General features: G+C 42.1%; 5 protein-coding genes across 6 annotated transcripts in view; 2 read left to right on the forward strand and 3 right to left on the reverse strand.

Moving 5' to 3' along the window:
* Positions 1 to 20,520: 20,520 nt before the first annotated feature.
* Positions 20,521 to 86,974, reverse strand: LOC306982057 (rho GTPase-activating protein 6-like). Of its 2 annotated transcripts, none has more exons than XM_079581829.1 (14): positions 86,394 to 86,974; positions 33,772 to 33,931; positions 30,800 to 30,871; positions 28,893 to 29,041; positions 28,657 to 28,785; positions 28,263 to 28,458; positions 28,071 to 28,126; positions 27,109 to 27,259; positions 26,869 to 27,017; positions 23,744 to 23,923; positions 22,781 to 22,872; positions 22,489 to 22,712; positions 22,271 to 22,354; positions 20,521 to 21,871 (listed from the first exon to the last, which is right to left on the reverse strand). In XM_079581829.1, exons 1-14 carry the CDS (start codon positions 86,847 to 86,849, stop codon positions 21,378 to 21,380), a joined length of 2,592 nt encoding a protein of 863 aa, XP_079437955.1. In that variant the 5' UTR covers positions 86,850 to 86,974; the 3' UTR covers positions 20,521 to 21,377. The 2 variants fall into 2 exon arrangements, with proteins under 2 accessions (XP_079437955.1, XP_079437956.1); XM_079581830.1 differs by lacking the exon at positions 86,394 to 86,974 and adding an exon at positions 56,246 to 56,365 and having other exon boundaries at positions 20,525 to 21,871.
* Positions 86,975 to 92,295: 5,321 nt separating this feature from the next.
* Positions 92,296 to 97,124, forward strand: acp2 (acid phosphatase 2, lysosomal). The gene is made up of 13 exons (XM_079581848.1): positions 92,296 to 92,446; positions 93,935 to 94,030; positions 94,144 to 94,230; positions 94,382 to 94,442; positions 94,505 to 94,596; positions 94,679 to 94,777; positions 94,855 to 94,944; positions 95,015 to 95,098; positions 95,178 to 95,226; positions 95,314 to 95,402; positions 95,487 to 95,590; positions 95,671 to 95,840; positions 96,339 to 97,124. Exons 1-13 carry the CDS (start codon positions 92,357 to 92,359, stop codon positions 96,473 to 96,475), a joined length of 1,248 nt encoding a protein of 415 aa, XP_079437974.1. The 5' UTR covers positions 92,296 to 92,356; the 3' UTR covers positions 96,476 to 97,124.
* A 2,498-nt stretch (positions 97,125 to 99,622) lies between these two features.
* Positions 99,623 to 106,963, reverse strand: gpr137c (G protein-coupled receptor 137c). The gene is made up of 7 exons (XM_079581847.1): positions 106,270 to 106,963; positions 103,063 to 103,112; positions 102,883 to 102,990; positions 101,948 to 102,086; positions 101,733 to 101,882; positions 100,249 to 100,374; positions 99,623 to 100,149 (listed from the first exon to the last, which is right to left on the reverse strand). The coding sequence occupies exons 1-7, from the start codon at positions 106,648 to 106,650 to the stop codon at positions 99,751 to 99,753; spliced, it is 1,353 nt and encodes a 450-aa protein (XP_079437973.1). The 5' UTR covers positions 106,651 to 106,963; the 3' UTR covers positions 99,623 to 99,750.
* Positions 106,964 to 107,615: 652 nt separating this feature from the next.
* On the forward strand, positions 107,616 to 117,423 carry txndc16 (thioredoxin domain containing 16). Its single transcript, XM_079581940.1, has 20 exons — positions 107,616 to 107,822; positions 108,552 to 108,725; positions 108,800 to 108,882; positions 108,957 to 109,030; positions 109,099 to 109,173; positions 109,240 to 109,361; positions 109,875 to 109,965; positions 110,038 to 110,206; positions 110,292 to 110,461; positions 110,528 to 110,588; positions 110,652 to 110,790; positions 111,193 to 111,339; positions 111,425 to 111,484; positions 111,551 to 111,755; positions 112,755 to 112,891; positions 113,093 to 113,177; positions 113,888 to 114,029; positions 114,679 to 114,866; positions 115,123 to 115,313; positions 116,801 to 117,423. Exons 2-20 carry the CDS (start codon positions 108,572 to 108,574, stop codon positions 117,034 to 117,036), a joined length of 2,529 nt encoding a protein of 842 aa, XP_079438066.1. The 5' UTR covers positions 107,616 to 107,822; positions 108,552 to 108,571; the 3' UTR covers positions 117,037 to 117,423.
* A 21,006-nt stretch (positions 117,424 to 138,429) lies between these two features.
* The window catches only part of ptger2a (prostaglandin E receptor 2a (subtype EP2)), a 7,026-nt gene continuing 1,276 nt past the window's right edge, over positions 138,430 to 144,179 (reverse strand). Inside the window, exons 2-3 of the mRNA XM_079581964.1 lie at positions 143,413 to 144,179; positions 138,430 to 139,210 (exon numbers count right to left, since the gene is read on the reverse strand). The exon at positions 143,413 to 144,179 is cut by the window's right edge and continues 143 nt beyond it. Coding sequence (XP_079438090.1) covers positions 138,935 to 139,210; positions 143,413 to 144,179 — 1,043 coding nt within the window. The 3' untranslated portion in view covers positions 138,430 to 138,934. The remainder of the gene's footprint in view (positions 139,211 to 143,412) is intronic.

Below are 144,179 nucleotides of genomic sequence, written 5' to 3' on the forward strand. Positions count from 1 at the left end.
AAAGTGACAAAAATTGATGAAAATGGGGCAAAAGTGACAACAATGGGGCAAAAATGTAAAGAAAAAGTCCATTTAGATGAGTTTTGTAGGTCTTAGCTTTCAAATGAGGCATTACACTGGCCTATAGGCTGTGACCTTTTGGATTTGGTCAATATAGCGTGTGTACATAACTGTCCAGTACAAACCTTCACTCAGTTTGTGCATATTTGATCAAGGCAACTTTATTTATACCAGGCATTTCGTACACAAGGCAACTCAATGCGATCAAAGAAATTCCAAAACAATGGCAACAAGTGGCTGTACATATCGTAGCAATGTCTTATGATCAGGCCTTTATTAACACACACAACGATGTCCAAAAATGTCAACATAAACTGCACTCCACCAAGCTCAGCTCTCCTCGGTTTGCGTATCCAAAGCCATGGAGGTGTGTTCTCCCCTGCAGCATAAATAGCCCTTCTATATTTACTTTTATCATCTTGGCCTGAAATTCCCAATTGAGATCGTGTTGAGAGCTTTCCAAGAGAAAAAAAAAAAAAGCCAAACCTAGCCCACCACTCCACTCCATACATATTTGATCCTCTCTGATTCCTCTCACTGTATTTCTACATCTGTTAAAGTCTATTTCCGCCACTTCCACCACCCGGGTCCTTATCGAACAACGCCGTTAGCTCTCAGGATGCATTAGGACTCGTAAGACGAAACACGGAGGGGGGAAAAATCTCTAAAAAGCCGCATGAAATCTTAAAGGCTTTTACAGCACATATTTTTTATGCTTTTATTTGGTTGGAGCAGCGCAAACTTTACAGTGCTTTTGTCTTCAACCGCGCTAGACATTGTTTCGAAACTGCGGCGGACATGTTGACTGTCGACGCGAGCAGGAGGCAACGGTACGAAAAGACTGCGTTGAGTTTGTTTGAAAGCACGAAACAACTCGACACTTGGAAGGAGAAGATGCAAGCTGCAATTCAACCGATGAAATACTCCTTCTCACACATCGAAATATCTTTAGTCACACTGCGCTCACGGGAAGGCCACATCTGCTTGTGAAAATCTGAAGAGAATTCCTTTGGTTAGCTGGCATTCTCCAGCAGCCGCAAAAAGAAAACAGCGTATTGAGTGGAATCATATTTGCACAACTCTTATGCCACCCAGTCAAAATTTCCTCAGTTCTCGTCGAAGAGTGGCTGAAATTGGATGTGGCTTTCGATCTGTATTGTCCAATCGTAAAACTTTAAAACTGCAGTGACCACACTTACTGCTAACTGTAGACGATGGTTTCAACACACACACACACGCTACCCGTTTGAGGGGTATATTTTCCCACGAGATCCCATATCAAAATGCTCTGTGTGGTTTCCCGCCGAGTAAGCAATTTCATGCAAATTAGTATTTTGCTGAAATGGTGGAAGCGTCGTTTTTTTTAACTAAATTATACATGCTGCGATGAGCCGTTTGAGTGGAATTAGAGTTTTCACAAGGATGGCGTTTTGAAAATAAAGTTGAAAGATTAGTTACTTTCGGAAATGGCTTGATGCAAAGAGGAGTGTGGTTGTGAATTGCAATAAAAAGTTTCTTTGCGAGAACATCTTCAGTCCTAGGTATGCACGACTGCAAACACGCCTCCCAGACTAGTTTAAAAGTCTGAATAAAGACTAAACAATGCATCGATATGTCAATCATCCAACACCAGGGCCACACCGGAAAAAAAGCCCAAAAATGTTGAACAACTATGAATAAGAAAGTCATACCATTAATCTTCTTTGCTGTCACTTCAAATAAAACGCTCTGCTAAACATTGCCTTAGAATTGGACGCTCGGTACGCTAGCCCTGCCAAAAAATCCGACACGTTAAATTTATTGATATATCATCTTATATTCCCCTTTATGAATAAAGATGACTCCAGGAAAGTTGGGAGACATGGAAATTGTTTGGTTTCTGGACTGCCAAAAATGTGTTGGAGATAGCCACAGGCGTCGAGCTAATGCAGTGGAAAGAGAGAGGGTTTGGAGGTGTAGAAATTTAAGATCTCCATCCAGTTTTAAGCAAGATTTGAAAGGGCAGCATTTTATTTTGAGGGTTTAAGAGTTCAGGGATGAGGTGATCCAAGTGTTTGTACGTAGGAAGGCATGAAAGAAATATCAGTAACTTCCTGCCTCGGTCACGCTGCAGTTGTCAGATGTAACCTCCATGTGTTGCGAGGTGTGCTCTGTACTGGCCATGCGCGTCTGGAACTCCTGCCCGGGCCAGGGCTCCATCTGGCGAAGGCATTTCTGTGTGTGATCAACGTCAGCACAAAGCACTGCGTAAGCTCGTTAGCTCAAGACGGATATCTCCCGAAATGAAATTGGAAAGCCTTTCGGGGCAACTTCATCAAAAGTTCGTGCCATCCGAGTTGGCAAATTCACCCGTTAAACTCGGATCCAAAGAAACAGAAGCGCGATCGTTGTAAACTTTTGTGGGGCAGGTGTTACATTTGCAAACTGTAGCAACACTTTTCTCCACAAACTTTCGACACGAGCGACATCTCTCTTGAGATAGTGAGTTGAAACAAAGCAGCACAATGGATGCGATACAAGAGATGATCCTTTCTGTGCAATGTGATGGAACCATTTGCCCTGATGTCTTTTGTTGCGTTCATCTGGACTAGGGATGAACTCCAACGGCTCTTTTCAAAGACACACATGTTTTCGGTACAAAGTTTCATCGCCCAATGCCACGTCAGCAGTTTCTCATTCAATTCTTTTCCCAACCAATGATTCAGAAAGGCATTTTCTCATTACCAATTCCATCTCTTTGCCATTGGTCTGTATGTATCCAACCTAAAGAGTCATGAACTTATACAAGGGCAAACCATTGACACACTCTCTACTGTATACCTCATGTGGATTGCCTTCCACAGCTTATGTGTCTGCTTTAAGTATTTATGAAACTTATTTTCCACTGAGAGGAAGGAAAGCAGAGTATTTCTTCACTTTTCTCCATCCCGCACAGCGCTATATAGGAGCCCATTGTAACGAGAGGTGGGTGCAACATATTTGCGCGATTTCCTCACTCATTTTAAACAGAACCTGCTCTGGGACAATGAACGTGTCATGAAAGTTTCCCAGTCGGAAGATTAGGCAAAAACAGAAGCTTCCTCAGCCAAACAAAGACTAGGATTTGGGGAAAAAAGTATACTGTCGAACATGTACGAAATAATCAACAGTCGTGACTTTGGGTCTTAGGGTTGGGACCAGGAATGGGGCCAAGAAAGAAACATTCCCCCTCAATTCCAAGCCAGTTCTTACTCCCTGCTTCTTACGTCCACTCTCCCACCTCCTCCTCTCTGTGTCATGTGTCAGTTCGATCGTTTTTTTTCTCCTTCTTCTTCCTGTCTCCAGTTTCCCCATGAGTCGAGGCCACTTGACACATGCCCTCACCCATGGGACCCTCCACTTCCAGGACATGTCCATCTCAAGGGCTGCCCGGACAACGGCTTCGACACAAATTTCAAAGAAAAGTCCCCCAATGCACAACACAATGAGACAAAAGAGTTCCGAACTTGAGAGAATAACTTTTAGCTTCATTCAATATGACGCACTGCATAACGCATGGAAATGAAATGTTTGATGTACTTTTTGCTCGTACAAATTTGTGATCTTAAGCTCCTCTTTCAACCTCACAAGCCCAGGACAGACAGCACACCTGCCGAGTCCGAGTCTCTGGAGTTTATCTACGTTGTGCCAACATCCACCGTACGAGAAGTCTGATCCCGAAAGCTTCTGTGAGGTTTGTCCTTTTTGGCCGACGCCGAGCATTCCACAGATGATTTCGAAAATGGCACATGAAAATATAGACGGCGTTTTCAGGCCTAAAGCGGAGTCCAATTTCCTTCAACTTAACACAAAGCCCGATTGATCGTGTACAACAGTAAAGGTATTGTCACGCTAAGACGCCGTAATTCTTCGCCGTCATTGTGCAAGTCCTGGAGACAAACAGACAACAGCCTAACAGTGCCTCCTCAATATTTCAGTAAATGCAGCTGCAGACCAGGCCGGCGCTTTCTCTGGCCAAACAATAGGATCTGTCCTGCATTATTCATTCCCATAGTTCTCCACTCTCCCACATATGCACCGGAGAGTAAAAAAAAAACTTTCCAAGATATGAAAGCTCTCACTACAAGTCCATCCACGGTCCACAGAGGTATTGGAGAGTGCGAAGGGATTATAATGTTAACCAGCCTGAATAATGTATACACCACAGAAAGTCCACTGGCTATGAATGTGGGTCTAGTTATGCTCTCATAACTACACCCACTCTCATCTGTTACTACTGAGTTTCCTTTGTGGCTAATGCAATGAATGAACTCCTATTGATTTGCCTGAGAACACTGGCATTCTGCACTATATACAGCGAATGTAAAATGTATAATGTGAACAATGAAGCACGGGGATGACGAAATGATCTCCAAAAGGCAAGAAGTTACAGATGAGACTTTCTATAACTTTCCAAAGAATAGTGATCTGGTTTTATTTTTATATTTTCAAAAAAACTTTATGTACTGGGCAACTTTGTATTTTCTCGGCTGCCAAGAGTCTTTAAATTCTTCATTGTTTGAGGGATTTTTGTCCTTTCTTCCAGAGCTATATTTCGTGGTTACGAGTGCGTATTGTGATTTTCTGGCCAGAGACACCAGGAGGAGATGAAAGACCCCCCAATCAACTAAATTAACACTTCTATTACCCCCAGAGGGACTAGGGAAAGGATTTATTAAAGTAAACAAGTTACTTAGTACTGCTTTAACAATACATTACATCACATTATCCTTCAGAAATTGTTGAAGAGTAATTTATTTCTTTGCTCAACCCATGAAATGTCACCTGTGCCACTGGCCACAATCCAACCCCAAAGGATGATTGATCCACCACCATGCTCGACAGTTGGAATCTTCTCCAAACTGACCAAAAAGTCTACAGTGGCATGCAAAAGTTAAAGTATTACTTTTGAGATTAGCCTCCTGCATTTTAGAGACAAAAAAATAAACTTTCAAATTGAACTTTTTGGCCCAATTCATGTGTAGAACAAATTCAGAAGGAAAACATCATCTGTGAAAAAGCTAAAGTTAAAGAATATATCTATAAATGAACAATTGTCCTAGACTGAGCTGAAAAACCACAACGAATGACCGAGAGGTGCAGACTGAAGGATTCGCTGTGGACTTCACTGTCTCCTAACCTGGACATCTTGAAATATCTGTGGATGGAGCTTCAAAGAGCAATGTGTCCAAGACAGTCCAGGAACCTCAAAGTTCTTGAAGACTTTCGCAGAGATGAAAGGGCAAAAATCCCTCGAAATAGAATAGAAAGACTCTTGGCTGCCTGGAAAACGTTTTAAAGCTGCGATACCTATGGGGGGGCTATGCAGCACTTTGTAGGGTGCCTCAAACCTTTGCTGTGCCCTTTTTTCCTTTTCTGTTATTTTGAATATGTAAAAAGATAAAACTAAACTTTCACTCCCCACTGCATTGTTTTAGACGCACTTCATTTTCCCCCCATCACCGTAAAATCCAACCCTGGCCGTCCAATCAGCGTTATGACCAAACTCCGCCGGCACATTTTTAATGAACTTGGCATTTAACGCTCCACGGCTCTTAGTGGGTTCCTCCTAATGCCTTTTCATAACGGCTAATTAGCCACGGACCCCGACCAACGTGAGAGAAGAGTGTCGGAGACAAGGAGAAGAAGCTCAATCAGCGCGTGTTATCACCGCCGCAGACCATTACCTAAGACTTAATCACACTCTCAGACCGAGTGAACTTTTCTTACAAGTGAAAGAGGGCGATGGATGACAGTAACAAGGGATAACAGAAAGTAAAATATGAAGCAAGTCGAACGGAATCACGATTTTCACATTCTTCGTTCTCACTTTGACGCCTCTGTGACAAGCACAGACGCCCCTATATAAAAATAGCTGACCATCGAATAACACGGTGCCAATGCTGCCCAGTACTAGCCATTGTATCTCTTTCACAATGTGCCTGGAGCTGTCCACAGGTCTCCTCAGGGACGTCCCCTTCCAAATCCACAACCGCAGCCTGTCTGTGCGAGGCGGAGGGTGAACTAAAGGTGAAGCGTTCCTCTGCGGAGAGACGCTGGACGGCCGGATCATCGGGTCAGAATGTGGCCTTACCCTCCGGCTATGATGCGTCACCAGATTCACCGGCCTTTTGGATGGCATTTCGACTTAGGAGACGATCCCTTAAAAGCGTTTCTTAGATGTGCGTTTCATCTCGAGAACAGCATGACAGATTATAGCCGGGAATCGTTTTGGAAGAGGCATAAAGTCAAAGGGAAAAAGTGTGTTGAGATGGCTCTAAAAATAGCGCAAATGTCGGTTTTGTTCAAATCAACATGTCGGGAAGAATGCTGTTGCCTTGGGAGGATTCTGCGGCACAATAACTTTAAAGTAGAGCATTTAGAAAGGAAACATCTTTACGCTGTGTAGGGTCTTACGTGACAGTTAATGTTTGGATTTGTTTTCCATATTTTTACATTTTTATTTCGAAGTAATGAACGAACAAGGTCTCGGCATTTCTGAAAGCCACTATATATATGCAAGGCGGCACTTCTTGCTCGTGGAAATCTGAAGGAGCTGAGTTTCCATGTTCGCAGCTAAAAAGTCGAGGTTTGGAAGACTAGCAGGAGTTGGAGTAATACTGTAATACATACGCTTGAAGTGCTGGTTGATGTCAAGTACAGCTGGCTTTGGTAACAAGTCCCAAAGGAGCGCTCATTTGCGGAAACAATTTGAGTTCCTTCACCAAAGGAAACTGGACAGAGCAATAGTCACACCGTAGGATGCAGGATCTGTTTTGATATAGGTTAGACGTCCATTCCAGACACATGAGATCGATATTATCAAACTGTTAGTCATCGAACCTGAACCACTGTAGCGATGTGGGAGGCACTTAAATCAAACAAATGGACTGTGGCCAATTATAGCCGGTCGTGGTTTGTCGTGTGTGGAGCCCGCCCCCCTGCTTCACGCTCTGTACTCCCTCTCTCCACGGGCCGGGGGGTGTTGAACATGTGTGTAGCATGTCTGTGTTGTTTCCGCTCCCGGGGGTAGGTCAGTGGTGGGCAAGCACGGGTGGGCGGGTTTGCCTGGGCGGACTACTACAGGCCTTGATGTAGTGGATTCATTCTAACAACACATACGTAATCTCCTTTTCAGTGGCATACAATGGGGTCTAGAGGAGACATTTTAAAGCAATATTTCAGGATTTTTGACATAGGGCCTCATTTCCTAGTGGTGCTAGGCTAGCGCATGTCTATGGTAACTAATAGCCTGCATTAAAAACAGTCTGACCCACTACCGATATAAATGTCTGTGTCGACAGAATAATTATAACCATTTTGTATTTAAAAGAACTATATTTGAGCACCATCAGCTTCTGTGGAGTGATCTGCTAGAAAATAGTCCCTCAAAATTTCACATGATGCAAGGTCAGCTATATTTCAATTTTTCTATCGACATAGACATTTATATGGGTGGTCTGGTGTTATAAGTGCTTTGCCACAGGTGCACTGTGCTTGGGTCAGACTGTTTTTAATGGAGGCTACTAGTTACCATAGACATGCGCTAGCTTAGCACTAGCCTTGCGCCACTAAACTCTTCAAATATACGTTTGTTAAGTGGTGACATCACAGCTCTACTTCCGGGTCCCAAGATGTGTAAGAAACTACAAAAAATGTTAATACCACAATAAATATTTCAGAAACTCAAAGGAGAGTTACTGAACACACTCATTTATCAGGCCCATTAGCCAAAAATGCTAACAGCGCAGCAGCTAGTAGTGACTTTCGTAAATACTACTTTTTTAGCAGTAGGTGCAGCATTTTTGGCTAATGAGTCTGAGAAATAAGTAGGTTCAGTAACTCTCCGTTGAGTTTCAGAAATATTGATGGTTGTTTTAAAGATTTTTTTATGTTCATATTTGCCGGGCTGCTAGCACCCGGAAGCGGAAGTCATGATGTCACACAACAAAAAAATACATCTCCAGAAATCAACAACACTCTGGATAACTAGGAAATTAGGCCCTATGTCAAATCCTGGAATATCCCTTTAAGCCAAGGGTATAGGTAGCTAAAACATATTACGGTTAGGGTACCTGTCAGTGTAAGGAAATTTGGCTTCTTCGTTTGACATCCTTCAGTACACCGGTGGGAACCTGTCAGGAGCTGTGGGCGACCACACTTGACTCCAACAACTCGCTGCATGTCTCTCCCCACTTGTCACTTCCTGAGCTTTGTGTCAATTAAGGCTGTACATTGACAACCAGTCCCAGGTGAAGCGTCAAGCCGGAGTGTGCAGAAATAGCGTGTTTACGAGATTCGAACCAGCGACTCAGATAAAAGTGCTTAACCTGCTGCGTAATAGACGGACGTGTATGGTAAAGCTGTAAAGTACTGCTTGCAATGTTTGCCAACAGTATAACAAGCTAAGTTGGGGGTTGCTCAAAGGCAGCGGACGTCCTGTCAACACCAGCTGACAGATTTTTGCACCTCTGTTTTCACGCGTTCGCAGCTCAGGAGATGAAGGCGAATCGTCCTACTGCAAAGAATTTGTTCGTTTTTGCCCGTTATTGGTTTCTCTGAGGGCTCAACAACTGAACCGATCGAACATGCAAACAAAAACAAACCGCCTTGGTCCTGTTTTCCAAAACCCTTCTTTTACATAAAGTATTTTCACGCTCAAGCACTAATCCCTAAATCAAAACGGCTAAAGGGATTGTTTTTCGCAATCCCATATTAACATTTTCGCAAATCTATTCTTTGACATCGTTGGCCTTTCCTCACTTGTTTCTCGCCTGTAATCTGTGAAAGTTCTCCAGGTCAGAGTGTTTGTAGAGTTTGGTAACTTTCATATCACTCAGGCAGTTTTCGGAGCATTGGAAACGGCACGCGATGACAAACACGCAATGGCCGCTAATGAGGGCCTGCTGCTGGGGACAAACTCCTTTTAGGGCTGAACTGAGAGAAATTTCCCCGCGAGCTTTTGGCAGAAAGGAAGGCAACTGATGAAGCTGTGGTCGTAGAATCTCGCCACGACTCGCCAAAACGTTGCAAAATCTATACGAAGTTCCTCGCAGCATTCCGAGCGTCGGAACGTCTGTCAGGTTTGGAGCATTTTTTTGGCAAACAGTGGTTTCGATTTTGGCCGAAGAAACAGGAGTACCCCAGGCCAAGTCATTAGCGGTTGAAATAAAGCAGCTTTGTTTTGTTGTCACGGTCCACAAAATTCTATTTAGGAGTCGGACACGGTCCAAACACGGGCAAAAACAAAGACAAAGAAGAACAGAGGGGTTTGGAACGCGGTGGAGGCGCATCTCTGCTCTACATTAATCACAAGTGCACGCTGATTCCAAACATCCGCAAGTTTGCATTCTTTTACATGTGCACATGCGCTGGGGGACAATGTAAGACAAGGCTTGTTTTGCTTTCAAAACGACTTTGATGATTGAGGAGACTCACATATATCAGCATACATCATTTATTGAATGCACTACAGGCCAAAAGAATTAGATAAAGATATGTGGAAATGGGGTCAGCCCTGTGTTCCCCAGTACCTATGTTCCCTGGTACCTATGCTCCCTGGTAACTATGTTCCCCAGTACCTATGTTCACTGGTACCTATGTTCCCCAGTATGTTCACTGGTACCTATGTTCCCTGGTAACTATGTTCCCCAGTACCTATGTTCCCTGGTAACTATGCTCCCTGGTACCGTTGTTCCCCAGTACCTATGTTCCCCAGTACCTATGCTCCCTGGTAACTATGTTCCCCAGTACCTATGCTCCCTGGTAACTATGTTCCCCAGTACCTATGCTCCCTGGTACCTATGTTCCCTGGTACCAATGCTCCCTGGTAACTATGTTCCCCAGTACCTATGCTCCCTGGTACCTATGTTCCCTGGTATCTATGCTCCCTGGTAACTATGTTCCCTGGTACCTATGTTCCCCAGTACCTATGTTCCCCAGTACCTATGTTCCCCAGTACCTATGTTCCCCAGTACCTATGTTCCCCAGTACCTATGCTCCCCAGTACCTATGCTCCCCAGTACCTATGCTCCCTGGTACCTATGTTCCCCAGTACCAATATTCCCTGGTACCTATGCTCTCTGGTACCTATGTTCCCCAGTACCTATGCTCCCTGGTACCTATGCTCCCCGGTACCTATGTTCCCCAGTACCTATATTCCCTGGTACCTATGCTCTCTGGTACCTATGTTCCCCAGTACCTATATTCCCTGGTACCTATGCTCTCTGGTACCTATGTTCCCCAGTACCTATGCTCCCTGGTACCTATGCTCCCTGGTACCTATGTTCCCCAGTACCTATATTCCCTGGTACCTATGCTCTCTGGTACCTATGTTCCCTAGTACCTATGTTCCCCCACTTCTATTGATTAAGATTAGGCACCAGTCCACTATCCTTAAAGGAACAGGCCACCGTTTTTCCATACTGAGATATGTTCTTACCTGAGCTTCAACGAGTTGATACATACCTGTGCGTGCCCGTGGAAGAGCTTGGTCGCTTCTAACTTGAGCCCGTTTGGAGCTATAGGAATATACTGGGAGAGGCCAAATGCTAGCAACATCTTTGGTCTTTTCGCGTAACTGAGGGCACACAGGTCTTCCATACTGTGATATGTTCTTACCTGAGCTTAGACGAGTTGATGCGTACCTGTCTGGTCTTTGTGCGTGCCCGTGGAAGAGCGTGGTAGTTCGGTGGTAGTAAGCTCAGGTAAGAACATGTCTCAGTATGGAACAACGGTGGCCTGTTCCTTTAAGGTTGGTGACTACAGCAGGGTCAGGGTTAAGCTGATTGATATATGTATGTAGTTTCACTCTCATGACTTGTGATTGGTTGATGTGCCAAGGCACTTACAAGAAATTAATCGCACCTGGGGAACATAGGTACGCACCTGCGAAAATATTGCCATCAGTGATAACGATAGCCTACACTGACTGTCTGAAATGGACTGGAATTGATTTGTATTGCAGTGTGAGAATTAGATGATTTAGTCCTTCTACATTCTGGGTGCCTTTTTGTAGGACTTATCTTCTAGTTTCTCTTCTATTTCCTGTCACAAAAACATTAGCGGCTCAGACACATGTTTCTTCCTTATTTAAGTTTGTTTTCACTTGCTCTTATCACTTCCACTAAACTATTGCTTTGTAATTCAGTCGAATGGCAGCATTAGTCACAGCAGAATGGGATTGTCATCAGTCTGTTTGTGTGGAGTGTCTGCCCCCTTTTGGTATTTCACAGACATTACACCAAAATAATTGACTTCAACAATCCAGCTTATAATTATAAAATCTATTATAGAAAACGCTATCTCAATGGCCGCCGCCTGGGCGCCGCCATGTTTATTTCCCATACCGACTTTGAAGCTAAGCAGGGACGGGCCTGGTTAGGACTGGGATGGGAGACCGTTTGGGAACATCAGGCAGCCTGGCGACAGTAGTGAGTTTGTGCGTGGTGCCGGCCCCCCCCGGTCCCGCCGCCCGAGGGCATTGACCACGGGTCCATATGGACCGCGGTGCTGCTGTCCGAGGACAACCCGCCGTCACAAAAACGCGAATGCATGCGATCTGACTGCCGTGCGTGTGCGCGCATCCACACAGGGCGATGTGTGTGTGCGCGCGTGCGCGCGTTTGTGTGTGCGTCGGTGCGTGTCTGTGTGCGCGCGTGCATCACAACAGGGCGGTGTGCGCGTGCGTGTGTGCGTGCGTGTCTGTGTGTGCGCGCGCACACAGGGAGATGTGTGTCATTTGCTTTCACGTATTGTGAGCCCAGAGGTACATTTGATTCTACAGCAGCTTTGAACGCATTGCCAATTTTATTGTAAGGTTATCAATACTGTCTAACAACGATCATTAGGCTATTTCAGTTCAAAACCAACTTTTTTCTTTTTTACATTGTACACTACCGTGATGGACCAAACCACGGGTCCTGCACCGTCAACCGAACCGTTACAGCTGAACCCCTAATATTGATCCATGCTTATTCCACTGTCTCTTGAATTCTACTCCCTTTTAGCGAACATATTGTGGTTGTAGTATATAAGAAAGGAGCACGGGTGCATCAAACACTCTAATTGCAGTTTGTTTGACATTATTTTTAGCATTAACTATTTTAAACATTTGTAGTGGCCATAGTTTTTGGAATGGGTTGGGAACCACTGGTCTACAGCTGAACTGTGTGACGGGTTGGACATTTCTTTGTAATAACTCATAATCTCAGAATATCACATGTGGAAACTAGCGAGGCCCGGCCGAAGGCCGGTGTAACGTCGAGATGCACTTCTTTGTCGAATTGCACTTTTTAGCGCCTCTGCGCAAGCGCATGACCGCTGCCTGTCGATTGGAACTGTCTAGCTCTTCAGCGCATGCGCAACCCTCTGCCGCTCTTTCCATCTTCGGACCCGAACGTGAGTAATTTTCTTTGCATACAATTTTACTATACTGGTGTAATTTGATGACTAAAATAAAGATGGTTGGGAGAATAATTGCTAGATTTTGATATATAACTATAGCCTATAGAAAGTGCAATGTAATACCGCGTAAATGTTCTACGGTGATATTTGGTTTCATAAAAAATAATCTATGCGGCGCACATGTCGTAGGTCAAGCTAATGTCTTTATGTAGCTTAATCGCCGCAATATAATTCCGCTGACTGAAAGCTTTATGTGCAGTCTAACCAAGTGATTTCCATCGAGTTAAAACTTTAGCATAGGGTGGTGTTTTGCTTCGGCCCACTCCATGAGCAGAATGTCAACTGCTCAAATAAACAAATAAACTAAAGTAAACATACTACTTTAACAAATCTACACAATTGTAGCCTTCATTTCGACGACTATCGTCATTCTCTGCTTTGAATTGCAATTATAATCGATCAATAGGCAAAACAACCTGTCGAGTTTTGATCGTCGATCTGAGCAGTCAGTGCACGCAGCTACTATACATCCTCATCATTTGTGTAAATACTCACACATTTAGATTTGATAAACGGTTATGATGAAATTATTTTTCTATATTTTGGTCATCAATTTCTTTTCACTAGTCATAATAACAATGTGTCCTTTTTTTATCCATTACAGTGCCAGATTGTCTTGCCTTGCCAGCTCTCTATCCTCTTTTCATTACATCCTGCTTATTGATTCTTGGTTTTTGACTCCTGACTGCCTTTTTGACATCGAATTTGCCTCACCCCTTTTTGATTGTTTGCTCCGCTGATTGACACACTGGTTTTGACCCCTGCCTGCCTTTTTGACATGGAATTCTGCCTCACCCCTTTTTGATTGTTTGCTCCGCTGATTGACACACTGGTTTTGACCCCTGCCCGCTTTTTTGACATCGAATTTGCCTCACCCCTTTTTGATTTCTTTGCACATTTATATTGAATTGAACTGACCAAAGATGGAGAATAAGTGGAACGAAATTTTCAAATTTTTGACTGAAAAGACATACCCAGACGGCTGTTCTAAAGGCCAGAAAGTAAACTTAAAAAGATATGCTGAGAAATTTACTGTTAAGAGTAAGTATATTGTTTAATTGAAACATTATTTCACAATGTATTTGTTTACATTTATTTGGATTTATTTATTTTCTGCAGATGGAGAGCTTTTCTATAAAAACAGAAGAGCGATTAAAGATCGAGAGGAGACGTGGAAGCTTTTTAAAGAATTTCACTCCTCTCCGATGGGCGGGCACACAGGCATAATAAAAACGCGTCATGCCCTGTGCTCCAGATTTTACTGGCATGGCATGACTGTCCAAATTGACAAATGGGTATGATTTGAGATATATATGTTATTATGAAATGTAATGTTATTACATGTGGTTGTTTATATTTTTGTTTGTTAAAGGTATCGGAGTGTGACAAATGTCAGCGTGAGGGGAAGCCTTTGGCAGCTATGGTGCCTCTGCAAAACATAAAAGTACATTTTCTGTCTCGCTACTGCACTATTCACATCATAAATATATTGTTTAATTGTTTAACTTCTTAGGTGTCTGCGGTGTGGGAGTTGGTGGGAATTGATTTGACGGGGCCACTGCCCACTACCCCAGATGGCTACCAATATATTCTCACAGCAACAGATTATTTTTCAAAATGGGTCGAAGCATACCCTTTGAAAACTAAATCTGCTGCTGAAGTTGCACAGAAGTTGTGTTCAATCATTTATCGGTTAGGGTGCCCAAAACGTATCCTCTCCGATCAGGGACGTGAATTTGTCAATGAGGTATACAGCGTTTTTATGAATTATTTTCACATTTCATGGACTAAATTAATGTACTTGTTTTTAGCTTAACACCACTCTTTGTGACCTCATGCACATTGAGAGGAGCGTAACAGCAGCTTATCATCCTCAGACAAATGGTCTGGATGAAAAAACAAATCACAACATAAAGCGGCAAGTTATTTTTTCTTAAATATTAAATATTGTTTCAGTGTCTAACCTGTTACAACAAAAGGCTTTTACATTATAATCTATTTCATTACTAGTATTTTGTATTCACCAAATGATGACATTCTCTCTCTCTCTCTTTCGCAGAGCTCTGATGAAGGTGGTCAATGATCGGCAAAACAATTGGGACATCTACTTGGAGGCTACTTTATTTTCACTTCGATCGAAGCCCCAAAGCTCCACAAAACACACTCCGTTCAAACTGATGTATGGCAGGGAGGCTGTGTTCCCCGCAGAGGTCCCTGTGGATATCCCAGTGAGCTTGGTTCACGCAACAGGTCATTTAATGTAGATTATCTACTGAAGTCATGTCTTTCTTTTCAGCTTTCCATTGTTCTTCCTGAGGAGGAGGATGTGGAGGAGTTTGTCACCATGAACCATGACGGGTTGGACACAAGTTTTAAAATAGCCAAGGACAACATTTCAAAAGCACAACTAAGGCAGAGTTTGGCCTATGGGAAAAGAAAATTAAAGAAATACAAAGGATTCCAATACAGTGTGGGACAGGAGGTGCTCCTCTTTAATTCAAGGAAGCAGGGACGCAAGGGGGGTGAGCATTTTACTTTTTTTCTATTTTACTTAGATTTACTTTGTACAGTCTTATGTTAGTAATCGCTATACTTTTTTTTGTTTTACTTATAGGACGACTTGAGCCGGACTTTACAGGGCCTTACACAATCCATGAAATAAGTGGAAAAAACGTGTTACTGGTCAATGCTGATGGGGTTGTTCTGAAGAACAGACACAACATCGATCATGTCAAACCATACAAGCGAGATCCTGACATGGTTGGCCCTCCAAACAAACGGTACTTGGAGCAGATGTGTTTTTTTATACTTGTAGTGCAGACTTTTTGAGAAGCTCCTATTCGTTCTTGCCTTTCTTAAAATACACAAAACAGTGGTTTGACCTGTTTGACCTACACCCTGCCCTCCAGTGGTCAAACAAAATATAGATGCACTGTGCCCAAACATAAACAAGGACAAATGACAACAAATATAATTAACATCAAAGGCCCCTACTAATTTTAATAAGCTTGTTGAGAATGTACCAAAATCTTTTTGTGTTTTAAGCTTTGAAATTACTTGTGAACTGATACTTGATGTACATATTTTTTTATGTTCTGAATTCCCTTTTAGTCCGCACCTGGAGGAACAGCCAACAAGGCCTTCCATCATTATGTATGCCCCTCCTCGCCAATTAATGGTAAAAGTCATTTTAGTGTGAAAGAAAATGTTTGTACATTACTTATTTTGTCCTTACTAATATCATCTGATCTCGCAACTTCATAATCTGTCTTTAATGTCAGTGAATGGTCATTGTTGGAAATTGGACTTGGTTATATTGCATGTAACTGTTTGTCTACTAATCACCCTGTAGCATCCACAAGATGCATGCAAAAGCAAAGACATACAAGAGCGAGGTTGTAATGTAAAAAAGTTTGACCTGTTGGGTCGTTTGTTCAGCCTACCCGAGTTCATGTTAAGGGTCTGGCCAGTTGAAACTATATGTTTGAAACATTGTTCATATTCTTGCATGCTGTTGCTTTCCTACTTTCTATCCTAATTTGCCTCTTTGAGAGCATTTGAAAGGATTCTTTGTTTCATGACTTTCAACACTCAATAAGGGACCAATTCAAAAATGAGGTTTACACACTTTTTTTTTAGTGATTCAAAATGACAAAAAGTATTTTGACATTTGACATTGTATGAAGTATTAAACATACTTTTTTTCAGAACAGTACAGTATAAATCATAGATGCTAAAACTAAATAGTATGAACTTTGACACCTTATAATGCTTATGTAGAAATGTTTTAAGCATTGAAGGAGGCACTTGGAACTGGCTGGAAAGGTACAGAATTATAGGGAAGATACAAAGAAATATTTACAATAGATTTGTAAAACGACTGTGTGAAGCTCATTTCGGAACAGGGTTCCCTTGTGCAACACATTGCAATCAATCGTCTTAGAAAGTTCTTTGGTTTATCTATGTCAGTTTCTAATAGTTGTTTTTACTTTCAGTCAAATCAATTTGGGCTTCACAAGATGAAGGTTTTGTGGAAGCTGTTGCTGGCCCTTTTAAGCTCTTTGACAAGTCCTTTAGGACACTTGCTGGTGGAAATTGGCTCTCAGATGAAGTAAGACTTTTTTTTGTATTTAAATGACCATTTCTTTGTTCATGTTCCAAATTGCATTGTCTGCTATGCAGGTCCTTGATGCATATATCCATGTGCTGCACGAAAAACACCAGGTATGTTGATTTTTATAAAATTTGTATTGCATTGACTGTTTTTAGCAAATGCGACGTATTAGATTTACCATTGTTTTTCACAGAAAGTTTTTTATCATCTTAATGCGGTAGTTGCCGCAAGTCTTTTTGTGCGTGGAAGGATGCAAACATTTGTAAAGGTAAATTTGATTCATAACTTGTGTGTTGTGTTTGTCACCATAAAGTTTCTTAATTCCCAATCAGATGAAATTTCCTGCGGAGGATCAGTGGCTGTGTCCTGTCAATGTGGGAGCGCACTGGATTCTTGTGGTGGTCAGCATGTTGAAGAAAGCACTAGTTCTGATAGACCCACTTTCAAATGAGGGTCGATATAAGAACAAAATTCTCAAAAACTGGAGGTTTTTAAACTCATATCGAACTATTTTTTACTATATTTACCAACATTTTCTTAACACTGCTTCATCTAACAGGAAGTTCTTGGGGAAGGTGGGCAGAGACAGTGACGAATGGTCTGTCAATATGATGGTGCACAACAAACAGGAGGACTCATCTAGCTGCGGGATTCTGGTTCTAATGGTAAATCAATTTCTCAAGTATGTTTGCTTCTTTTTAAGGTCTTACTTTCACTGAATACTTACATAGTTTGCAGAAGCATACCTTGTCCGGGGAAATGTTGGACATGTCAGCACAGCCCAACAGGACATTGCAAGGGCTCGTATGAACGTAGCATGCTCCTTGCTCCAGAGAGGAGGTTTGATGGATCATCATAATACAGTACAACATTTAATTCTTTTTTAACAAATGACACTAAGAGAGACTTTCTTAAACGTTTTAAGGCAACGAGGACTACTGCGTTGTGTGTTCCTTGCATATAAGCACGAGCGGGCGTGAAAAGGTGACCTTTGTCATAGTAGTGTTTGAAGTTATTTTTGTTCTATGCTCTTCATGATTTTGTAATTTCTGACCAGGTGCAGTGCTCTGTGTGCAAGAGGTCTGCTCATGTCCTCTGCAACCATGGAAATGAAGCGTTTATGTGCAAAAAATGCCAACATGCAAAAAGTCAAACATGTGTATAGTACATAAATTAACGCATTACAGCTTTCACATGATATCACAACATTTCTGTTGTAACTGCTAACCATCAAAATGTATCTATTGTATTGTTAATATCTGTAAATATGGGGCTTATCCCAATGAAACACAAACTTTTATAATGTCCAATGGCTTCTCTAACAATGCATGTGAAAATGTGTGAAAAATGAAAAATGTGTCCAAAAGCAATGACAAAACATTTGAATAAAATTGTGCCTGATGTTGGCCCATTGAAAGACTTTTAGCCAAAAGTTTTGCATGGCAAGTTGAGTAAAATACCACAAATATGGTCTAAAATATGTGCAGCTGCCTTTTTTGGGGGGGGGGCTAAAAATTTTGTAAATCTTAAATGGACAATGTAGCGATTTTTTTGTTCTGTATATGTACTTTTAAAATATAGTGCATAAAAATGTAATTAAAAAGCATACAATTTGAGTTTCTACTGCCTGTAGAAATCCTGTAATAAAAAGGTGGTCAATGAAGAATCCTAATTTGATTCCCTTTTCTATTGATGGTGTTACATAATTTCACGTTATAATACTGACGAATCTACAAGGAAATGTGCCCTGAATAAATTATATATAATGAATAAATTATATATAATTACTGGCCGTCCAGTACTGAGTACTGCTGATGAATGCCATAATTTGTAAAAGTGGCATATTAAGCGATTTTATTGAGTATTTATTCACGTTTGTGTAAGGTGTAACTGCGTAATATAATGAGGGGGGAAAAGATACACAGGCAAAAGATGCATATTAAGTGACATAAATGTTATTAAGCATTTAACCACGTTTGTATAAGGTGTATCTGCGTAATACAATTGCAAAATTCTGAAAAAAATAAGGATGAACGCACAGGTTAAGTGTTTTCTACAGAAAAGCCTAATTCGATAGATCTGTCCAACTCGACGCATAACCTTGTCAATTCACACTGACTATAGATTATTCAGCGCATGCGCAGAAGCGCTGAGAAGTGCGAGTCGACAAGTAGTGAGTTTCGATTGTACACCGGGTCTCAGCTAGTAAGTAAATAAAATATCAAGTCCGGAGAAGAGTAGGTATAGATTGCTCATGTTTAATTCCATGATATGAGGATATTGGGGACAACACGCAGTACAAAAGCGATACCAGACATTTTATCCACAACTTGGACCCAGTAAACATCACTAAAGGGAAGATTCATGTTTTTTTTTTTTTTTTAGGATGCTACCACATTAGCACAAGTATTATTTCCTCTTCAATACAAATGGATTAGTAATAATACATACGAAATACAAAATGAACCAGGGTCATTCAATGGCACATGTATGCTTTGTTTGTTTGTTTGTTTTTCCACACAAGTTTGACACGTTTTACAAAAGGTGCTTATATCCACGAGGCTTACAAGGTACAAAAAGTAGGAAATACAATACACAAGTTCGACAACAGATGGCGCCAAAGTCTTGCTCATTGATTGCGTTGACTTAATACACTATTTTGTATTTTATTTTATTTTTCCAAGGTTGAGAGAATATTATGTAATATCTCTGTACATGTGAACTATTTGCCAGCAAATACTCACAAGCTAAAGAAAAATGGTCACAATACTCTTTTCTGGTAGGTTATACGTATAATGTGGGAGAGACCAACACATGCAAGACACCATTCTGACTTGAAAAGGAAGAAGGTTTTAGAGTAGGCTATGCCAAAGTGCTGTAGTTCTCTAAAGTAGACAAATGTTCTTAAGCCGTCATTTGGACTGAAGTGTTTTTGTGTAGTTTCGCAAACAAAAGGCTTTGTCAGCAAATAATGATATTATAGCGGCAGGCTGCATATATCAAACTAATAGGGAGGGGTTTTGCTGTTCCATAATAGCCTAAAAGTACAGATACTACTGGTCAAATATAATCCCAATAAAAGTAAAAGTTGCTTTATCAAATTATTACTTAAATGAAAGTACTGAAGTATTTGCCATAGAAGATACTTAACTACTAAGATACTAAGTGTCAAAAACACTGGGCCCATGTTAATCACCTACGGCAACACGACAGGGACAAATCTTCCGTTTTGTTGTGACTCAATGACAGAACATCTGCACAGCGCCACCTGCTGTTCTGAAGTCTGCATTATAAAACTTATATGCGGCCAAATATAACTCTTTGCTTTGCATCCTTTATAAAAATGTAGTGGAGTAAAAGTAATAAGTTCTCAAAAAATAAAATACTACTCAAGTAAAGTACTGGTCCTCACAAACGCTACTTAAGTACTTCAGTAAATACACTTTGTTACTGAACACCTCTGGTATTGTTAGCACCGACCTGTTAAGCATTCAGCCTGGTGCTAAAAGATCATTAGTTGCTGACGAAGCCTCCTGAGGGGAGTCGAAATCTGATCGCCTTAACACTTAAACAACCCAGTAAAGACAACGGCTTAGGAACTTTCATCAACTATGAAAAACGTCTGCACGACTGAGAGCTTAAAGGCCCTGTACCTGACATTTTTTCTTGAAGAGGAATGAAATCCGTTTTATCCTCCTTAATAAACAAATTGTAGGGAAAAAAAACAAAAAACACTGCATCCTTTTACGAAGCTTCTCTTTCTTGTTTTAACTTTCAAACAAGGAAAGCACTAGTAACTAATCAGGTATAGGGCCTTTAAACAAACATGAAGTGCTCAAACTGTAACATAAGTACATGGATGAACGGTGTAATACCACTAGATGGCGCCAAACTTCAGGATTTGTTGTCAAGTTGCTTTAGGTCTCTCCCCCAATGGTCTGACATATCTACGCACATGTACCTGCACCTGACAATTACTACAATTTGTACACACCATGAAATCTGACAAGACAAATATCCCGACGTACAAAAGTCGACTTTGGCACATAGTTCTGCATCGGGAGCAAAGCTAAGTTACAGCATAGTGCATTACATTGTATTAGAGCAGTTTGCCGCAAGTGAAGCATTTACATTCACGCCGACCTTCAGCATTTCCTTACACTGTGGATTTTAAAGGGCTTGTGTTTTAGGTAGAATGGCAACGTATTTACTATTTACACAGGTATATCGTTCATACCATATTGACAACATCTCCCGTCAAAAGACATTATTTTTGACAAGTAGCTGTTGAACGCATGCATAAAATCTACATAGCAGCAAATAAACATAGTGGCAACAGACGTCGATTTGGCAGACGACGCTCGAGTGGTCATAACGTGCTGCCTGATCTGTCTATCGGAGTGTTTATATAGGTAACATGAGTATTGTTTTCCTATAGTTGATATTTTGAAGGAACAAAGTGGCGGAGAGAGCTTTTTAGTCTTTGTTGAGGTATTTCAGGTGGGCGTTCGTTTTTTAAGCTCTCATCTCCATAACAAAAGGAAAAGAATTCACATCCTTTTTTGTCTGTACATGAATCACTAGTGGCTCTCAAAAGTTTGTCACAGGCAGCAGCTGCACAGGTAAACAACACGGCACGAGGAAAAGCGCTTACAAAATCAATCGTAGGATAGGAAGGTCCGTTTTTTCAACTTTGGATTGTCAATAGGAATGCCGGCTTTCACACGAGCGTCTCAGGAAGTGTGTCCGCGTTTTCCGAAGATAGGAGTTGCCAGATTTGCCAGCGGTCCCTCTGCCAGTCCTGCCATTCGGGGCTGTGCGGCACCAGTTCGGCGCTTGCGTTCGGACTCGGCGGGGGCTTGGCGGGCGTGGCTAATAGCGGCGAGCTCAGCGAGTTGGCCAAGCGGTGGTGAGCGTTGTAGGGCGGGGGCGATTCTCCGTCGCACACGTGCACCCCTCTCTGCAGTCTGGAGGCGGGCAGGTGCTGGGGGAGGGCTGGCGTGCCGCGTCCCGATTGGTTGTTGGCGTTGATCGTCAGGCGGGGCAGGCCCGCCCCTCCTCCTCCTCCGCCGCCGCCGCCGCACACTCGGGACACGGGCAGGTGGGGTTTGGGCGCCGTGGGGGTGGTTGGGTGCTGCCTGCTGTCGCTGTGCAGTCCGTCGAGCCCCTCCTGGGAGCTGCGGGAACTGCCCTCGGACATGTTGCCATGGGAACCTAACACACAACGTCAGCAGTCAGCAGGAGAGCTTTTACAGCGGAAAGATATTTTCTGGTATTTATCACGCAGCATCTTCTGTGATACTTTGCACCTGATTCTCTTATTCTATTAAAAAAAAAGCTTACATTTGTGGAAAAAAGGCCTTTGTGAGCTATGCAACTGATTAAAAAGCCTTTTGTATTGATTGTGAACTAGCAGGCAAGTTGTTGTGAGCAATATTACACGCTTTTCACATGACACAAGTCACCAGTCAAAAGACTCGAGACATCGGTCAAATCCGGACTGAACTGGGACTTAACTACGTTAAAACTGGGTGTGACCCATGTCCAAACTAGGAAAACTAGGAGAAAATTGCATTAGTAAAGATGAGATCCACAATCCACTGAATTGTTTACCTGTGTACGATTGGTCCTTGAGTGCCGGCTTGAGCGTTGTGTGCCACGTCCCCCAGATGTTCGCATGCTCCTCCGATATCGTCTCTGAACAACAAAGCAAGCCTTTCAGTACAACCACCATTTTCAGGGTCCTTTGCCGACACAGAGGGGAGCCAAGCAGTTATAAAGCAAATCAACAATGCTGCCAATTATCAGTCATTCAAAGCACTTCGGTCTACCTGTCTCCCTGTTCCAGTTCGCCACCTGTCCCGGCAGGCCAAAGTGCTCCGGGATCTTGAACAGCGGCTCGTTGCCGGGGCTGCCTGCCTCCCTGCGCTCGCTCAGGACCGGGGAGTTGTTGTCGTACGGAGACACCTCGCCGCTGGACGCCTTGTTGGAGTCGCTGGACGATCGCCGCTCGCTCAGAGCAAAGGGTTCCTCCGGTTGTAACATGTCCGAACTTCTGGGGTAAGAAAATAAAAGTGTTCACATTTGGAGATTTAAGAGATGACAAGGCGATGTGAGACTTACTGTGAGGCTTTCCTCCTCAGAAGATAGTCCACGACGTCTGGATCAGTCTCGAGCAAACTCATCAAGACTTCGTTCTGCAGATCAGGAGGGACCTACAAAACAAAAACATTTAGATATAAATTAGAGATGAAGGAAACTGACTCATTGTTTGAGCCAAGCAGAGACAGGAGTATGACTATAAGTACAGGTTTTGAGAGGTTTTGTTTTTATAACCCATTACTATGGCACATCCCAGTTCAACCTAGACTAATTGTGTGTCTGGATCAGGCTCTGCTCATGTTTCAAATAAAACGATCAACGATTGCACCAGACTTCAACAGCAAATCACACGTTTCTACCAGTTCTGATGCATTCACTTTATTTTGTCTCTAGCCCTGATATCCAAGAAGCCCAATGTCAAAACCCCAATCGCGGGAGACGAAGTTGATGTTTTAAGAAACCCGGCGTCCAACGTGTTACGAAACAACTTCAGCCATGTCGGTCCCAAAAAAAAACCTGATCCGGGCCGGGGAGCTCATTTCTCACTCACCGCGCCGCTCCGAATTCACATTAAAGCAAATAAAAGCTCTCCATTGGCCCGCTCTAGGAATGCAAGCTTTCGGTGCGGAGGCGATGGCAGGTTACAAAACATTTCGGTTTAGGATTTCGGACCTGAGATGACCCGGGCTGGCTGTCTCAACTGTTTAGAAATCACGGGAAGAAAGAGAACGATGGAGCAGTAATCCACACAGAGGCTTTAACGCTTGGGCGGGTAATTTTATTTTGGAAAGAATACGAGCAATCTACAACCAAAGATTACTAGACTTTTATCTATTGATGTAAGCCTTATTGTCATTTCTCACTGTCTTTCTTTGTCACCCTTACCTAACCTGTTCCAATGGCTGTTTTCCTACGTAAGCCGACCCGATTGCCCTCCACAGAAGCGTGTGAGCAGGAAAGTGCGTCGTGGTGTGAAGCGCTCACCATGAAGAGGGTCTGGTAGCTGGCGATGAGCCGCTGGAGCACGGCGATGACGGCGGTGCTCTCCTCGGCCCGCGCTGAACTCTGCACGCTGTACTCCTTGTCCGAGCTCTTCTGCTTGTGGAGGAGGTTCGGTCCGAAGATGGTGGCCAGATTCAAGGAGGTCATCTTGTTCCCTGTGATCTGGAAGGGCATGTTTGTCAGAAGATGTAGCTAAAGCAAGACTGTAATATGTATAAATGCATGTCAATGAGGGCTTTTGGAAAAGAAATGATTCTAATCCTGGTTTCAAAACAAAGGTTGTCTGGTTTTGGTCAAGGACTATGAGCTACTATTTAGGCACAATAATCCATGTGAGATTCCACTATAAATAGTAATAAAAGAAAGTCGTACTGAGAAGTGCATGGATAATTTACAAAGATAAACAAACTCTTCTCTTCCCAGAAATTCTTGTTCTGCAACCGAGTGCATAAAAGGCTTTGGGTTGCACTGTACTTTTTAAATGATACACTCTTCATTATTACAACAAGCAAGGCATACAAAGCTGCTTTCCAAAATGTGTAGAGATTTTCCTGCTTCGCTTTCTGCTTGTCCTTGCTAAGTTCGACAGCTCTACGGTCTCCTGTTTCCCACGCCAAAATGTCAAATTGTTTGCATCACCGTACGAAAATACCTTGGCATCTTGGAGACTGCAACAGCATTTAAAAGCTGATGTAATGTTGTGATCTAAGTTTACCATTCCACAGCGGTGCGAGTTCTCAGTGATATATACCCTGGCCTTCCCCCCCTCCCGGTTCACTCCCATCCCCTCCCTGTCCCGAAGGAGTAATCGGAATGGTGAGTGCCAAAGTCTACATAAGTCATGCAAGTCTGGGTCCTGCCGGAGAGATGCAACATGACTTAAAAAAACATGTTCATTCTAATATGGTTTGTTAGGAGGACAAATCACTCAATTTTCTGGAGTCATTTAACTTAAACGTTTAACTTCACTTAACTTTAAAGTAACCCAAATTCAGAGAGTTTATATATTTAGATCAGATTTGTATGGTTCTGTGAAAAATAATAGATAAGCTTACGAGACAATGTTATTGTGTAAACTTGACCCTAACAATCAATAAAACTAAAAACTTTAAACAAAAAATACATTCTTTACTTCATTGTTTTGAGATGAGTGACAACATTTGTGAAAAGCTAGCCAAATTTGCTTGTAACAATAACTTAGATTCTTTCAGTAAGACCAACTATTCTATTTTAATTGTTCAGCTTACTTAAACAGATGATGTTATCGTGTCAACTTGACCATAACAATCAATACAACTAAAAGCTTAAAACAAAAAATACATCCTCTACTTCATCAACTCAACTCATTGTTTTGAGTTGCGTGACAACACTTTGGAAAAACAAGCCAAATTTGCTTGTAATAATAACTTAACTTCTTTCAGTAAGACCAACTTTCCCATTTTAATTGGTAAGTTTAGTAAATAGACAATGCTATTGCGTCGACTTTACATAACAAGCACTAAAACTTAAAAATATTATTCCCAAATAACCACATTAAGTACTTGAAACTAAAAATACATTCTCTACTTCATTGTTTTGAGTTGAGTGACAATATTTGTGGAAAAACTTGCCAAATTTGCTCGTAGTAATATACTTAAATTCTTTCAGTAAGAACAACTTTTCTATTTTAATTGATCAGCTTACTTAAACAGATTATATTATTGCCTCCACTTGACCGTAGCAATAAATAAAACTAAAAGCTTAAAACAAAAATACATTTCCTACTTCATTGTATGTATATGTATTGTATTATAACTTAAATCTTTCAGTAAGACCAACTTTTCCATTTTAATTGGTAAGCTTAGTAAATAGACAATGTTACTGCGTTAACTTTACATAACAAGCACTAAAACTTAAAAAATATTAGTTCCCATACAGTACTTGAAACAAAAATACATTCTCTAGTTGTAATAACTTCAATTCTTTCAGTAAGACCAACTTTTCCGTTTTATGGTGTCCTCACGAACGCACAGACATGACTGAGATGATATAAGCAGATCCTGGAACACGCCGAGGTGCCAAGAAACACTTTTTTTTCGGGTGTCTTTTTCGCACGGACAAAAGTTCTACGCAAGAGAACAAGCACATGGGGGGAGGACAGAGGAGGACAGAGAAGAATTAGGAGCAGGTCAGCGAGCGAAAACTACATTTGCACAGTTAGATCACAAGCCAGGAAACCACATCCACTGCCACTGGTGCACGGCGCCGTTATGTCACAGGACTCAACGGCACAGCCCGCGGTCATGCTAACTCTTCCACTTGCATGACTTCCTGATGGATTTAATATGAGACAACAAAAAAAGGCATGATATAATAAAAAAGAGTGGAATTTGAAAAGCTGTGTCCTCAAATGGCGCGATGCCTTTAATTACTAGCCAAATATTTACACTGGGTCTGGCTCGCGTGTATATGTTTTTAATTATATCCTCCGCAACACTTTCTGAGGAACACAAACAATATGCGTGCCATACAGGAGTTCATGTTAGTTCACGACCTTGCCAGCGCTCTGCCAAGGAAAGCAGGCTGGCACTTCTCTGCTTTGCTCACGCAGTTTTTGTATATTCTAATTAATCAAGTCAACAGCACAATGGGGGACGAGGGGAGGTAGAACTTAAGATTTTCAAAGAAAGTTTACTTTTGTCTGAGAAGAAAGTTTCAGCTTTTACGTCAGGGGCTGAACGTGGTAAATGACGGTCATAAATCAGTTGTGTGCTCTCCACGGGAAATTTGGGTTGAACACGCAAACAGTTGAATGAGAGATCCTCGAAATAAGGAAAAAGTGGGGGCAGAAGGTGGAGGGTTAACCTCTTACCCTCCGCCTTAACCCAGCATATTTTCACCAGTTTCTTAATAAACTTTGCATTTGGATCTAGACTAGACTAATGCTATTGTTTGCTCTTTGGTGCTGGCATGCTGTACTTGTCTCAGTTGTTGGTGTTTTACAAGTGCTATCAATTTATCAATGGAGCCAAAAGGTCAATACATACATTATAGTAAAATAGGCTCTTTCAGTCATTGGCAGCCCCGCCTACTATCCTTAGATTAATTTCCATTGAGTTTGCTCTCACCTCCTGTCCCTCCTTGTCCTGCTGGTCGGGCGCGTGGTCAGCCACAGTGGACAGGAACTCCAGCAGGCGGTGGAGCGTATCACTGTTGCATGCTGGGAGTAAATACATCAGGAGCTGGGTCACATTACGCTGCTCATCTGGCTCCAACACTGCGAAAAATGTCCAAAACAGAACATTCAACATCGTGACATAACCCATGATAGGAAACAGATAGTAGAAAATATGGCATTAAAGGCGTACATGTGGTGTTGATAAAGGCCGTGTAGAGCTCTTTTGTAAGTAACGGGTCCGGCATGTCCCGCAAAAACTCCTTCAAAAGTGCAGCAACATCGTGGACACTGTGTTCCTCGTCGAGTTGCACGTCAATGCCGCGATCGAACTCCTCGCGTAGCTGAAAAACAGAATATTAATGTAATAAAACATCCCCTCCGCATAACAACAATGCCATATGTCGGAGCCAGAGCACACACCCACAAAGCATTTCTCTTCCTGTTCATGATACGGAAACAAACTAGATGGACAGGGAGGAGGAGGAGGAGGAGGAGGCGTAATCACAAGATCTAACCCTTGGCTGACGTCCAGTGTAAACAATGTCTTGGTGTGGTGACCTATTGTTTAAGATGATGGATGTGCAAAGGCCGTAATGGATCAGTCGCACCACTTTTCATTTCTGTGAAGTTCTAGAGCTCGGAGATGAAACTTTACATTCTGGACATCAGTAACACCTGCCAAAAACAACATGGCTACTGTTCTCCTGTCCTAACATTACCTATACACACAATTATCAATAAATCTGTTATAATCTGTGCAGCCATTTTGTGCCTATGGTCTGTCTCTCTAACTTTTACGTAACACGTGTTTAAGTGTCTTGTTCAGCAACCATTTGGTTTTGCTTTCACACTTGAACAGGCAAAAACTTCATGTCTCGAAAAGTCTTTTAAACAGTTGTCTGTGCAAGTGTTCATTTTGTTAAATAAACATTTGGGTTAGTCAGTATAATAAGTCAAGTTTCAGTTAAATAAGATTTGGATTGGATTTTCTATAGATAAGTCACTTCTGTTCATTCTCATATATTCTTTATTGGTCTGCAAACATTATTAACCCTTTGTTTAGTCTTCATTTACAATTTTTTCTTGAGCGTATGTTTCATTTTAATCAGTAAAATATTTGTGAATAATAATTAGTTTGAAACAATTACGTACCTGCCGAACTCTCTTCTTGGAGCTGCCCACCCTGAAGATGCCCACGGTCTGCAGGCCTGCGTGGGCAGAGCACATCACACATTGACTGTCGTCATACTCAAAGTGCACCAGGCGCCTCTGGCACCTGTTGCTGTAGTAACAAAGGCTTATGCAGATCACCATCCATGCCAGTTTCCCAACGCGGATTCTTACCATATTTCTCTAAGTGCTGGCAGCAGCTGTCCACCACCCGCGGCACCTGTCTGTAGATGGGATTCAGACTCAGCCTTTTATCTCGCTGCTTTTCCTTCTTGTTCTGCGTGTCGGCGGGAAGGGAGAGCTGCAGGGCTTCTAAAAGGCGCGACTGGTTATCGTCCAAATCGGTGATAGAGTCCACTGACATGCCACCCTATGGGATTAATGAAAGCACCATGTTATTAAGAAGAACAAGTGAGGCAATAGCAGGCACTGTGAGTTCCCAAAGATTTCACACCTACATCACTGCTTGTACTGTGACCCTACAATCATCTACACTGATTACCTCAATGTTAGGATGAAAAACCCACTGTGGAGATGGTATAGTAGGCTATTGAATAGAATCAGTTACCCGTCTGCGTGCTTTCGGGGCGGCCTCTGGAGTGTTGGGAGAGGTGGACTCGTTGGCTGTTTCTGACGTGGAGCTCAGGGAAGAGTTGCTGCTCGATAACTCCTTGTTGGACGGACGTTTTGTGGCAAACTGCGAAGAGTAAAACAAATCAGCCAATGTATAATATGAACTTAGCCTTGTTCGTTTTGAAACTAAACATTTCAGTGAACTTTACTGAACCAGGAAAGTGAGTCAACCTGTAAAATTGACGATACAAGGTCGGATGAGTCCTTGTGCTCCTCTCGGGCCGGGTGGTCGTGCCTGTACCCATCCTGCCTCTGTCTGTGGACTCGGTCGTTGGCTATGACTTGGGACAGGGGTATGCTGAAGGCCTGGGGAATGCACTCTGAAACAATAAGATCAAAGGGAGAAGACCCGTCATAAAACTCATACGCAGCAGCTATAAGGAAAAAAAACGGTGCGCCAAATCAGCATCAAACGTTCAGCAGTCCTGCGGTTGAACTTTTACCCACAATGCAAGTGCGTCAAAGCAGGTGCTCACACTTGTAAAACTCTCCAAACTCTAAAAGCAGCATGTGTTTTCCAAAATAAGACATCAGAAGATAGACTGGATTTGGAAAACCACTAATAGTACAGGCCTCTGACCAATGTAATGGCTCAGAAACCACAACTAATGCTAGGTTTTGTGCTCAGCTGCTTCGCACTGACATACAACATGGCCGAAATTAGCATGTTATTTCGCTAATCCTCTCTAAAATGTACAAATAATTGCAGTTATGGACTAAATATTGATTAAGATTAAACAAATTCATGCAGTATTTCGATTTCTTGCTGCTTTTTGCCACCGTCAATCAAGTAATGGCGAAGCAATATGTGAAAATACGGACTCCATGTAGCATCTAAATATAGCACATTTTCATTGATCGCGAACTCAGAAGAAATCCGTGCCATTTATTCCCAATGGCAGTCCATCATGCTTCGCTTTGCCATCCGACAAAGCTGTACCAGTGCCCGAAAACATGCATATACTGGATTCACATGAACAATCGAGCTGTGGAACAGTGATTGGGTGAGCCAGAGTTTGGTCTGCAGCTAACAGTTCATCTTCTCCTTCTGACAGATGGAAAAAATCATGCGTCCCGGCTTTAGACAGAGCTTTTCTCATTTACCCAATCTTAAATATTTTTATGTGTCCTATTTGTTCTCTCACTAAACCATAATGAAACCCAGAAACTGCTTTTTTTCGATGGAGCAATGAGGTCATGCTTCTAACGGCTTCATTTCTTCATACCAAGAAGAGCGGGGTCCAAAAGCAGCTGTTCCGGACAAATTCCTCCACCGCAAGTGCAGGGGCTGCGGTTCAGGGACAACAAGACCACAACTGGCCCGGGACACCGTTGGATTTGCTCCATCTTACGTAACTCTCCACCCCCCCACCCCCCCCCCCCTCGTCACATCATGTACACTTCTGCAGAGCCCATCTATACGTGAAGCCACGCCAGATCTGCATAAATCAAACGCTTTCCCAGCCCGGGAGCCTCAACTTTCACCTACTTTGGCTTCCAAAAGTTGAGCGCATATGCAGGCGTGAGGTAATCTATGCAGGGCAGTACATATAGGAACTGTATATAGTTGCTTTTATGGGGGGAAACAACAGGAGCAACATTCACAAGCATTCTTATTTCAAGTTTATTGTAACCCAATCAATTCACAAGGACAAAAATCGAAGTGAACCAACCTTTTCCTAGCAAAACGAAAGCTTTAAAGCCAAACGCTGGACTTGTTTGGGAACGAAATTAAACACGCTGCAGGGGATAGATGCTAGACTGCTATTATAAGCCCTTTAGCCTAGCATAATAAAGTAGCAGCATTTATCACCGCAGATGGAGGTTATTTCAGTGAAGATATTGCAAGCGAAGTTGTTTATATCTACTGTCTTTGCTGTTTGTGCCAAATATGCTTTGCTTAGTGCAGCAAGAGAGGGCCGGTCCCCATACAAGGAGTCCAGTCTAAATATAAGGTTTTCAGAGCGTGTAAACAGAGGATTGTTGTTGTAGCCTCCACCTGCTCTTAGGATTTGGACCGAGACTTCTAGTGAAGCAGCCAGGAAGAGGCCACCAAAAAAAATCTGAAATCTGTTTACCTTTATCTTTGCTTTTCTCTTTGGAGAGCGAGTCCAGCTTCCTCCTCAGAGACTTTTTCCTCTTCTGTCCATCTGCAGAGAAAAACAGTTATTAAAAATGAGCTAAAATACCTGCTTGTGTTTGAATGAATGATAACTTCTTGGGCACACGAAGGTCTTTTACTATATTGACCTAAATATTGGCAGATAGTCAGTGTGTAAATGGGATCGATGTGATGTCACTTTCGGGGACTGGTCGCCATGATGGAGGATCGCAGTGAGAGGTACGTAGCCCATAGAGTTCGGGAATGTGATGTCATATCGCTAAGCATCATGGGATTAGCAGCAAATACAAACTAATGTAGATTTTAAAAGTTAAAATATTGTTCACATTAAAACACTTGGACACCACTGTGAGTTGGATGTATTCACCTGCAGTAACTCAACAGCTAACGAGTTGTTTTTTGCAAATGCTAGTCTATGGAAAATGTATGCTAACAGCTGCAAAGATGGCGGATCTCCATGGTAACTATGGATTTTCCCAAACTACTATAAGCTAAGATCCTTTAGTAACCATGTGTCTTCATTCATCACCGAATATCCACTAGAAGCGAAAAAAAACGGCACCCGAAGTTAGCGGTTAGCAAATACCATGCAGCCAATGTTAGCATTACGGTTAGCATTTCCTGCTGTAGAGCCTATAGAAACTTTAGCTGAACCACTCTGTCCTTCTCCATGACTCTGCATCTTTATTTGGAAGAAAACACATCCATAATTCTGTGTTTGTTAAAGTAGTAATTCATTTTCCTCTTTGCTTCCCCCTCAAAAGGGACCATTTTTGGTCGTGCCCAAAGATGCCGCCGGTATCTACAGTTGCTTTGCTGAAACAGTTATCAAATATGTTGTCCGTGTTCAGCTAAGAACTCAATCATCCAGGAATTTTCCATCGAAGAGCCATTTTTGATGCCAACTGTTAGCTGTTAGCAAGAAGCAGCCACGAATGGAATGGCAAAATGTCCTCAACTCAGACAACCCAGTCCAGTTGATGACTTTGGAAAACCTCTTTGGGGATCTGGATGCCATCTTATTATGTAATCTCCAAGCAAACTGTGTGCTTTGGCCACCTCTTACACTGAAAGTTCGATCTAAACTAGTTCGCACTTCATTGTTTTTTTTGCTTTTTCTCCACCAAACTCCAGATGTTCTTTTCAGCTGCTCTGCATAAGTCACTCAAGGGGGCTCCTTTGGAAATCCGACCCCTCTCCCACATCACGCTTTTCGGTCAATACGGACCCTTACGTCAGCCGGCAGGTTCACATCCAGCCTGACACACCGTCTTTGGACTTGAGAGCTTTTTTTTTTTTTTGGACCAGGCTGGGGGTGAGATCTGGAGGTGTTTGACAGTGAATAGATGGGATATACTGGGTTTTAGGTGTAGGATGTGAGCAGAGAGAAAGCAGATGTGGTGATGGAGGGGAGCGAGAGGGAGAAGAGGGAGAGGCGCAGATAGGAAATGGTTTGGATTTTTTGACAAACGGATCCCAAAGCCGCACGGAAATCCCCCAGACCTCCAAACCTTCCCAGTTCAGCACAAGCCAGCCAAAGAATATTATCAACAACCCAGCATGGAGAGTGGACGGAGTCGATGTTCAGCCGTAAAAGAAGAAACAACCAAACTCAACAATATTACTCGAGAGAACAAGATGGTTGAAAGGTCAAAGGAGGCAGATTTTCGATAGCATTTTCAAACACGGTTGAAATATGTCCCACGCTAACACATGGCGGCCATCGGGGGGCTCTGGAATCCATAAGCAGCACAGACCAGTCGGTATTAAATCACACAGCCAGCACTTTAACCCACAGTTGGAATGGGATTAGCTAATACCTACACAACTGCCCGATGAACTGTCCATGTGCGATAGAGTGAGTAAAGTAGGAGACTCTTTCGTACAACCAGCAAGGAAGACATCAACTTCGATATTTCAAACCGGGTTGTTGCTTTTGTAGCGGCGAGTTTCCACATGATGTCATTCGCAAAGTGCTGCGTGGAGTGGAGAAGGTAGGCTTTCACAGAACCAAATCGTCGGAAAAATACGGCCAGCGATTGCTTCATTTATTTGGAATAACGTTCAGCCAGTGCACCAGAGACGTGTAAAATGCGGTCTCGACTCATATCCTTAAATGTGCTTATAAAGTACATTCGGAAAGCCATAAACACCAAAGGGATTATTACTAGTACTTAACATTGATGATTAACTGCACTGGGTTATTTGTTAACGAAAAGGATGAAGAGAACTCTACCGATGGATTTCAACAAAATCGAATTTGGTTAATCTCATATATGGTCATGGGACTTTACAATTTTCAGGTTTACGGGTTCTTTGACAGAAACAGCACCTAGTGTTGGAGTTTGGAAGAGACAAAGGAAGACTTCTGTGTGTTAAATGGTGCTGGAGGACAGCATTTGTTATTGTTTGAGCTGAAGTTTGTATAAAAGTTATGTCCAAGTTCATGAAGTTCATGAGTCTTTCGGTGCATTCGGTCTAAAACATATTCCATCCATGTTTTTATTCTTTACAGACCTAAACCCAACAATTGTAAATTTTCCGCTGTATTGTAGACATCCAGACATTACATCTATCTTAAACATTTTGTCACCACTCCATAAAAAGTACATTTCTATACATGTGTTATCTCTCTTGATGTCAGACTGAGCTTAGCCCCAGACGTAGTGAAAAGGAACATGTTTTAGGAGCCACTCGTCCTGTATATCAGACATCCCCTCATTTTCACTCTTACTAAGTGCCGTTTACTTCACCCTAATCCACCGGGACATGTGCTACGAAGGGACCCTGTTTTATAGAGCGCGTACGTACATGCAGCCGGAACATGTAAACAGAGGAGAGGTTAAGCCGCATTGAAGTACATCTTATTATGTAATGTCCAAACCCAAGCACATCGCAGCGCAGAGGACGCACATGGCCGCGCCGAACCTTTTGGCATGGTGATCTGGCATCCCAGGTCGTAGTCTTGGTGCAGTCGGGTGTAGGCTACTTCCTGGAGGCGGGCCCGCTCCAACTCGGAGAGGCTCTGGATGCAGACGGGGGCGAGGCGAACGCTCCGGCCCGACAGGCTGCTCCACGTGAAGTCTCCCTGTAGGAAAAAGTGCAAAAATACAGATTTAGCATATAAGTTAGCAGCTTAGTATTCAAATAAGGGTGGAAAATGCGATTGTGAAGAGACATTTAGCAAGTCCCTGATGTTAAAATGAAGACAAACCATCAACATTCACATTGGGAAAAGCTCATAATCCAGCCAAAAGCCTATTTCGCCTTAGTGTTCTTTCCATGGTTTGCAAAAGTGAGATTTTTCTTCATTAAAGTCCTCTTTCATTGCAACATAAGCTCGAGCAGAATGATACTCAGTGTCCCGATGAAATCCTCTCATAACTTTTGACACTGCGGCCACATCTAAACACTTGTCTGCCATTGGAAAACCAGTACGCCCCATGTGCGGGATGTTAACTTTACAGTCAGTGAACCTAAACTAAATATAATATAACATAGTGTTGGTGCTGCCCCATGGATAAACAGTGAGGTAATACGTCAGCACTGTGTTTCGCCACAGAACAAGCAAGAATCCTTCACTCATAAGTGGCCCTTATGGAAATACAATAGACTATCCCATAAACCCCAGTGTACACAGGGACAAGGACAAGTGGTTTCGAAAAAATGCGGTACATAGAGTGCGATTGACTTGGAAAAGCACAATAATCTATAATAAAATCTGGTTATGCATTCCTGGGTGTCTACGACCAGAAGGAGAGGGGTCAAGGGGAGGGAGAGGTCAGAGAAAAGACAAGACATCGTGGAGAAATGGAGACGCGTTTTCAATTTGTCTAATGCCTTAACCAGACAGAGAGCTTACAAGTCAACTCCCAAGTGCCTGCGCTGACAATGTGCCCGAGTGCGAGTCTATTTTGGTCTCAAATCCAAAATGCTACATGGCAACAGACTTTGAATGAAATGAAAAAACACTACCCGCGATAACAGAATCCATTCTTTACACATGAGGAACTGATAAGGCATATACTATAAGCTCCACAGTTTCTGCCTCGCGAACGGTTCCATAAAATCTGTTGGAGTGTCAATAACTCCCGCTGCTTTATTCCTATGAGTTTTTCCACTCACTCCTGGGCCCTCACTGGCAATATTTTCACAGTCTTCCCTTCCAAAACCTGAGCCCTTTTGGTTCAGCGACCCCATTGGAAGCAAAACAGGCCCATCTTGTTGATCCATCGAGCCGCCGTTGCCGTTCCTCATCCCTGGCCGCCACCGCCCGCCTCGCGAGCCCACACACTTACGGCGTGAAAGCAAAGTCGAGCAGTTGGAGGAGTCAAATGGGAGGCCTCTCTCCGATCCACGCTCGAGCGCCTTGTGCCCAGCAGGAGCGCTGAAGAGGGTGGATGAGCCGCGGCGCTTAAGTGGCAGACTTGTGGAATGCTGGAGGAAAGAGCCAGCAATATAGCGCCAAGTGTTCGGTCTGGGATGATTGTGTTTGCTGTTGAGTCCACATGGTAAGGATGCAATATTTAATCATTATTCATTTGGGGCCAATATGCCAAGAAAGTATCTGACAATAACTACTGGCACCTCTAGTACATCCACTACATAGGGAAGATAAACTGTAGCTTCTTGCGTCACTTGAAAACGATATTGGGCGATCATTACTAGCCTCTAAGTCTGAAAACGAAGAGGTTAAGTTCTCAAAATGTAGCATTCCAACTCAAAACAAACTCAAAAGCACATTAACTGAAGGATAAGTTTGCTATAGCATGCGCATACACGGCCTCCCATGGCAACCTTCGACCTACTTTGGTTCAACCATGAGCTTACAGTAATCAGCAGTTTTACATTACAGGCTGCTTTTATACTTGCATTGCAGTTTTTAAGTTATTTTTATGGAGTTCTCCTCTTACAAATATCTCTCCCGCAGTCTTGCTACATCTCTAAATGCCCTGATGGCTCTTTCAGATCTTCCACCACCAACAAAATTCCCTTGCGCGCCAATATTGGACCGCTTCTTGATTGTAACGGAATGTTATTTTCCACACGCTCCATTGACATCTGTGATATCCATCGATTGGAGGCTTACGCAACTACTCCACATCTAACGGGGGCCGGACATGTATGCATGCATGTAAGCTCGGAGGCCCCCCGAAGTCTGAACATACAAAGCATTTACCACGCGGCCGGCGACGTGAGTGTGACAGGCGGCTGTAGTGAGATGTAACGCTGTTTGGAAGGAGGGCCATGGATAAATAATGGAGCGCGGAGCTACTGTGCCGTCGGAGGAGCCATGTTTGTCTCCAAAATAATCAGTTGCTAAGTCTTTGCGCAGCTGTTCCCATTTGTATCACAGCGCTAAAGTATCAGGAAAACAACGCCGTCCAAATTAAGTGTATAATATAGTCACAATATGGATGGTATTGGCAACTAGTGTTTGGCTACTTCTTGTGTTTATTATTCTTTCGATATGTGCCTTGGACATGGCAAAACCACTCTGCCAAGCTATCAAGTAAAGCCCATATGCATATTGATATAAAGTTTAAGCCTTTTGAGAGGTGCTAATCATCAACGTATGTGGACAGTTAGCTAGAGCCATTAGCCGTGAGCCTTAGCCATCAAACATAGCAAATTATGAACGATCGAACCATCAACCACATAAAGCAAGGCCTAGTTGAAAATCATTGATGAATGTACAGACCTTTTGAGATTTCACTTTAGCTACAAATTAGCATATAAAAGTGGCCTCTCAGCTATATGCTAACTCAAGTTCACTTAAAGCAGAACTAAGTAACTCATACCCCTAGAGGCCATAAGCGTCACTGCAGGTGTCGTAGCATGTTGCAGTTTTTTACTCATTAATTGTCCGTGAGAGTAAATACTAGGCAGCTTGAAAAGACAAAGGGAGAGAGGGATATTGTACATCCAATTACACAATGGAGATCATTTTTTTCCCTCAAACTTGGCTGTAAATACTTCTAAAATGGTGCTAGCCCGCTGTTAGCTTTGCCCGTTAGCCTGTTAGCTTCATCTCTGTGATTCCATTTGTTTGTATTGGTGGCTCCGACCTGGTGGAAAGTTGCAATTGTGGTTTTCTGACCAGAGACACCAGGGGGAGATGAAAGACCCCCCCAATCATCCCATTAACACTAGGATTTATTAAGGTTATCAAGTTACGTAGTACTGCTTTAAGTTTTTTGCTTTTTGTGGGGTTGGAATCACATCTGGTGGCCACTAAACATCATTAAGAAACCACAGAAATTAAAAGGCCATGAAAAGGACAAAACATACCTCGTCATACACTAGTATTACGCATGTCTTCCCTATTCATCTGTATGGGGACAGAATGTTAAATTTGAACAGGTCTGATATTCGATGGCTAACAGGCTCATTTCTATGATTTCAATGACGCTAATCACACTTAATCCTTTTTTTTACTTCACTGTATCCAAGCAACCTCCTTTTTAATGTTATCAAAACGTCAAAGTGGGCCTGGCAGCTGAACTCAGTATGTGACAGGATGAAGGGACTTTGCTGACTGGTCGTGCCATGCACTTAGATGACTAATGCCGGCGCGTGGTCTGTGTGCTATTTCAAACTCCGAAACGCAGCAAAAGACGAAAGGAAAAACGTCGGTTACCGTGGCGATGCGTACACAGACAATGGGAAAGAGGAAGTGAGAGAGGTCACCATGGTAACAAGGATGGAGGACTTGTTGCTCCGGAGTCAATTAAACGGTGGATTAGACGTGTTTTCTATTGCTCGGCTTTCCGTGTTGAAGGAGTTGGGCTTTGGTTTGTGACGTTATGCACATTATATCGTATGTATTTAGAATGTTGCAGTTTAAAGCCACACAACGAAACATTAACAGGTCACATAAGGGCAAATAACTATTTAGAACATGAGCAAACGTGGACTACTATGAAACTTCTCAGAATTCAGTAGCTTATTCAATGTATTTTGCCCATAGCATAGAAACCACATACAGTATATAAATATCATGAAACATACTTTTGTAGTCTCGCTTCTATGATTGCTATGCTCATGGTTTATTGATCATCCCATTCTATAAAGCAACAGTCAATGCACAAACGTTCAACCACTTCCAAGCTGGTCAATATCTCACACACAGTATATGTGCAGCGGCCTGGATTCTCATCGCTAATGTTATTGCTTATGTTTGCTATATTATAAAGCAATCGCCACTAATGCTACATGCTGTTCTGCGATTAAAATACCGAAATCCTCTTTCGATGACAACAAGGAATCTGCCGTAGTGTCCCTAATCCTCAATCCAGCGGGTGAGGGCCTTTGTGTCAAGTGGAGAGTGGAGGGCTAAGTGAAAAGGCCGTTGAGGAGCGCTGACATGTCATCGTCATACTGGGCTTTAGCTGCAGGGGTCGTCTTCATGGAGGACAATTACTGGGAAGGGGTTTTTACGTAATTCTACGGACTCGAATGCAGGCCGGCCGAAGGATCCAGGTCATTTGAGCCAGCGATTATCACAACTTCCAAGAAAATGCTTTATGTTTGTTGCTGCACATACTGTATTTGCACTCCTAACAATCTTGCAGCCAACATATAAGTGGAAGCCAATGAACCTAAACCTCTACAAAATCACAAAAGCATTCCGGCAACCCTTGCGACTTCGAGTGCTCCTTAACTAAGTTCCTATGCCACATGTCCGGGTTGAAAAACAGCCCAAAGTCCTCCCATTCTCTTGCCTTTTCAGCTTTTTGTTCCCGCAGACGAGTTAAGATGTCTCTCACTGGCCCGGAGCCTCCCCCAGGACCGCATGTGTTTGTAATTATCGACCACCTTTGCTTTTCTCCGCGAGTGCTCCCATACAAACGAACGGTCCGCTCCACCTGTGTTGATCCCCGAAAGGCCTAGGGGTAAAATAACTCACAAATTATGGGTATTTGTTATGGTGGGCCTTACATAACGTGGCGCTTTCAGTTAAATCCGGCAGTTAAAACAGACTGTAAAGCTAAAGGTTATCAATAAAAGGCGGCGGTGGGTCAAAATGTGAATAAGACGGTGGCGTACGTATACATACCAAACATACCAAAGACACAGAGGAGCCCCTGAGTCAGTCATTGACTTATTTAAAGGCACAAACACAATCTTTTAATAGCAGTTTTGGAGAACATTAACTTTGCATGGGACCGATCACATCTCCATAGATTCTAGTGACTATTCCATGTGTAAAAATGATGTCCCATGCTTCCAAAAAACCCTCTTTTACAGTTTGAGCCCAGTCAAACCTGGCATTGTCATCATGGAATATGCCCTCGTCATCAGGGAAGAAAAATCCATTGCATAACCTCATTCTTTGACCATGTAATGTTGCTTAACCCATAGGTTTAGCTAATGTAGCATTTAAATAGACTCCAACAGTTTGAGGATTATCATCTCAAATCATTTGGGTTCATTAAAAAATACTTTTAATGCTATTGATTATGAAATGATTTGAGCTACCGTTAACTACATGATTTGAGTTACTGTTTACTAAATGATTTGAGTTACTGTTTACTAAATGATTTGAGCTATTGTTTACTAAATGATTTGAGCTATTGTTTACAAAATGATTTGGGTTACTGTTTACTAAATGATTTGAGTTACTGTTTACTAAATGATTTGAGCTATTGTTTACTAAATGATTTGAGCTATTGTTTACTAAATGATTTGAGCTACTGTTTACTAAATGATTTGAGCTACTGTTTACTAAATGATTTGAGCTACTGTTTACTAAATGATTTGAGTTACTGTTTACTAAATGATTTGAGCTATTGTTTACTAAATGATTTGAGCTATTGTTTACTAAATGATTTGAGCTATTGTTTACAAAATGATTTGAGCTATTGTTTACTAAATGATTTGAGTTACTGTTTACTAGATTATTTGAGTTACTGTTTACTAAATGATTTGAGTTACTGTTTACTAAATGATTTGAGCTATTGTTTACTAAATGATTTGAGTTACTGTTTACTAAATGATTTGAGCTATTGTTTACTAAATGATTTGAGTTACTGTTTACTAGATTATTTGAGTTACTGTTTACTAAATGATTTGAGTTACTGTTTACTAAATGATTTGAGCTACTGTTTACTAAATGATTTGAGTTACTGTTTACTAAATGATTTTAGCTATTGTGTACTAAAGGATTTGAGCTATTGTTTACTAAATGATTTCAGTTACTGTTTACTAAATGATTTGAGTTACTGTTTACTAAATGATTTGAGTTACTGTTTACTAAATGATTTGAGCTACTGTTTACTAAATGATTTGAGTTACTGTTTACTAAATGATTTGAGCTACTGTTTACTAAAAATGTGTTTCTTTTTGACCATTTGTAAACATTCAAGAATACGAAGGTTCTGTATTTTATATATTGAAAAACTGAATATAGAATATAAAACATCTGTTAATACTGTGAATATACATATGTATATACATAAGACTGTAAATATATGTATGTAGACATACCACAACAATGTGAAGTGTAAAGTGTGAAGTAACAAAAGGGGCAGATATTATAAGACTTGTTCTTCTCCTCTGCTCCGTTTCATTCATACTGTGTTGGCTTGGCGGTTTTATTGTGATTGTGAACATCACTTTTGAATGAAATAAATAAATAAAATGAAAAAAATGAAATGAAATGATTTGAGTTACTGTTTACTAAATGATTTGAGTTACTGTTTACTAAATGATTTTAGCTATTGTGTACTAAATGATTTGAGCTATTGTTTACTAAATGATTTCAGTTACTGTTTACTAAATGATTTGAGCTACTGTTTACTAGATTGTTTCAGCTACTGTTTACGAAATGATTTCAGATACTGTTTACTAGATTTTTTGAGCTATCATTTACTGAATGATTTGATTCCAAGTGAACTTGATTGGTTTAGGCTCATATACCACAATCAGGGAGTTTTCCCATTTTAGGTTTTACAGTGTAGACCTCACCAACTGCTGCAACCCCAGTGGTTTCGATAACTGTCATGTTTATCTTTCACAACATTGAATGCAAAATAGAATAACAGACCTTGACACTGCAAATGATTGGTATAGAAAAGATGACATCATTCTCATAACATCATATTGTTTTTGTAATAACAAGCAGCTACACCTGGCATTGGCTCCAACATTCCTTCATGCTAGTTCTAGTTGGAGAACTGCACACTTATCTTAACAATGTTCTTTTACAATCTCTTAGTACGTAACATTGAACACCTCGGAGGAAATCTTTATTCCTGTAAGTTTTTATTTTTATAACAGATTTTGAATCCACACATCGCCTTCCACCGCCAAGTCTTTTTGACTTATAATGCGTTTAATGAGGCTGGCCCGGCTTGTTTGCGAGAATGAGCAAAGACTAACAACTTCCCTGCATCGTTGGCGAACTCCTCGGACACCCCTGAGGCAAACATCGAACTTTTTTTCAAAGGCCGATTAATATTCAGACTCGGACCACTGCAAGTCAGCGGTTACATTGCATAATGGTTACGCAAGCAGCAAAGAAAGCAGGTACTGTAACGACATTAGACGTGGTGGTACCAGTGTGTCGGGACGTGGCAGATGGACGGGCGAGGAAAAGTCACCGAAAACCTCCCCGCCAGCTGTCACCGGAATCAGGTTTGATAAAAATAAAACGCAACTGTAATATTTCCACTGGCAGCAAGTCTGTGTAGAAACGATAACTTTCTCCAATAGGTCCGGATCATGCTCGGCTCTGCACAATGACGCACGCCGTGTGGGAGGTGAAACTTCACAGCTTGAAACGTGAAAAGACACTTCTGAACTTATGTCCTTTCTCACTGACTTCGGTTACAAGGCAAACACGTTATGCTTTCTCCAGTTTGATTTGACTTGATTTAAGAAGTGAAAAGCGGTCGTCGAATGCGGAGGAGCTTAAGATTCAAACAATTACCATAGTTAGTGGTTATCCCTATGAGTCACAGCAATTTATCAGAATCAGAATGGGTTTTATTACCTTTGTCAGTGCTCGCTCTAGGAATTTTTTTTCATCGACAGCAACATAAACTAATAAGGGCATGCAAAAACAACATGAAATAGGATCATAAATAAACAAGATATAGTCAAATACAACAGTGCAGGTTATTTACTGTTCATGAGTCTATAGTAGCAATACAGCTACAGTCAAGTCTCATCCCGGGCCTGTCAAAACGCTGATTGCCCTGTCCTCTTATTACTACCCCAGCTGTGTTTGTATGCTGTTTCGGGTCTGGATCTCTCCCGGTTGCTCTCTGAACTCCCATTGGTCGAAGATTTTGGCACACGTTCACGGCAATACCCGAGCAGGAACATTTTCTCGTCTTCTCCCTCTTATCTGCCCAGATGTCCAATATTTCAAGTAGCTTTTCTTTGTCCTTAACCGAATGTACACAACCTAAAGGAATGCGCACTAAATCTCCCTCGTAAAAAGCCCAAAGCATTAGAGGCAAGTTAATCATTACAAGTCCCTATTGTACAAGTGGGACTGCAGTACTAGAGCGTGTGTGTTTTGGTGTACTTTTACTTCGAGATGTGTGCACAAAGTCATTTGAAACTCAAATCAGGGTCAGGGCTCAGCAGCGCACTCCACGCAGCCAAGAGGAATGGAACAGAAAACAACGGCAGGAGGTTTGGAGGGTGCTACGAAACATGATGAGAATGATGTGACACTTACAGATGATAAAACTATACAATCCTGCTGCTGACAGTCAATCTGTTTATCAATCTATTTCACTTTAGCTATTGTATGGTGTTTAGCTGTATTCTTTATTCTTTATTCTTATTTTGGATAGCCCCTTGAGATGTGCCATCTCATTTTCGAGGGGATCCTTTCAATCACTGATTGTAAGTGATAAAAGCCACACATGCACAAGGCATGACAGTACACGACAACACCTGACAACATACGACAACACAACACATGTAAAAAGAAAAATAATGCAAAACAAGACCAAACTCAACTAGACAACAAGTATGCTCCCCCATAAGTTTGTACTTTCTTATCAACATTTTTCTAAGAGCCATTATGACAGCAAACAAAATTAGATTGACTTTTACAATAGTGAAATGGTGAATAAATGCATGCTAAAATGATAAAGGTACGTATAATTATTTGACTGATTCCATGTTTCTCCATAGATGTATTTGGGATATTGTAATTTCAAGAGCCATTTTCTAAAAATGCATTTCCTGTCATTGGTGCGACAACATCTCACATCACATCAATAGCTCCTAAGTCTTAGACTTAGAGGCCATATTTTGAAGGTTTTTCAGATGATTTTTTTAAATATCTAATTCCAAGCCTGATTAAGTTTTGAATGTCAAAAAACAAGGTGAAAATTCAATACAGATTTCCATCCATCCATCCATCTTCTTCCACTTTTCCGTTTCTGGGTCATGGGGGCAGCTGTTGGAGCTGCCCTAATCACATTGCACCAACCCCTTATGGCTCCTCCTGCAGGTGGTGGGTCCACAGAAGGATGGCCTCAAGATTCTAACTGGACCTGTTGGTCTCTCACAAGGGGCTTCTGAACCGCTCTTTGTCTGACCCGTCACCTCAGACCTATTTGCCCTGGGAGACCCTACCAGGGGCACGAAGCCCCCGACAACAGAGCCCCCAGGATCATTCGGGTGCTCAAACCCCTCCACCACATTAAGGTGGCGGTTCCAGGAGGGGTCAACACAGATTTTTCAACAAAAAATGGCTTATTTTAAAACTAAACAAAATATCCAAAATCTAAAAAAGTCTTTGAAACAAATATCTCAACAAAACCCATCCATCCATTCGTTTTCTTCCGCTTTATCCGGGGCCGGGTCGCGGAGGCAGCAGTCTCAGCAGAGATGCCCAGACTTCCCGATCCACGCAGACCTTCTCCGGCTGTTCTGGGAGGCGACACCTTCGTATCTCCCGGAGACATAGTCCCACCAGCGTGTCCTGGGCCTTGTCCCATTAGAACATGCCCGGAACACTTCCCGAGGGAGGCGACCAGGAGGCATCCGACGCAGATGCCCGAGCCACCTCAGCTGGCTCCTTTGAAGAAATGTATGGCTAACTTTCTAAACGCATTCCACAGACAAAGCATACATTAGCCTCCACAAAGCTAATCGTCAAACTGTAATGAATGATTACGCAGCAATGTCTTATTTTGTTCCTCAAAGGTGTGTGAGTAGAATGAACTGCAGGGGGCCAAAATGGATGGAAGGACTGGGCTATTATCTAACTTTATATGTTTTCTTGCTGTAATGAAAACCTTCATATCTCCCATCATAAGTCAATATTATTTGGGCACAGCGCTCACCCATGCTCGCAGAGTTCTCCGTCTATCAGCTCGGTTGTGTGAGCAGGCCCATGGGTATTTAGATTTTCCCATAGACGTTGTGAGAAACCTTACCCCGATGGCCACGCCACTCCCAATACGAGAACCGTAGCACTCCTTCGCCGCTGGAATGTACTACAAAATAGATCCGGGGGGCGATTAGAAGCAATGGCCCCGTTACATGTTTAGGCCCACATGCGGAGAATCAGAATGTCCCCACTGCTGAAATCCAACATACTCCGAGTTACTGGGACTTCATGGTTTCTCGGATTACACGCAAAGACTCTGAACGCCTCACAGGGGCAAAACAACTGCTGAAGAATGGAAAGTTTACGGAGGCTTATTATGTTTTCTCTACCGTCAAAACCATCACCATTCCTAATCCTCCTACGTCTAATTTTTGTCTTGATGGCACATTTTTCTGGGTTCAGCGACTGATGAAAGCGATCCTTGCAAGCCAGCCACTTCTACTATCCCTTTGTAAGAAATAAGTTCATATATTAGCACTACTTAGCACTACCACTCCGACCCCTAGTGACCAAATCGACAAGGCATCTCCATCTCGTCTTTCCCAGTTTTCCCAGCACATTGTCCAGCCATCTTGTTTGAGATCTTTCTTTGCCTCTCTTTCCCTCCATGGACCCTCGCATGATGGCTTTCTCCAAACTATCATCCGCTCTGATCACATGTCCAAAGAAAGACAGTCTGTTCCTCTCTATTATGTTCATCAGAGATATTTTCACCAGGATTTCTTTCAGCACCCTTTGGTTTGTTTTCTTCGCTGTCCATGGAATACGTTGAAGCCTCCAAGTCCACATTTCAAAAGCCCCAATCCGATTCTTCTTTGTATTTCTCCATCACAGTTTGCATTTCACTATGAACTGTGTAATGAGAAAGATTAAGGGATTACACATTTACCTCGTGGATTTTGTGAAGTTGTCTTAACAAAGACACACCCGGGACAGAAACAACGATTGTAGTTAAATAAAAGGAAGCCTTGAAGTCCTTCCTTAATGGCAAACTGTGTGGATTGAACTGTAGTCGTAGCAATAGCCTTGGCTGTCCTTCTCTAGCAGACAATATGCAACATAAATATCCTGAACACTTCTCCCACCTCTGTTTGCTGGCATATTGAACCACTACTGTCCTCTAAATAGCCCCGACGACGGCATAGTTCCACTTCCACATGGTTTAGGGGAAAACGCTATCACGACGAAATAGCCAGGGTTTGATCAGCTAATATGAGGAGCGAAATTTCTTCCACGTTTTCCCACTTTTTGAAGTCCGTTAAACGTAACCAAATGTCTCCCCCCCCACTCTGGAAATTGGGGAAGAAGGGAAAAAAAAAGATGTAATTTGTTCAAACTCTGCAAGCCACAATGTCCAGTCCAATGACGAGTAATGTTTTCATGACATAATTTCGGCAGTTATGTAAGGAACAACGCTGGCTGCAGCTGCATAAATGGATGACGCACCAAAGTCAAACAGTGGCTCGCGGTTGATGCGCGGCCCCGGCCGTCAATCATCACAGGCGCGATGCGATACAGCGGGTCCGATCGGCTCGCGAGCGCAGATTATGTTTACATAGACTTCTAACTTCACTGCAAACAATTGGAGCTATAGTGTGAACAGAGGCGACACACCAAAGGATCATATATCACGCTGCTCTTCCTTATTTGCATGGACTGAAGCATGCTGGGAGGTTTAGCAGGTTCAGCTTAGCAGGGGTGCATGCATATGGGAAAAAAATACCTCAATCAGGCTACTGTAGACTGCAGAGACCACAAAGTACTGTATTCCCATTAGGGCTGCACAATATATCCTTATTGCAATTGTTGAGTTTCAGGTGACATCACAGCGTTCTAAAGGCCCATAATATATACAGGTGGGGGCAGGTAAAATGATTTTGTTTTTGAGGAGATTTTTGGTGTTGTACAGAGAGCTCATGGGCCCAGTCAATGATATTAACGATATTTTTTGTAATTTATACATGATCTTTTTAGCTTGTGAAAGTGTAATGCAGTTAAAGCTGGGGTACCTGACTTTTTGTTGTTGTAGTGTATGTTGTTAAAACCGCAAAACACTGATCATGTTAGAGTGTTTTCACCTAAGGTTGTATTGAGCCATGGACGATAGAAGCAGAATCTAAATTATGCATAACTAAATTGTTTGAACAATTCTAACACATAGGAGGGATTCTGAGAGCTAGAAACAAGTTTGGGCCAAAACAAAAAATGTCCCTGTTTGAAGAGGAAAAATCAGGTTTAAAAGGAACAACTGGTTCCTGCCCCCCACATAGGAGTGTGACATCAGAACCTGAAAACAAGCAATATTAGGTGACACAATAAGCATATCATAAAAAATATATGTTGCATAATAATAAATTATGTGCACGGTGGCACAGAAGTTAGCACTCATGCTTCACGGCTAGAAGATTCCAACCTGGACCACCTTTCAGTGGAGTTTCTCCAGGTACTTCGGTTTCCCCTACCACTAAAAACTTGTACAATAGGTTCATCCTCCAACCAGGTGTTCCTTTTGCCATTTTCTCCTTTATATTGTCTTATCAAAACAGTGTTTATGATGAAAAAAATTATATTCTTAATTCACTATTGTCTCCTCTAAAGTTGCTGTTATTATCTTACTGTGACACTTTCCAAGGGACAAACAACAGAAATGTCCTTCAGGGCTACTGTACACATAAATATTGAGTGTGAGGTATTTAGCTTCCCTCTCTCACATTCTGGCCAGTTTTATAAAGTCTGGCACCTCACACTAATAAACACCTACTGCATTCTGTAGCCGGGCCACATTAGGAGCGCTCTTTCCTGGTCCGAGGCGTGTGTTGGTAAAATAATAATAGCCCAGCTGCCCCAGTGCTGACCCTGGCCCACGTGTGTCACATCCACTGTCCCCCACAGAACAAAGCCTGCTGCGGTGACGTCCCGGGTGTGGCACGGTCCGACAGGAAATCACACTTCACTTGCACTTCCTGAACCATTAACAGTGTACGATTTACGACGGCTAAAAATGTCTACTTTGCTTGGCTTGGTCCATAAAAGAAAGATACGGGAGAAATATGCTTCATCCTCCAACGTGTTGTGAACTAGGCCTATTTAGTTTAGTTGTTGTGAACTAGGCCTATTTAGTTTAGTTTTTTTGGTTTCATTTAAGCTATAGGAACTATTAACCAAATCATGAGGCTCTTTGCTTTATATTTGGGCAAATGTCAGTGGATGGGCCTGAGAACCAAAATAAAAACGTGGACATCGTGAAAAAATCTACTGTATTGACATCAGAAAACTCTATATTCAGTTAGAGCACATTTACAGACGGCATCTCTGGAATTGCCCATATATGGTCATGTTTGAAGCAGTTGAGGGGGAAAACAATGAGGAGAAAAATGTAAACAATATACAATTACTCCAAACAAATGCTGAATTATGAATGTAGTTTTCTACCCAATAAACATACAAAGACATGGATAACCCATAAATACATAAATAGCAGAGCATGCTAACCCGATGCTTCATGTTAGCATCATGCTACATGCTAACACTAGCTATGACTGCCATTTTTTTCCGCTTCTATTGAACAATCTGCTGTAAAAAGGCATCCATATGTGTGTTATTTAGACTTGACTTTATTTGTGTGTGATAAATACGTTTATATTCCGCCAAAAAACGTCTAAAAAGAGTGAAAAATTGTGCTTCCCAAAACATACTTCCTACCCTATCGACGAGGCCACGCCCCCTTGTATGACGAGTTGCCGACTGTATCTATCTGGGGGCACAGATGAAATATTCAAAAGTCTGATGTGCCCCCAAACAATATCCATATACTTGGACCAATTTTATCATAAGTTTATGTTTATTGCAGAGTTATCTACAAAAGAATGAGATCAGCTGACGACCTGGACATCCTGGTGGCACAAGCATATTCCTCGATGACAATGCCAAGATTCTTCAAGCTCACATTGTGAAAGAGTGGTTCAGGGAGCATGAGACATCATTATCACACCTGGATTGGCCGCCAAAGGCTTCATGATTCCAAATATCCAGACAAAAGCGTGATTCAGATTGCGGATTCTTCCATGTCAATGAGACAGATGAGCTCGCGTTTATTTACGTGCAAAACAAGTCCGGGGCCCCCGTGTTATCCCTGGGCCCTTCCTGCCGGGGGAGGGGGTTTGCGGGTTAGATGTCTGGACTGACTTTGCAAGCAGAGGATCCTCCACGCCTGCCTTGGAATGTATGACCGGGCTGGAGCGCACATTTCTGGCCCCCGGGCGCTTCTTTTTTTTTACAGCAGATGTACATATAATGCTGTCTCCCTTCACAAAAAAGCCCATCTTGAGTTCATATGAGGAAGGGCCATTAAATCATACGCAAGCTTGTTGTGCAAAACTGCGTGATTGTGGATGATGAAGAGGCTGATCTGGGGAAAATTGCAATACTTTACGGCATCAGTATGCATAATAAATCATCTGCTATGGTAGAAATGACCAGACAGCTTTAATGCGGGTCACGGATTGAGATACATGTGAGGTGGATGGCTAAGGCAGATACCCTTAGTTATCTAGTAAAGAGCATCAGCCCTTCAACGCACTACTTGTAAATAGCAGCATGTGTTATTTCGAAAAGCCCTAATCCCAGACTCTATAGCTGCTTGTAGGATTAATCATGTACAACTTGAGAAGCAAAGAGTCTTAAGGCAAGCGCTGATCCCTATGGAGTTAATGGGTGCAATGGAACGGCACGCTTGGACAGCTCATGCTCGAGCCACACAGTGTGAAAAATAAACTGGTCCTAATAGGATCAGGCCACACTCTGAGACGTGCTTATGGTGTTTCCAAAAGCGAGGTGAACGCACTTAAACCGGGCTCAAACGCTCAGACGTGCAAGGGCTAATTGGGGCTAAAGGCGCTGCTGCTGCTTTCGGAGAAGGTTTTGGAGAAGTAAGATGGGAGAAGTAAACAGCAACTTTCACCACTACAGGTTGCTACTACATCTGCAACTTTCACTATCCTGTAAGAAGAAACAACGGAAGTGACTCAGAACTGCAAGAATGAATCGAAACACTACTCCAGGAACATTACTGCATGGTTAAATTCAAACGGAGAACCATTTGTTCCATTCTGCATAAAAAACTCTGGACCCGGCGTGATAAAAGTGACAGATTTATAAAAGCAGATGACGATGACTCGTGGAGCGTCTGGAAAGGCACGCACTTTGTTCTGCCATCAAACCGTCACGCGCCTGTTTGGAGAACTCCAACTCCACTGGACTGGACAACTGCAGCGAACAACGAAAGATTATTAATAGTACAACCAAAAACAGGAAGTGGTGGTTAGTGGAGATAGTTTGACTCAAGTTATTTTCGATTCGGCTGTGAGTCGTTCACCTCGTGGCAGGCACAGCGGCGGTATTTATATTCTACTGAGGAAATGTTTCTCAAAGTAGTCCGAGCAATTGCAGTATGTAGCTTTAACTTACTGGTTGAAGTAGCGAAAGTACAAGCTGTAAGTAGTGCATTCTTTAGCACAGTTAGAACCAAGGATTTCTCTTATACTTCACACTTTGTCACTTAAAGTCACAAAGCGGAACGTTCCAGGTTTTACGCCGCTTATAAAACGCTGATACATTAACAGCAATACCAAACGGGCCCCTAATGATCAGCTAGACAATATTACTGCAGTATCTGGTGAGCTGGTGATGTCCCGCTCCCGGCAATTCTGTTGTTACTTTTAGTCTTTGCGGTCACAGTACTTCTCCCGTACGTGTGAACCGCTGCACCAGCTCTCCGGCGGACGCGCATTAGGCTGTAATAGAGTGTAAGGTAAACAGTGGAGCTTGGAGTGTGCCCTGGCTCCGTGCCGGTGCGTAGCAGACTGACTGATCTCACATTCCAGGGGCAGCCTCGGACCAGCTAATCCAGCCGGACCCCGAGGACCTTCCGACCTCGGGGTCACTGCGCCCTCTGCATCGGTCTCTTATCCAAACGTGTTCAACTCACATGAATGGATTCTCTCCTCTTTGGTTTCAATATTTCAAGGACTGTATTTCAAGGACTGTATTACTTCATGTCATGCAATTTCCAGGAACCAAAAAACGAGAAAACTCATATATTTTGCTTGACATTCAGTGAAAATAAACCAACTTCTCTGTTGGTTTTACAGTACCATGACCTCCTCTCCTTCTGTTTGCCTAACCTTCATTTGATTACAGGCCATATTTCACACGAAGCTGACCTGGACCTTGGTGGCTATCTCCTAATCTCTTAAGTGGCTACAACAACCAGGGTGCCTTGTATTTACGGCCTCTTCCCCCGAGGAAGCATTTTCACAGCAGACAAACCTCCAAGTACACGCATGCTATCTGTTACCAATCTGATTAGGAAGACTGCATGCATGAAGTCTGACTGTGCGCCTGCAGTTATTCCTTATAGCCTTGAATATTATAGCCAAATACCTGGATTAGACTAAGCAATGATCGATGTAGGGATGACGGTATGAAAAGGAACTGGTAAAGCACGTTGTTCGCCGAAAGCCCTGATAGCCACACTCCTCCTGTCCTTCAACCCGCATCGACACTTAATCCCTAAAACAGATGACTTCATGCTTACTCCTGTGTTTCCATGACAACTTGTGAGCACCTCCTTGGCCTTTTGACCTTCAGCTAAAGCGGGTAAACAAGTTATTGTAGCCCCGCTGATTAACGCATCTTATTTTCCCGCCGTGCCAAGAACTTTGTAATGACTTAACAGCGTTGGTGGATGTTGGCATAGGCGCGGTGTTCAGGTCGTTCAGGGAGCACCAGCTGTCTCGATCGTGGAAATATGAAGAGGGTTTTTCTGCACAATCAGTCCCCATTATGCTTGTGCTGCCTTCTGCGAAAAAGTCAAACCCTAGAGCAATGTACAAGTCTAATATTTGCACATAGCGGATTACGGTGTACTTGATTGCAATGGTGGAATGTACCGTGCGACTTGGAAATATCTTCATTTGTCTGTGTTTCAGTTGATTTTTGAAAGAGGTGAATATCTTCCAAAAGCTTGATATCTTCACTTGCTTCAGTCCATTTTAGCGCTGGCCGAGAAAAGTTCCCAAACTATTACGTAACGCAGCGCTCCGGCATTTCGACTGCCTTCATGCCCTCATTGCTGCTACACAAACTACCAGGGGGCGTGCTGAGCCCTTTGCCTGACCCCGCTTACCAACGCCGCAAACCTCACACAAAGCTTTTGACTTAATAATAGCTTGTTTGCCGCCGTAAATCAAACATTTCCAATATTGCTTTTAGCCTCTCTAGTGCGTGAAGTTTTTCACGGTCTCCTGCCAACTCCATAAAAAGACATGACTTGGAGAGCGCACTTGAGGCAAACTGTTTTTGACTTTGAAGTTGGAAAGTCGGTGCGATTTATAGAGTAGAATAGCCTGTTTAAGCTCTCATACCAAGACAACTGGCTAAAATGTAGCCCATGAATCTATGTTATTAGCTGCAAAAGGGCCCACGAGCTAACTGCTTTCTTTTCAGCCTTTGTGTAACTTGTGTAACTGTTAGTACCTTTGAAACTGAAACAAACAATAAATAGGCTTATATTTCTTGAAATTATACAGAATTTCTGATACAAAAGGATGAAATTTTGAAATGAAATGTGTCAAATGATTGCACTGGAAGTAGGTTAGTGGGACAATGCAAAGTTGTGACTTGACCCTAGCCCACTAGAGTCTGTGTGCGGCATGTGTGGAGTGTCCCAGCATGATAAGAAGCCACACTCGCACACATAACGAGAGCGCAGTGACCCAAACCCTTAAACAAACATGAAAGACCGTTCGCCTAATGACGCCGTTTCTCATCTTTGAAACCTCTTCATTGGAGTATATTCCATGTGCATGCTCGGATATTGCACTCGAACAAATTGTCTCTTCTGGGTCGGGACGTGCTCGGGAAAACTTGTGATCAATGTAAATAAATCTGGTATGCCGATGACTAAGAAGCCGCATGGAGTGATCAACGCCTACGCCCACGATCTCACAAAAGCTCGGCTGTTTGCTGTGATTGCTCTCAAGACTGGCATTCCGATAGATTTCTCCAAGGCATTCCCTAAATGTTTTTGTAAATTCCCAATTGGATGATGTCTAAAAATAGGGATTGGATGCGAAAGTGGCATCAAACCAGTGAATTGCCACTTCTGGAAACACAAAAAACATGCACATATCTTTCCGAAAACCCAAAATGTTTATGGCGTGGTCGTAAATTTTCAAGCGGCATGTCGTAATAAGCGAGACCGGCTACAAGTAGTTGGCGCCATAAGTCTGAACACAATGTCGTTTTTCTAGCTTCACTATTTGTACTAGCAAAAACAAACAAGTAAGAAGGCTACCTGTATTTCTTATTGACACAAGGGGCACAACTTGAGGAGAGGAGGAAGACCGAGGAAGATTTCTCTGTCTGTGAAGTCAACCCACCGTGAAAAAGACAAGAGGGAGGGGGTCCACTGAGGCAAACTTGTACAACAAAGCGGGGAATTTGGAGCTTGTACTGACAGGTAGCTCCGTTCTGGTTTGACAAGTGTCCCTGGTTGACCAAGACAGAGGGCTTTCCCAATGGGCCGCATGCATTGACCAGGTTGGCCCATGTTGGAACTAAGATATGTATGAGGATATGTATAGAAGCAGCCTTTAAATCCAACAGGCCTGTACTATATAAGAGGACATTACTAGCCTGGCCAGCCAGAATACACGATTTCCCTATTCTTTACAAAGACGTGTAGTCTGGGGTGATTTCCTCTAATTCCCGATGGGCGTGACTGACAAGCGTATTAACCAATCAGAGAGAAAAGCCAGAAACGACAGCATGTGGCCTAACTTGTAAACAAGTAAGTTAGTGGGTTTACAAAGAGAGGAGAACGGAGACAAATATGAGTCATCTATGTTGTTTCTGCCACAAAAACTTAAGGACACAAGGAGCTCTTAGCAACTCGGGTGAGATTTTAAACGTTGGAAGTTCAATACATGCACATCAATGTTTGTAACTGGACGAAACAGCAACAGCGACAGTTGTATTTTTCAAAGACAATAAATTAAACAAACTAACCAAGAAGAAAATCCTCCTAGACAAAGGGAAACATCAACATCTATATATAGTTCTATAGTGGATAACTCCTTTCATAACAACATGGTCTGTGATTGGATCAATTCGATATAAAACCTTGTGAGATTTGCCTGGCTGTTAGCAAAGTTCCAGACGGTCCTGCTTTTCAACAAATCCAAAAAGAAGAAGAAGAAGAAGGAAGGAAGGAAATGACTGCAACCACTATATTGTGTCCAAAAGTGAAAACATTCAACACATAGCAAAAATCATTAAAGATTTGTTGTTTTTTCGTTTATAGCTGTATTTTGCACACAAAAAATTAATAGAAGAATATTGTGTCACATGCTGATATATTGTGCAGCCCTAATATTACCCAAAAATGTGCCACCATGAGAAAAATCTCATTCAAAAATCCCCTACAGCTTTGGGTGATTTTATCAACAACCCGTGCTGTCTGCCTCTATTAGCCGACAAAACTTTGGACAATATTCTCAAAGACCATTGTGGCAGCTTTATGCCAGCTGGCCCCGGTCCAGGAACAGCTCATTCACACAAAGCTCTTGTATTGTAAAACTTCCTTGTGAGTTCATGTCTGTGTTATCATCCAACTCGCAGGCAGCATGCTGTTTTAGAGATATCTTGGCATTACTCTACATGTAATGATAAGGGCTCTGTGGGTTGGTGAGACAGCGACTCCTGCAACTACCACTTCTACTACTTTACAGTCAAACTTCATTCCTTTGGGCCTTTTATTTCACTTGAAACTGATAGCTCTGTTGTCGGTTTTTGACTAAATCGCTTCTCGATCTCCAACTCTTAAAAGACAGATTCCGTTTTAACACATTTTCCAAGTGATCAATCTGGCATTCTTCCTAGCACAATAACCTGACACCATTCTGGAGTACGTCTAAACTAAACTAAAATCCCCGTCATCCATCTCGTAAATCCCATTGTTTTGATGGTCCGTAATCCCCCATTAACATTTACCAAAATAGCACTTCTCCGTGGAAAGGCCTTTCTTTTGTTGTCATATTTTTAAAGCATTCTTGCGCTGGGTCCCAGATTTACGGAGCGAGCATGGAGGCATCTGGCTAAAAGTTCACAACGATTAATAACAATGACAGTGAGACAGGCGCATAACGTATCTGCCTTTACCTGCTGCTCCCTGGGACGGAGCAGTGGTTTCTGGGGTTTCCGCTGCAGCGTGGCCCTCAAATGTGCCGGTGCAAACTGATTTTGCAGAAAACTTGGATAAGATGGGCCATCTTTCCTTCTGTTGATCTGGTGACCATTCCAACGTGGTTTTGCCAGTGCAGGAAACAAATGACTTTTATGCTGAGATTCCCGTATTGGCTTGGCATGTTCATGTGGAGCGAAGAGACAGATTTGCATTGAAGGGATATTTCAGGATTTTTCTTAATTTATGCAGTCCTTATATTTGAAGAGTTTAGTGGTGCGAAGCTAGGCTAGCGCATGTCTATGGTAACTAGTAGCCTGCATTAAAAACAGTCCATCCACAGTGCACCTGAGGAAAATCACTTATAACACCAGACTACCCATAAATATGTGTGTGTTGACTGAATAATTTCAGAAATATAACACTTTTGCATTTAAAATAACTTCCTGGTTGTAAGCTAAGCAGCGGTGGAGTGATCTGCTCGGTTACCGGATCTACAGTAGTTTGTTTACCTGCGGCCGGCATTACTACATGTGGAATTCACAAATTAACTTTCTACAAATCAGATATGACAACGTTTTGAGGACTACCCGATGATTTTGAAGAGGTTTTTAATGCAGGCTACTAGTTACCATAGACATGCACTAGCCTAGCACTAGCCTAGCACCACTAAACTCATCAAATATAAGGACTGCATGAATAATAATTTAAAAAAAATCTCCAGAAATCAACAACACTCTGGATAACTAGGAAACGAGGCCCTTTGTCAAAAATCATGAGATATCCCTTTAACCCCTATAGAGGCTGGCCATCCAAAAGCTTCTCCAGTCAGGATGTTATTTATCCAGGGCCGGAACTGGCACCAACAGAGTAGCCATCAGTCGACTTGGCTCAATAGTGAAAGCACCAGCAAACACTTTATCATTATTTGTCTGTGAACCGCACAAGCCAAACAAACGGCATCATTTATAGTGAAAACCTGACGTTTTTATCACCACATCTCATCCGCTGCGTCATTTGCGGTTTCAAAACTACAAAACCAAACATCCGTGCGGTCTCCACACAGTCTAATCTGCCTTCAGAGCACAGTGAGCCTGCCGCCGATAAACATTATAATTGTGGTTCGTGAGGGCTTGCGCTGCGCCGCGGAGACTCGTGCTCCGAACGCTTCCAGCCCTGACCGCCGGCGCAGCCAAAGAAAACTGTATTGTTTGCCAATCAGCGCTCGCAGCCACACAAGCAACTTCACCAGAGACAGACAGACATGAGACGTAGCGGAGGATCCCCCCCACACACCACCACGAGATGGAAAGAAAAGGGGGGCTGGTTGGAAAGTAGCGCGCCAATGCGTTCTAATCCAACCTGTTGCTCTATTGAGTTGGAGCGTAAAAGAGAAAATGCAAGGCAGGCTAAATGTGAGCTTGTGTGCCGCTCCAGTGCGCAATTCTCACCACAATCTCAACGTGGCCTTGGCCCGCATCTGCTTGTTTTGCCCTCATCCGACCACCATGCGCAACGGGTGCACACTGGCAGGACGCAAACACCTGCTCTGTAAATGAGTTCGCTTGCAACTTTCACTCACCGAGAGCAGGAAACGCGTGGGGTTTCGGAGCAAGGTCAATACACCAGGTAGCGTGACATCTGTTCTCATCACAGGAAGTTGTGTGAGGCTCTTGTTTCAGAATCACAATGATGTGTCGAACATGTTTTGTATCAGGTGGATGATGTTTTAGCGTTCACAAAGCGTAGAGTAGACATCACAGTGAGAGTGGATGTAGTTTGCGGGCTGCACTTACCAGATATGAATTCTGCCTGTCGAGGAACACAGAGTCTACCATCTTCACGAATAAGTATCCTCATATATCAAAGAAAAGAAAAAGAAAACCCCGATGCAACAAATCCTTAAAAAAACAAAAACAAAAAAAAGTCCGTGAAATTTTGGTTTACGTGCGTCTGACAGCTCACAACTCAGCGCGTTTTCTCCCCTTTTGCAACCCAAAGCAGACAAACCGTTTGGCTTGAGTCTAACTTGAAGTGCAGGTTTAGTTAGAGTTGATGCGCTCGGGTCGGTCAAGGGAGCGTGCCAGAAAGTCAGCGGTGCCTGCGAGAACGGCGCGGCGCGTAATGCGTAAAAGTGGATCCATAACGCGCGCACCGAGTCGAGCCCTGACTACTGCTCTCAACAGATGCTGGAACTGAGGGAGAGGAGAGGAGAGGAGAAAGTACAAGGGGGGCAAGAGAGCGGCAGGACAAAAAGGAGAGTTCCGGGATTTTTTTCGAAATAAAACGTGGTTGATGAAGCGTTGAAAGAAAAAGCCAAATGCAAAAAAACAAAAACAAAAAAAAAGTTTTCGCCATATAAACTAAATAAGTGTGAATATAAAGTTGTTGCATTTATTTTTCCCACAAATGTAGCCATAAACGTTTGTATTGATAAAATAGGCTAATTAATGGGAGAATAGTCTCTTTGTTGTTGTTTTGTTTTGTTTTGTTTTATTAAATAATATTAATTTTATTTTACAAATCATGTAATTCTCTGGTTACATTACAAGCTAGGATGAGTGAATATTAGGCTATATCATGTTAATAATCTATTTTCTAAACATGGTAGCAGCCTTGACACGCGGCTGTAATTTTATTGTGAAAAGACGCGTCACGTTACTACTTCCGGTTCGCTACTACTTCCCAACGCTTCACTTTCGGACGAGTGAGCGCTTTGCACAGCAGCCTTGTTTTCAGTCCGTGACCCATAGACGGAGGTGCGCATGATAAAAACATCACTTTCAACAGCCCCGTATGGACCCAGTGTATTATTGTGCTGCGCTACAACTGTCCGTGGTAAAGTTTGTTGTTCTTGGTCCATACCGTAAGAAAGACTCCCCCCTGGCATTGCTTCAGTCAGGCATTCTGGGAAGTTAGCGCACGCGGGGCTTAAGGCGTTATTTGATATTAATGGCAAACACATTGTCCAAGCAAGGGGTAATATTCTTTACCGGATAGATTACAGCAAAGGTACTGAGGAGGATGCACGAGCGGTGAGAAAATTGTGCCAAAAGTCAAAAAGTGCAAAAACATGCAGCAAAACTGATGAGAAATTACAGGGAAAGAACATTTAAAATGATTTCTACTTTGAAACAAGGCAAATATTAAAATTAAGGCCATAGGTCTCCTCAAAACAATGTAATGGTAAATGGATTCAACTTATATAGCACTTTTCTACGTTTATCAGGCCCAAAGCACTTTACAGTAAGGAACTACTCACCCATTCATACACCAATGTACACAGACACTGGAGGCAAGGAGGGTGAAGTGTCTTGGCCAAGGACACAACGACAGTGGGCACCTTCAGGAGCTGGGAATCGAACCCTCCGATCACGAGACAACCCTCTCCAATCATAAATCATATGTTCATTGCAAAGCTGATTGTAATGGACCAAAAAGGTCTGAAAAATCAACATCAAAGAAATTCCCCTTTGGGATTCTTTTACAAACCCTTCGAGTATACCCTTTATCTCCAGCCGTCCCTCAACAAACAAAAAGTCGAGATTGCTTCAGTGTTCGATTGTTATTTACGCTTGTTCCACTTAGCAAATAAAGCACACAGATCAGATCGGGGACGTGTTCTTGTGCAATCGTGGAAATGGAAAACCGTTGACCAATCTGAGCAGGAACTCATAAACTCGGCTAAACAAATCCAAGCTAAAGGAACACACATGGACACTTTTGCAGTGTTGTCGGTGCACAATGAGTGGGCTGAATCACTGTTGGAGTTCCAGTAATTACTCGCAGTGTTATAAGTATTTTGAGTATCCCAAAATGATCATTGACCCAATATCTTAAAGAAATTGTTTCATATTAGCAGTGGAAAAAACTCAGACTTCCAAAACTGCTAGACTGCGCAGACTGGAACGTCAGAAAACTTTATTGATCCCAAAGGGCAATTCATTTGTAGTAAACTTCAGAGCATTTCTCAAACACATCACATTTCAAAAGGTCTATGTTACTTAATAAACACACTCCCTTCAGAATCCAACAGTTCAGTGACAGAGAGGAGACCAAAGAGCTGGAGACACTGTTCGTTTTCCGAAAAGGTACATAAAAACAACGTCCTGAAGGCACACATTCTTGGCAGCCTTTTGACTTTTACTTGAGTAACATTATGCAGTAATGGCATTTGCTACAACACTGGAGTGCTGTTGTTACGACACATTGCCGTAACCATTTAAGGAATGCGCTCGCTCTATACTACTCCAGATAACAACATAAAGTCTGGTGCAAAACCAGTTCTGGGAGAGAATGCTCTTTGATAGGCTGGCTGCTTATCAGATAGAGCCTATGAATGATTGGGCTTCAATGCGTAAGAGGCTGTATAGAGTTGCGGAAAATAATGCGGAAAAAAAAAAACAGGACACAAGACGCCGCCACTGATGGAATCCAGCCAAAATATGTACTAGAGGTTGGAACACTACACTGCAACGGGATTTTGTTTGCAAAGGAAGAATCGTTTTTTATTATGCACAGGGGCGACACCCATGGACCCGAATGGTCGTCACATGGCCCGGGAGTGGAGGAGCGCTCACATGTAAACACTGGAGCAGCCGCCGAGGCAAGAATGCATGATGCAATGAAAGGATGTGCGAAAAGAATGAAGCAGCGGCTCGGGCTGGGTTATGATGTTATGGCTGATCAGTGGATTTTGCAAGTCCGACCCGATAGCAAAATCCCACATTCTGTTTATAGATATAGAGCTTTAGATCCAGTGCGTTGGCGAGAGCAAGAAGACGAAGGGAAAGTCATTGTCAGGTTGAACACAAATCCTACAGATCCTAACCGAGAGTGTTTTATGACCCGTTAGGAGGAGCCCATTGTCTCCTAAAATGGTCTTCAATAGGACCATGAGTCAGCCCCATCAGCAGACACAAGGAGACGGAGGTATGGCCCCGAGGCACTAGACAAGACAATTGATCGCCCTAACAAATCCACTTGAGCTACAATAGTTTGTTCTATTATGTGATTGTACTATGGGTTATGGACTGGTGTTAAAATAATGAAACTCTGGAAGCAGTTGGAAGTACTTGTAGTCATCATGACAGCTCTAAAGTTGTTGAAATACTAATAGTTGTAGCTGCAACTGAGCACTTTCTCCTCAAGTGAACTTTGAACATTATTGTATGTGTCTTGATATACTTATAATGGTCTTTCCATATGCACAGCCCATATCTTTTTACAACCTCCCCGCGTGCAGCAGTCTATCATTTCAGATCCATATTGCCGGCGATGATGGTTTACGTTGCCTCCTTCCCAAAGCCGAGATGCCTGAGCGCTGAACTCACCGAGCGGAGTGGAAAGTATTCCGTTAAAGTGCTTTAAGACAGCGCAGTAAATGACAGAGAAAAATCTCACGTAGCCTCAGATGCGTTTGATAAACATTGGCAACGTCAAATGTCGCGGCATCGGGAGAGAGAGTGCAAACGGGGATAGGTTGGCGTTGGGATTACAGAGGTGCAGTAAGGACATGAGGTCGTCTGAATGTATACAAAAGTACGCCTTATTTGTAAAGCGACTGCCGCTAAATTCACTGTCCCATGACCATGTTCTTGCAGGGGTCTATGAGGGTGTGGAGTGGCTGAACTTGCTGAAAATTCAACGCTGTGTTGGATTTCCAGGAAGCAATGTGTGAGTATGGCCTTCTATGACCATTCCCAAAGAGCTCTAGTATAGTGGCCATATGATCATTGGTTGGTGGTCTCTTGTTCCTCCAAATATTCAACTGAAACCTCCTGATTATAAGGAGCTCAAGACTGTGTCACGGTGGCCCCGAATTCCCAATTTCTGTCATGTTAAACTAATGGGGATTTTCAAACGTGACATATTGAATTTAGCGATCACATTATGCTGATGCTACAGTGTTTTAGAAGTATGTAGTGACCCAGTATTTACTTGAGTCATTCCAGAGCTCTTTTGTTTACTTTTTTAACATTGTTATGAATGACGTTACTATGATAATCGATCAACGCTGGTGCCTTTTGCAGGGAAACATTCAATACCAAACTATACACTGCTTAAAGGCCCCAATGACTGACCAGGCAAACTCATCCCTATGAAAAATGTGGAAGTTAGAAAGGAGCGCTATAGGAATGAGTTTGGACACAACTAACAGTCAGGTACAGGGCCTTTAATAGCAGACTGAACCATGTTGATAATGTATTGGAATCTCGGTAAAATCTCACATTCCCTTCTAAATTATACATGAAACAAATAAATCCCAATCAGCATCCAGTATTTGTAAGAGCAGGTTAATTGCGATGTCCCCTTGATGGTAATGTTTACTTGCTGATTGGCTTGCGCTAGTAGATCTTCCTCACGTCCCTCACGGCGTTGACCTTCGACCTCACTTTCACCAGCTTGAGAGAGAAGGAGGAGGAGGAGAGATAGAGGGGGGTGGCATAGTAAAACTCCCATAAATGAATTTACAGCAGGGTCTGCACAAAGCCGTACCGGGGGATGCGCCAACCACTCGGGAATGCGCACCGAAAAAAAAGAAACGCATTTATTTATTTACTACTTAACAAACTTGCTAAATCGATAGATAAATAAACAGCGCTGTCCAATCGTGCCTTCGGATCACGATCGGACCCCCCCTCGCTCCACCGAAAGCTTGTTGTTTCAGCCCCGATCATTCAGCATTGACCTGTCGAGCAAACAGGCCGAGTGACGACAGCAAAGGTCTGGATTCTATCTGGGCCGCCTTAGATCTCCATGGTTCACCCTAAAGAAGAGGCAGAGGAGGAGCAAAGGATTGTGGGCCGCGGCGGTGGTGCGCCTTTAACGTTTATGGTCTTCCATCTCCATGCGTTGTTCATTAGAGCGTGGTCTAACAGGCGCGGCGACGGGCCATCTTGTTTTCGAGGTTTGAAGCCATTTGGGGAACCATCAGAGCAACCGATGTACTCCACGGAGCTTGCGCTGCTTTTTCAAAAGTCGAGATACAAGTTCCAGATATTTGGCGTCGTTGCAATAATAAGTGAATTAAGATAGTTGAAAAACCAGGGTAAACATGTCGTAAAATCATCCAGATCTTTGTTGGTCTTTGGGGTGCTGTTAACTAAGATTCATTCAAATCCAAATAATATCAATGTACAGAAAAGACCGCGAAGAATGAGAGACTGGGCTTGGTCAGTTTTTCGAATTGTCATTATAAAACAATGAAAACAAGCTTTCACTTTTCATGCTAGCAAATGCAGGGCACCGCGATGAACACACTTTGCATGCAGAACTGCTCAGAACAGGTGCGGTGATGGGCTATAGGCTTTAAGAAGGTGGAGGACAATTCTGTGATCCCTTTATGACACAATAGGAACCAGCAAATCCAGATCCAAGTGCAGCAGCAGGAGATGGAGCATCAGTAGGCCTACTCAAAAAATGTTTCTGATGAGAGAACAATGTTGTTAAATGGGTAATAAAAGTCGATTCTGTACAATATCTCCTTTGACGAATGGTGTACATTGCTTCGTCTTCAAAGCGATTGAAATGAAGCAAATGTATTCCATATTCCCTGACTTGAGCCAAGCCATCACTGTGTTAAAGGTCAGGAGGCAGCATTTAAACACCGCTTTACATAAGAATGCAAACCTTTTATTTGGCTGCTGTCAAAACAAATGAACATTTTCCTAATGGGGAACACCTGCACCCCTTTGTTCTTTGACGGGGGAAAAAAATATTCTACTTCAAAAGGTCCATGTTTAGGAGCATATCAAAGGAAGGCCCTATGGCTTGAGGATGTGCCATGTGGTAATTCTATGGGCAAAGTATGACGCAATGCTTGAGGACTGTTGAATATTGTCCAGAAAAAGTGGCAAGACTAACTCTCCATATTATCAGTTAATCAGTTTATGCAGCCAGACAATAATGCATTCACACATCAGGTTTTTAGGTCACCTCCTGTTGCTAATTTACTCACCACTTCTGAAGAATGGACATACAACTCCAACGATTTGCTCTTTTCATCGTTATAGTATAATTCACATTGATTTACTATGAAGCATGCCTGACTGAATTAGATTCCACTCCACGGCACAGAATGATTTGCTGGAGGAGTTATATATGGGACGCTGCACAGACATTGTATGGAATGAACATTTTTCTTCATTTTCGTGTGTTCAGGTGTTTTTCATATCAGTGTGTGTGTAGACCTCTGTCGTCTGAGGTCACTCCTTCCACCCATAGCGTCGCGTGTGTTATGGAATTATGATAGATGTACAGAATATACGCTGTTTCCATAGTGTATAGCCAAGCAGATTAAGTAGAATTGAGTGTACTGAGCCTAAAACTTGGAAAATGGTTTTGAGTTGCAGATCAGGTCTTTTGTAGTTTTCATGAGTCACTGTACAATCAAAGGTAAATAATGCAAACGTGTTCTCCGTCCTCCTTTGTCCATCGTGAAGAATCGCAGGGCCATATTTAGCCGCAGCCCGACCACCTCAATCAGATTTGGCCATTGTTTTTTGCCACATCACCGTGATGCACGTGCACACACTCATGGCCCCCCCTCCCCGAACGCTCATGCACTCCCACCGCTCTCCGGCACAACTGTTGCCATGGCGCCTGCAAAAGCCAGCTGTGTTTCCTCCTCAATGGTCCAAGGATATAATAAGACACACACAATATCAAGATGAAGTGGCCCCTCTGCAGCGCCGACATCTGTTTCATGGAGAGCTAGAAACTTCCAAAAATACATTGATTTCTGTCGATGAATCCCGAAAGTAAGATCACGACGAGGAAGTGGCCGTCACCTGTTGCTATGGCAGCAGAGTGGAAGCGTCTGGGTCACCGTGGACGTGATGAATGGACATAAATATAGGCTACAGTAATAAGCGTGGATGTTCATAATGGAGCGTGCACAGTCTAGACACATTCATGGAAAGTAGCTGATGAACACACTGGCTTGAGGTTATCAGAAAACGGGGTCATTCGAGGACAGCTTAGTAAAACATATGGGAAGGAGAGGGCCATGAAGTTCAGCTGGTGTATTTAACCTAAGACTGAACATGGCTGGGTACTGGTACTTTAACGATACTTGGTTTACCTTACCAGTACCTGAACGATAATTTCTACGCAAGATTTTGTAAAAAATAGTACCCAGCTTGCTTTAGTTTGACCATTTTGTGATCATTTTTTTTCACTTCCTCATTGGACACCGACAGGAAGTGACATAGATAGAGGCAAACAATTTTAACCTCTTTACCCCCTGCCTGAACCGAGCACTGTTTCTCCAGTTTGGCTTCATCCAAATCTAAAAGCTTCTTGGAAAAAGTGTCAAAATAGTGATGAGGATGAGGATGAAAATACAACAAAGATGTGACAAAAAAGCAACAAAAAAAAACGAAAAAGCGACATAAACACAACAAAAAAACTATGAAAACATGACAAAAAACTGACAAAAATGTGTGGCAAAACCAGCAACAGAAAAAGTGACAAAAAGCGATGAAAATGTGGGGGAAAAATGTGACAAAGCAATGGAAAAATCGGTCAGTAAAGTGACAACATGAGGAAAAAGATCCATTTAGATGAGTTTTGTAGGTCTTAGCTTTCAAATGAGGCGCTACACTGGCCTATAGTAGACTTGGTTAAAGGTGGGGGTTAAGAGGTTTAACAGTTGCCGTGCCGACCACGTTATGTCAATGGGAAACGAGTGAGTCAAACTGCTATAGAACTTTACCATGTCACTTCCACAAAATTCTAATAAAAAATAACTTTTTCCCCAACTTTTCTTCATTAATTTGCTGCTTCACTGAAATAAAATGATGATAATTATTAGTTACAACAGATGCTATCCATGTAAACAAGTAATATTTGCACACCCATCGGTTGCCCCCGGACCATAGTTTGGACACCTCCGAGTTAAAGCTTAGGAAATAAATGGTATTGTATCTCTTAGTGGTAGTAATGCCAGTGCTGTTTTGCAAATGGAAAAACATACTGTGCGCAACAATATGTATTAGACCCGATGAGAGAACATTCTTGAACTCCAAGTCCCTCTCTGAAGTGGCATTCCTCGAACGGCCCCTTCATCGGTGTAAAGTGCGCACTTGTCCCGGAGCCCTCCATCCTTAAGCATGTGTCCTACATCCCTGAGTATACACCGGCGCATAACTCCACGTATGTTTGCACAGCTCTGTACACACAGGCTGAATGAGGCATGTGATGGCCGCGGATTGTAAGTCACCTCGAGCATATCGAACCTTTATCAAGCTCAAACGCGGCGGCCCCCGGGCTCTCCTCGCCTCGACGGCTCTAAATATTTGTCGGCGATTATAAACACGCAGGTCGCTGGAATGTGCACGGCATGAATGACAGCAATGCTTTTTATCCTCGCAAAGATTAAACTGTCGATGTGTCCTAATATGTACAATGGCTGCGCTGGCTCACTGCGGCGCAAGTTCAACAGCCATTTGTTTTGAGGGTAATATTTTGATTAGAATAATGCTGATAAATTAAAGCCAAAAATATGAACCTTCTTCAAATTGGACCCAGCCCGTAGATTCACAAATTATTATTTATTATGCAGCAAGGTTAAATGGAGTATAGGTAAAAGAGCGTTCTATCTACATGACACCAAGGTGGAAACAAGCCAAGACAGGCCCAAGTGGATGGACACTTCATGTTGAACGCGTCTTTATCGTTATGTCACACTTTAGAAAATGCAATATTAACAGTTGAAACCTTGTCGTCCATCTCAGTGTAAGCCCTTCCATTTTGCTCCCCTTTGCTGTGCAGCTGTTTCAATAAGACCAAAAAAAAAGGGGTGCTTGGGGTTGTCCATGCGGCCCGTGTGGTTGTAGTGAAGCAATGGTGAGCGTTATTACTTCGCAATGAACAGCTTAAAGCAGGGGTGTCCAAACTTTTTTCCTGTGGGGCCGCATACTGAAGCGTACACAGGGTGAAGGGCCATAGATCGGTGGTTAGTGCTGCAAAATCTTTGACTAGCAGAGGTTTAAATTGCGCCCCACACCTTTATTTCTGCTCAAAACCTTCATGCCAGCTCTGTCTCACAGTAAAAGGTTAGTTGTTAGGTTAGAATTGTGTAGAATTATTACATTTCAAATAAAAAGGACTATCTCTGATGATGTGTCCCGATTCAGCAAAAAGGCAGAGGGCCACCAAAAATTGGTCTGAGGGCCGCATTTGGCCCCCGGGCCGCACTTTGGACACCCCTGGCTTAAAGGAACAGGCCACCGTTTTTCCATACTGATATGTTCGTACCTGAGCTTAGACGAGTTAATGCGCTCAGTCACGCAAAAAGACCAAAAAATGTCAAAAGCATTTAGCATGATAACACTTTAGGAGCACTTTGACTACCGCGCATATCTTCACTTTACTCCGCGGAATATCGTACCCCTTTTTAGCCGCTTAGAAACATGTTTTTTTAATTTTGAGTAACTATACTTAGATCGTGTAACTACTCACGTAACCGTGTTTGAATAGGGAAAACGTGGAAGAGCATAGTCGCTTCTAACTTCACCCCCGTTTGTCATCATATAGGACAGGAGGAGAGGCTAAAAGCTAACAACATCTCTGGTCTTTGTGCGTGACTGAGCCCATGCACAAAGGCCAGACAGCTACGCTTCAAATTTGTCTAAGCTCAGGTAGGAACAACAAAACGGTTGGCCTGTTCCTTTAAGCTTAGCGAGGGATGGAGATGTGCCTTTAGGAGGAGCTTTTTGGGAACTGCCAGAATTGTGATTCAAAGATGAATCAAAGATGCAAGTGAGTGGGTCAGACTCGGGAAACCCAGCTCCAGATTTGTGTTTGATATGAAAACAACATTGTAACATGGTAAAAAGCTCTAATAAGTTGGTTTTGCCACCAATCCCCCCCTTTAAAAAGTTGGTCACCTAATGGTTTTATGATTGCGCATAAATTCTGTGTGACATAATGTTATCAGTTCTACAATACTGTATAAATAAAATAAGAATTGGCGATAATGGCTCTAGTATTTACCTGGTATTAACCGATACCAACATTTCAAGTAACGTACATCTTACTTTAATCCTTAACACACTACTTTTGTCTTTACTGCCCTCTTGTGGTCGGGGTTAGTATCGTTGGCCCTGAAAGCTGCAGAATCCGAAATCAAGCAACTCATCCATGCAAAGACACACTTGTTTCTTCAGACAGTGTGAACAAGAGGTGAAACGGGGTCGCGGGCGTGGATTATTATCGCATGTTGAAACATTGCCAATAAGCGAAGAAAAACAGAAGGCGTGGCTGAGAAATTGATCAGTTTCTCGGGATCAGGACTCGAGCCATCTGTGTCCAGCCTGAAAACACACTCAGCTGTAACTCATTCCATTCGCGCACTATCTGAAAGGACCGTTCGTAAATCTGCCCGAAACAAATGCCTTGCACAATGGAGCAACCACTGAAGTCCCACTTTGCCTGCGCGCACTCATATCCAAGGGCAATTTACATTAGATTTGCATTAAAAAGAGATCGCCGGCCGGGACGCTGGGAAACGGGGATTCGGATTGAAGCCGTGGCTATAGCGAGCTCGCCATCAAGCGCATCTCACGGGTCGCCATGGCAGCGCCTGAGCTGATCTAAATGCAATCGGACTCTACAGTAACATTTTCAGAGCATTTTTTTGTTGTCATGTGTTATGCCGGGGATTTGAGAGGCCCCTCCATGGCTGCCCTCTCAGTTAGGCTCAAGTGTAAGGGCTCACGCGGGAGACTGTGGCATTGACAAAGGAGCAGGAAGACAGACTGAAGTGTTTTCCCCCGTTTGAAGTGCACCTCAGTTGTCGTAGTATAACAGGCGTGGAGACTGTGTTTCCAAAGGCCTGACAGAACGGTTGTCGCTGTGGGGAATCCTGTTGTTCAATAGACTTGCCTAGCTGAAATGTTCTTGTCAGGAACTTGCATTGTAGGCCTATTTGTAGTAGTCCGAACCTGATATCGCACTGCCTATACGTTGATATATTTGGGTGGTGTGTTGGGTTGCGCCTGGGTGGTACAGAGGGTGTGGGAGGCCTGACATATGCGTCTCATCCTCCTGCTTCTGGAATGCAAAGCAGGAATCTCAGCCCCTATAAGTCCCGCCCTCCACTCCCACCTCCTCGAACCAGCCCCGTACGCGGCAAACAGGACAGCTGCAGGGTCCTGCGTGTTAGCATGTTCGAACCAGCTGGGCCAATACGTGACACAAGGCATGCTACTTGGGGAGTTGTAAAAATGGGAGATGATGGAGAGGACCGGGCTGTTTAACCGAAGAAGTCTCAACTCATGACTCACGTCTCTCAACAAAGTATGTATGTTGAAGGTGAATCAGCTTCCCAATAGGATTCACGAACATTCTGCAGGTTTCCCCTTTTTTTTTTTGACCAAAAGTTGTTTTGTTGCTCACTGCTTTGGTATTTGACATTGGCCAAATGCGTTGTAAGCTTTTGCAATGTCGAAAGATCCAGTGTTGCTTTAATTTTTCATCAAGGGCACTGTGCAAAGCTTTTCTGGAACATCGCAAAGTAGGGTTAAGACAATGGATCCTGGCGTTGTCATCTTGGAAGAAGAAATACATTGATGGAATGAATACCTTGTCATTCAGGATGTTCAGGAAGCCGGTCTCATTCTTTGGGCTCATAGGGTCGATTAACTGAGACCTGACCAACTGCAGCTACCCCAGGTCACAACAGTTAGTTAAATCCAATTATAATGATACAAATCTGATTATTAGTTTAAATATTTTTCAGAATGTCTTTATTCAGGTCTTTAGTCCCCTCCTGGAACAGCCGCCTTAACGTGGTGGAGGGTTTTGAGCACCCGAATGATCCTGGGAGCTCTGTGGTAGGGTCTCTCATGGCAAACAGGTCCAAGGTGACGGGTCAGACAAAGAGCGGTTCTTATGAGAGACCAACAGGCTCGGTTAGAACCATGAGGCCGTCCTTCTGTGGATCCACCACCCGCAGGAGGAGCCATAAGGGGCTGGTGCAAAGAAAAAGTGGAAGAAAATGGATGGATGGGTCTTTCTGCAGCAAATGTGTAAAACCATCCTTATACTACAACAACACACGTCACTGACCAAAGTAGCAATGACATTTCTACCATTTTCTCTGAAACCTTCACACTTTTACACATTTGTAAAGCTTTAATGAATTGCTTAACTTCTCATTTACAAAGCAATGATTAACAAATGATGAGCATTTGTTAATCATTCAAAAGCACGGATATTTAAAGACAGCCAAACCCTTTTCTCAAACATTTCATATTTGTGCATGACTTATTGTTTAAGTGTTTACTAACTTTCTAATGCCGTTATTATAAAGAGATACGCAATTGTACCCAAATCAGCAGAAAATGTGGTCTTTGGTACTATTTCTCCGTTCAGCGAAAGCATATCTGGGACGAAGTCAATCCTGCGGGACATCTGAGGTAAACTGGGCCGCGCACCTGCCTCCTCCGCTATTTTCATCCGTATTTATGAGCCCGCGCTGTTTTGAGTCGGAGATCTGCACCCGCCTGCGTCACAGCCTTCGAGCACATAAACCATCTCCTATGCTTACGTCTTAGCCGAGGATGCTTCCCTTTGTTCCTACCTCCTACAGCCGGGGTCAGCGCTGTGTTTACATCAGCCGCCTGTTGCTGCGGCAACATACGGAGGGGGGGTGCACGGGAGGCTTTAGGATACTTTGACATTGTATTGACATAGTATAGAGATTTAAAGGCAATAACCAATATGTGTATAGTTTTGCAGGGCCTCAACAACATCATCTTGGAGAACCTTCCGAAAAAATGCTGTAAAACCCAAACCACGCTGTGCCAAAGCAATGAAAAAAAACTGTAATGACAACTTCATAAAATCCACAAAAGAATGGCAGCCCGCGATGGCATATTTTGCACACGCACCAAGGCCGCCTTAAGTCATTTCGGAGCTTATTAAAAGTCCATTAGCGCACAGCCCCCCTGCTGGGCCCACTGATCCAAACCAGCTGCGGATTCGTCACTCAAAACGTTCATATTTTTCTTCCCTCTACCTGGCAACCGCACAGCAAAGCACCTCCAGCATTTAGGTCAAATTAAGGTAAATTGCGGCGCGCAGCGGGAAAGTGGACCGACACACATTGCTGCTAATCCGTTCAGCCACTAATCTTTATTTACACTCATTGCACCCAGAGATTTCCCATCGGGCTTTTCATTGGCAGTGTTGACTATTAAGTATGTGGGCAGTGGAAGAAGTGCTCGGAGAAGCACTCTTATTGGAAAAAGTATAGCGCTCTGCGGTGCAAAAAGCATATAGGCTACTTAAGTGAGTGTGTTGCTGAGGACAAATAACTTTTAAAGGTCGTTGCAGTAGCCAGTTGGTATAGCTCTGTCTAATAGAAGCAGAGGAGCATTAAATACATGTGATATGAAGACTCCATACTGCAGGAGAAGAGAGTTATCTCAGTTGCCAGATCCAAGTGTCTGAAGGACAGCTTTATCCACCTGCTCCCTAAACTATACATCTATATTTATTTCATGTTGCTCCGTATTTAGCTTGTGACTTTTCTTCTTTGACCTTTCAGTGACCCAGTGGCTGTATGGGTGGTTCGTTGGTTACTTTCAGGATCAATTTTATTTCAGGTTCTGGGATGGAATGCATATGTAACCATGGATATGGTTCAATCAGCAATGAAAACCGGAAAAAGTATTGATCCTGGAGCATCCTACAGGCCATCGGGATGGTAAATGAAGACTCTATGCTAACCATCCAAGCATCCGCTACGTCACTGAAAGTCAAATACGCACTAATACTTGTTTTTTTAACGAAACTTTAACGAAAAGATGCTTTGTACCAGATCTAGCTATTGCTTATTCCCCCAACATTAACATACAACAAATATCCGAGGGTTTGACAGTAGCCCAATCTCAGTTCAATGTATTTGCTTCATATGCCATACAAATGAAGTAATGCTGTTTTTATTACTAATATTGCAATATATTTCCAGTAAAAGGTCCTTTTATTGCTCATGTTGATACTGCTGTTGTTATCATTACCTGCACTAGCCTAACTATTATCATGCAAAAGTTCTCAGATTTGCACTGTAGGCCTAACGGGAAAACTCCTCCACTACTGTTTGTTTTCATCTTAGACCATTGTGACTTGTCAGATTCAATTGGACGGCCCATTTGCAATCACCAGCTGTGCATGTGGATTACAAACCTCCCAGTTAATCCAGGGTGACAATGCAGTTATAAAAAAGATTGGTGTTGAAATAAAACTTAAACGCTGCAGTTGCTTTCATGAGATTTCCGTTACCGTGGCGACATCCAAGCTTGCTCATGCTCTACCTGCTCCCGTCTTCTTCTACTGTTTATAATAAACACGGGACTATTGCTGTTGCTAGAAGTGTAAAAGGCGTCACATGGCGCGGCGGCAGAGGTCTTCCAGGAATCACAGACCTGGTGCCAGTGCATTCCCAGCTAGAACCAGGGCTTAGGGAAACACAAGTAATGGGAAATTGGTCTAATGGTAAATTCATTGCTGTCAAGAAATGACGCAAGTGCACGTAGAGTATGGAGTTTTTTTCCCCTCCTCTGTTTTAGACTTAAGATACTACTAATCTCTACTCAACCTTTTGCTGCAGAGTGAGGATACAACTGACATTTATAAGGTTAGAAGTTGAACTCTGAGATTCATTCACTGAGCTTTGACTGATGGAGGCTTGCACTAGCACTAATTTGAACTGGATTTGGACTAGATTTAAGCAACCTTAAGTGTAGTTCTCATTTCGCTTTACACATTATAGGCTTAGTACAGGGGTGCCCAAAGCGTGGCAATATTTGGTGGTCCTCAGGCTTCTTATTTTATTGGCACACATGGCCAGAGATGGTATTTTTACTGCAATCTTAAAGCAGAACTAAGTAACAAAGCCCCTTAGAGGGTCGTAGCATGTTACAGTTTTTTACTCATTAATTTTCCGTGAGAGTAAATATTACGCTGACAGAAAAAGCAAAGGGAGAGAGGGATATTGTTCATCCAATCACACAATGGAGATAATTTTTTTCACTCAAACTTGGCTGTAAATACTGTGTAAGTGGCGCTAGCCTGCAGTTAGCTTTGCCCGTTAGCCTGCTAGCTTCTTCTTTGTGATTCCATTAGTGTGTATTGGTGCCTCCAACCTGTAGGTAGGAAAGTTGCAATTGTGGTTTCCGGCCAGAGACACCAGGGGAAGATGAGAGACCCCCCGGTCAAACCATTAACACTTGTATTACCCCCAGACGGAATATGATATTATTATTAAAGTTTGGACACTTCTTAGTATTAGCGATGTTGCCTGTACATCATTATGCATGGGAACAGATGGAGAACACTGTTATGTTGGGCGATGACGAAGTTTCTCTTTATTGTGTCCCTAGGCCTTGCTGTTGCGTTAGTGCAGTGACCACGTACGTAATATTTACCCTGTCCACAGGAGGCTGGAGCTCGCACTATGACTGATCACTGCCGCCAGCTCCTCCGGCATCATAAATCTCTCCCCAGACCCCCCCCCCAAAAAAAAACAATAACTGGGTCGTGCGCGCGAACCTTCTGGGAAACAGTGCAGCCGCGTGCTCCGAAGTGACGCCGCAGTCTTGTCTCCTTATTAAAACACATTGTTATGTTAGTGCGTGGGGACGTGGGTGTAGTGCCTGCGCAAACAACCAGGATAATATTATGAAGGCCCACTTGCTGTTAATGGACCAAAGTAGTGAGTCCAATCTGATAACTGCTCCAACCACTTTCATCTTTGCGATATGTATTCATAGTTTGAAACACTCATGGCATGATAGCATAGTTGTTACATTTGCCAACTACTCAATGAATCCAAACAACATCTATGGCACTAATTAATTTTGATGATTGCATAAATATTTGGGGTGCGCCATATTGTCAGCTTGTAAAACCTTCCCAGGAAGCACAGGCTGATCCAAATATTGAGCCTGTGCCCTTTTTGGGGCAGTCTAAACATTTGCTTTCGCCCCCAAAGTGATAAAAAATAAAATGTCCACGGCGCACTCGTGTTTGGGTTAGATACAGTGGAAGGGAGACACATGTGCGCAGCTGGAACTCTCCTGGACACAGCCCACCCACAAGTCCACATGACTCATCTCAACGTCTTTTAAATGAGAGCGAGAGAGGCACTTTCCTCCACTCAGGCCGTTTGGCTGAAGCTCACTGGCGCCCTCTGTGGGACGGAAAAAGATATTACACTAGTACACATAGCACTCTCACAGGAAACTTCTTTGGTTTTTGAAGATGGTTAGTTTCAAGTCAGCCCCGATGTTGGTCAATTTGATACAATGGAACATGCATGGATGACTGTGCTTATATTCACAACAAAAAATTGTATTTAGTTTTAGCCAAGATTTTGTAAATAATTCTAATAATGCTTGATAAACACAGAATGGCAATGGCGTAAAGTTTGATCATGGGCTTTGAAAATGTGGAGTTTTGGGTTTGAACAATAACGCTGTTGTAATCAGGAAGTACAGAACGAGGCGCTGACGCCGTAGAAGAAGAAACAACTAAATTGAACAGCTTTTGTCCGAGGATGAACTCAAAACTGCGTGAATGATCTGAAGTACTGCTCCAGGTGTGTCTTTGACGGGGTTTGAACTTCAAGAAAGTCGATTTTGCATGACATGTCCACTATATATCCACAGTGGCGTTGCGAATATTTCTCACAGGAGTAGTACTTAAGGTGGGGTTACCACTTGGGGTGGCCAATCAAATTCCAGAGGGGGCCAGTGCCACGAGGCCCCCCTCTAGCTCCGCCCCTGTATGGACGTCTTCCTTTGGTAGTGAATATATATAATATGTGGCTATGTCCCTGGAGGTTCAGGTGTTTTAGTCCCTTCTTTTCATCTATGTTTAGTCTTTGTCAATCAACAGAAATACATGGACATTTTAGTCATAGTTTTAGTCTCATTAACTCCTATGAATTTAGTTTTAGTCTAGTTTTAGTAAGCAAAAAAAACTGTAATGGATGATGATAATGAATGGAAGTTACACAGCCATTTACCGAATCATATTCATCACAAAGCTTTTATAATGGAAAAGGCCTCATTTCAAAATAGACCTATCATGGATTTCCATCTTTCTGAAATCATTTTAACCACAAGATGGCAATCACACATTCTTTCTCCGTTCAAGTTTATCATAAAAATACCAGTGTGATTAAGCTAAGCCTCACGTTTCCGATGCTTTTTCACTTTTCCCCATCATTCCCCCATTCATCCTGACACATGCACCGACTTAAGCGGACCTACACGATATCCACGTGAGGCGCGCCGCACTCTCGCACCTGCAACCAATCCCCTGCGCTGGAGCCCCGGCCATTCCTCCTCTGCTATTCTTTCTAATTATAGCTGTGTCTGTTTTGCTTCCATAAGGTTGGACACATGTCAGAGGGAGAGAGCGGGAAGGGGAGAGAGACAGAGAGCCTTTTAAATCACGTTGATTTTTCACAGCTTGGAGTGATGTTTAGATCTGGTCCGGGTGAAAAGGGTTAGATTTCCAAGAAGATCAGGGGGGAAACAGGGGGGAAACAGGAAGGAAAGGGGTTTTTGTTTGAAGTTATTAGGCATGTGCAGAGGTCGAGTGGAAAAAGTAGCCGGTCGAAACCTATATCTATCAATGTCAGTAGACGGCATTGGACATTGGTATTCAAATTCAGAAGGGATAAGCGAAAAAAAAAAAAAAAGGTTGTGTGCACGGTTACAAAGTACTTTAGGAAAGAGGACCACCAACCTCTTAAAACATGCTTTTATAAACAAGATGGGTTTAACTTCAAAAGCAGCATTCATTGAAGGGTCCATTGAGTTTACACTGCTCGGAAAATACGGCCGGATTAGTGACTCAGACTTGCACATTCAGAACTTGCAAATTGAAGTCTTGGATATAGACTTGGACTTGGCAGTGACTCAACTTCATCTACGACATGGCCTACATCCACAAAGGTGAAGTCGGCAGATGTTAGCTTCAGTGTTTTTATAGTGACTATTTCATGCATCATGGTTCCTAACCCCCGTTTTAAAGCAGTACTAAGTAACTTGTTTACCTTTCCGTAGTCCCTCTGGGGTAATACAAGTGTTAATGGGATGATTGGGGGGTTCTTTCATCTCCCCCTGGTGTCTCTGTCCAGAAAACCACACCAATACACACTTAGAATAGAATTACAAAGAAGAAGCTAACAGGCTAACGGGCAAAGCTAAGTCTGGGCTAGCACCACTTTAACAGTATTTACAGCCAAGTTTGAGTGAAAACAATTATCTCCATTGTGTAAATGGATGTACAATATCCCGCTCTCACTTTGTCTTTTCTGTCAGCGTAGTATTTACTCTAACGGACAATTAATGAGTAAAAAACCGTAACATGCTACGACACCTGCAGTGGTGCTTATGGCCTCTAGGGGCATGAGTTACTTAGTTCTGCTTTAACCGAGCATATTCTCTCCAGTTGGGTTTATGGATCGTTTTCCAGGTGTTCTTGACATGTTGCCAACACTTTTTCTTTTGGTTTTTGTCACATTTTGTTGCTTTGTTGTCACTTTTTCATCACTTTTTTGTGTGTTTTCGTCCTCATTCTCATCTCATTTTTGTCCATGCTTTTATCAAGAAGCTTTTGGATCTGGGTAAACCCAAACTGGAGAAAATATGGGGGTTAAGCGATAAAGAAAATGTGGTTAATGCAATTCTATGTATTTATTTGTAGCTTGATAGGGAGCATTTGTTTAATAAAAAAACAAAAGTGTTCTGAAAAGTATATAGTCATATTCTGATGTCTATGTTACCAGTTGCTCTTGCCGTCTGCCAACCTTTCCGGCTGAATTTCAACAAACAAAGCCGCTATTTTACAGCTCACTTTGTTGCACCGTGTGGCAACAAGTGTCGAAGTGTCGCAGTGAGTTGTGCTATAGGCGACTTCCAGAGCGCGAGTTCCCCCGGCTGGCTGATAAGACAGGCTCCTGCAGGGGAGTGAGGAGACAAAGCTTCAGATAAGGCGGTGCTTAGAAGATGTTTCACTCTGAACTCAAAGATCTACTACTGTGAAAAGCAGAAGCTATTTATCATTATTGGCACTGCCTTTTCTCCCCCTCTTCTCCGTTGCTACTGAAGACGGTTTGCAAATGGTACTTTTACAATCGACCGTGAATCAAATGAACAGGGCGGACACATTAAGCCAAGAAAAGTAACATCTCACTATTTTTGTGGTTTGATGAATAGGTTTGCTGCAGGAGAATCAAAAAAATGATGAAGACAGACTAACTTTAAGGTCCTAATATTGCTCTTGTATTGCTTCAGATTGTCACAAAAACACTTGATCTTGATGGGAAAGTAATGACAGGGTGGTTATGAGAGAAAACAGATTGCTTTCACTGTCGTCTTCAGACACATCCTTCAATATTCCCACAATCGTAATCTTTTACGAGTGCAATACAAGACAGCAGCTCCACATATTAACTGTGCATTCCTTACTGTCATACATACGTTTTTACAAATTACATATTTATGACATACAATATTGAGTTTCAATGAGGTCAGTATCATATAGCAGTATTAACAGAAGTATTCAAAAGAAATGAACAAAAATGTGAGACGAAAACGTATCAAAAGGGCCACAAAAGAGCAGCAGAAAGTGTTGAAAATCCAACAAAAAAGCCTCAAAAGAGTAACAGAAAAGTTGCAAAAATGTGTGACGAAAACGCAACAAAAAAGCAAAATAATCAATAAACGGACAACAATGCCTTTAGGCTGTGACCTTTTAGATTTGGGTAAAACTTAAAGTAACAGGCCACTGTTTTTACAGAGATATGTTCTTCCCTGAGCTTAGACAAGTTGATACGTACCTGTCTGGTCTTTGTGCGTGCCCTCAGTCACACAAAACAACCAAAAGATGTTGCTAGCATTTGGCCTCTCACAGTATATTCCTATGGCTCCAAACAGGGTGAAGTTAGAAGGGACCAAGCTCTTCCACAGGCACGCACAAAGGCCAGACAGGTACGTATCAACTCGTCTAAGCTCAGGTAAGAACATATCTCAGTATGGAAAAACGGTGGCCTGTTCCTTTAAGAGGTTGTAGTAATTGAATTAATAATGAATTAGAGTAAAAAGTCAGGAGGAGTACATGATTTTTACTGTCAGTATTTCATTCAGTTTTTCCAACAGCTCCTTCTCGTTGTCCTGCTGTAACATTACCCTAAGCACATATTAGTACGAGCCTGTTTGTTTGGGTGAAATGAAAGTGAGACTTGGGTTCGCTCTGTCAGTAGCCCGTCAATATCCCGTCTGTGTCCCCGGGGCCTGACAAAATTCCCTGACCTGGAATTCCAAATAAATCATTCCTCCAGGCCCCTGCTGTCACGGCGCACAGACCCTCTGCCATCCAAACACGGTATTCCAAGAAAACCAGACCTTTTTTTGTGTGTTTGTGTCATCAGGGAAGTCGTATAAACATACTCGAAAAGAATATGCACACATTTCTGAGGATTAATTCTGGAAGATTAGCTAATCCATTACAACAATGGGGTGGAATGATTTCATAATTTCCACAGCTGAGATTTGTCCCCACTTGAACTCAGGAATCAAATGGGACTGAAGAGAGACAATGGTGTGAGATAAAATCAAAGAACACAATTGGATTTTGTTCCTTTAGGCGCACGTTGGTTCGTCGGCAGGATATGAACCGGCGCTTTTTCACTGAGGCAAAAACGTTTTACAATATCGACGTGATCAAATGCTTACGTTTTATCTTTATTGTGTACTTTTGATTTGAATGCAATCAGGGCTGGCTCCTTGCAAACATTAAATGCGGATGTTTAGAGGTCGACCGATATGAGTTTTCCTAAGGCCGATACCGATATTTCGGACGATTTTTCCTAATGTCTGGTCTACAATCCTGTAAAAACATAAACACTTGGGCGCTCCAGCAGTGGCTGATTTTATTTTATTACTTTAGGTGATTCAGTCATAGCTTCTGTTAGCCTGGCTAGTGATAATTTCTGTCATGTTGGATCTGTAAACAAACTACGACCTTCTGTATGTCGAATAGTGCGTCATCGTCTTGCTATCACTCCCCGTTCTGTGATTGGTCCCCAAATCCATGTGAAGATTTCCGCTTTCGTCTCCAGGCTGTTGAGCAGTTTGAAATGATGTCAGCGGCAGCGCACACAGCTGCATGGATATTCCCAGGCTAAGCTTCTGTCCCAGCTTTAATTAGTCGCTGTTAGCATTGGCACGTTTTTCAACTTCCTTAGTGCTCTGGGTTTTTTATCACCTGAGAAATATTTCTAAAGTAAGGAAAATGTTGAAATTACCATCCATGCTTTCATCTCATCTTGTATTGGTTATTGCAATTCGGTTTTCGACTCTAAACAGACTTCAGACTGTGCAAAATGCTGCTGCCAGACTTTTGCATCTTCATCGGCTCCTAGTTCAATTTCACATTCACTCACATTAACTGAGTTGTTGTGCCCCTTCGTTCTTCAGGCCAGGGTCTCTTGAAGGTTCCAAAGACTCATTCTTAAAGAGATCTGGTGTTTCAGGCGGAGGCCCCCAGACTCTGAAATTACTTTCCCCTGTTTTTTGTCTTTCGTACCCCTTTGGCCTTTCAGTGGTCAACCGTGTACTCAAGGGTGTTACAGTTTATTTAGAAAGTAATTACTTAAAAGTGGTATTTGTAAGAAAAAAAGGACAATGTTGCAGTCAAAATAAACCTAAAATTCTCCCAAAGCAACACATTTTGCTGAAAAATATAGCTTTTCCTATAAAAATATGCTACATTTTCACCTTTTTTCAATCTGAAATAGTTCTAAGTACTCCCTGCTAGGTCCTCGAGTACCCCCAGGGGTCCCCGTACCCCTGGTTGGGAAACACTGCCGTAGACTATTTAAAAAAAACATTGAAGACTGTGCTATTTAAGCAAGCTTTTGGCTGATGGATATTTCAGTTTGTCATTTACAGTACGGTGTTTCTTATGTTGTTTTATTCATCCCATGGCGAAAAGCTCTTTATAAATAAACTTGACTTCGTTTTCCCGAGCACTTTGATATTTGATTTGTCAGTATTGCACACACATGGATCAATCCTTGACCCGTTGTCCCAAAACCTATCTTCCCATTGTCTCCATAATTTGTCAATTCCTCGAAAAGAAACAACACTGTTTGCGTATATTTTGCAAGACTTACTGAGAATAAGCATTTCGTCGCTAGAATTTCCTTCCAAAAGACTGACAAATCTAAATAGTTCGGACCGTTGCACAACTCCTCTCCCAGAACGAGTGTCCGATTTCCGCACTCACCCTAATCGTGATAGATACATAAATGGTTAGCAGCAGAGTTGACAGAGCTGGGGGACTCGGCATGAGAAGATCTTAGCCATGTTTTCCCTTCGCGCCGTGACAAACCACATTAGAGGGAACATTAGCGGACATGGGGGTCACTGGAACGTACACCGCGCCACTCCCAGGAGGCTTCATATATTTGGCTTGGGGGCCCAAAACATCACAATTAGATCATCTTAGTCCACTGTTTCGGCCTGGTCTCCCACGTGTATCCAAACATTTAGAAGAAATCCAACACTTCTCCTTTGGTCGGAGCCGTAATGGGCAACAGACACGGCGAGAGTTTTTTGGGAACTTTGCGGAAATTAATGTTTACTTTATGGGCCATCTTTATTTCGGTCTTTGCTCCGCTGTTGAGAAAAATCCCCGCGGAGACGTGAGATTGCTCCAAAACTGGGGGGGGGGGGAGAAAAAAAACTTCCAAACAAATGGTTCTTGTCTTTAGAAGATCACGCAAAAAAAAAAGAGATTTTCAATATCAAATTCCCCCCGCATGCAGCTCGGAATATGACTCGTTCCAAATGCTGAACGGTCTATGAACTCTCTGCACTATTTCGCCGCAATTAGCTTTAGCCTTATTCCATTATGATAATAATATTGAGCGGGAAAGCAGTTGGCGACAGATGAAAGGGGCCATTAAAGCCACAGCGGGCGGGATTACGGCTAAAGAGCCATTTTAATGCAGGTTCATTGGAGTCAAAATTACAACTAATACAGTATGTTGACGTTACCTAGAACAGATGATATCTACAGTGCAATAGAAGAGGTTTGTTTGTGCAGACACGTGCAGGACTATGATATCGATTCATGGCATTCCTTTAAGTCAGGGGTAATAGTAAATTGGAGAGAAACCACCCCATAAGGAGCAGAGGCCAGAAAACCATGCTTGCCACTTTCCCTGCTCCGACCCGGAGGCCCAATACTCACTGATAGAGTCATGAAGAAGAAGCTAACAGGCTAACGGGCAAAGCTAACTGTGGGCTAGCACCACTTAAACAGTATTTACAGCCAAGTTTGAGTCACAAAAATTATCTCCATTGTGTAATTGGATGTACAATATCCCTCTCTCCCTTTGTCTTTTCTGTCAGCGTAGTATTTACTCTCACGGGCAATTAATGAGTAAAAAAATGTAACATGCTACAACACCTGCAGTGGCGCTTATGGCCTCTAGGGGCTATAGTTCTGCTTTAACCGAGCAAATTCTCTCCAGTTGGGTTTATGGATCGTTTTCCACGTGTTCTTGACATGTTGCCAACACTTTTTCTTTTGGTTTTTTGTCACATTTTGTTGCTTTGTTGTCACTTTTTCATCACATTTTTGTTGCTTTTTTTGTGCATTTTCATCCTCATTTTCATCTCTACGACACCTGCAGTGGCGCTTCTGGCCTCATGAGTTGACTTAGTTCGAAATTAAATGTTGCTGGAGTGACCAATTTCACTCTCTTTTGCTTGCACCACTTTATAAACACAGCAACTTGATTAGTCTCTTAACACATTCAGTGGTTGGGTACAGGGACCCCTTGGGGTACTTGAGGACTTAGCGGGTGATACTTGAAACTATTTCAGATCTAAAAAGAAAGTGGAAATGAGCATTATTTTGAAAGGAAAAGCTATATTTTTGCCGTAAAATGTCTAGTTTGGAGAGTGTTTTAGGTTTACTTTGAACATAACATTGTCTTTTTAATTAGAAATACTCTTGTTAAAGCAGAACTGAGTAAATCATGCCCATAGAAGCCATGAGCACCACTGCAGATGTCATAGCATGTTGCGGTTTTTTTTTTAACTCATTAATTGTACGTGAGAGTAAATACTATGCGGACAAATGAATATCATTTTTTCCGCTCAAACTTGGCTGTAAACATTGCTTTAGTGGCACTAGCCCAAAGTTAGCCTTGCCTGTTAGCCTGTTAGCTTCTTCTTTGTGATTCCGCCAGTGTGTACTGGTGGCTCCGACCCGGTGCAGGAAAAGTTGCAAGGGTGGTTTTCTGACCAGAGACACCAGGGGGAGATGAAAGACCCTCCAATCATCCCGTTAACACTTGTATTACCTCCAGAGGGACTTCCAAAAGGATTTATAAAGGTAAACACGTTACTCAGTTCTGCTTTAAGTGCTTTCTAAAATAAACCGCAACAACTCTTGGGGTACACAGAGTACCACTAAAGTGTTCAAGGAGTCCAAGAATAGGTCCAAGTCTTATATGCCTTGATTCCTTTACCTCCCTTCACAAATTGGAGCAGCAGCTCACAGTTTATAGACGACCAACTCCACCTTTCACAACTGGGAAGCGGATTTGGCTGCCATAATGTGATTTGAACTGCTTTGAGCTTCTGAATCAAGATATCATGTCACATACTCATGAAATCATACAGTATTTGGAGTGGCATTTTGCCTTATTTGCCTGTTTTAGTAACAGTTCCGCGCTCTGCTATACATCACACGGTAAAACTGGCCACATTCTTGCCAGTGCAGCCTTTAACAATACCTGACGGTGACTCACCCAATGCCGCAAAACACTCAACCTTGAACCCAGTGCGAGCTATAGGTGCACAAGCATGTCATGTTTAGTCCCTGCACCTTCCCATTAAATTTAATAAGCCCCCTTGTAATCAAACTAGCTTACATGCAGAGCCGGAGAGCCGTTCCCGTGGGTGCAAAACGTACAGGATGTCCACGCTGGAGCAGACGCCATCCCTGCAGCACGAGCGGTGACGTGAGCGCCGAGGTATTTCAGCTTATTAAGACACAACCGTGAGAGATGGGGAGGACAGTTTAAAATATACATGTTTTATCAGGTGCGGAAGACGTTCTCTGGAAAACACGCTGAGTCAGGAGGCTCTGACTAAAAACAATGTGCCGTTTGGATCGGCGAGAACAAGCTGGGGTCTACCCGAACGCTGATGTGTTGCGGATCGCGCGCTGTTAGAAGATATTACCGTCGCTGTATTTTGATCCAAATTCCAAAGATGTCGAAACCTCAAGGTCTAATTCCTCCTTTAGGGAACGAAGGGAGGAAACGAGGGAGGTAAAGCGAAATGAAATTTAGGGGAGTTCATAAGTTCAGGCCACGGCAAATTCATAAAGTGAAACTGTTGAAATCTGAAAAAGTAGTAGTAGAAGTGGTTGAAGGCGCAGTTGTTGTAGTGGTTTCAAGAAAAGCTTTGTTTACATGATAGGAGGAAACGCCTATTACTTTAATAAATGATTCACTGATCCTGTGTTGCATCAATGTTTCACCAAGATCTTGTATCGATGATGGGTGAGTGTGACCATTACGAAAAGCCTTCTCCAGCACATCCCAAAGTTTCTCAATGGGGTTAAAGGGATATTTCAGGGTTTTTTACATAGGGCCTCATTTCCTAGTTATCCAGAGTGTTGTTGATTTCTGGAGATATATATGTTTTTAATTCATGCAGTCCTTATATTTGAAGAGTTTAGTGGTGCTAGGCTAGTGCATGTCTATGGTAACTAGTAGCCTGCATTAAAAACCTCTTCAAAATCATGGGGTCGTCCTCCAAACGTTGCCATATCTGATTTGTAGAAAGCTCCTTTGTGAATTCCACGTGTAGTAATGCCGGCCGCAGGTAAACAAACTACTGTAGATCCGGTAACCGAGCAGATCACTCCGCCGCTGCGCAGCTTACAACCAGGAAGCTGATGCTGCTCAAATATAAGTTCTTTTAAATGCAAAAAATATTCAGTCAACACACACATTTATATCAGTAGTCTGGTTTTATAAGTGATTTGCCTCAGATGCTTGGGTCACACTGTTTTTAATGCAGGCTACTAGTTACCATAGACATGCACTAGCCTAGCACTAGCCTAGCATCACTTAACTCTTCAAATATAAGTACTGCATGAACTAACAAATACATATATCTCCACTAATCAACAACACTCTGGATGACTAGGAAATGAGGCCCTATGTCAAAAATCCTGAAATATCCCTTTAAGATCTGAACACATGTGTAAAAATGCTCCCAGAATCCTGGCATTGCCATCTTGGAATAAGCCCGTGCCATCAGGGAAGAAGAAATCTATTGATGGAATAACATTGTCATTCAGGATGTTCAGGTAGTCAGCACTTTTTTGGGTCAGGCAGTGTCATTTTTTAAAAGTCCAATTACCTAAGTTAAAGATTCTCACCCAGCTCTATAAGGCAATGTTACTAGAAAGAATCGCCATAAACAACTGCACGGTATTGGCAGCAACAGATGTTAACAAAGCAGTTTGGATTCATTACTAACACATCTCCAAATACCAAAACTCCGGCCAAAAGAGTAATTTCTGATTACATAAATATGACACAGGGAGTTTGAAAAGTTTCTGCAAGCTTTGCAAGATTTACTACACACAAGCATGGAAGCCTTTTCCAAAGCAACTGATGTCACAAGCCCAGCGGTTGCCAGTTTTGGTCCGCAAATAACCCCCGCTTCTCCAAACAGCATCACTCAAGTGCCTTTGCAACCCGGACAGTGTGGTAAAAATAGGTAATTTGAGAAATGAAGCGTGCGTATCATCTTGTATGACAACAAGAAAAGAAAAGGGCTACAGTTGGACTATCAATCACAGTGCGGGGCTGCCAGATATCAGATTGTACTGAGATATTTACACAGGCAAGCGTTCTGTAGTGTCATTACTAAGACAACAAGGCGAGTTTGTTTGTAGAGCGCATTCATACACAAGGCAATGATCCACTACAAGCAATCGTAGTATAATAATAATACAATACAGGGCAATGTGGCATTAACATGACATAACAAATGTCCTTCTTTTGCTTCCTTATTTGTTCACTGTCATCCACTATCTCCCAAGTTCAAACCAAAGTCAAAGTGTGTTCTCAGCATAGTTTGTGCGGACATGTGCTTCTTCCCCTCTCTTGTGGTGACCGCTCTAAATAAAACAATGAAGACGACGCCAGTGTTGACCGAAGGTTCGCTGCAGTCAACCCAACCTCTAAATGAAACAATAGTCAAATATTGCTGGAATTTGCTGTCATTTTTAATGGTCAATAACTTAGTCAATGATTAGTCGGCGCAGTAAATCTCCTGGGTTAATATTTGTGAATCTGAACAATCATCTTTAGGTTATCGTTAGCGCTTAGCATTCTGTTGCATAGTGAAACAATTACAACATCCTTAATTTGAGGTTTAACATCGTCTTGCTATGACTGTATGCGCTTGAAACCACTGTCTCCTCCAAGTGATAAAAATATCGGTGTGTTTTTCAAAGCCTATGGAAACATACCTTGTTTGAATAGCATGCATAGCAGACTGTCTAAATCAACCAGTGCCATCACTTTTAAGAGTTTTTGGCCTGCAGGCTTTATTTTCCTTTTAGAATAGACAAGACGGTGCAGCGGGAAAAGGGAGTGAAAGCGAAGAGAGACAGCAACCAAACAAAAAGATGTTTAAAAGTATGTTTGTTTCTAATAAAGTGGAGTTTTAGTCAATTTAAATGAGAGGCCTGTTGGGTGTGACGGTGTCAATGATTCAAAAGCTCTGGAATACTTCACTTACAGATCATTTTTTAAAATGTCATCACCGTTCTATCACAGTTATGCAACATTGCCACAAAGTCAAAGCCATGCAAAACTTAAATGTCGACTTTTCTGTCACACTTTCGCTAAATATCTTGGCGTTCGGGGTTGTATTTTACAGCTAATTTTCAGAAAGCACATCACAGTGAATTGTAAAACGTCCCAGTGGGCCAATGCAGCATTCTTTGGCTTTTTAAATAACACTCCGAGGGGCAGTATAACTTCACGGTGTGGATTTTGGTAATGACCTCATGTTGTCCTGTGCATGTGGAATTTTTTGTGGGAAAAAAAAGTTGGGAGACTTCTCACTTTTGGGGGAAGAAAGTTCAGATGTGAGCAAAAAAACGGAAAGCAGATTTTTTTTTTGGAGAGAGGAGATACTCTGTGCGATCGGAAATGATGGGGGAGTGCAGGCTTCTTGACCCTTTGACCGCTCCGAAGTCGTGAGAACCAATTTTGAAGCCATGTGCCTGCAAGACCTCTGAAAACACGCTATATTAATTACAACAACACGGGGCTAAGCAAACTGCATATAGGCCTTGCTAAATCTACCAAAAGAAAAATTATCATACCTTTCCATCAGTGCTTGTGGACCAGTGCCAACTATGCAGCCTATAAAGCACCCCTTAATACTAAAAATAAGTCCGCCAAGTATGTTTTGGTATGGGATTTCAAGCACTCGCTTCATTTGAGGACAAAAAGACCCGAGCACAAATGAACTGGACGTATAGCCTGTGTGTTCCCGTGGGAGAAGTGAAAGAAACTCAAAACCAAGTGCAGTGTCCTCGAGGAAATGCCCATGTGCCCCGAAGCAAGACACAGCCTCGAAGCGGTTGTCAACACAAGAACAAAAGCATTTGATACTGGAGAGCAGCCAGCTATAAATCCCCAAGTGGACCATTCAACATCCCAGCACACATCAGGAACTCGAGCACTGCTTGGCCTCTAAACGTGGCTCACTGGACTATAATGAGCATTAGTTTGCTGTTTCTGGATCACAAATATCACAGAAATGTCACTGTTCCAAGTGATCCAGAGTGTTGTTGATTTCTGGCGATTTTTTTTTAAATTAATTCATGCAGCCCTTATATTTGAAGAGTTTAGTGGCGCTAGGCTAGTGCTAGGCTAGTGCTAGGCTAGTGCATGTCTCTGGTAACTAGTAGCCTGCATTAAAAACCTCTTCAAAATCATGGGGTCGTCCTCCAAATGTTGCCATATCTGATTTGTATATGTCTGTAGTTATAAGTGATTCGCCACAGGTGCACTGTACCTGGGTTAGACTGCTTTTAATACAGGCTACTAGTTACCATAGACATGCACTAGCCGAGCACTAGCCTAGCACCACTAAACTCGCCAAATATAAGGACTGCATGAATTTAAAAAAATATATATATCCAGGAATCAACAACACTCTGGATAACTAGGAAATGAGGCCGGATGTCAAAAATACTGAAATATCCCTTTAAGATCTGTACATATGTGTAAAAATGCTCCCTAAATCCTGGCATTGCCATCTTGGAATGAAAACAGAAATGTCACTGTTTTGGCCGTTTTCTTCCATTTCTAGGGACGATACCAAAATTTGAACCTTTTTAGTCGAAATGTGACGAAATGGGTATTTTTTTACTGTCACGACCGTCCTTTAATGTTAATATTTGACGTATAGCCTAAAGGGAACGCCCCTTTTCGTCGCATATTGACTATCTGGCTTGACCATACACAACATCAACAAATCATAATACGGCGCAAACGTCACGCATCAGGCTGTTTGGAATTTTTTTTTTCCACAATTGACTTTTATAACATTCTTTTATGGGACAAACATACATTTTCCCTAAAAACTATTTACTAAGACCTTCGTCACTATTTTACCCACAGGAGTAGCTTCATTTACAGCTGCTTGTATCACTGTGTTGCAAACCTGTCTGGCGCACATGAAGTAATATCAATGCCAAAATCCATGAAACTATAATCCAATTGCCTCATAATGCGTCCTAATCTCCCTCTCTGGGTTGTGCAAAATGGGGAAACCGCAATATCAAAACTTTTACCTCCGACTTCCACACCACGAAAGCGTGAGAGCAGGACGGGACCACCTTCTTCTGCAGCCACCTCCGCGGCGAGAAGAGCGCGCCGGTGCTGGCAGAGGACGCCACGCCGGGGCCCCGCACCAGAAACGGCAAATCCCCCGCGGTATTCCGTTTGGCGCGCTTCACCGGGTCGTATTCGAAGTGGAAGTTGGACGAGGGCGAGATATCCAAAGGGATGGACGGCGTGGAGAGGGACGGGGTCATCGGTTCCTTCGGAGCCCTGGCGCGTAAAGATGGTTTTGACGGAGGCGCACCTGTATCCAAAGTGGGAACCGCGCTCGTCCCGTCTGTGCCGCAGTGTCGGATTATCGCAGGGTCTAAACTCCGCGTTTGACGTAGCCTGCGCTTGGCCAGAGCCTTGGACGCAGGTGAGGAGCACGAGAAGACGCTGTTGAGGAGTCCTTGAGCGGTCGACATGTCTCCCCCCCTCCCCAAGTTTTACGTGTCTCTCCGTCAAAATGTCACAACTCCTATCCCATCTAAAGAAACGCCAAAGTGCGCGCCCGGGCCAAAACGCGCCACATTTTTTGTCGTTTCCAGATGCAAAAGTGAACCTCTCTATACCCCAAGGTCCCGGAGTGCGTGTGCGCGTTCCCCAGGAGTGTGGAGTGGAGTGAGAACACGGTGTGATTGTGAAAGTGGGATGTGGCCAGCCGCGGTCCGTTCAGACGAGCGCCTGGCTTCAAGCGTCAAGTTGCAAAATGTTATTGTTTTGAATGCAAATCTCCATGGGACGCGAGAGTTTTGACGCGCGCCAATGGAGGTTTTTTTTTAATGCGTTTGTGGAACAGCATTAAATTACATTCAGATGGGGATGAGAGGTGATAACATCTGGTCCGCTGCATTCCATAGAAACAGACTTGAAAAGGCAGTATAGGAAAAATGGAGCAGACTTTTATAAGTCAGTGGAGTAAAAGTGTTAGGCCTTGTGTTTTATTGAAAGGTGAAACATGACTCCAAGATGTTCACATATTGGATGCAGGCAATATTTGTTTTTGCATGAATTAGCAGAACCACTTTTGTACCGAAAAAAGTTTAGGTACTGCCGGTATCGGAAAAAATGAAGTATCGAAAATGGATACAGAGAAATTGTTTTTTTTATATATATATTTAGATCCAACTTTTGATGCTGTTGGTTTTTCTTTTCTTCTCCCATTTTCCCCCAAAATTATTCCACATTAGTGCTAAGTGACTTGTTTACCTTAAAAAATCCTTTCCGTAGTTCCTCTGGGGGTAATACAAGTGTTAATGGGATGATTGGCCAGAAAACCACAATTGCAACTTTGCTGCCTCCGGGTCGGAGCCACCAATACACACTAATGGAATCACAAAGAAGAAGCTAACAGGCTAACGAGCAAAGCTAACAGCGGGCTAGTGCCAAATAAACAGTATTTACAGCCAAGTTTGAGGGGGAAAAAAATATCTCCATTGTGTAATTGGATGTACAATATACCTCTCTCCCTCTGTCTTTTCTGTCAGTGAAGTATTTACTCTCACAGACAAGTAATGAGTAAAAAACCTTAACATGCTACGACACCTGCAGTGGCACTTATGGCCTCTAGAAGCAAGAGTTACTTACTGCTTTAAAATGTTTCTTGATTTAGATTATGATTTAATCCAAGTTTTTTACACTGGTTTGGTCCCAAGCCAAGTACTTTATGATGTGGTACTTGGCGTGGGTGGTCCTATGGTTGAGTTCATGCATGAATGACAGCCACACTGTCAGTCGAGCCCCCAGGAAGGCAGACTACATGACTGCAGAAAGAATCATACGCCTCATTGAGACAACTCAGCGTAACAAGTGATGCTAACTTGTTATTTGGGGATAGAAACTGTGTACCCTTATACTTTCATGAAGTACTTGAGATGACACTGGAACCTACTGCAACAAACAGATTCTGACCTCAATGCAATGCTGCAAGCTCTACTTTTCTTACGCAACACTTAAAAAGGCTTTCCATATTTTTATTTGAGTTATGCCGTTCATGGCAGCAGCCTCTCTCTGGGGGGCGAACGTAGAGGGAACATACCTCGCATTCCTGCCCCGACACCCTGTCCATCTTCATATACATGCTTATCACTATGAATCACACCCTACCATAGCTAATTTTACCACATGCTCCGAGCGCCCATAACAAAAGCACCCGTAAGCCGCCTATGTCCACATTTAGAGTCATAATGCAACTTCTCGCTATATATTGCTGTAATTAAGTTTATTTTAATTGAGTTGGCGGAGCCCCGATGGACGGCGGACAGGCAGCAGGGCTGGTCATGCATAGGCAGCCAGCACGGTTGGAAATAGGCACATTAATCCTTGCCTTCCATAATCCAAAGGGTGTCTGGGAATTACAGGCCTTCTATTATTAGCCTAACAATAACTGTATGCTTGGATTATTCGGCCGTGTTTTGTCTTTGTACACCTGTGCCGCTGAGTCTGTTTGGTTTGGACAGATGAGGGCTTAATTCAGAGGGAGATCGGTGCGTGTCTGTGTGTGTGTGTGTGAGTGTTGGAGTGCGCACGTGCTGCAGTGTGTGTGAAAGTATGGGAAAAATGAAAAGAGACAGAGGGGGGTGAGCGGGCTGATAAAGGAGCTTATGAAGTTGCACTGCTTGACACACACACACACAACTCAGCGTGACATGATACCCGTAAGAGCTGGAGGAGATTGGACGCCGGCTTTTGGGGGGGGGGGGATTAGCAATTAAAAAATACAACGACCACAACTTCTGCTGCCGCCTTATCCCGCAATACGATCGTGATTATAAAGCCGCTGCAGGTCATACCACTTATATATAATTCATCTTGTACACGATCACTATATATTACCAGAGCTATGGAAAGCACAACGAGAAAGAATTAAGTGTGGCCTGTGTTAAGTTTCTTTACTGAATCCAAAGGGCTTAAAACTTATGCCGTTGAAGTTAATGATTTTCCACTACCTGACCCAAAAAACAAGTCACCAACTGGATTTGACTGACTGCAACACTGTGTGCCCAAAAGAATGAGATCAGCTGACTAGCATCCTGAATGACCAGGTTGTTCCATCGATGGATTTGTTTTTCCCTGATGGCGTTGTGAAAGAGTGGTTCAGGGAGCATGCGATGTCATTTACACTACAGAGTCCAGATCTTAGCCTCATTGAGAAGCGTTGGGATGGGCTGGAGAAGGCTTTGCACAGTGGTCACACTCTCCCATCATCATTACAAGATCTTGTAATCTTGTACTCCTCCTTCGGCCAACTGTCAGTTACTATCATGATCATTTTGGTTGTGTTTCTTTCTTTCTTTCTTTCTTTCTTTCTTTCTTTCTTTCTTTCTTTCTTTCTTTCTTTCTTTCTTTCTTTCTTTCTTCCATCCTTGCTTCCATCCTTCCTTCCTTCCTTCCATCCTTCCTTCCTTCCTTCCATCCTTTCTTTCATCCATCTTTCCTTCCTTCCTTCCTTCCTTCCTTCCTTCCTTCCTTCCATCCTTCCTTCCACCCATCCTACCTTCCTTCCATTCTTCCTTCCATCCTACCTTCCTTCCTTCCTTCCATCCTACCTTCCTTCCATCCTTCCTTCCTTCCTTCCTTCCTTCCTTCCTTCCTTCCTTCCTTCCTTCCTTCCTTCCTTCCTTCCTTCCTTCCTTCCTTCCTTCCATCCATCCTTCCATCCTTCCATCCATCCTTCCTTCCATCCTTTCTTCCATCCTACCATCCTACCTTCCATCCTTCCATCCTTCCTTCCACCCATCCTACCTTCCTTCCATTCTTCCTTCCATCCTACCTTCCTTCCTTCCATCTATCCTTCCTTCCTTCCTTCCTTCCTTCCTTCCTTCCTTCCTTCCTTCCTTCCTTCCTTCCTTCCTTCCTTCCTTCCTTCCTTCCTTCCTTCCTTCCTTCCATCCTTACTACAATGATAGTAGATACTTATATATGTGCATTTATAAGAATATCCCTTTAAAATACAACAGAACTTACTTTTTGGGGGGATGAAGTTCACGCAGTGGAACTTACAATAACCCAGACGATTACTCCAGCTTCTTTCACCAGTGCACTCCATCACCGGTCCACTCTCCGGACACATCTGAAGTCTGCAACGACGTGGAAAACATTTAAAGGGTGATCATTTAACACTGCTGTCAATTTATACGAGTCGTGGCGAGCGTCTGCAGAAGGGGAAGAATAAATCTTTGTTCGGGCCCCATGCACACTGGCCTTATTTGGGTATACAATGGAAGAGCCCGAAAAAAATCACCTCGAACACTTTCAGAAGCGAAAAAGTCTTGCCGTTTCCTGCGCCTTGGGTCCATGGCTGTCAGAGGTGTAAGGTCAAAAGGTCATTGAAATCGAATTAGCTCTCCGGCTACTGACTGTGCTGCATACCAAGCTATTTTCAGCCTGAAACAATTTACGCATCAATGTTTTAGCCCACTTTATCTATATATTTGCAGCTATACATTTAAGATCCATGTCTTTTTGTATATTTTTGTTTGTGTGGCCTAAACCTGTTCTTTCCCTCCATGGATATCTGGCTGTGAGAGCTCTGGCCTGCGATTGGAGGACTTGTTCCATGCTCTGTTCTGGTTGGCTGCTCGTCCTTGGTCCTGATTGGTGTGGTATCGGAACGCCTGGCCCCCAATCAACCACCTGCTGCAGCCACACCTATAAAAGCCCACAATTTGTCATTTTCGGGGCTGCTGCTCTTTGTAGCCAGTATGCCATTTTGTCTGTGTTCCTGTGTGTTTAGAAAGTAGTTTGTTTTTCTAGGAAGACTCGTTTTTGATTTCTTTAAGTTGTGTCTCCTGTTTTGTTTAGGTCTTGGCCTGTATGTGACACTTGTTTTAGGTTTAGTTACTTTGTTTCGGTTAACCTTTGTACATACTGTAAATAGCCTGTTTATTTTGTTACACATCCTTTTGTTAAGATTACCTTTTACACTCCTTTTTAAAAAATGACAACTTTATTTATCCATTTTACATCTTGGTTTTTGTTACAACTTTTATCTTGCAGAGCCGCGTTGTAACAATCCACCATCTTGTTTCAATAGAAGATTTAATTATTGAGACAGTGAGAACGAGAAGGGTCCTGAGCTGTATTAGCTACAGGGCAAAACTGTACTTACAACTTTGTTTTTCAGTAGTCAGTCCCAAGTCAGATTTGATAAGCCGATAACATTGAATTGGCAGAATATAATGTTCTTGAAATGAGATACGGGCTGGCAACTGTTGCAGACTAGTGTCCCACATATGGGCTAAATACTGTGGGATTTTCTTAGCAGGGAGCTAATATGTGGCTCACTTCATTTTAATTTGAAACATATGAATGCATGCGGATCGCAAAATAACATGTGCAAAAGTTGGAAAGACGTTTCATCTTTCATTGAGTGATAAAATACTGTGTCTACTGTTTGGAGTTCCTTCAAATGTAAGAGAACTGTATGAGATGTCATCATTGCACATTGAAAAACATCACAGGCAGCTATTATATATTATATATATATAAAATGCATTGATGTTGTTTTTCAATTTTGGGTATTGGAATTCCAAGTTCTGCATGTTGTAGGCTATGGCGAGTGAAAAATAAAGCATTGTTTTTTTATCCTTATTTTCATCGCTTTTTTGACGCTTTTTTTTTTTTTTTTGGAAGAATTGAGGCTTGAAATTACACCTTGAAATGCATACATTCTGCAACAAGTATTGTGGAGATATCAATATACATAATAGTTAACTTTATTATTTACGACACTACGCTGACATCTGGTGGCCAAAGCATGGAAGACGACAACAACAAAAAATATGCGGAACTAAATAAGTATCCATCTGACCAATCACGTTCGCCGCTGTGACGCTCCTGACGTAGCTCACGGTACAAGAGAGTAGCGCCGCGGCTTCCTGTGGTTAGCAGACGCGGGCTAGCTCTTTACTGGGACGGAGCTTCTGCAAACATGATCCCCGGTCTGCACTTTATGTTCCTGGCTCTTAGCTTTGCCTGCGGGACAGCTGTCAGCGAGAAAAGTCTGGTGTATGTCACCGTGGTGAGTATAGTTAATTTTTTTAATTTGCCATTTTTATGTTATCATGCTAACTGTGGAAGACGTATGTTAACGTTCGGTAGTTTCTGTGTTTTGTCACCCATCACAACTTATTGGCCAGTTACAATAATCTGTTACAGTTTTATTTTTTTTAATATACATTTTTATCCAGTCTGTCAGCTCGTAATTGTAAATAACACGGTATAGCTAAAACGTTGAACCAGCAAAATAAATATTGCTGATTACCTGACAATCCTTCACATTCCCTGAGCACATGATTTCCTTGCTAGACAGAAATGCACATCAATAAAAGGCTGTCATTGAACGAAGTAGCACATGACAACATCAGCAATACCCACGATCAAAACCACTTTGAGGATCTTCATATTCCGAGGTTACATCACATCTAATCAATATTTCCTGCAAGCTTTCTGAGCACTTATCTAAACCCCTGCCTCTGACATATCAAAAAGTGGCACTTTTTTTTACACAATGGATGGGGAGAAGCTTCCCTGTTTCACAAGTGCGCTTTAGATTTTGTGAAGTATGTGTTAACAGCCCTGTTGCAGTTTTAGTAATTAATTTTAACGAGCTGAAGTATGTCAAAGCCCCTTTTGGTCAACTATGACAAGACACAAATAGGGAAACTTCCTCTAATATGTGTATGACCTCCCAAGATCAAGACGATGTTAATAACTTACTTTACCCAGTATGCCCTTTGAGGTGTTGACTACTCCTTCTTCGTCACCCAAACATCTCACAGCGATGTGAAAATTGCCCTTGCCCTTGTATTTTCTTCAGTTATTACATCATTAGTGTGCCATTGTGTCAGGCCAGCGCTGAAAGCAATGTATTGTCAAATTCAACAGCTTGTGATAAAGGGGAATAAGAAGTCGAGCATGCATACACCTCCCATTCTTCAAAACCTGCACTGGAAAGGTTAATCAAGTCCTCTGGTCAGTGTTTTCTAATGCTATGGATAGGATTAGCGCCTACAACAGGATATGCTCCTTCATAGCTTGATAAATGGCACACAGAAGTAGCTTTTAAACAAGCACATTCACACAAAACATGCTTTGTTCCCGCACACAATACCAATTACCAATCCTGCAATTTTCCACGCACCACTAAGTGTGACTGTACCTCAGCTGCTGTGGCTTCATGTTACTTAACAGGACCTGATAAGTCTTTAGTGCCCTCTAAGCTCACTCGCACTTTGTCTTAGCGCAGCATGCACTCCATTAGATCTGCACTGTTTCCAAAGCTTAATTCTGCAACAACATTCACATCTAACATTAAAAACATCGCAGGACGTTTGCGCCGTTGAGTAATAGAACACAGTCATTTACCCCATGTAGCACTAGCAAGGAAATGTGTTACAATAAAACACAAATAAGACTTCTCTTTCCCACGTCCGTGCTTCACTTCCTTTTCTGCAAAGTTTCACCATAGAGTTTGTGGTGAATGATCATTGTCTTCTCCTGCCCATAGCTGTTTCGCCATGGCGACAGATCACCCGTCAGAGCTTACCCCACGGACCCGTACCAAGAGAGCGCCTGGCCACAAGGCTTTGGCCAGCTCTCACAGGTAAAGTTGTTTTTTTGCCTCTGTGATTAGAAAAAGGGTTGTCACATTTAATGACATTGTTCTCCTTTTTATTGAAGTGTAAAACTGATTCTAAAATGTTCCCGCGTGTTTAGGTGGGGATGCAGCAGCACTACGACCTCGGACAGTTCCTTCGGAAGCGCTACACCGGATTCCTCAATGAATCCTATGACCGGCATGAGGTAACGTCGTGCTGTGCCCTGACGAGCCCTTTGACGAATAGACGCTTATTGATATTGACAATTAGCACTAGAAGCCCTTTTGCCACCAATGTGTTGAAAAGTCATCCCAGGTTTTTTCCCCTTTGCCTTAAACCGAGCCCTGTCCTCGCAGATCTCAGTCCGCAGCACAGACTACGACCGCACTTTGATGAGCGCTGAGGCCAATCTCGCAGGTTTGTCTCTACCATTACCACACTACTCATTATTATTCGATTTAATTTGTGTTGTTATTCAGGTCTATACCCTCCCAGTGGTTCCCAAGTCTTCAACCCAAACTTGAAATGGCAGCCAGTCCCGGTGCACACTGTCCCAATGGCGGAAGAGAGGGTGAGACTAGTACATAAAGGTTAACATTTTAAGTAGTTCCCATTTTCGAGGGCTTCTAAACACCGTGCATATTGGTTTCTAGCTGCTTTCATTTCCTCTCGGGGACTGCCCTCGCTATAACCAGCTTATGAAGGAGACGGAACAGACAGAAGAGTTTCTCAATGTCACCGCGGTATATGAGGTACTTTCTATTATTGGTAGTCTGTATCGTCTCGTACATCGTTGACCAGTGCCTGATGTTTTGTTTCTTTTGCGTAGGATGTCATTGAGCTGGTGAGAAACAAAACAGGACTGAATCACACGACCACTCAGACTGTGTGGAGCGTCTATGATACGCTATTCTGTGAGGTAAAATGGAACTAAAGCATGCACTTATTTCTGCTTTTGACGGGATTTTAAGTATTTTCTTGTGTTTTAGGCCCAGCACAATCTGACTGCTCCAGACTGGGTCACACCTGAAGTCATGACAAAGATGAAATATCTGAAGGATTTTGGATTTCGGGTAACTCTCTTCTCCGCTGCTTTTGTAGTTGCTCGTCAGGTAATTTACGCATCATGACATAATGTTTTCTTTATGACAGACACTGTTCGGAGTCTACAAGCCGACCGAGAAGTGCCGTCTACAGGGAGGTTAGTTGTTAATACACTAGGCTAATCCCCACCACCCAAATGAATATATTACCTTTAAAAAGTTAAGCCTGTGTGTCTGGTTGCCAGGTTTGCTTTTAGGGGAGATCGTGAAGAATCTGACAGCAATTGCAAGTGAAGATTCCCGACTGAGGCTCAAGCTCATGATGCTCTCAGCAGTAAGTTAGATATATCTGCAGTTTCTTCAGCATTGACAATTCTAAGTGTTAATATAAGTGTTAATTTTCTGTGTTTTGTGACAGCATGACACCACGGTCACCGCACTACAGGCTAGCTTGAATGTTTTCAATGGAATTCAACCGCCCTATGCCTCCTGTCATATCTTTGAACTCCATAATAATAATGGGTGAGGACAATGCTGAAAGTACAATGTGTATATGTAAAATGACTGTTTAAATAAATGTTATGTTGTTGTTTTTATGGCAGTTCTTTCTCAGTGTCCATGTTTTACCGGAACAACACTGAGCTTTACCCACTGAAGTTGCCTGGCTGTGATCTTGACTGCCCCCTTGAGGAGTTTAGAGCACTTACAAAACCCTCTATTTCTGATGATCGGGATGCGGAGTGCCAGCTTTCTTCAGACGGGACGAACAAAGGTAATGTATTTATTTTACTTTTATATATAGAATGTAATTAAGTGACACTGTCCGACAAGGGGGAGTCATTTTTGTAATTGTAGAAGTTCCACGTATTTAAAAGAAAAATCTATAAAACCCACCATTTGCAGTGATTAGGTCCATCTTGATTACACATCACAGAAGAAAAAAAAATCACATCAACACCATTAAAGCCAAACTGCGTGACATTTCACCCTAGTACAAGCATTAATCTCACTATGGGTGTGTTATGTTGATGAAAATGAACATTCCTACAATGTTTGTCAGCCTGGAGATGTTTCTGCTTTGTTTGAACCAGCCAAACCTGCTTTGGAGGTTGGACTTTAGTTGTAAATACAATAGGTATTTTTGTGTGTCATGTGGCTTTCTTGGTGGTCGCATCACGCACTGTCTGAAGAACTGTTCACTCAAGTGGGCTTTGTTTTGACGAATTCTCATCAGAAAAGAACTGACTCTGCGATTTCTACCTCTTTGCAGAAGTGATCATTAGCCTCGCGGTGTCCGGCTGCCTGCTCTTCCTCCTCGTCGCCATGCTCCTCGCCGTCATCTGCCGCCAGACGGACCCCACCAGGACGCGGGGATACGAACACGTGATCAACGGGGACGAATCCTGACAGAAGTGCGAGCTCCTCCCTCCCAAATGCACACGCCGGACTCTCTGGGACAATACAGACGAAAGCGACGACGACGACGAGCTGTGACTTTATCGACTTCATGAACTGTGAGCGAGTTGCGGGAGGTTAAATTAAAACTGTTTGTGACGGGTCCAAACTAACCCCATTTCTGCTGGCACCGAGGGAGGGTGGCTAACTCTTGCCTCAAAAAGAAAAAAAATGTTTGTATAAATAAGTTGTAAGGTACTTTGAGACATGTACTGTATATATGGAAGAAGGATGTATAAACTAAAGGGCTAATTCCATTTACATTGTGCATACAGCTGCCGATTTCTAGGACTTGGTGATATTGTGCCTTAAAAATCTTCTTATTTGGACCATTCTGTTTCCTTTACTTCTTTCCAATGTGACACAAAGTATGACGAATGCAATACAAAATGATCAACTATGGGACTTCTGTTATACCAATTGTATTGTGCAAACCAAATAGACTATAGACATTTCTTTTGGGTGCTGTGTTTACAAAAACACACGTAGCTTTTTTGAGAAATGTCCGCCTCATTGTGAGAAATAGGGTAACTTCACGCACTGGATGGCGAGGCTAAGTCTTACCAAGATGCAATTTGTTTGTGAAAGTTTATATATTTAATAAAAGGTTGGTTTTGTTTAGATTTGTTGCACTTTGTTTTAGAAGCCCCAGAGTACGGAGTATTTTTACACAAATGTCGCTGTGTTTTGCGCTGCAGTAGGTCAGCCAGCTGCTTTGACTTAATTCGGATGTTCCTTATAAAGTCATTACCTGGTAAATTCAACCACATGATCCAATGCTTGCAGCGTAGGGAGAAAAAGGGGGGGGGGGAAAAGTCTTAACCAGCAAGAAGCACGCTGTCTGGAAGTTCAAAAGGCCATCGACTTCTTCCCAAAACATCCACACTGACAGTTACCTTTTTAAAAAGAGTGCAGTAGGCCTTTATTCGACATGGTAGTGCTTTTTTTTTTTGCATACATAATTAGTGATCTTTTACACGTTACATTCAGTATTTTTTCACTAAAAATGATCAAAATTATACTCACTGTCACCTGTTGCAAACAATTACACAAGTATCACACTGAACAAAAACGCCATTGAGTTGTTGCGATTGGACCGGAAAGCATGCACGGCGAAATTGGTGAGAGCTTTTGTCTTGTTTTGAAACCACTGATAGGCGATAATAAAGCTGTTTTTTAAATAATTCATGTTAGTATTTTACAGTTTAATTGGCATTTGTCAGTTACTATACAAGTCCCTCAGTCAAACAATAAAAAATAATGTTACACAATGTTCAGAAATATTGCTTACACATAATCAAGATGCTGACAGACCTACACAATACAGTGGCTTTAGGGAGTATCCATAACCCTTAAAGGAACAGGCCCCCGGTTATACTGAGATATGTTATATTAAGCTTAGACGAGTGGATGTGTAACTGTCTGGTTTTTGTGCGTGTGCTCAGTCGTGCAAATGTTGTTAGCATTTAGCCTCTCCCTCCCAGCATTGGAAGCTACCAAGCTGTTCCACGTTTTCCCTTTACAGTTAGCCTTCATTTTCTAAGCAGATAAAAAAGGGGAACTATATTGTAAGGCGTAATAATACCTTAGGAGCACTTCTACATCCACACATAAAAGTGAGATATTACTGCGCGGACGTCGAAGTGCTCCTAAGGTATTATTACGCCTTACAATATAGTACCCCTTTTTATCTGCGTGTTTAATTTTGTGTAACTAGCCTTGGATTGTGTAAAGGCTCACGTAACTGTATTTAAATCGGGAAATCATGGAACAGCTTGGTCACTTCTATCTTCACCCCAGTTCAGAGCTAAACCTATGCTAGGAGAGGCTAAATGCTAACTAATTTGCGCCATCAAGCTGCTATATTTATTCTTTAAACAAATCTACACTCAGGCTTACAGAGTGTTAACAAATGAAAATGAACACGATACACTTTTCTGAATGTTACCTGTGGGAAAGAAATGTATAGGATTTCAGGTTTAGTCGGGTGCATAATAAAAACGGAGCGAGGTCTGAAAACTTCTGAAGCCACTGTACCATACGCACACTTATTGGGATGCTAAATCAGCTCTGACACACACAAACACACACATAATCTTGTGCAAAAATATTTCCATAAGGAATGAATTGGATATGATCTAATGTGATGGCACATCAATATGTCCTTCCACAAAGGATAATAGTCAATAGTAAAATAGAGGATTGCCAAGGGGCGGGTACATAAATATGGTAGGAAATGACGTCCTACATTTGTTAGTCTATTTGGGGTCCTCTAAGTGCAAAATGTTTCAAATTACTTTCTGATTAAAAATATGACATCCTTTTATGTGAAACTCTTGGTATGTTTCGAAACTATTCTTTCGTTTCGTCTACGTCGCACCGTCTCAAAAGTCCTACTTACATTGACGGATCACAGTTCAGTTCTCGGTCAAGCCGGCGGCTTTGCTACACATTCGAAATCACTCGTTTGTTTAGAGTTCCTCTGCTTACAAAAACTCTTCAGTAAACTTCAAAGTCCATAAATAGAACGTCAATTGGTGTTGTAACCAAATACGAGAGCCAAGGCTTTTGACGGAAACGTTTGTTATGGTGACTACTGCTGTTTTGGCATAGTCTGTAGCCAAGCAGACTATTTTAGCTTTAGCATTAGCCACATTAGATTCTCAGAATGGATGTTTATCAATCAAGCATAGCATCATGACCACAGTGCGAAGAGTAACATGTAATTCCTTCATTGTCACACTTGCATATTTGACAATAAGATAACATATTAACCACCAAAGCTTATTTGTTTACTGTGTAGCAAAAAAAAAAAGGCAGGGATTGGAGAAGCAAAATTAGCCATAAATCTTCCCCTATTCTTTTTTTTTCTCCAAAGGTGCAGCTCTTGAGGTTTCATAGTGTTCAGTGGTCAGCATCAATATACCCTGGTCCGAGGAAGAAACAGTGCCTGTGTAATCCAAAAGCTACTATAGCAGATAGTTGACGAAATGAACACTGGTTCCACTACATTGGCAGGTGGTCATAATGTTATGCTTCATAGCTGTATTTCTACTTTATACAAAGAGTGAGAATGACATGGTAGAGAGGGTTTGGTCCCTGATGATTCCAGTCTTGAATGCAGAATGGTCGGCCATTTTAGCACTGCTCCTTGTGATTGTTCCATGCATTTAAAGCCACGACATCGTTCAGTCTGAATATGACCGGGTCCAGCATCCTCCTCTGAGTCAGTTTTGCGGTGTGCAGTAGTACGTCTGCGATCCACAGTAGTAGTTTTGCGGCGTGGAATAGTAATTCCCGTGATACTGGTTGCTATAGTTGTTATTCTGCGGCGTGGAATAGAAGTTGTGGTGATGGTGGTGACTTTGGATGTTCCCGTAGGCGAACAGCAGCGGGGCAGTGGAGGAGGCCGGCTGCGCGGACAGGATGGCGCTACAGTTGCGCGGGATGGAGCCGTACCAGGTGGACGCGGCGCCCGCTTGCGGGGTGGAGGACAGGAGGCTGGTGCGGTCCGCCCGGCTCGTGATGCTACGGGACAGGTCGTCGTCGCTGTCGTAGCGGCGGGGATTGTCGAAGAAATAGGCACGAGAGCTGAAGCTGTGGCTGTTGATCATGCCCCCAGGAGCCTGGAAAGAAGATCAAATATGTTTAATATGCACAGAAAAAGCAGAAAAAGATCAAAGCGTGTGAGTATAATAATGTTTGCATGTGAGTTGTCGGTTTACCAGGTTTTGGTTGGGCTTTTGGACTCGGAAGAAAACCACCACGAGGCTTGTGGGAAGCAGCTCCCAGAAGAAGAGGATGATTCCAAAAATGATGTAGGCTTCACCGGTGATTTCCTGCACATCAGCCTGCAACAAAGACGACATCCTATGAATAAATATTTAAAAAACAATACAAAAGTCTCCATATAACACAAAGAAATCTACACTGCATGACCATTTACATTTATTGGGTAGTGCTTTACTTTATAACACAAAAATAGTGTGGTAAAAGGATGGAAATGGAAGTGTAATAACATGAAAATCACTCATGGAAACAGGACACATGTTAGTCTTACTTAATTTCATGGTAAAAATAAATAAATATATATATATAAATAGTAATCACTAACCAAAAAATTTAAATTATCAGGAAGTATAACCTTGGTAATAATATGGAAAACCAGGCCTACATTATGCATGTTATTCCAATTAGCATGCGACTTCCATCCTAATATAATATTACTACTGTGCTGTAAACTAATATAACTAATAAACACATATTTAACACAAATATAATTAAGATTTAGCTAAAAATTTAACCCAGTTTTCTTTAGTTTGACCATATTATGCCTACAGTTTCACTTCCTTATTGGAGACTGACAGGAAGTGACATAGATGGGGGACAACAATTTTAAACTGTTGCCGTGCCGACCATGTTTGTCAATGGGAAAAGAGTGAGTCAAACTGCTATGGAACTTTACCTCTATCTATGTCACTTCCTGTCAGTATCTTAAAAATTCAAACAAAAATAACATGTCTGCCTCACTGAAATAAAATGATAGTTATTTACTTACAACAGATGTCATTCATTTAAATAAGTCATATTTTTAAAAGCATTCAAACCTGTCATCTGCACTTTAAATGGCAAAAAATTGATGTATTTATCTAGTTTTTGTATAATTTGGTAACTTGCAATGCGCACTACACCCATGTGCGCTTCTTAGCAACTAAAAATCCATCGTGGCACTTTGAACCCTGTCAATAATGTGTGGAGTATTTTGTAATCCCAACTCAAACAGGGGGGATATTGCACTGACAGCTGGTGCGGCCACAGATTCGAATAATAATTTGTAATGTCAGCTTATGCCCACACAGTCAGCACTAGGGGGAGAGTGTATCAGCCCTTTAGATCTGTCCATCTGAAATCCTATCATGTAGGTCACCACCACACGCACACACTCGCCTCGTTCTATTTATAGCCAAACAAAGCCCTTTACCCACTGAGCATCGCCTCCCCCAAAATCGCAAGAAACGAACGGAAGTTGGCCCGTCCAGAAAGTTTTCACACTTATTTCTGTGTTTTTATGTTGACAGACACCGGAAATGTCCAAACTGTTCTTTTCAGTCATCACCACGTGCAGTGAACAGAATTTGCCACATAATAAAACAGATAATGTAAGAAATGTGAAGTGTTTGTGAACCCACTGAGTTTCTGTGCAACGTACCTGATCAGAAACACTGTACCAGCCGTAGTTAAAAGGGTTGGGCTTGTCTTGTAGTGACAAAGACACCACCACCAGGTTGTAGCACGCTCTGGAGACGTATAGGAGAATGACTACAGCTCCTATGGCTGTGGCTTGGCACACTGACGTCCCCTGGAGGAAGAACACACCGTCAGTCCGTATCCGTGACAGGCGATTGAGTACATGCGATTGAGTACCTTTGATTCTAGGTAAACATTAGCAGAAGACATCTTGGCGATTTTGAAGATGCACACGGCGAGCGAGATGGCACATAGGACGAACAGGCTATCGTTGATGAGGACCCGCGCCAACACCGCATGTCTGATGGTGGCATCGCTGAAGAAACAAGATGAGAATGTTAAAAATTCATGTTTACAACAGCAACCAGAGATGAGGGGACACTAGGGCTGGGCACCGTGAAACAATACCAGTTTGGTATCAAATAAAAAGGTTTAGGTACTACTGGTATCTAAAAAATAAAAGAATGGAAAGCAGGTACAGAAAAGAAATGAAAAATCTTTATATTCAAGCTTTGATGTTGTTGGTCATTAAAAAATTAAAAGAAATAGAAACATTTGGGGGGAAAAAACATGGAAAATAAATGGAAAAAATGTGGAACCATAATGAGAAAAACTTACAAAAATTGGGGGGGAAATTAAAAAAGTTGGGGGAAAAAAATAATTAAAAAAAAATAAAAATTGGGGGAAAAAAGGAAAAATAAATGAAAAAATTGGAGAAAAAAAAGAAAAGAAATTTAAATATTTTGGGAAAAATGTGGGGGGAAAAAAGAATAACTTGGAAAGTCTTTTGTTTTGCCCTTTTGTCGTTAAAGTGAGTTTCTTGGTTTTTTCACCTCAAACAAATGATACAAATGTAAAAGAAATTCAATGGAAGGAAAAGGAATAAATCAACATCATTATCTCTCTATGGTTTGATATGACAAATAATTTAAAATAGGTATCGAAAAAGTATTATTCAGGTATCGGTATAAGTATTGTTAAAGAACGGGTATCGAAAAACATGTAACAGTGCCCAGCTTTATGGGACACTGTGTAAAATGCATACACAATGAAATAAATCATTAACAGTCTGCAAACTCATATGTATTCATTTTAAACGAAGGCCATCTTACCTTGGTGTTTCAGAGCGTTCCAGAGCTCTTTGCACCAACAATGCGCATGTAATATTCACCACCAGGAAAAATATACTTAGACTCAGGAACAACAAGCGCAGAGGGACCCTGGAGAAACAACAGAGGAAGTTGTTTAAAAAGAAACCAGTTAAACATGCATTCATATGTGGCAAGACTTACTTGTATTTATTGAGCTCGGGAGAATATTTTGCTTTGGCTTTGAACATTACCTTAAAGAAAAAACAGACAAAAAAAAAGGGCAGGTCAGGTGGGCTGCCTTGGGAGACGAGTGTGAACTTAGCAAGGCCCGTGGAGATTCTTGGGTCGTGACATGCTCGCAACAGAGAGGGGAAAAACAAGCAACGCGGCGCAACAAATACTTCATCAGAACAGTCCTGCAGTAAACAAATGTAAGCAATTTCTAAACTGCAGACAAGTGGTTTCTTCAGTGACTTACTAAGCGAACAGCAATCTCAAACAAACATGTATTCATCCGATTGTGCGCAAGTTCAGCCAGTACAAATAGGGGAGTTTGGCTGCCCTAGATTCACTTCACTAACTTCGTGGAATGATGTTTTTTGCATTCAAATGTCGGTGCAAAACAAGGCAGAAATAGTCCATAGTCATTTTCTCATATAAAGAACTGAAAACAATCCCATGGCAGCTCAACTAAGCGATATCCCCATAAGAAATGCCAAAATATAGGCAATTGCATGTATACATGACACATTAGCTTTCATTGATAGTCTTACGAGCTTTACTATGAGGTGCTGTGGGGAAGGTCTAGTGACAAAAGGCAGAAGGAAATCACAGGGTTTGGAGTTTGACTCATCACAAATCTCTGGAGGATCTGTGTCAGGCCATAAACTGTCACAATCATGTGGAGATACTCATTTGAATGTGTCGGGTTGCGAAAGCGTCAACAGTCAAACTCAATGCTGCATCAAAGTCACGCACGATGTGATGCTTTCACTGTCACTTTTTATTTTAAGCTGTTTTTAGAATCGCAAGAAATGGCGAGGCGAGGTTTTGTTTTGTGAATTGACGTTAGGCCTGACACGATATTTGACGTTCGATGTATTGAGGCAGCAAAGTATCGCGATAAACGATATTATTGACTCTAACGATACTAGATACTCTCAAGCATCAAAATGACAGTAGTCCTTTGTCCTAAAAGTGCATAATCACATCCTAGAACAGTGGTTACCAACGTTTTTTGTCTTTCGTACCCCTTTGGCCTTTCAGTGGTCAACTGTGTACCCCCTACCTCAAGGGTATTACAGTTTATTTAGAAAGTAATTACTTAAAAGTGGTATTTGTAAGAAAAAGCACAATGTTGCAGTCAAAATAAACCTAGAATTCTCCCAAAGCAACACATTTTATTGAAAAATATAGCTTTTCCTGTAAAAATGATGTTACATTTTCCCCTTTTTTCAATCTGAAATAGTTCCAAGTACCCCCTGCTAGGTCCTCGAGTACCCCCAGGTGGTCCCCGTACCCCTGGTTGGGAACTGTCCTAGAACACCACACAAGCTGCAATAAACATAAAATATAATGTAACTGCAACAAATAGGGGGGAATGCTAATAAATGTACAGACGATAAACATCGATCCCAAAAATGTATTGTTTTTCTGTTATTTTTGAACGATAATTCGATATATAATTGATATACTTTACCATTGGCACTGGAAAGTCATTCGGAAAGGTAGCTATTTGGGGATTTTGCAAGAGCATTACCTTAATTCAACTCCTAAACATTGCACGGACTTGAATGGCATAATATAGCACAAGGCAGGTTCTGATCTGCCTACCTGTGCAAACAACACAGCTCATGTTCACAATGGCAAACAATCCTGCCTCCATAGCAGAAAGTATGATGTTTTGTACCAGATAGGTAGATGATAACCTATTACTCAGGCCTCGGTGGACGAGTCACGAAAACCCCATGCAGGGAACCATAATTTACAGTGGACTCAAACGGCGTCCAGTGACACACACCAAATTGCTACCTATTCTTTCTTTTCCCTCCCCTGTTTTCCATACATACAATGGGTGGGTGCAGATCAGCTGACAGACACCATCAGTCATGTGACGCAGTGGTGGTTTCAAAACCTATTGGGGAAAAGTAGGCCAGCGGTTTGACGCGACGGCTTCCTCTTTTTGGGGGTAATTTTCCACACCGTTTCCTCCTTTTGGGACGTATAGAAGTGCTACTATTCCTACTATGTGAGAAAACAAACCGGTCTTTGACAGTGGGGCAGTGGGCAGGTGCTAAACAACTGTGACTGACCAGCTGTGTCCCCTCTGCCACCCCTCCCTCCCTCTTTCACGCTCTCTTTCAGGGGACGACAGCTTGGCCACTATTGTCCTCCTATCCCGGGACAAGCTTTTTTAACATGTCTCCCCTGGTCATGAGACAAGGTGGAGGGCCAGCGACTCTCAAAAAGGGCCAAAGCTGAAGTCCAGACATCAGGTCAATGGAGCATGTTAACCAATAACCAGCAAAGGGGTTTCTTGCAATAGCAGCAAAGAATTTCTACAGTTAAGTGCATCAATAAAATGGACCACTGCTTTTCAAACAACTAGTTACACATTAGAAAACAACGCACCACCTTCTATTGAAAGGAGCTAAACACAGCTAAATGTGCGAGGTCTTGAATCTCGCCTAATCCAGGATTAAGACATGCAGTCTGAACTGAACCAGGGCAATATTAATCAACTGAACAGGCTCTAAACTTAATATCAACTTAGATAACACCAGAAGAAGCGTGTCTATGCAATCATGATGACTCTTGTTAAACTGTGTCTAAGAGTATCCAAATAACTGCCTTTCTGGAGCTCCAAAATGCTGCAGTTCACTGATAACAATGTTTATTCAATTTGCTTTTCCTGATATCAATCCAGCCAGTGTGTAATACCCTCAACATTAATAAGAATTGCTGGGGGGAGTAGTAATTGCCCAAAACTAATTCTCATTTCGCAAACCCTGTCTTGCTTTATGTAACACACACACACTACCTGGATGCTGTGTAATTCAAAATCAATGGAGATGATTACATTGGCTTCATCTCCCATGTGAAAGCCATGGTATATTGAGCCGAAGTTAATTGTGTGTGTGGACTCTATGAGGTTTGCCTGTATAGTGCATCTTTAGGGGGATGCAGTAGTGGAGGCGGAGAACAATGGGTGGCCGTGAAGCACTGTGCAGTCAAATAAAGGAGCAGAATTGTGCAAAAAAAAAAAACACAACATGAACTGTGATGTGAAATGTAATTAATATAAAACCCATGGAAGTGCCTAGTCAGCTTTTGAAATCAGGTCACAGGCAAAGGCATACTGCACTCTCTTCCACACACAAAGGGATGAAGAAGGGGGTGTGTACCTACCTGTGTAAAGTATAGGTTGAGCAGACATAGGGTGAAGAACTGCAGGCAGACGGGACAGCAGTAAAGCACCCAGTAGGCCAGGGGCTGGAGATGATTGGCCTGCACCATATTTTGGAAGTAAAAGGAGAAAAGAGTGGTCCGAAGTGCAGCCCAGAGCAAGCACAGGAACAAGAACACACTCTGGTAGCTGAACCTTTTGTGGCCATAGTGCAAGATCAACCAGAGCTGCAGGTAGACGAAAATAAACAGGAAAGAATACAGGACGGTGTAGACTGTGGTCAGGCTTAGTTCTAGAGTGGGAGAGATGGCAGCTCCACCAGGGGGGGACTCCTTTTGTGAGGTAAACAACAAGGAATTGACCTCATCCCCCGCAGCAAACATCTCCTCTGACGCTTGCTTCAACGCATAACGTGCTGCAAAAGGCGAAAAAGACAGCAAACTTGGTCAGAGCTGTGTCAGATCCATCGCAGGCAGCAGCAAACAAAAGCAGTATATTCTGAAAAGAAGTGGCATATTTGGAGGTGCGCAGTGTTGTAGATAATCCGGTGCTAAAGTGAGAAAATAAATCTAAGGCAGTTGGTTAAAAGAATGGGAAAAGGGGGGACGAAAACAACAAGAGATCCCCCTGTGAATCCCTGCAAAGCTCCTCTGCAAAAAACAACTTGAGGGGAGAAAAGCTTTCAGATCAGCTGTGATGCAGTTTACGGCCCGCCCCCCTCTCTCTCGAGTCACGGTGAAACTGCTGCGTCACGGGCGGCCATTTTGGCTCGTGACAGACCCGCTTTCCGCTGAACGGACAGTCCTCAGAGCCAGAAATTTCGCCCAGTTTCCGAGCCCGAGCTCCAGAGTGAAAAACAACCTCACGCCCACTTACGCAGCCTCCGAGCTGGTTGGTTTGCTTCTCCGACCAGCCTCCACGATGTTCAGGGCCCGCATTGGTCCACGATGATGTCAGGCTGCTGAAACGCCCGCCTCCTGCGCCTCTGGGATTCACCATTGGCTGATATAAAATGATCCCTCTTTGTGATTGGCTAAGGCTGGCACATGGGCTTTCTTTTTTCCGGAATGGAGGTTTCAAAACAATTATCAGGGAACTGCGTCAAGTTAAGTAAGATAAAGGTAGCTTTTCCTTCAAAATAATACTTAATGCGTCATAAAACACGCGTTTAGCGCAAAACGTAAGCTCTCATGCTCGTGTTTTTCTTGCAAATACCATAACTGGCGTAGTTGTTGCAAGGAGTCCGCGAGAATACGTCAATTCGAAGAAGCCTTTGAATTTGTGACGCATTATATTTTGAAGTATGTTTAGGAAATGCTATTCACATTGACAGGCTTTCTTTCTGCAAAAGTAATTCAGGGACAACATTTTTGCATGTCATATTGTCGAAAATTGACAGCCAAAATGTTTTTCTGTTTTAATGCCAGTGCACGTACCGTGTCACTCGGTCGGTATTGCATTTGTATTTTGGACAGGACAGTAGCCCGATGAATGATGACTTGCACTGTGGTCAAACATATTTCCAATCATTGAGCTGCATCCCTCACTTTATCAGGTAGCTAACATCTGGCATGATCTGTTTCTTTTGGCTTTGTTTCTTTTACAGAAATCGGCATGGAATATACAAAACGTCCATAGATGATAGATTCAGGGCCCACAACTTAAACGATCTCATGTATTTAGTTGCTTATTAGTGAGGAACAGAACCCAAGCTGCTTGAGGTCGAGTGTGAAATATCCACAGTCAGTCATGATTTGGGGTGCAATGTACAGTGCAGGTGTTGGTAAACTCTGCATTCTTAAATCCAAGGTCACGTTTAAGAGGACTTCATGATTCCTTCTGCTGAGGATCTGAATGGAGATGCAGATTTCGTCTTCCAGCAGGACCTGGCCCCTGCCCATTCTGCCAGAAGCACCAAAACCCGGTTTGATGCCCATGCCATCACAGTGCTCGACTGGCCAGCCAACTCGCCGGATAAAGAGGAAAATGAGGGACACCAGACCCACAAACAAAAAAGATCAAAGAAATCTGGGCTTCCATAACTGCCTGGAAATACCACATCCTGTTTTCGTGGGTTTTGTGAGCTGGAAGCCCAACTAAGTTTAAGTTGTGGACCCTGAATCTATATCTTTGGAAGTGTATCATTTTGAATGGAATTATGGAAATAGATAAAATCATTTTTTGGAAAGGGTCTGTATATAAAGCATGTGGGCCTTAGATTAAAGAGTAAAGAAAGTATTATGGACATCTTTTAGTTTGCTGTAACTCTGTATAATCCTTTCAGGGAGCACAGAAAGTACTGCAATGTGGTTGTGTGTGGCTATCGCCCTGATATGTGCCAAATCAGGTGGATGCTTGGAAAAGGCCAACACATCAAACCTAATTGAATTCACCGCTGCAGACTTCTACGAGAAGCTTAACTCTGGGAAGATGATGTTTATGTATTTCGAACGAGAAGGTAAACGCTTTGTAACAAGCTAATGAAATGTGGAATTGCTATTTTGTTACATAAGCCTGATTCTTATTTTGCAGTTACACCATCGATATCCCTTTTCCTGATAGAGTTAGAGAAGTCAGCTGATGCACTACAAGATTATGGAGTGCTGGTTGGCAAGGTGAGTAGCCGATTGGATTAGAAAATAAATCCTAATTTTCCAGCCATCTGAATGTGATTTTGCCTTTGATGTAGGTAAACTGCAATAAAGAAATGCTTTCAAAGTATTGCTCTGAAGCCAAAGTATTACAAACAGCATATCTGTTCAGGTGCAGTATCAAATGTAGCTGTACGTTTTCTAACACTGAAACTGACTTACTATTGTTTGTTTTCTTAGGAGCGGTAAGGAGTTTCTGTGTTTCGATCTGGACACTGTGTTCGACGTCAATGCCATTGTCTCTGAAGTCTTGTTGTAAGTGCCTCACACGCATAATTGTTGTTTTTAAATCAGCGAAATAAAAAGATTGTCTCGTTATAGTGCAATTCTGCGTGATGAGGTGCGGTATGTCCACACTGACGCTGACCTGCTGGCAATGGAGAAGACTGTTAAAGGGAGGAAGGATATTGTGTTGGGCTTCGTCAGCAGCCTGGGCACTCAGGGTATCAACAATCAAGCAACTTTAAAGCAGTACTAAGTAACTTGTTTACCTTAATACATCTTTTTTGTAGTTCCTCTTGGGGTAATACAAGTGTTAATGGGATGATCTCCCCCTGGTGTCTCTGGCCGGAAAACCACAGTTGCAACTTTGCTGCCTCCGGGTCGGAGCCACCAATACACACTAATGGAATCGAGAAGAAGAAGCTAACAGGCTAACAGCCAAAGCTAACTGCGGCACCACTTAAACAGTATTTACAGCAAAGTCTGAGTGAAAACAATTATCTCCATTGTGTAATTGGATGTACAATATCCCTCTCTTCCTTTGTCTTTTCTGTCAGCGTAGTATTTACTCTCACGGACAATTAATAAGTAAAAAATCGCAACATGCTATGACACCTGCAGTGGCGCTTATGGCCTATAGGGGCATGAGTTACTTGGTCCTGCTTTAAATTGATCCTTACAAAAAACACCCATAAATGTTCTTCCTATTATAATATTTCCTTTTTTTTTCCTAGAACACAGATCTATTATGGAGACTGCATTTGTGTACGGAGCAAAATACCAGTTTATTCTCATAACTGGAGGTCCGGTTCTGAAACACTTGGGGTAAGTCACCTCCTCTTTCAACAATATGAAGTTTTTTGAATGAACTTTAGAATATCTCTCTCTCTCTTTCAGCATAAGTGATTCATCCGCCCCGTCTGCTCAAGTGTGGGTTCTCCACTGCAGAGATCACAAAGCTTTGAGATCGACCGGGTCTGAACGATGTCCTTTGACTCCAATGAGAAAACCACTGTCCACTCTCAGCCTGCACTCCTTCCTGCAGCTCATGGAGACTCCTTTAGTGGTGATTCATTCAGGAATTATAGCATATGTTTAGTACAAAAGGCATCATTCATTACTCTTTTTGGTATTCTTGTACTTTTTACTAGATTGAGATGCATGAAGATCCCTCAAAAGTACCAGCACCCCAGTTTCCATATCAGCACGTCCCTCAAGTGTTTTTATTTGCACAACCAGGAACCGAACATTTAGACAAGGAAACGGCTCACACTTTGGCGCGGAAACTCAGAGGACTCGCCTTAGTGTTGCTCATTTACAGGTAACGATTATTATAACCACCCGCTTAATCTACATCCTCAATTATTACTGTTTTTTTATGGTTTAGGGATAATCCAGCTGTTAAGACTCACAAGGACTTCAACGCCGCTTACAGACTGCCTGGAAAGGTATCGAATAGTTGTTAATTTACCCGTCAGCAGCTTTAAAATTGTGTTTGTTTTCATTCTTAGGCAATCGAGTATTTGACCTTGCACAACCTTGAGGAGGTGTTGGACCTATTCACAAATAAGGAAGCGAAAGAAGCCGTTTGGGAAGAGGAAGAGGAGGAGGCAGAAGAAATGGAAGATTTTGAGGATGAAGACTTCTTTGGTATTTAATCATGAACTTTACCTCTTATCCCCCACCTGAACCAAGCACATTTCCTCCAGTTCAGCTTTACCCAAATCTAAAAGCTTCTCGATTGGAGAGCAACAGTGTAATGAGTTACAAAGGTGATCATAACTTTTTTTGTCACATTGTTGCTGCATTTTTGACTCATTTTTGAAGCGTTTTTGAAGATTTTTTTATTGCTTTTTCATGGTCACTTTTTTTTTTTAGCTTTTCCAGCAATTTTTTTTTATTTTCGCCGTTATTTTGATGCTCTTAAGATTCGGGGAAAGCCAAACTGGAGAAAATGTGCTCGGTTCAGGTGACGGTTAAGGGGTTTAAAAAAAAGAACAAGAGTATAAAAATTGTAAATAATTCTGTACATGTTTTTTTCTTTGCATTCAGACCAGTTGGACGATGAAGTGGCCGCCTCTGTCTATCAAAAACGTGGCAACGAGCTGGACATGGATGTGTTCACTGAGCTCAACACGAAGAACTTTTTTAATGTAGTAGCTCAAAGCAGCCTCACGGTGGCACTGTTCTACCTCAAATGTAAACCACAAAGCAACGCAAGATTTCTTTCTAATACTCATGAATCAGTAAATTGAATTGCGTGGTGTTGTCTTTCCATCACTAGGGGATGCTGTCTCGATGGCTTTCCTTGAACCGTTTGTTGAAGTCGCAGAAAGCCTATTAGGTGAGTATGATTGAGTTTAAAACTGATTTCTGACTTGATCTTTCATTCTTATTATATGGTTTTCAGACGCAGATGTCGATGATGTCCAAATGTCCGCTGTGAACTGTGGGGAGTGGACCGACCTATGTGCGGCTCAGTCTGGTACATCCAAGCCTCTACCTTTCCAGCCAATCGCCTCCTTCCCTACGATATTGCTCCTTCGATCCCAAGAGCCTGCCCAAAGCTACAAAGGGATGCTCTCTAGTCAAGCACTGTACCGCTTCATCATGCTGTAAGTCACATTTTTCATGCTGTAAGTCACATTTTTGTATAGAAAACGCACTTATCAGACATCACAGAGAGGCCAAAATAACAAAAATCATGGCATGTCCCTTTGAGGATTCTGAAACGAATAAACTTCCTGTAGCGATGTTTTTCAATCATGACTATAAAACTAATCTCCTAAACTCTAGACATTTCTCTTGTCTGTTCCAATCATGTCATTCCAAATACAACATGACCCCCGCGGCCGGCCACTGTATTTCTTTATGAGTGTCAAAGAGCGATGGGCTCTATCCTTTGGGAGAAATTCCACATAGGATTTTGTCTCCGGCATATGTAAGTTGTTGAAAAATATGTTTTGGATTTGCTGTGCACTAAAGGGATCAGGGGGGTTATAAATTTTCGGTTACATTTCCTTCAGTGACCAGAGGGATCTTTGCGCTGGGCTGTCCTATAGCTTTATTTTATATCTACAGAGTGCATTCAACCATGTTTAGTACAAGATGGTCAGTTCTCTAAGACAATAATAAAGAAAGAGTTGAATATCTCTCATTTTCATTCCAAACAGACCCCACTATGTTCCTTTATTTGCAGCACCATAAATCACCTGTCTCCAGTTCACCACTCATTCAGAATGAGAATCTTTAATTATTAATGACCACACAACATTTTCGTGGAATTTGTCTTCCGCGAAGCATTTCAAAATAGCTCAGAGCGTCAACAGTGCGATATGAACAGACAATACATGAAAGACTGCAAGAAAGACTAGTGCAGTTAACAATCAGTCCACTTTTGATAGATAGTGACCGATACAGATCCCCCAAAACTGCATATTTAGATATACTCTGACCCAAGTGTCAACAATTCAGCATTTCCTACAAGGCCAAAAAACGTCAAAACGGTTTATCCAACCTAATACTAACTTACAAGCCACTCTCATAAAATTAGTGCCTGATATTATACAGTGTGTATTCTGAACATAGTCTTGTTTTTATTGTATGTTTTTTAGGAGCCGTGCTGACTCACCTCTCAACCTGCAGAACGAAGCCGATATAAATGTATTTATGAGCGGGGTCATTCATCCTGACCTATCTGGACATGTTGCAGATAAAGTGCTGGGATTATTTGACTCACACTCACATCCAGGTAACGCTATGTGCATAGATATAACTTATTTATCTCTGGCCATGTTTCCTTCATCTCTAACCAAGAAAATGAAAGCAAATAAGCTCAAAGAAATGTCACTTTGGGATCTGTTCTTGGTACAAACACATCTGTATGTATTGTTTTTAGTCTTATGTCTGTCTTGTAAATAAAGAATATGCATTTTTTCCCCTTTATCTGTAGGTGTATCAGTGTTTACTGAAGCCGCCAAAGCCCTGAGAGGGGAGCTGCTGACTGGACTACTGACGGATGGCCTGGCACTAAAATGGTAACCGCTCATTCCTCTTTCAAGGTTGTTTTCAAATTGGGCAGCGTCTTGTAAGTTTAATTTAATTTAATTTAAAGCCTTTGGCTGTTATTTGCCTGGGTGCTATACAGCTCAGATAAAAAATAAAAAAAAGATTTATCTTTTGATCCAGAAAGCCAAGATCACGCTGAAATATTCATCTTATGACCACGCTTGCTGGAGGCAGAATCTGTTATGAATGTTTACAGTGTATAGACCTACAAAGTTCCTTCCCTTTTATGTAATGTATTTTTATAATTATGCACTGCTTAATCTTATACAATACAAGATTTCATAACGTACTGTGAAATTTCTGTTTTGTTTCTAAGTTTTGGTAGCATAATGCCGATATTAATTAGTTTTATACCAGAAAAGTGGCTATTTTATAGTGACCGACGAAAACATTACGTACGTAATGTACGTTCTTATCATACTCGCTCGCTCATGGCCCTTATGTACAATGTGTGCCCCTTCTTATGTCAAATCTTGTGCCAGAAGGTGAATTAATAAACACTCGAAATAATAAAGACTCGACAAAATTGAATTATTAATGGTTTACCATGTTCTGTTGACGTGGGCAGTCTTGTCATATGCACTTAAGTCTTTTTTGTGTTGCATCAGAAAACTTATTTCTCAACATCTTATCGACTTCTGTTTCTTTATTTATGTATTCAGTGTTTCTTGTCATTCAGGGCTTCAAGTCACAAGGCAGACCTCCCGGCTGTTTTGGTCCTCCCATCATGGCGGGCAGATGATTCTCCCTCCGTGTTGCCTCTGCCCTCGTCGGCCAAAGAACTCACGGCGCACATAAACGCCGCACTCCTTCAACCTGTGGTAAATCTCATTGTATACAAGTCCAATCTTAGTCACTCGATAAAAGCTCCTCCTAATGCCCCACTTTGCTTACACTGGCTGCTGATCTGCTAATAAACGGCCTTTGATGACACTTATAAGAAGACGTTTGTTTATACCAAGTGCGTATTGTTCCTTGAAAGATCATTTCAAGTACATAACAAACTCCAGATGTGGATTCCATATGTTAAAGTTTATGCATACGATGTGTAATGATTGTGTCACAGCTACGTTTACGTCTCCAAGTAAACAAATGTGGTGAGCTTATGCTAAAACAGATTTGATAATGCTGTGGTATGGAGATTTACGTCATTACCCTGTCAGATCATATTAGGTAATCATATGGAGTCAGGGCCTTTTTTTTGCTTTTTAAAATGTTCCTATATAAATAATTGCAACATATCATGCATCCATTGCTGGTAATTGCTTTGGAGTCCAAACGTCCTGCCTCTTTCAGCATGTTCTTTGCTGATTGCCCATATCAGTGTGGCAGCTGTTGTGGCGTCAGCAAATGGCAGCGGTGTGTGAATGCCACATATGCCACAGAATCGCTGTGTGGCTCGAGCTGATGTAGCGCATTCGTAAAGGCAATTTGATCTCCTGTAAATTGTAAACCCTTTCTTGCCCCCAGCCCGAGTTAACCGTGGCCAACCTGCCGACCTTCCTGTCCCTCGGCAAGACCCTGCTCCTCCTGTTTGTGGGAGAGGAGGAGGACGAGGTTGGGCGAAAGCAGAACAAGGCGCTGGTTGGAGAGCTGAAGAAAGTGGCGGAGATGGGAGGACCGAAGATGGAAAAATACCTGCCCTGTTGGATCCATTTGTGCGTACCAGTAACCATTTTGTACCAATTGTGTTTTTATTGCAATAGAAGACATTTCCCTAACCGTAACAACCATAGCAGAAGGCCAGTCAAATTGTTTCCAGGCAAACGTAATCACTCACACACATGTTTATTGGGAAGATTCCTGTGAATAGCTCCTTTGTAAAGTTCCTCAATTCAAACCAATGGGAATGATGGCTACCTTTGTACTGTACTTCTGTTACAGTCATCATCCCTATTGTACTTTCTGTCCCAGGGGCCGGACTCCAGCTGGTATCGATGTCCTTGACTCGTACCTCGGCACGGTGCCCCCTCTGCCCTCTCTGGTCCTCACCCACAATCCATCAGCAGCGGAAATCTACCAGTTCCCTCCGCGTTCCCCCATCGCGGCTGCCTCTGTGCTGCAGTGGATACAGAGGGTCGAGGAGGGGAGAGAACAAGCTGCAGGTGAGGAAACAGAAGAGGAAGTAGTACAGACAATAACATACTGGTTCTGAAACATTTATTCGGTCATTTTGTAGTTTATGGACAACCCTCATCCTCATATTTTTCCTTAAACAAGTACGTTCCTTTATTGACCTGTTGTGATGGATGTGTTTATCATATAGGGAAGCTGTAAATCAACTCATCCTCAGCCCAGTATTGGCCATTACTGAGTGTAAAGGAAAAGTACCATAGTGTAACATAATACGCTTCCTTATACCTCTCTCTGTTTTCCATCTTTCCTCGCAAGCAGCCATAATAGTGCCCTTACTCCTGTGGTTTAGTGTACTTAAAACCGCTGCTAAGCTGCTGGGGTAATGCTTCCTCGGCTTTTCTCTCAGCGCCATTCTCCTTCTGTTTACTCTAATTGCACTCTTAAAATAGTGTCTAATTTTGGCACCTGCTGTTAAAGTGCACTCAATGTCTAGATACACATCCATAAAACCAAGACAATAAAGCATTGCTGGCGTTTGTACATTGTCATATCAATGCATTACGATGCATAGATGAGTAAAACATTCACCGCAGTTGGATTTACAGCTGTGAGAGGGGATGACCTTCCCTGTGCAGCGATGAGATGATGACTTTGGAAACAATAGCCTCTCTCACCTTTTGAAGTCAGATAGGACATTCCAGCAGAGCTCTAAATTTAAAACCACTGTAGTAATCAATCACGGTATGCAAACTTCCTGGTAATTTCACAGAACAAAAGAGATAGCTGTGACTTCACTCGGAAAATACAGTAAAACACTTTGTAAATCGTGCTGACTTTTATTGCAGACAGTTTAGCGGAGTTTTTCCACAAATGAAGATATATTATAGACAAGACGTCATGTCTCGTCTCTAAAAGAGGACATTCATTCTTAATTCAGTCTTTTGTCGGCGGCCGCATCCATTTTGTTTCTCATGCTTAAACGGCAAATTGACTTCTAATAGCAAGCAACAAAAGCTGGAGTGATGAGAATAAGTCGGACAGCTCCTGTTCTATGCTTGGCTGAATCCATATTGAGATGGGAAGAAAAATGGTTTAATCACAGAGATACTAAGTTAAAGCATAAATAAATAAAAAGAAATATATCTGGAACCCATAGAATAGATATAAAGCCAACAGAACCATTCATAAAATTAAAGTATGTCAAGTTAAAGGCAGTTAATGAACGTGTTGTTTTAGAACCGTAATGTAAATAGGATAATGGAGTCTTTAAAGTAACATTGTTCGAACTTCAAACTGTTTACAGCTAATGGCACTCAGCCTCTCTACCCTTTACTTTGGTCCCATTTGCACTAAAAGACTCTTCTTGCTCTTACATGTCCAAATCCCTTCAGGCTTTAAATTGTAATTTGTTCATGTCACACAGCGCATTCCGTACACTCCTCCAAAACATACTTCCTTCTAACTTTATGTCTCTCTAAATCTTTCGTTTGACTTTATTTTCTTTCTACCTCTGTAGGTTTGTTGGGAGAGGAGAGCTGGCCTCCCGTCGCACCGTTTTATGATTTCCTGGCGGTAATGGATAAGAATGACCCCACTTCTGCGCGGCAACAGCAGCCCAACCAGGAAATGGATGGCCAGGAAACAAGGAAAGAAGAAGATGGAGAGGTGAACGGAGCAGACGATGTGACAGTAGAAGAAGAGCCTGTTTCGAATTTAGATGTGAATGGACCAACGCAACACACTGAACTCTGACATCCAGATTCTAGACTTCATAATAGCTGTATACAATATTTTAAAGACTATTTTTGTATATTCTTTCATTGTATAAGTGTGTGTTACACTGGATACATTTTTCAAATTGTAGTGTCCGTAGAAGCATTTCCTTCCTTACCGCACCACAACCTTCTGACTCCTAATGGTACTGTGACTGTGCTTTTTCGATATATGACTGCCATTAGTGAGTCTTACGGTCTGTTTTTTCCTTTTACAGCTGATAAAGCAGAGCAGGCAGGCAGAGGAAGAGCCAGAGTAGCATCCAGACAGTCACATCTTTTCGAAATGAGGTATCTGAAACATAGGGAAAAGGTTTTATTTTGTTGTGAACCACCCTCTAAGGTCGTCATTAATTGTAGATATCAAATAAGCAGATCGGTTGAAAAATATTTGAGAATTATTATTGTTGGATCGCGAGAATACATGAGTGAGTAACTTGTTTATAAGATGGGATTTTGTTACTTTGGGACCGTACCGTAAGTCTCATAAAAATGCACCCTCAAAAGAAAGCGCTTGTGATCGTTCATGGTGGTAAAACCGGATTGAAGACAATTACAAAGTACATCAATGATTACTCACTTTTGATTGTTTATGAGATTGCGCCCCATGACTTTTTGGCATTACCGTAAGTCTCATAAAAATGTCACCAACAAAAACATCTGAATTGAAAGTGTTTTTGTAACGTTTCGTGGTGGTCTTACTGATTTTAAGCAGCGATTGCACAGGCCTTACATCACCCAGGAATAATCACTTGAATGTGTTTATGAGCTCTTTTACTGTGCACTTTCTGGAAAACCTTCAGATAGGATCTTGGTCATCTGCTTCTCTTCAAATTAATTTTTCAAAATTGATTACATCTTCACGTCTCAATTCTGCTGCCAAACGGTCATGGCATTTGAGCTTTATAAAATACGATACGCTTTAGCCACATCTGTACGTTGTATAAAATCAGAGAAAGCGTGAAAAATTGGTGTGATGTATAACGCAAGTTAGGTGAATACTTACAGGAATCCTCTTATAAATTAATGCTGTTTTTCCTTTTTTCCTACCTCATGTCCGGTAAGAATCCCAAAGCGTTATGGGATTGTTGTGTAATTTTTCCCGGCAGATGAAGTGCAAAAAGCGCTGGTTTGCAGAATTGATTAGTTCTAATGAGTGGCGGTTTCAGATGGATTTGAGGAGATTTAGTTGTTTGAACGGTTTTGTGCCTTTAAGCCAGGACTCGGAGATCTGCAAAGCACTTTGGATTTTCACTTATGAAGGCACTTTCCATTTTCATCAAAGCATATGGATATTATTAGTTAAGGTTCTTTAAAAAAAATATTCTACATATCATTATTGCTAAGATTGGAACATGTTTGAAGTGCTTTTTTGTTTTGAACTCCACAGGCATCTGTAACTTTATTCAGTCTTTGTACTGGCAAAATAACACTAGTTTATGACAGATTAAAGAAGATACCGTTTTTTTTACTGTTGAAGCTGTATGTCTGGGGTCTTCTTGTTCTAGTTAATGATTAATGTACTTAGTTTTGACCTGTTAATCTTCTACTTTTTCATAATTAGTTTAGAAGAAGCTAGCAGGCAACGGGCAAATCTCACTGCGGGTTATTGCCACTTTAGCAGTATTTACAGACAAGTTTGGGAGAAAAGAATAATTATCTCCATTGTGTCATTGAGTTGTGGCATAATGTACAATATTCTTCTCTCCCTTTGTCTTTTCTGTCAGCGTAGTATTCACTCTCACGGACAATTAAGGAAAAAAACGCAACATGCTACGACACCTGCAGTGGCGCTTATGGCCTCTAGGGGCATGAGTTACTTATTTCTGCTTTAATATTTACCAAAAGTAAATTATTCCATATACTTATTATATTTTTAGCTTGTAGACAACTTTAGGGATCTAAGGGGGATTTTATGTCTTTGCAATATAATACTTGTGCTGCTCTTGTCCATCAGCATCAAAGTCCAATCCAGTGGAGTAGCCCATGACAAAGAGCCAAGGGTAACAAACTGCACACAGTGTACTTCAGAAACTTAACAGTCGGTTTTCAGGCTTTCTGGGGGATTAAATTGTGAGGTGCTGCCCGTCAAAAAGTTATGCCAACGTGTCTATAAAAATGATAAATGCCTCCAGAGAAATGTGGCATCCAACTTTTCTAATCTGAAGCGGAGTGAGATGTATTGAGCTCGACAGTGGCACCAGTCGAGTGAGTCAGCGAAATCACAGGCTTTTTCCAGGTAAAGCCATCAAACTCAGATTAGTCAGGAGTCTGAAGGATGATGTAACGGCTGTTGTGGGGAAGGAGTAGCAATACTGGTTAAACAATTAAGTGACTAGCTGAGTAACACTGAGGAGTTGAGCAGTCATCTCAGTAGTAACAGTATTGCATTTGTAGAGCTGAGTGGTAATTGCAAACAACTTTCATCTTAAACTATCTTATTACCGTGTTTTGAATTTTATAGGTCAAAGGCGCTCATCATTCCTGGAAAATGACTTTGTTTACCTCCCCGTGGGCCACAAACAAAATGCATGTTTTATTCCACTGTGGCCTGGACTCTGTGTAATCAGTCACTGAGAAGCTGTATGCATAGATCAATCATGTAACTAGATTGCAGGGCGGCCATGCCCCCTTATGTTGTCATTAGAGGAACATATTAGGTTATGGCCATAGCCGATCTGCAGCGCAAAATGATTTTCAACAGTCTTTACAGGTGCTTAAGCGATATTGTTGCTTTTATAGACAAATGCATGGATGATGTTAGTATATGAGCTTATTTTGTTAACATTGTAAACATTGCCTTCACTTTCTAGAATTTAAAATGACATAACACTATAGCTACAATTACTGAAGTCAAGTATAGCCAGGCGGTGCACATGCAGGCAAGGGAGGAAGGAATCTGCCCTAATTACAAGGCCATGTGATCGAGAGAAGATGGCACGAATAATAACATTCAGATGTGAGAGAGCGTAGTATTCTCACACTCCATTAAAATACATAATTTACAAACAAGCCTACCCAAGTACACCATTCAAGATATATATTCAACAGTCCACAGTAAAAGTTGCCAATACACCTCTATCATGTTATCACTATTAAGCATCGCATGTGTAAAAGCAATCGATCTCCCTGATGGATGAACTTCATTGCAATTGCGGGGTCTTCTTTTATTTTGCCAATGCATCTCCGATTCCCTTTATGCGCAAGTGGATTCCAAGACCGTAATTATTAAAGCCTTAGCAAATAATTCAACTCCATTTCCTTCTGGGAGTGTGTTGACCTCAGTCCGTCTGTTTTGTTTTACTACTGAATCAGCCATATTCTTGGGATTCCCAACCAGCAACACAAACAGTTTATACCACACTATACAAGAGTAAGTACAAGAATTATTAATTGTAAACTTTGGAGTTATAAAACAAAACACACTTATTTGTGGTTTGTAATAAGGGGCTGTAACGATGACCAAATCTCACGGTTGTCCGCTATGATTTATTTTCTCTAAAATGCACAATTTCACTATGTTAGCGCTATTGTTTCAGTCATATTAAAGATAAGATGCTCATGATAAGATAAGTGCTCCATAGCCGTAACATCTTTTTGTTGGCTGGGCTGGATTTGTGGCCCTCACGCAGCCTACTTCTACAAAATAATGCATTTGTAGGCCGTAATTGTCACATTTTCCTATATATTTGTGACATTTGTTTCGCTAATTTCCTTTTATCGAGTTCAGGATGGATAAATTGAACGTTATTATGCGTCCGCCATGTGTGGGGGCTCAATTGACTCAGTGCATAACTTCAAATCATCACAACGCCGCCCAAAATGTGACTTCCTGTTTCAATCCAGCACGCCAAAATAAAAGCACACAGCTCGTCTCATGGATTAGTTCAGCAGTTACTTGCAACATTACAAGACTATAATTAAATACACACATTTTAAGCATGTTGTCTGTTAATAGTTAGGCAGAAAGAAAGTTGAGCTAATGAGTAAGATGGTGCATTTATTTTGATGTGCTGAATCGAAACAGGAAGTCACTTCTTGAGCGGCGTTGTTATGATTTGGTGTTTTGCGCGGAGTCAATTAGGTAACATAACAATAACAAACAGTTGAGAAAACAACTTCGTCAACCGCTATAGGCTATAATACTAATGCGTTTTAGTCTCCAAATGCTTTTATTTGAAAATAAACTACAGTAATTCACCATTATGTTATGAATTATGGAAGAAATCCCTGAAATTACTGCCGCTTATGCAAGCTCTAATATACGGTTATATCCACCAATTGCTCAAAGTGGTTCATTTTATTAGAGTAGTTTTATAATTGTTTCAGAAACTTTTATCCCTATAAATACTAGCGGCCTGTGTAGTAACCTGATGCACCAATCTCCAGCTTATATGGACCCAAATTGGAATATTGATCGACTCATTTTCTCACAATTCTTTCTTATATCCAATACTGTGACCAGGAAGAAGTCGTGCGTAACTATATCCTATGACAAATTTGCTTTGGTGACTTCATTTCTTATTAATATGTGTCATTTTTATTGAGGTCAATAACATTTGGCCGCTGCCGTGATGCAATACGTGCTACCATGGGAACCACTCCACCTCACCATTTCCTGTCCCTCTGTGTCACCGGGGGAAAATCATGGACAGGCTTCTCTAAATTAAAATTCACTTATAGCCCAAATTTACAAAAAAGTGTCACTCAGAGTAGCTTTTCTTAGTCCACAATCACTTACTCACACAGACCCATTCTTTAAAAGCTCAAACGGTTGAAGCTCTGAATGACATGATAGCACTGAGAAGCTGTCGGGCAGATTTTATCGACATTAGGCTTTTGTTACCCCGCTCAATGGGTGCTAAAAGGTTCTTGTGTGGGTGCCAGCCAGCTGAGCCCGTGAGCTAGGGAATCTACAGCATCAAATCCTGGAAGAAAGCAAAAGGATTTGTCCAAAGCCGAGCACTATTTCACTCGAATTCTCGCTTCTGCCCTCGCTGTGTTTTCCTGACATCTACTCGCCGATCCACGCCATTGTGTGGGTCTTCCCAGAATTATGTAATAGATTCAATAATGGCACTTTTAGATTGCTTTCGGCTGTAGACGGTTTCACCAGGCAAATTTCCACTCTGCGTCAGCAGCATAACAAGATTAGCAATATTTTCTATAGTTTAAAATAGCCTTCCAGCAGACTGTATTGCTACACAAGCCAATATTAATTATTCCAATGCTATGCTCAATCTACAAACTCAATTGTACACTCTGTCACCATTTGTATTCAGTACATTTCACCTGGGACCATCTGCTAAATTAAGACTTGCCCTCAATCGCCAATTTTCTTCTGTTTATAGAGCCTTATGGACAAACAAAGAGCGGCAGGACACAGCTTGAGGACAACCACACAGGGGGTGAGTGAGGGGAAAGTGCAGCTGTGTAAGTGGGACTAAGGGCATTCAGCATAAAAGAGAAGATGTGGAGTATAAGTGAGGTTCCTTGAGAATGTGTCTATCATTGCTGCTGCTACTTAAACTACAATCACCACTATTGCTACAATTTGAATCCTTTGCCCCTTTGTGCTTTTAACAATCTTCAAATGATTTACTGTTATTAGCACTGACAGGTTCCTCTCTCCTTTATTGTACTTATTCACGTCATTCACGTAAAAATATGACTTCTTTAATGGACTTTGATGTTGGACGCTATGGGAAAGGCAAACATATCTGTAAACCAATGTGAAAATAATTTCTGGAAAGCTTATGTAATGCCGTTTTTTGGATTTGTTTACCAGAGTCAGTGAAAAACATACGCATGTTGAAATAGGAAAAATACCAATTCATTTTTTCAACATTTTTAACCCAAACCAAGTATATTTTTCCTGTTTTGTGATTGACTGGTAGTTTATGTGTCCCGGTGCGTGGTACTCACTACTGACGTGAATTACTTCATCTGTCTTCCAAATCATCTTTCAACACGATGTCAAAGATCGGACTCCAACGCAAGCAACATGATGAATTGCGGCTGTCAAAAACTGTTGTACGTCCACTATGTTACATCTGAAACTCATCATAGTGAGAGAATTATAACCTTGTGTTGCTGACGCTTTTATTAAGTTAGACAACATGTGCACCTTTCACAGATGTACTTTCAGAGCAGACTTAATTTATTTTTTTACTGCTTCTTGTTACTTTTGCAACAAGGAAAACACTTGGTAGAGCAAACAGCGCTATAGACCGGCCACAAATCTAACCAGAAAGCCAAACACAGACCCTGTCAGTCCAGGAATGTGGTTTTCTATTGTTGAAATAGCCTCATGATGAAACACAGAGGCGCACGCTGTGTAAAATTAATCTGCTTTGTAATATAATATTGCATCCAATGTTTCTTCCATGCGATTTCGCTGTGATACAATGCCAGCGAAACGTCTTTGTGTTGCCAAGGTAAACCCTGTAAGGCCCAAACAATAGCGCGAAATGAGATGCTGACGTAGGAAGCAGAAATGGTCAAATGAAGGAACAATCTGTGGCTTAGACAGAGTAGGTAAACCAAGATATGCAATTGTTCTCTCGTTTAATCTTGATTTCATTATTTGTGCCAGTCCCAAGCTTGTATAAATGGCGAGGCTTGTATTAGGAAGGGCTTTGGATTAGAATATCCTAGTTAAGGCTATTATTACTTGAGTTAAGGGAGGTTAAGACGCCTTTTCCAATTGAATATAGTCACGTCTCTGCTACAGGCTGCCGTCATCATCATACAAAGGCCCCTCATGTATTGTGACTGGAAAACGGCAAAGTCACACCTAAACCACACTATTTAATACCATTTTATCCAATCACTGGAGGCTTTAGTGTTCCCCCTGAAACAACATCAAACCGACTGGGGAGCGTCTAAGTGACTTAATTTGATTTATTAATGAAGACATCTCTCTAAATACCATCTGTGATTACACTCTGCCATTACCGTAATGCCTCTATACTTCTGTTTTTCACTCAGCTCTGCAGCGTGTGTCAGCACAAATGACCTCCTGCCATTAAAGTGTTTTGACGGGATCAATACCTTTTTAGCTCAATCTGGAAATGCAATTTTTTATTAGATGTTTTGAATTCAACTTGATATTTCCTTTTCGCATTTGCCAACTTCCTGACACTCTGAAGTCTGTGAGTCACTTTCTTGTATTGTGTCGCTAGAGCCAAGCGAGCATCTCTGCCGAATAACTCTCTTGTGTTTGTTATTGTTGAAGACACGTTGTAATGCCAAAGAAGCAGCACCATGGATAGAACCCAACGATATTCAGGAGCTACAGTGTGTCTGGAGGTTTTAGTTTAGCCTCAAAACAATGTTCAGCTTCAGACTAACTTTGTAGGACTAACTTTTCAAGATTCTTTTCAGACAAATGCTAATTGAAAAGCTGGCTGAGATAATTAATGAGTCAAGGGCTTAAAATAATGGGAAATTGAAGGTCGAACCGCTTTGGACTCCTCCAACCTTCAAATTAACGACACAAAGATTATTCAGAAGACTTTGATCTAATTGTAAGTGGTTTCTTCAGAGGAAGCATGGCGAAACACAAGTACGCCATTCGTATGAAAACTTAACCAATGGCCAAATATTACCAAGAAGCTGGTCATAGCGGTCTAAACTCATTAAATCCATGGCAATAAAATGTGGACCACAGAACTCCAGAGAAGGTGACACACAGCGGGAGACATATTTGATACACACACTTAACGCTACGTGTCACCCAGGCCTTTAGACTTTGCACCGTAAAAAAAGTAAAACTACACCCCCCACCCCCCACCCAATTGGCCAATTCCTCAAAGAATATGAATAAAAAATACCAAAACGTTTTGTTTTTTTCATTCATGATCAGTGACGTTGTGAAGCCATTTATTGTGGGGGAAAAATGTGTGAACTCATGTGAACTCATGTCAATCTCCTTTAACATCGATGACAGCTTGGAGTCTTTTTTGGTAGTTGTGGTGACGGTTCTGTATATAATCTGATGTTAAAGCGGCCTGTTCTTCTTGGCAAAAGAGCCTTCAGGTCCTGTAAGTTCCTGGGCTGTCTTGCATGAACTGCACGTTTGAGCCCTCCCCACAGTGGTTCAATGATGTTGAGGTCAGGAGACTGAGATGGACACGACCAGAACCTTCACTTCATTCTGCTGAATAGCGGACCAGCTCCATGTTAGGTATGGTTAACTTTTCATCATAGGCCTAAAAGTGGGGAGAGCTCAAACGCACTGTTCATGCAGGCTCATTTTGGTAGTTGGGAAATTAGTTCACACATTTTCGTCACAATAAATAATAATAAATTGTGAAGCCAAATCAAAAGTTTTTGTGTTTTCATTCATATTCTTTGAGAAATGGTTGTGTAGTTATTGGCGACATGGTCGTGTGACCATGTGGGTGACATGGCTCATCATGCACGTGTGAATTTGTGCCCTGATGAAGACTTGGTTGAGTCGAAACGCGTTGGCGTCTTGAAAGAAATTTGAAGGAAAAAAGATATGGAGTGCCTTGATCTTATCTTCATTCAAGTATATTCTTGCCCTTTACACTTCAATGAACTTCTGTTTCTCCTGACATTACTGTGTGAAATGTTGCGCTGTATGCTTTTAAAGTCAGATATTACATCATGGTCACATCCTTGTGCCACTCGTGCACTGTACGTTTGTTTTCGCTCTACCACCAGGGCTGTTTTATGGCCTTGGCTGCGCGGGTACACATCACCTTATTGAGCGAGTCCATACCATAACAGAGAAAACATCCTCCTCCTGGTGCCTCCCTTTGTCTGCTCATGCACAGAGGTGGTAAACATCCTCCTGCCTGTCCACTTTCTGCAGGAATGTCCCACTGCGACTAAGTTCAAATCAGAGGACGGTGTGCCCCTTTGCCCATATTATGCCCACAAGCCCCCCCCCCCCCCCCGTTATAATGAAGCGTGATTGTGTCCCCATTGCCTACTGAAAAATAGAGCAGCAAAAAACAACTCCCATTACTGATCATTGTACTCTGTAAATGAACCCTAGAGCCCGGTTGACATTACGGGTTTTGGGTCAATAGGAAGCGTCAAAGGTTAAGCCCAGGGTAAGACTTTTAAGCCGAGATATCGGTCATTTCAGTCACGTATGCGCTCCACTGAGACACCAGGCCAGGACAGGTGATCACTTTTAAGACCGCATCAATACCAGACCCTTAAGTCCTGCACTTCAGAGATCTTCACTTTGTATTGACACCTCCTGTTCAGTATTCAAGTCCCACGCTCATGCGATTTCAAACATATTCTAACATTATACAAAGCCTATTTCCTTGAATATTAAGGGGGGTATATTCATATTGGGCCAGGCAGAAAATACATGCGAGGCTGCAAAGAAATGACATTTTGATGCTTGTGCTCCAGATTTGCGATGTATATTAAGTAGGTTATGCCTGTACAGGACATATAGAAACCGCATGGGGCATATCTGTGCATGATGAATGGATAGAATAAATAGAATGCGGTCTTTTTAGTTCAATGGAGAGAATGACTTGGAGCAGTGCAGTGGATAAAGTTGTCTCGACACAAAACTTTGCTATTGATCCTGGCGCAGGACACCAGTGAGCCCATCCGTCTCTTCAGTTATTTCTCAAATCTCACATTGTCCTTGAGAAAGATTGCGCCCTCTCCTTTAGACATAAACAGGTATGGAGTGGTGCAGATGTCAGATAAGTGGAGCGCAGGTCCAGCATGCTGATCTCGCCGAGCCGATTACTCTCTGAACGCTTTCGACTTGCCACAATGGAGGCTTTGTGCGCGGTGTCCAGCAACCATCTCAAAAAATTGCTTGAGATTGAAAGAGCAAATCGGTAAAGGACAGGCTGTGCCCGCCAAAACCAGAGGACAAACCGCGCTGTCAAACATAAAAAACGCAGAAATTATCCAACCACTCTTCAGGTTATTCAACAATAGAAGTACAAAAGGCTCGATGCAGCAAAAAGATGCAAAAAGTTGTCCACAATTCACTCATTGATGTGTTAGGTCATGGTTCATAGTTGCTGTTGTCCACGCACCCATGTTTGATCCACATTTCACTCCCATACAGCCAGTTATTATGACTGCTTGATCATTGGAAAACTGCACATAAATTCAAGAGGTTTGGAGATATCCCACTTGAAAGCTGTTGACATTATGAGTCAACATGCTGGTGCTTGAAGGCTTCCAGAGAATTAAAGCTGTTTCCTTTTCTGAGTACATTACCAATTCAAATTGCGTAATATCTCAGTGACCAAATAATGATGGGTTGCTTATTTGTGCCGTGTTTCACAAGCGAAACCTCACGTGGGAGTGCTACTAGAAGGCATTGACCGATAAGTACATCTATCAATATTTATGGATGGCGAAAGGGTCGAATGTGCAGGAAGTTTGGGATGGAAAGCGATCAAAGTTAGAGCTAGATTGCGTATCAGTGAGCGAGGGGAGTGACTAAACACAATAATCACAATATTTAGACATAGATAGCAGAAATACAACTTTAGCTTGGCTCCTGTTCAGCTTCAGGCAGCGATTTTTGCGTTCTTTGTGTTTTCTTTGGAGCATGGCAGGACCACCTCAGGGAGACGCGGACACAGTGACTTTTGAACGCAGACCAAATCAAACACAAAGCCAAATTCTAGGTTATTCTCATGTCAGAACGGCTTCTTTTGCATATATGATATAATAAAGCCTCCACATTTTCAAAGCCCATAGTCCATCACCAAACCCGTTCTGCACTCAAAGTGTGTTCTACACGGTGCCTTGGCTGTGCTACCATGCCATTGGATAAAACTGTTTGTTTTATAACATGTCATTTCTACTGCTGCCTGCAGAGGGCGCCCCGGGACAGTTTCTTGCTCCTAACCTATAATATGAATGCACTTTATTGACCCTTGTGAATCTGTGAAATATAAAAACAAGACAATCTCTCCTAGAATGAATCTTACGTTATATATTTGTCCTCTTATAGCTCGTGCAATCTGTTTTTTAAATGTTACATCATTGTTGTGTTTATGTTTGTTTATTTGAGTAGTTAACACTCTACTCAAAAGGAGCGGGCCGAAGCATGAGCTTATAAGCGCCCTAGGAAGGAACATAGTGCAAAAGGAACATAGTACAAAAGGAAAAAAAATACAAAGGAAACAACAGATAAAATAGATTATACATACTCGCAGAATCCAATCACGGTAGAAAAGACCATTTACTGATGGTATTTACATGACACACTGAATACAAAACAATAATGCTATTGGTGAAACCTCGATGATAATATTGTCATTCAGTAAGTCTAGCTCGGTTAAGCTCAGTATCCCAGATGATTGGTTTATGTTGGACTTTGCCCACCAGCCATCGTCGACCTTCTCTTTATTGATCCAGAAGAGACAGATGGGTTTTTTTGTGTTTTGTATCTTGTAGAGGCCCACCAGATCTAAACTGCTCAATCAATGCTGTGGTTCTCGTATAATGCAATTTGAAAAGATCCACCAAATCCAATGAACTCTTTCCAAAAAAGAAAACCATCTGCTTATATCATAACTCAGGAAAGTTGTCTGTCTGCCTGAGGTGTCGCATCTCTTGGAGTCTGCTGCCATTTTCCGGGGTTTTGTTGTGGTTGTGTTTTCCGCTCAGCGATGGCAGAGCGTGGGAAAACGGAGCTGGCCTTATTTCAGACCTCCAAAAAGTCTTATCAAATAATTAACCGTGGGGACTTCCTTCTAAAACGGTCAGTGATCCCGCAAGGTCAGGGCTACGTGCACGATATGATCCAAGTTTATTAATTGCCTCGGTTGTTAATAACTCATCCATGCTGCAGCTGGAAACATCTGTGATGGCTTTGACCAAATTTAGTCACTTTTTTTCTTTTCCCCTTTGGGAACCAGAGACAATGCCAGTTACTATTACCTCTCCTTTTACTCTTAAATGTTTAGTTCCAAGTCTGCTTTTTATGTGAATGTGAACATACCAAAGTCGGTTTAAGCTGGTGATGTCAGCTATAAACTTTATTGGACTTGTGACTTGGTTTCTTTACTGCTCTACAATTTATTTATGGCATGAGACACACCCTGCCAACTTTCTGGAGGGCTTCTTCTTTTTCTAAATATTTACACTGTCACATCAGTTCTCCTCCTTTGCCTACTTCTCAACTCAAGGATATCCCTGGCGTTTTCCTTCTATTTATAAACTCATTTAACATACCGTAGATTTTTTATCTTTTATTACAAGCAATTGATTCTGTTCGCCTAATGACCTCATTGGTTCATATCTGATGACTGCTATGTCTGCAGGCTGTAGATTGCTGAGGCTGAAACGTGTCCAGGCCTGTCACATGCACGTTCCTCTCACTGAAAAGTAGGTTTATTTTCACTTGTCAGACTCTTGTAAAAGCCAGTGGATTTTTAGAAGTCAAGCACAAACAGCGGATGGACGGGTTTAGCGCACAGGAGTAGTCAGAAATACGTGACTTTGGGAATTGCGTATTGTAGTTGTTATAGGAGGATAGCGATAAAGCTTGCACAACATTATTGTAACCAGTAGCATCAAGAGAGTTTCATAATCTGACCGCTTTTGCTTTGTTAGGACTAAAACAGCTTACTCATCAATAAAGAGGAACCTCAGCTACCTTGAATGTCATGTGGACACGTATACAGTAAAGGAGAATTCAAGATAAGTCAAATCTGCCTCGCTTTTTGGTAATGGCGGTTAGTCACAGGGTTGAGTCATGCGTGGTGGTTGAACTCAGGCTGCACTTTCAACAAGATTAACCGAGTACAAGTATGTTTTGTAAAATACGAGAAAAAAAGAGATATTTGAGAACTGTCTTGAATATTGAAGCGATAACAAGACTTAAACTATGGCTTCTCGTAATATAGATATTGTGTCACCTTATATTACAATAACAGCCTTGTTTTTATTAGGCAGGCCGTTGTTCCTTTTTCAGTTTTTAGAGCCTTGGGGTGGACCCTGACCTCGGGAAATGCTTTGTGTGTTTGCAACACTTCTAAACTGTGTAAATGGCACAATGTGTAGGTAAAATGTCACGGATCCAAGCGCTTTATCAAATATCTACCGTCCCTGGCTTTCAAGTAGCATGGCATTAGCATATCAAAGCTATCAGTTTATGAAGTAGGAGAGGCAGTTTTAAAGTGGCATTTGGACATAACGTTGCGAGTACTGGTGATACCGAGATAGTGGGGAATGTTTGTGACAAAGCATTAGTGAAACTGGAGGTGTTTAGACTTGCCCTGTTCACACACACACACACACTCAGAGAGAGGAGGAAGAAATAAGACTTTTTTCACAGCTTTGCCAGGCAATTGTATTTTTTCATCCACGCGGAAATTCGGGACGCCAATCTTGTTATCTGGCTTTTTATTGGAAAAGATTTGTTAAAGCCGAAGCGGAAGTGTGTTGGCATCCAGTCACATTCCTAGTTATCCCAAAGGCATTTGATAGAAAAGGCCAAAGTTGTGCCTTTTTTTTTTCACCAATCTTTCAGCCTCAATAAGATATGGTTTAATTATTCACAGTGACATTTTAATGAACAAAACATCCATATGGTTGTCCTGCATGACCGAAAAGAGGAAGTGGAAAGATAAAGCCCTTGCTGATGCATAGCTGGGCCCGACAGAATGTGCAGCAGTATGGAAAATCAAATACCTATAGTCCTTTGTTTGCTTAGTGCATTGGTTTATTGTTATAGCTCTTGTGACGGAGTGGCCCACGTCTATCACTTCCTATTCACTTTTAAACCCACTCACTTTAGCTCAGCCCTCTCTTTCTGGTAACTTTTAAGTTTTATAGATTAGATTAGAATTTCTTCTTCAGGGGAATACATATATTTAGAATACTCATACAATACAGTTACTTTCCAAATATCAAGAGAATACATCCCAGTACTCCAACATTAAATTTTAGCTTCATATTGCACAACATTATGAAGAAAGAACTTTTAATGCTGACCTGTTTTTCCTCCTAGAATAATCCATTTGTCAAGAGAGTTTTTGAGCTCCTAATTAATGGTAAGTGAGTTTAAGAAAGGTGTTCCAACAGTCTTCATTTTTGTAATGTATTTGAGTGTGTGAGCAAGCCAAAGGATAATTTCTGCCATCATTGTGCATGGTAGACAATAACCTTTTTCTATTCTAATTATACGCCAGATTTGTACATAAATATAATGTCAAAGTATTCAGCAAACAGTACTCTGTTTAGACATAAATTAGATAACGGAATATGTTACAAAATACATTTTAAGGCAATTATTCAGTATTCAGTAAATGAATATAATAATAAGTATTCTCCCCAACACTCTCTGAGCGAACCCTATTGTACATTTCTGTGTAGGCTCTCCGTCGTACAGGAGTTGTACATCTTCAATGAAGGTTCTTGAGTCTTCGTCTGTAGTTGAAGTGTAGAACGTTTCGCCTCTCATCAAAAAGGCTTCGACACGCTATTGTACTAACCACTGCGCCACTATGCACTCTCACGAAGTCATGTTGCTTTTTCCCTGTGTGCATTCCCAGTCCCAGCCGCCACTTACCTCGAAAACATCTGTATTTCATTCAGTAATTGATTCATGTTGCCAGATTATCATTTGTACTTTGTCTCCATCAGCAAACTCGATATCTCCTTACAGCTCTTATCTGTCTGCTCAGTCTTTCAACTTTCAACTCTTTCAACCGAAAAATGCCTTGTGTGACGGTTCTCCCATGCGGCCTAGCGTTACGTCACTTTAACTCCTCCATGGCGCCATAACGTTTTTCGGAAGCCCTCAGTGGGATTTGAGATTTGTACAGTTGAGCTCTCCGGAAACACAGAAGCTGAATTTGCCTCTTTACTTCCTTTGAGACTCAACATTGTTTGGTGCAAATAATGACGGCACCACCAGTCATGCTAAACTTCTTGACATTGTGAAGTGAGGATGATTTCTCCCAGGAAACATGTCGGAGCTGATTGGCGCCGCAGCTTCCTTCAGTGACATTGCCATGGAAACGGGTTAGCTATCTCCTGGTTTTCAGCTGACATTGTTTACAATCATTACGTAACTCATACCTTTTTTTTGTACCTTCTAATGAAAAATGGTCCAATTTTGTTCACGGGAGAATGAACCTTGCAGATGTGTAGCTTTGTTTTCCAATGGCCATAAAAAGGCTGGCACTAAATTTAGCTGGGCTTAAGATTTAGTAAGCAATTGTAGATATTCACGACTTGGGCAATCCTCTCTGTTTCAGTTTGGCCAAAGGGGAAATCCGTCTTGCATGTAGACGTTGAGTTTCTGTTGTAAATGGGCCGTGAGATACGTATTGATGTGATGGAGAGGGCCAGGGCGCTGTGGTTTGGAGAGGAAGTGGTTAGCTGTTGCTTTGAAACAGAGGAGAAGACGAGCGAGGTCTGTCTGCCAGCTCCTCGCTGTGGGATCAACAGCGGACTCCTGACTGACTCACGCTCTACATTTCACAACCAGCACTTAGACCTGAAGACACACAGAGACGAGTTGTCACTTTTGGTTTCACCGCTGCCACAATTCTGCCGGGCTGACCTCTTGAGATGAAAAGGTTTTGGTATTTATTTTTATTTAAGAAGTGACAGGAAAACTGCTTTACTCTTCCTTTGAACATAACTTTCCTTTTTTCAGTCTCTTTATCAGATGACAGAGATGTCCCAACTGTGGCACCGCACCCACAAAGAAAATATGCTGCACCCAAACTGACCGTGGCTTTTGGCATGGACACTTCTCATTTCACCGCAACACACATTTCCACCACAGCCGTCCTCTTTCCTAAGAATAATTAGAATGGACATAATTATGAGATTGTATCGACGCTGCGTAATTGTTTCAAATTGGGGTTGCTCACAGGCTTCTCCGACCACAGGCCTCGATATCAATAGTGTCAACATTAGTCAATGTCTTTAGGTTGAGAGAGCCAAACCAGCCTCATCATCTCCAAAACCAAAGCAATGTTGTTGAAAGTATACTGATTTATAATGCCATTTTGATATTTTTTTTACTAAGAAAAGGCCACATTTAAAAGTCGAGCCAGGGACATTTTAACAGAGCGGAAATTGACCCTAAAAATTTGGCCCCCCAACATTTTTATAAACATCCCACAAGTCAAGCACTGCTGTAAAACTACTGTTTGGCCGAACACTCAAAGCAGGCCATTATTAAGATGTAAAGTACATACAGTATGTAAGAGAGAAACATTGATTAAAGGAGACATACTGGCATGGCAACACGTAAAAAAGCAGCAACTCCCTCTGTCTTGGTATAGCAGCGTTTTTTGCCTTTTTCTGTGAACTTCATTTCTGGTTTCTGTGTTCCGCACTGTTTCGCTGTTTTTGTACGTCTTTGCCGTGTTTTCCGGGTTTAGTGTTTTTTTACTGCAGAGAGTCCATAATGGTCTTGAAGAAAGAAGCTCTTCAAAAGTAAACAAACAGCTAGCTTATGAGCTAAAGGAATTTGAGTACAAAGTTCTTCTTCTGAAACACTGAAGCCTCCCACACCTGCAGCACAGTGTAGGCGTCACAGAAGGCGCTACAGGAAACAAAAAATTGACAAAGGAAAAGGTGGTGAAAGACTGTTGTGGAGCGGAGGGAGCTGCGCAGGAGGAAGCAGAAGGAGGAGATGGAGGAGCTGACCAGTGCAGTATAAATCGTAAAAGTTTCAAATTTGATCCACCCAAAATAATGCTTTAGCCACATTTAGTGCCTCTAATTCAAAGGTCTTATGCTTTGAGTGATGTCCCACAACTGTAGCGCCTTGACACTGTTTATGCCAAAGGGAAAAATACATGTCCCCTATGGCACCAAACAGAGCTCAACCTCATGACAGTAAATCCCTCCCTTTCCCGCTGGCACAGGGACGGTCGCCTCTCATCTTCTTCTTCTCTCTTCACGTTTGCAGTTGACACAGAGCAGCGGGGGCAAACCGATAAACCAGAGCGTGATTGCAACCACGTCCCAGGCAGCCGTCACATCTCCAGGCAGCGTGTCTGCGACTCCCATGTGTTCAGTGAAGGAACATGCGATTTTAGTGCAATGAGCTCAAATGTCAGCGTTCTTTATGGATCGCCGAGGCGTTTATGGGCACGGATACGCACAGCAGATGTTGTTGTGAACATGCAGAGTTCTCTATTGCAACATCAACATTGCTTTATGAGTTCATTCCTTTTGTCTTCTCTTTTGTAGGGTTCCCACAATAAATCGTTTGGTCTTTTTTACATGATTAAATGCATTTTCCATAAGCTGTGATACCAACATAGGCTTGTGCTATATTACTTTAACATCTAATGTGTGAAATTAACCATCTTTGCCTGTTAAATATCAGCTAATTCTACTTTTTTTCTATCTTTGAGTCAGCATCTACAGCCTGGGTTGTACTTGCGCTGACCTTGGTTCTTGTACTTGTATCAATTGCGTTGAATAATTGTTGAAAAGTAAAGTATTAGCTTTGTGACCATCGTGCAATCAGAATATTTACAATACCGTCAAAAACGTTGGTAACCACTTGCTTCCTCAGTGGTTAAACTTAATGATCAACTTCTCCGGAGTTTGATGAGAGAAAGAACGGGGTGGCTCTTGGCTCACGGTTTTGAATTTCTGCGTCTGGATGCGATTCGAAAAAGCCTTGAAGACAAATGAAGGCATTTTAAAAGCTATTAGCGGAAAAATGTTGCTCTCATTACGGTGACGGAGAGCGGGGTAAGTGCTAATTTTCAAATGGAACACTCTGGGCTCCGACACAAGGACAGAATTATTGTCAAGTAAAGGTCACATTTTCATTTCTGGAATAGTAGCACAGTGAATTGGTTAATTCTCTCGTCAATCCTGATCCTCTTCCTCTCAATGACATTTGCATATCATTTTGCATTCACGCCACAGCTTTATAGACCTAGGTGCACATTAGAACACATGCTTCCTTCCTTCCTCTGACCACATCAAAGCCGACGATGATCCAGTTAAAGCGGCGCTCTTAATTACTCATTGGATCAATTAGCAGAAATAAACCAATTACAGGTCCACGTCTGCTCAATACTACAGGCCTAACTGTTTATCCGACGGACATTAATTGACAGAAAGGCCGGCGTTGATTTCATTTTGGGTAATACCGCGGTGATTTGTCATGCGTGTACAAAGTTTATTATTAACTTTGGAGAAGAAGAGAGAAGTGACGTCCAGACATAAAGGTTGTGGCACTTATGGAATATGTGATTGTATTCATAATGGATTTTTCATTTCTGCTCTGGCAACCACGGAATTAAGTACTCGCGCTTTTATAGCCAGCAATGGACGCTGCTATTGTCAGCTTTTATTCGAGTATGCAAATCGTAATATTGGAAAACGTGGAAAATGGATGGAATGGATGCTGAATATAAAAGCATCCCGTAAATATTATTTCCTCTGTGGTGTTGTCACAATGCTAAAATGTCAAACTTGATCATGAAAAAGACGATGTTTAGCTCTGTCCACCTCCATAGTTAAAAAAAAAAAAAAAAAAAAAAGTTTGTACATTAGTGTATTTGACCTTTCAGTGACCCAGTGGTCACTTCAGAGTCAATTTAATTTCAGGTTTTTCTTAGGATATGGTAGGTTTTCTGAATGGAATGTATATGTAACCATAGAGAAGGTTCAATCAGCAGAGAAAACCTAAAAAACAATGGATCCTGGAGCGTCCTACAGGCCATAAAAAGTTGCATTGTGCACCATTAAAGTGTATATGACATTTGTTAATGCTTTTGAAAATATGACTCAACATCAGTTGCATAATCATCATTTTATTTCAGTGAAGCAGCAATTTGAATGATGAAATGTTGGGCAGAAAAGCTATTTTTATTTTGCAGCTACTGACAGGACGTGACATAGATAAAGTTATTTTTCCAGAGCAGTTTGACTCACTCATTTCCCATACGTTTGTTAAGTGGGACATCACATAGTACACTAATTATCTACCTCCGGGTCCAAACTGCTGAGAGTTCCATAGATAAACACAACTTTATCTGAATCTCCTGCTGAAATAACAACAGGTAGCAGGCCAAAAACTGTTTTATGCCTAATTCGAACAATTTATCTCACCATTTCTACAGGTAAATTGAAGATATTTTCATATTTAAAATGAGCCTTCGTATGGAAAGAATAAGTTGATAATTATTGTCAGAAAAGCACTACTGAAGAAAATCCAGAGTAAATATGATATTTATTTGTGATCAGATGTTTAAAAAGAGCCTTGTAGTCGGCTCTACAACAGGATAACATCAGCTAAATCCCATCATAGTGAATAAGGCTGAAGTTCCCTTGGACCTGGAAGTAGAACAATGATATAATGTATGATGTATCAGCTGCACTTTATTAACTCTTCTTCTTGAACGTCGACTGTAAACAAGTGAATTTCTCCTTTGTGAGATCAATAAAGGTTTATCTTATCTTATAATCACTTAACATATTGACATAATATGGTGGCACAGTTTAATATTGTTTGCCTCTATCTATGTCACTTCCTGTCAGTGTCCAATAAGGAAGTGAAACTATAAACATCACAAAAATGGGTACTATGTTTTAGCAAAAATTGTGTCTAATGTGTCATATGCACTTTAATGCAATTTTCACATATTTTTCTCCATTGTAAAAGTATTCATGTTTATTTTGGCCTCATTTTTGCCCGCATTTTCAATTGTGTCATCATTATGAAGTCCTACAGCAAAGTAATGAAACCTGCTCGACTCAATTTGTTGCTGTTTATACTTTACATCCCACTCTACTACATTCATAATTGGCAATTTTGCTTTGGGTGATGGGTCAAAGTAGGATAGAACCCAGAAAGTAGCAGAATTACACAAACAACAATGCATTTTAGGGCTATGGCTAATTTCATTTAGCTGTTAATTGGCGTTTAATGTCAGTACATGTTGCCCATATGTTAAATTGCAGTGTGCCGGCTTGATAGTGAGAACACCACTATTTAAACTGTTATTTATTGCGTTGCCTTGTATTGCAATGGCTTATTCAATTTGCCACCATGTTTATCTAATAGCACACCGTTATCAGTTGTTTATTGACATTAAGTTTATGCAGATGTACTGTGTGTAACTGCCTCCCACAGTAGCTCTTGATAACGTCTGCCCCCGGGCTCTTAGCTTATTACGGCAGAGTGAAGGATGTAGCGAGCAGTAGCGGGCAGGGCGGAGAAATTAATTTGGAGAATGGACTGGGGATGAGAGATTGGACTATGAATGAGCGAAGACATTTCATCGACTTAGTTTTATACCGTAAGTCTTTGGTAATTAAATTATGCCACGTTAACAGGAGGGTGGTTCATGATGGTTTGAAGAAAAAGCCCCAGATCAAGGAGAAGGAAGAGGGTTTCTGAATGCAATGTAAGCATTTTTCTCTTTCACAATGATCGTATCTTGTCACAGTCTGACGTTGTGGGAGTGAAGGTGATGTCCCAACTTCCTTTGCTAAACCATTTCAAGCTACTGTGCACCTATTAAAAACTATACAGTCAATAACTATAGTGTGGGCCTGTAAAGCGATGTAACACTGTCAAACATCTGGATGCCATTGACCCGGCGAGAGTGAGCAGCCACGGGGTCAGCAGAGGTCAGACAGACATATTTGGTAGATGAGATGTTTATTTACATAAGGCATTCTCTCACACGCGCGCTCACACACACACACACACACACACACACACTCACACATCAGTGCTTTCTGCATTCATTTTACAGTACTTTGAAACAATAACAGAGAACAAGCAAACAGGTAGAATTCTTGTATGATTGGTCAGAATATTTCTCTCTCCGTCTTTGACACTCGCATAACAAAGAAGAACAAATTGTGCACATAAACTCCACAGGAAGTCAGAAGACATTTTCGTCAAACGCCCGGGATTAGCAACAGGCGTCCAGAATTTCTCCATTTAACAACACTCTTGCACTAATGTCAGCTTTTTTTTTTTTATTCTTTACGCTCTAAAAGATTCATGTGACCGCAAAAATCCAGTGCGGCGAATGTCCCACTGAGACCCTGTTTAGATTGGATGGTTAAGAGAACATTACTTGTTAAACTGCTGCTCAATGCTTTTACTGCTAAGTATAAAACAGCAAAGGCAGGAAATGCACACAGCACATTATGACACCAAGTCAGACAAGATGAGAAAGTGACAAGACGAGGTCCAATGAAACGAGAAAGCTGGACATTAGTGATGAACCAGAGAAGTGTTTTGGTTAACCATGAAACGATGGCCATCACGAAAAGTCCAGCTGTCTCAATATATCAGACTTTGTCTATTCATTCCTGCATAAAGTGCTGTATATACGGATTTCTTCAGGAAATATTAGCAGTATTTTGTTCATATATGATAAGAGGTAGCAACTGTTTTTTTTTTTGTATGTGAAATGTACCATCACAAAAACATCTGAAACGCTATACACAATGATACAAGTTTGGACCACTGAAATGCTCCTACTTTGTTGCTTATTTATTTGGCTATTGGCTATTATTTTGTCTTCCAAAACAGCGAAGAAATCAGCAGTTTCTTAGACAGAGGTGAAACTAGAAGAATGCACCGCTTCCTCTTTTTTTTTCTCGGTTAACACTTCCATTTCCATCGAAATTAAAGGGAAATATGCTCAAATCTGGAGATACATCCGCATACGAAATAGCATCGGCAGCAAATCAGGGCTAGCTTTTGTCATGCAATGCGATATCAATGTGCATTTAGTGTCTGGTTGAAATGCAAGAGATGAACTCAAATCACTGGCTATAGTGGCAAGAAATGGACAGTTTATAGAGCGCTGAATCCTCGCACAGGTCCAGCCCTCCTCCGGACGAAGCACTAATAAATAATTGCAATACTTGTGTACTGCTCATGTTCATAGAGGTCCCGCCGTCGGGGGAGTAAAGCTCTCAGAGCACGGATGGGACAGCTGCTTTTGGGGCGCCTCCGAGTTCAGTCTGAAGATGGACCCCCTGGAGGTGCCCCGGGGCGCCTTGCACACCGAGGCCCAGCAGAAGTGCATGACGCTGGGGGAGAGCAGGATGAAGACCCAGGGGTCAATGATGGAGTTGAAGGAGAGGAAGAGCAGGGCGATCAGGTCCACTTCGTGCGACTCTGTGCGTTCTCCTATCGAGTTCAAGTACACGCGGATCTGGAGAGACACAAAGGGATAAGATATTGTTGTTTAATTAGTTGGGTAATCCTTCTGCTAACACTGTGCCACAGCTAAGTCAGACATCCTAGATAACATCCTGGTTGTAAATCCCAAAAGAGGCCAGACAAAGCAGTAAAGATGACGCTACGACTGCATGTCTTCATCGACTGGCCGCATTTATTTTACACAAGAGCGAAACGTGCTCTCCTCACCCAGTGCAACATGAGCGGTTGTCCACAGGAAGCTTGCAGGGGGGGGTTCAAGGGCAGAGGATATTTGAATTGCCCTGAACATCTCTAGTGTTTGCCTTTCAAATGAAGGCAAATACAGGCACCACTTAGAAAAGTCGACGCCTGAGTGCAGATGTGGTTTACAGAGAGGGAAAGTGGGTATGCAAATGTGTCATGCATCTTTCAAAACAAACCAAAACTAGTATAACATTACTCACAAAGCAAGGTTGTTCCATAAGTCAAGATTTCCCGAAGGCCTACTGCATAATTCAGAGAATCACTTAAATTAGCAGAGCTTTGCCCTCTCATCAATTACAACGTATCACCTTCCAAATTGCAAACAGCTAAAAAGAACTTTGAATGGCTTGATTTATCAAAGAAATGAATATCTGGGGAATAAGCCACAAGGTTGAGAACACCCACATTCAGCACAATCCATGGAAGTAGTGAATAGTTCACAGCATTAAAAACTTGCTTGTGATCTCTCCGGGGGTTCATGACGAACAATATACTGGTAAAAAGTCCAGCCGGCCTATTATTTTACTTCCAGGTTCTGTTTTGATGTTTTTAAATTGATTTCCTGTTTAAAATTGCAGCTAATCCTGAGTAGGACATATTGCTTCAAGGGAAGAAAAGCCATTAAAAATCACTTTACGTCTGAGTGGTTCAATCAGCGAACATTCAAATGAGCTCGGATCGCTGTAAAAGTCACAAAAGGCAAATGCAACCTGTAAGTTTCCTGGCTGCGTTTGTTCGAGGGCACAGTTGGGTATCGTAACATGCACCAGTCAACACGAGCCCATTTTTCTTCAACTCTCCCACAACTGACAGGAAACGTAATAAAAGTGTTAATGTGAACGATCTGTGCAGGGGAAGAAAACACATTCCTTTAAAGGTCTTTTATTTTCTAACTATGGTTTTTAGAAAAGCGTGATTTCACACCTGCTTTTAATACAGTCGTCATAGTAAATGTTGTATTAAGCCTGAAGGTTGATTTCCGAGCTAAATTCTGTATTCTATATTCTGCAATGACTGAACTTTGCACAGTGGCCCTATAGTGCACTAAAGTTTGGTCATGTTATTCCAGAGGGAGACAGAGGGAGCATTACTCAAACATCTTTTACTTCAATGTCAGAGCTGCTGCTATAGTTTCTGGTTGCCATACATATTCTTTTTATGCTTTTACGGAATTTATATATTGATGTGAGCACCTATATTGCAGTTTTCCTCCTGACACGCAAATACATGCACTGTCCCAACCAAATAAACAAATAAAAAAATAAAAAAATAAAAAAAAAACAATTCTGTACTTAAGAGCCATTAGCAAGTCCCATCTTGGAATATACAGAATTTGGCCGAAATCCAATAGGAAGTCTATGGGGAACTGACCAAATATTTTCTTGCCCCACTGTATATCAGGGGTCCCACTGTATATCAGGGGTGTCAAGCTCTGTTTGAGCGGGGGCCCAAAATATAAACATAGTATTGGTAGAGGGAATAAATATGAATTTCACTTTTTCTTTATTATTTTTACATAATATGCTTTTAACAGACTGCACATAACCTGTCCCCATTTTTTAGGCTCCCAGGGCTTTAGAAGGCGACTTTTTTTTGTACTTTGTTAGAAATAATTAATGTATTAAACTCATGTTAATGAATGATCCATGTATTACTAACTAATGACACGGTGACCTGTATCAGACTGGGTATTTCATCAGCTGATGGGAAATTTCAATTCATCGGTGGGCCATGATATAAGTTAGTAATCGTTCTGGGCCAACAAAAAGCATCTTGCGGGCCAGATTTGGCCCCCCGGCCGGAGTTTGACATGTATGTCCTATTATATTTTAGAACCATAAAAAATAAACTTTTTTTTCCAATAAAATTCCCACGTCACTTAATATTATGATAATTACCATAAACACTATCCCATCAAAGTATTAATTATTGTGTATGTACTACTACTTCTATATTTGGAAACGAGATCCTTTGCCAGCATACTCTAATGCCTGCCTGTTTCTGATTATTCCATAAGGCGTCACGGTAGCTTTTTCTATTTTTAATGGGATCACAGATAACTGCAGGCATACACGCTCCATATTGGCCCAAAAATGAACATGCAACCTGAGCTTGCTCTGGTTGTGTCTGTGCCCTTTCCAGGGCTTTCGATACCTCGGGCCGTGCTATCACATTGCAGTCTGGACACTCGCGGTTTGGTTTATATAAAGCGTTCAATAAATTATGCATTCACACATTTGTTGTCTGAATGTGTAAGCATGGCCATAAGCAGGGAAACCTTTTAAAATGCCTACACAGAAGTCGTAAAGGAAGACATAAACCCTGCTTTGACTGAAGTTTTCACACGGCATGCTCACTGCCTATGTGATTTGAATGATATACAGTGAACGATCTGGTTCATCTTCCTTCAGAGCTAAAATGGAATGTCTGCCAGAGGGGTAATGTGGCCATTTGGAGAAATATATTGGGAAAGAAGATGGGACGGATGATGACTCAGCTCATGTGAGAGGATTACTGTCTGAAATGCAGATCTATGCAAGTGCAATAAACTGATGGGCAGCTTTCTTTTGGAACCGATGTCATGTTATTTTATTGCGCTTTGCCAAGGAATGGCACAAAGTTGTCTGCTCTGTGCCTGCTCTGCCTGCACAAATGAACTAACCCTTACTAAGAATTTTATGTTTTGGAATTTCCTTCAAAAACACAGTCATCCAGGCCCTTAGTGTAGATGACACAACTCTTTATTACCCTGCCCATACTGTAAATTTGTAATATATAGTTTTAAGTTAACATTTCATACCAATCCTGTGACTTCAGTGCATAAACACTGCACAGGAACTTCCCTGTATTCAAAGAGAACACTATGTAAAGTTGCTTCTCTCCTCACTTCAAACTGGTCTGACAGAACACGTGTGACGCAAATGAAAAAGTCTGTGTGATCTGGAGTGACACCCAATGAAAATCCAGCCACTTCGGTCCATGCATCTGGTGTCTGAAGGACCGTCTGCATCACCCACTCGAGCAAAGGACATCAGTGATTACCATTTCAAAACAAAAAGTGGCATTTTCTGAGCTTTTGTTCGGGTTAGCCACATTATTCATCTTTTAAAGGACCAGACAGCCTTCAGCTAATGATATGGCAAATGTCACAGATCCCAGAAGCACAGGAGTGTAATGGCCCTGTGACCTGTCCTGTCTGCAGATAGCGTGAATTATCAGATTAAACATCCCGGAGTGGAGATCTCATCAGTGGACAGGATCCGACTGCGCACGACTGTAAGAAGGTCAATGCTATTAAAACATCATCTGGGCAGTAACCTAATAAGCACTGGTAATGATTTTTACAGTTGATCGTGAAAATCTTTAGACCTTTATATCAGCCGCAATTGAATCTGATTGTACTGTGAGCCAGATATCGCTCATCTTTTCTCTACACAAACCACGACTTGAATTCAATAAACTTGAGCTTTAACTAATGGAGGCCAGCCCTGGTAGTGATTAGGACCAGAGGTTGTTGAGTAGAGAGAGTCCCTTTATGTGCATTACCAAACTGGTTTTGGACCCGGCAACAATGCAGTACTAAGTAACTTGTTTACCTTAATAAATCCTTTTCGTTGTCCCTCTGGGGGTAATACAAGTTTTAATGGTTTGAATGGGTCCCCTTGGTGTCTCTGGCCAGAAAACCACAATTGAAACTTTGCTGCCTAAGGGTTGGAGGCCCCAATACACACTAATAGAATCACAAAGAAGAAACTAACAGGCTAATGGGCAACGCTAACTGCAGGCTAACGCAGGCTAACAGTATCCCTCTCTCCCTTTGTCTTTTCTGTCAGCGTAGTATTTACTCTCACGGAAAAATAAAACGCAACATGCACCTGCAGTGGCAGAGTGCAGAGTTACTTAGTACTGCTTTAAATATCCTTGCACTGACTAGTGTTTTTGTGCTCTTACCACTAGGGGCATGGTGCAGATGATGAAGATGATGGTCATGAACACCAGCAGGATGAGATGCTCCACCTCCTCAGCCATTGAGGTCGCCCTGCGCTCGCTGTTGGACCTGATGTGCACCACGACCGAACCGTTCCTCCTCCGCCGCTGGTACATCTTGAAGAGCTGGTACACCACAAACAGGTTGCACGCCACGATAGAAAGCACTAGCACGAGCATCACCGTGGCGTACAGGTTGGCGTAGACGCGATCCTCCTTTTTCTCTGGGTTCATGTCTATAAAACACCACGTCCCGGGACAGTACTGAACATACTGTCCAAAACCGGCCAAAGGCAGGAGGCAGAATAAAGCGCTTAGCAAAAACACGGATGGGATGGTGATATAGGCGCACTTTCTGGTGACATGTCTGCTGTAGAGATAAGGGTAGCCGATGGCCAGGCACCTCTCCAGCGCCGTAGTGAAGAGTAAGGACAGCGTAGCCAGGCTGAAGAATGTCATGCTCAGGCCAAAGTACGAGCACACCAGGTGATTCTCTGACATCCCGACCAGAGTAGTGTTTTGAGCGTACGAGAGCTGCACGAGCGGACTGACCAAACACGTCCCCGTCAGATCCGTAACCACCAGCGTTGTGATGAGGACGTGGAAGAGTGCGCTTTTACGGTTTCCACCCATTTTCCTCTCCCTGCGCCTCCGGATCTCCAGTATCACCAGAGCGGCCACGTTCCCGAATATGCCCAATCCAAACATGATGGCACTGATGAGCGGGCTGG

The sequence above is a fragment of the Gobius niger genome (assembly GCF_951799975.1).
Source record: "Gobius niger genome assembly, chromosome: 23".
NCBI classification, from domain to species: domain Eukaryota; kingdom Metazoa; phylum Chordata; class Actinopteri; order Gobiiformes; family Gobiidae; genus Gobius; species Gobius niger.

Bases quoted from the DNA above. Each gene is read 5' to 3' on its own strand.
- LOC306982057 (XM_079581829.1), bottom strand. From the start codon at position 86,849: ATGTCGACCGCTCAAGGACTCCTCAACAGCGTCTTCTCGTGCTCCTCA. The intron at 27,018-27,108 runs GTACGCCTTTAA...CATTTTTCGCAG, and splicing joins GGCCTTTATCAACACCACAT to TGTTGGAGCCAGATGAGCAG. The intron at 22,355-22,488 runs GTAGACCGAAGT...TTTGTTGTTCAG, and splicing joins GAACTGGAACAGGGAGACAG to AGACGATATCGGAGGAGCAT.
- acp2 (XM_079581848.1), top strand. From the start codon at position 92,357: ATGATCCCCGGTCTGCACTTTATGTTCCTGGCTCTTAGCTTTGCCTGC. The intron at 94,031-94,143 runs GTAAAGTTGTTT...CCGCGTGTTTAG, and splicing joins GCTTTGGCCAGCTCTCACAG to GTGGGGATGCAGCAGCACTA. The intron at 95,099-95,177 runs GTAACTCTCTTC...TCTTTATGACAG, and splicing joins TGAAGGATTTTGGATTTCGG to ACACTGTTCGGAGTCTACAA.
- gpr137c (XM_079581847.1), bottom strand. From the start codon at position 106,650: ATGTTTGCTGCGGGGGATGAGGTCAATTCCTTGTTGTTTACCTCACAA. The intron at 103,113-106,269 runs GTAGGTACACAC...TTTTTCTTTAAG, and splicing joins TCAACCTATACTTTACACAG to GTAATGTTCAAAGCCAAAGC. The intron at 100,150-100,248 runs GTAAACCGACAA...TCTTCTTTCCAG, and splicing joins AAAAGCCCAACCAAAACCTG to GCTCCTGGGGGCATGATCAA.
- txndc16 (XM_079581940.1), top strand. From the start codon at position 108,572: ATGTGGTTGTGTGTGGCTATCGCCCTGATATGTGCCAAATCAGGTGGA. The intron at 109,966-110,037 runs GTAAGTCACCTC...TCTCTCTTTCAG, and splicing joins CCGGTTCTGAAACACTTGGG to CATAAGTGATTCATCCGCCC. The intron at 115,314-116,800 runs GTGAGGAAACAG...CTACCTCTGTAG, and splicing joins GGGGAGAGAACAAGCTGCAG to GTTTGTTGGGAGAGGAGAGC.